The sequence below is a fragment of the Pseudorasbora parva genome, chromosome 23 (assembly GCF_024679245.1).
Source record: "Pseudorasbora parva isolate DD20220531a chromosome 23, ASM2467924v1, whole genome shotgun sequence".
NCBI classification, from domain to species: Eukaryota; Metazoa; Chordata; class Actinopteri; order Cypriniformes; family Gobionidae; genus Pseudorasbora; species Pseudorasbora parva.
This window is the reverse complement of record NC_090194.1, coordinates 16399727-16527578: the sequence shown is the minus strand read 5'-3', so window position 1 is coordinate 16527578 and position 127852 is coordinate 16399727. Positions and strand designations below refer to the sequence as shown.

General features: G+C 37.7%; 3 protein-coding genes across 9 annotated transcripts; 1 reads left to right on the top strand and 2 right to left on the bottom strand.

Annotated features, from left to right (window-relative positions):
- Nucleotides 1-26401: 26401 nt before the first annotated feature.
- Nucleotides 26402-45384, top strand: apba1b (amyloid beta (A4) precursor protein-binding, family A, member 1b). 2 transcript variants are annotated; one of them, XM_067433072.1, is made up of 12 exons: nt 26402-26556; nt 28262-29911; nt 31481-31585; nt 31694-31733; nt 32947-33092; nt 33844-33930; nt 37861-38064; nt 38153-38332; nt 40826-41038; nt 44253-44372; nt 44469-44609; nt 44901-45384. In XM_067433072.1, exons 2-12 carry the CDS (start codon nt 28307-28309, stop codon nt 44970-44972), a joined length of 2913 nt encoding a protein of 970 aa, XP_067289173.1. In that variant the 5' UTR covers nt 26402-26556; nt 28262-28306; the 3' UTR covers nt 44973-45384. The 2 variants fall into 2 exon arrangements, with proteins under 2 accessions (XP_067289173.1, XP_067289172.1); XM_067433071.1 differs by having other exon boundaries at nt 33841-33930.
- Nucleotides 45385-47042: 1658 nt separating this feature from the next.
- tjp2a (tight junction protein 2a (zona occludens 2)) lies at nt 47043-86826 on the bottom strand. Of its 4 annotated transcripts, none has more exons than XM_067433168.1 (24): nt 86677-86826; nt 75424-75553; nt 60450-60503; nt 59657-59781; nt 59100-59202; nt 58271-58976; nt 58078-58181; nt 56273-56426; nt 54881-54992; nt 54435-54553; nt 54236-54335; nt 53834-53984; nt 53623-53731; nt 53303-53522; nt 52871-53055; nt 52607-52702; nt 52439-52518; nt 52149-52359; nt 51952-52052; nt 50083-50304; nt 48835-48936; nt 48452-48736; nt 47999-48081; nt 47043-47865 (listed from the first exon to the last, which is right to left on the bottom strand). In XM_067433168.1, exons 3-24 carry the CDS (start codon nt 60492-60494, stop codon nt 47697-47699), a joined length of 3582 nt encoding a protein of 1193 aa, XP_067289269.1. In that variant the 5' UTR covers nt 60495-60503; nt 75424-75553; nt 86677-86826; the 3' UTR covers nt 47043-47696. The 4 variants fall into 4 exon arrangements, with proteins under 4 accessions (XP_067289269.1, XP_067289270.1, XP_067289271.1 ...); XM_067433169.1 differs by lacking the exon at nt 86677-86826 and adding an exon at nt 86571-86658; XM_067433170.1 differs by lacking the exon at nt 75424-75553 and having other exon boundaries at nt 86677-86817.
- Nucleotides 86827-88261: 1435 nt separating this feature from the next.
- pip5k1ba (phosphatidylinositol-4-phosphate 5-kinase, type I, beta a) lies at nt 88262-123095 on the bottom strand. 3 transcript variants are annotated; one of them, XM_067433639.1, is made up of 15 exons: nt 122965-123095; nt 116816-116891; nt 114867-114935; nt 113363-113493; nt 110085-110202; nt 108442-108594; nt 105590-105886; nt 105309-105505; nt 103028-103108; nt 93647-93695; nt 93463-93547; nt 93229-93369; nt 90252-90381; nt 89405-89498; nt 88262-89263 (listed from the first exon to the last, which is right to left on the bottom strand). In XM_067433639.1, the coding sequence occupies exons 3-15, from the start codon at nt 114933-114935 to the stop codon at nt 89261-89263; spliced, it is 1548 nt and encodes a 515-aa protein (XP_067289740.1). In that variant the 5' UTR covers nt 116816-116891; nt 122965-123095; the 3' UTR covers nt 88262-89260. The 3 variants fall into 3 exon arrangements, with proteins under 3 accessions (XP_067289740.1, XP_067289741.1, XP_067289742.1); XM_067433640.1 differs by having other exon boundaries at nt 116816-116959; nt 122965-123079; XM_067433641.1 differs by lacking the exon at nt 122965-123095 and adding an exon at nt 117518-117959.
- Between the last annotated feature and the right edge of the window lie 4757 nt (nt 123096-127852).

Here is a 127852-nt window from a genome sequence, read left to right as displayed (position 1 = left end):
TTGATGATGTACTGCAAGAGTGGGGCAACCTATCAATCACAGGAAAACCACAGTCATCCACTCAATACCACATGACCAAAATCAAGTCTCACCCTACATTTGTTCTTGTTCCAGAAGTCATTTCATTCTAATATATGTCACAATAGGGAAGAAAGGACTCACGACTTCCGCAACTTCTGTTCTGTGTTCTTATGAGACAAAGATATTCTGTCTGCTTGACATCAAATGAAAAAGCCAATTATATTAAAGCTGCGAGCAGCGATGACGGGCCCAAGCCGGGGGCACCGCCACCCCGGTGGCATCAGCTTAACTGTGCACAGCAGGCAATAGGCATTTAATATGGGAAAAAATAAATAAAGGGACTATGTCAAAGTCATTTGAATTCACCTCATTAACTGCAGCAACTGGTGCTGCTATAACCAGGGACCACAACAGTCACATCTCTGAGATCAATTACATTTTATTCATTAATTTTATGTCAGATGATGTCAAATGTCAATTTCAAAATGAGTGCAGAATACTTTCCAAATGCTGATGTTGTATTATCCTTACACTTCTCTTTATGTGTTTTTGACCTACCGTAGCTTGTGATTGTTCACCAATTTTATGCAGCAAAAAGCATGCTTGTTTTTATTTCAATATGTTTTGGCATTCAATATTTTTTTTAAATAAAAAATAATAAAGAATAAAGCCAAATCACAGAAACCGCAAAAATTATTTTAATATCAGTGTCAGGTAAGAGGAATATGCCTGCATACATTTTATGGAAGTGTATTATAAACAGCCACTTTTAAATGTTTAAATGTAATTAAATTTAAAATAACGATATCAAAGTCATCTGAATATGCCATTTTTACTGGTCAAAGTCGACCTCTCTAAAACATGCAGCATGTTTTTATACCGCTGAGAATGTGCACGACAGGCAATATGCATTTAAACAGGAGAATATTTGAAAATTGCTCTAATATGCCACATGTATCACAGCAGCTGGTACCCCTATGACCACAAGCCACACCTATTATGAAATTTAAATATAGATTTTTTTTTTATGTATTAGGATATAATGGGTCACTTTCAATTATGTGCAAATTTATATTTTGCAGCTCAAAATGTTGTAAGTTCAAAAGGCCAGTATTTAATTAAAGATATAGTATATTTTTTGTTTTTTTTAAACTTATTTTTCACACTAAAGTGATAGTTATTTGTGATATGAAGGTTTAAATTATGACAATCAAGAGACAAGGTGATACACACACACACACACACACACACACACACACACACACACACACACACACACACACACACACACACACACACACAAACAACCCAAACAGAGTGAAACTCAAAGAGGGAGAGTGAGGGGGGAGGGGAACGACAGACAGAGAGGCAGAGTCTAATTCCGAAAGAAACAAGATTTGAAACAAACAAAAAAATAATAATCTAAACAGTGGGAGAAAGTTTTTTTTTTTCTTCACCGTCTGGAAACACTGTTTTGCAATAACAATAGTTTTATCTTCAAAACGGTGTTCTCAAGGACATATCCAACCTGGTTCATAACTAAGGCTATACTCCCACCTTCTTGTTATTCTATATCATTTGCTCTCATTTTCGTCCACAAATAAAAGGCATTAATCTGCTTATTTTTAGGTTACACAAACTTCATTGTTTGAAAAAGAAACTCAAATGTGTTTTTTCTATTGTTACAAATTAACTGGTTCTATAATTTTATTGTAACCCAGAATAATATATTTTTTTATCCTTTAATGCTTGCCAAAGCACACAGCAATGAGCTAATCTTTTCACAATCAAAATGAAGCTGGCACCATCCCCCTACAAACACACACACACACACACACACACACACACATACAGAGAGAGAGAGAGAGAGAGAGAGAGAGAGAGAGAGAGAGAGAGAGAGAGAGACAGAGACAGAGACAGAGACAGAGACAGAGACAGAGACAGAGAGAGAGAGAGAGAGAGAGAGAGAGAGAGAGAGAGAGAGAGAGAGAGAGAGAGAGAGAGGCAAAGTGAGATTTAGATTAAACATGATTTTCAGCAAAACAATAATAGTAAAGTCTAAACTGTGGGGAAAAGTTTCAAGCCACACCTATGATGTCATTTAATTATAGATGAATTCTAATGTAATAGGATATAATAGGTCATTTTCAAATATGTGCAAAGTTATCTTTTGCAGGGCAATATTTTGTAAGTCCAGGAAACCTGTATTTAATTCAAAAGTATTTTTATTATTTTTTACATTTGTATTAGCCTATGTTATGTAACGGTTCAATTATTACCATCGAGAGAAAGTGACTGACACACACACACACACACACACACACACACACACACACACACACACACACACACACACACACACACACACACACACACTGTAGTAAGCTGCAGGTATAAAGCAGCCCATCCCCCCTCCATTCACACACACACACACACACACACACACACACACACACACACACACACACACACACACACACTCATGTCTGGTTCGCTATCTTTTTGGGGACTCATAGACGTAATGGTTTTTATGCTGTACAAACCATATATTCTGTCCTCCTACACTGCTCCTACCCATCACACAACTTTCTGCATTTTCACCTTTTCAAAAGATTGAAATTCTCATTCTGTCTGATTTATAAGCTTTTGTACCCATTGGGAAGTCCCCATGAGTCTGTGTGCATTCAGGTTTAAGTCCCCACCAGGCTAGAAAACCATTCACACACACACACAGAGGCAAGGTTTTTTGCTTGAAAACTTATACAATATTGCCCTCTACTGGTCATTTAAGTGAGAGCATAAGTGTTGAAAAAACAACAAAAAAACAACAACAGTGTGATATATAGAATAACCAGCAGGTGGGAGTATAGCCTTATTTATGAACCAGGCACGTGTGTCCCTATTTTGTGTTTTTTAGTCTTCTGCTAAGGGAACACCATTTGAGATATCCAATAACCGTTCGCATTTTAGCATCTTCTGTATATTTACTTCATGTTGTCCGAGTTTGGAGGAGATTGAATGAATCGCTTTTGAGGAGAAGGTAAAAACTCAGAGCTCGCTTTCGACTTCTTGTTATCTTCCAACCAAATTATCTGACTCCCTGTTGGTCACAGCTAATGACTGTAAATTAGAAAGTTGTCCGGCTCAAAATGTACAATATATATACCGAGTTTGGTGAATGTAGATAAAACTAACCCCCCGCTTTGGACAAAAGATGGCGCTACTGAGCCCCTCTACCACGCCCGTTTCTGAATCTTTGCTTGCATCTTCTGGACAGCATGTCTGATGTGTGTGTTGAGTTTCATGCAATTTCAAGCATGTGAAGAGTCTCAAAAACACCAAAAAAGATTATTAGACTTTGACACGTTGCCATGACAACAGTTTTTCTAGAATCAGGAATCCATTCATATGTCTATATCTGCTATGTTTTGACATAATACTGATGAAGTTTGAAGTAAATCGGGTGAAAATAAGATGGGGATTTAACGCAATTTTGTAAGTGACACACTTCCTGCTGCCAGTTGGTGGCGCTATAACTTTGTCTCACAAAAGTCATATCCATGTGATCGGCCTCTTACAACGAACACACAGCTGAAGTTTCATCAAAATGAATTAATGTATGCAAAAGTTATAACACACTTCCTGTTTCCTTTTTCTCGCCATAAATTTGTCTCTTCGCCACGGCCAAACCGTTTGAGATATCAAAAAGTTGCTCGCAATTTAGCATCCTCAGTGTCTTGACTTCATGCTGACCGAGTTTGGTGCTGATCGGGTCAATCGTCTAGGAGGAGTATCGCAAATTCCAGAGCGTGCGTTTTCCGAACAACCCATAATAGCTCACTTCCTGTTGGGCTGACACATAACTTAGAGCACGAAAGTTGTTCGGCCCGATGAGCTCTATATGTGTACCGAGTTTCATATATATACGTGGAAGTGTGTTTGATTTATAGACCCCGTTTTCAGACCACACTTTAGGGGGCGCTGTCGAGCCCCCCTGCCACGCCCGGGTCCCAGCCTCAGCCCGGCCCTGATGGCCGCGCATTCTGATGCGTGTGCAAAGTTTCAAGAGTTTTCGAGCATGGGAAGGGCCCCAAAAATGCCCAAATAGTCGCGTAAAAAAATAATAAATAATAATTAAAGCTGCGAGCAGCGATGACGGGCCCAAGCCGGGGGCACCGCCACCCCGGTGGCATCAGCTTAACTGTGCACAGCATGCAATAGGCATTTAATATGGGAAAAAATAAATAATGGGACTATGTCAAATTCATTTGAATTCACCTCATTAACTGCAGCAACTGGTGCTGCTATGACCAGGAACCACAACACTCACATCTCTGAGATCAATTACATTTTATTCTTTAATTTTATGTCAGGTGATGTCAAATGTCAATTTCAAATGAGTGCAGAATACTGTCCAAATGCTGAAGTTGTATTATCCTTACACTTCTCTTAAAAATAAATTAAGCCAAATCACAGAGACCGCAACAATGATTTTAATATCAGTGTCAGGTAAGAGTAATATGCGTGCATAAAATTTATAGAAGTTTATTATAAACAGCCACTTTTATAAGATCATGTGAATTTTTTTTTTATCCATTTGAATTTTATCAATAAATAATTAGTTTAAAGAGGTGTCATACGTGATCTTTGCAAACACAGCGCATGACCTTCTTTAAAGCCCATGTTATAGAAAACAATTAAAAGTATTAGGACATCACTTTCAATTATGTGCAAATGTATTTTTTGCAGCTCAATATATATATAATACATTTTTTAAAACTTATTTTTCACAATAAAGTGATAGATATTGCTGATAGCCTATGATATGAAATGGTTAAATTATGAAAAACAAGAAACAAGGCGACACACAGAGTGAGAGAGACCCCCTCCACACACACACACACACACACACACACACACACACACACACACACACACACACACACACACACACACACACACACACACACACACACATAGAGTGATCCTGAGAGAGGGAGAGTGAGGGGGAAGGGGAATGACAGACACAAAATCTAAACAGTGAGAGATCATTGTTTTTATTTCACTGTTTTGCAATAACAACAATAGTTTTATCTTCAAAACAGTGTTCCTAGGACATATCCAACCTGGTTACTAAATAAGGCTACACTCTCACCTTCTGGTTATTCTATATGCCTGTAGCTCATTGGTTCTCATTTTTGTCCTTAAACAAAAGGCATTATTCTTCTCATTTTTAAGTTACACACACTACTTATTTTTTCCTTTTCTTTTTAAAGACAATTAAATGTGTTTTTTCTTTTGTTAGTAATGTTTTTTTATATTTATATATTTTTATTAATAATTATTGGTATTAACACAATTATTTAACTAATTATATAAAACAATATTGTCAATGCCCTACAAATAAACTGGTTTTATACATGATTTTTTTTTATTCAAACCCAGAATAATATGTTTAATCCTTTAATGCAGGCCAAAGCACAGCATTGAGAGGTAATCTTTTTAGACAGAAGAGTGGCTCTCTCTCTCTCTCACACACACACACACACACACACACACACACACACACACACACACACACACACACACACACACACACACACACACACACACACTCACTCACTGTAGAAATCAGTGACACGTGTCCCCATGAGTCTGTGTGCATTCAGGTTGAAGTCCCCACCAGGCTAGAAAAAAGAACACACACACACACACACACACACACACACACACACACACACACACACACACACACACACACACACACACACACACACACACACACACACACACACACACACACACACACACACACACACACACACTGTAGTAAGCTGAAGGTAGAAATCAGCCCCCCTCCCTCTCTCTCCACACACACACACACACACACGTCTGGTTCACTATCTTTTTGGGGACTCAGCATAGACGTAATGGTTTTTATGCTTTAACAACCATATATTCTGTCCTCCTACACTGCTCCTACCCCTAAACCTACCCATCACACAACTTTCTGCATTTTCACATTTTCAAAAGAACTCATTCTGTCTGATTTATAAGCTTTTGTACCCATTGGGAAGTCCCCATGAGTCTGTGTGCATTCAGGTTTAAGTCCCCACCAGGCTAGAAAACCATTCACACACACACACACAGAGGCAAGGTTTTTTGCTTGAAAACTTATACAATATTGCCCTCTACTGGTCATTTAAGGGAGAGCATAAGTGTTCAAAAAAAACACAAAAAAAAAACAGTGTGATATATAGAATAACCAGCAGGTGGGAGTATAGCCTTATTTATGAACCAGGCACTTGTGTGCTTATTTTGTCTTTTTTAGCCTTTTGCTACGGGAACACCGTTTGAGATATCCAATAACCGTTCGCATTTTAGCATCTTCTGTATATTTACTTCATGTTGTCCGAGTTTGAAGGAGATTGAATGAATCGCTTTTGAGGAGAAGGTAAAAACTCAGAGCTCGCTTTCCACTTTGTGTTATCTTCCAATCAAATTATCTGACTTCCTGTTGGTCAGAGCTAATGACTGTAAATTAAAAAGTTGTCCGGCTCGAAATGTACAATATATATACCGAGTTTGGTGAATGTAGATAAAACTAACCCCCCACTTTGGACAAAAGTGACACTTCCTGCTGCCAGTTGGTGGCGCTATAACTTTGACTCACAAAAGTCCTATCCATGTGATCGGCCTCTTACAACGAACACACAGCTGAAGTTTCATCAAAATGAATTAATGTATGCAGAAGTTATAACACACTTCCTGTTTCCTTTTTCTCGCCATAAATTCGTCTCTTCGCCACAGCCAAACCGTTTGAGATATCAAAAAGTTGCTCGCAATTTAGCATCCTCAGTGTCTTGACTTCAGGCTGACCGAGTTTGGTGCTGATCGGGTGAATCGTCTAGGAGGAGTATCGCAAATTCCAGAGCATGCGTTTTCCGAACAACCCATTATAGCTCACTTCCTGTTGGGCTGACGCATAACTTAGAGCACGAAAGTTGTTTGGCCCGATGAGATCTATATGTGTACTGAGTTTCATATATCTACATGCAAGTGTGTTTGATTTATAGACCACGTTTTCAGACCCCACTTTAGGGGGCGCTGTTGAGCCCCCCTGCCACGCCCGGGTACCAGCCTCAGCTCGGCCCTGATGGCCGCACATTCTGATGCGTGTGCAAAGTTTCAAGAGTTTTGGAGCATGGGAAGGGCCCCAAAAATGCCCAAATAGTCGCGTAAAAAAATAATAAATAATAACAAAAAAAAATTAAAGCTGCGAGCAGCGATGACGGGCCCAAGCCGGTGGCACCGCCACCCCGGTGGCATCAGCTTAACTGTGCGCAGCAGGCCAATAGGCATTTAATATGGGAAAAATAAATAATGGGACTTTGTCTAAGTCATTTGAATTCACCTCATTAACTGCAGCAACTGGTGCTGCTATGATCAGGAACCACAACACTCACATCTCTGAGATCAATTACATTTTATTCATTAATTTTATGTCAGATGATGTCAAATGTCAATTTCAAAATGAGTGCAGAATACTGTCCAAATGCTGAAGTTGTATTATCCTTACACTTCTCTTAAAAATAAATTAAGCCAAATCACAGAGACCGTAACAATGATTTTAATATCAGTGTCAGGTAAGAGTAATATGCGTGGATATAATTTATGGAAGTTTATAATAAACAGCCACTTTTATAAGATCATGTGAAATTTAATTTTTTAATCCATTTGAATTCTATCAATAAATAATTAGTTTAAAGAGGTGTCATACATGATCTTTGCAAACACAGCACATGACCTTCTTTAAAGCCAATGTTAAAGAAAACAATTAAAAGTATTAGGATATCACTTTCAATTATGTGCAAATGTATTTTTTGCAGCTCAAAATATTGTAAGTTCAGAAGACCAGTATTTTATTTATATATATATATATATAAATATATATATATATATATATATATATATATATATATATATATATATATATATATATATATATATATATATATATATAATACATTTTTTTAAACTTATTTTTCACAATAAAGTGATAGATATTGCTGATAGCAATTATGATATGAAAGGGTTAAATTATGAAAAAACAAGAGACAAGGCGACACACACAGAGTGAGAGAGACCCCCTCCACACACACACACACACACACACACACACACACACACACACACACACACACACACACACACACACACACACACACACACACACACACACACACACACACACACACACACACACACACACACACACACACACACACACACACACACACACACACACACACACACACACACACACACACACACACACACACACACACACACACACAGAGTGAGAGAGACCCCCTCCACACACACACACACACAGAGTGATCCTGAGAGAGGGAGGGGGAAGGGGCAATAACAACAATAGTTTTATCTTCAAAACAGTGTTCCCTAGGACATATCCAACCTGGTTACTGAATAAGGCTACACTTCCACCTTCTGGTTATTCTATATTTAGTTATTCTATATTTATATTTAAACAAAAGGCATTAATCTACTTTTTTTTTAAGACAATTAAATGTGTTTTTTTATTTTGTTAGTAATGTTTTTTATATTTATATTTTTTTTATTAATAATTATTTGTATTAACACAATTATTTAACTAATTATATAAAACAATATTGTCAATGCCCTACAAATAAACTGGTTTTAAACATTGATTTTTTTATTCAAACCCAGAATAAAATGTTTTATCCTTTAATGCAGGCCAAAGCACAGCATTGAGAGGTAATCTTTTTAGACAGAAGAGTGGCTGACACACACACACACACACACACACACACACACACACACACACACACACACACACACACACACTGTAGAAATCAGTGACACGTGTCCCCATGAGTCTGTGTGCATTCAGGTTGAAGTCCCCACCAGGCTAGCAAAAAGAACACACACACACACGCACACACACACACAGTAGTAATGCTGAAGTAGGCTGCAGGCAACTCTTATCAGTTAAGCCCATTCACCATCCCCCATCCACAACACACACACCCACCCACAAACACACACACATACACACACAGTCAGGTCTGGTTCACTATCTTTCTGGGGACTCATAGACGTAATGGTTTTTATGCTGTACAAACCATATTCTGTCATCCTACACTGCCCCTGCCCCAAAACCTACCCATCACACAAAACTTGATTTATTAGCTTTTGTACCCATTGGGAAGTCCCCATGAGTCTGTGTGCATTCAGGTTTAAGTCCCCACCAGCCTAGAAAACCATTGTCACACACACAGAGGCAAGGTTTTTTGCTTGAAAGCTTATACAATATTGCCCTCTACTGGTCATTTAAGTGAGAGCATAAGTGTTGAAAAAAAACAAAAAAAACAACAGTGTGATATATAGAATAACCAGCAGGTGGGAGTATAGCCTTATTTATGAACCAGGCACGTGTGTCCCTATTTTGTGTTTTTTAGGCTTTTGCTAAGGGAACACCGTTTGAGATATCCAATAACCGTTCGCATTTTAGCATCTTCTGTATATTTACTTCATGTTGTCCGAGTTTGGAGGAGATTGAATGAATCGCTTTTGAGGAGAAGGTAAAAACTCAGAGCTCGCTTTCGACTTCTTGTTATCTTCCAACCAAATTATCTGACTTCCTGTTGGTCAGAGCTAATGACTGTAAATTAGAAAGTTGTCCGGCTCGAAATGTACAATATATATACCGAGTTTGGTGAATGTAGATAAAACTAACCCCCCGCTTTGGACAAAAGATGGCACTACTGAGCCCCTCTACCACGCCCGTTTCTGAATCTTTGCTTGCATCTTCTGGACAGCATGTCTGATGTGTGTGTTGAGTTTCATGCAATTTCAAGCATTTGAAGAGTCTCAAAAACACCAAAAAAGATTATTAGACTTTGACACGTTGCCATGACAACAGTTTTTCTAGAATCAGGAATCCATTCATATGTCTATATCTGCCATGTTTTGACATTATACTGATGAAGTTTGAAGTAAATCGGGTGAAAATAAGATGGGGATTTAAAGCAATTTTGAAAGTGACACACTTCTTGCTGCCAGTTGGTGGCGCTATAACTTTGTCTCACAAAAGTCATATCCATGTGATCGGCCTCTTACAACGAACACACAGCTGAAGTTTCATCAAAATGAATTAATGTATGCAAAAGTTATAACACACTTCCTGTTTCCTTTTTCTCGCCATAAATTCATCTCTTCGCCACGGCCAAACCGTTTGAGAAATCAGAAAGTTGCTCGCAATTTAGCATCCTCAGTGTCTTGACTTCAGGCTGACCGAGTTTGGTGCTGATCGGGTGAATCGTCTAGGAGGAGTATCGCAAATTTCAGAGCATGCGTTTTCCGAACAACCCATAATAGCTCACTTCCTGTTGGGCTGACACATAACTTAGAGCACGAAAGTTGTTCGGCCCGATGAGCTCTATATGTGTACCGAGTTTCATATATGTACGTGGAAGTGTGTTTGATTTATAGACCCCGTTTTCAGACCCCACTTTAGGGGGCGCTGTCGAGCCCCCCTGCCACGCCCGGGTCCCAGCCTCAGCCCGGCCCTGATGGCCGCGCATTCTGATGCGTGTGCAAAGTTTCAAGAGTTTTCGAGCATGAGAAGGGCCCCAAAAATGCCCAAATAGTCGCGTAAAAAAATAATAATAAATTAAAGCTGCGAGCAGCGATGACGGGCCCAAGCCGGGGGCACCGCCACCCCCGTGGCATCAGCTTAACTGTGCACAGCATGCAATAGGCATTTAATATGGGAAAAAATAAATATTGGGACTATGTCAAATTCATTTGAATTCACCTCATTAACTGCAGAAACTGGTGCTGCTATGACCAGGAACCACAACACTCACATCTCTGAGATCAATTACATTTTATTCTTTAATTTTATGTCAGGTGATGTCAAATGTCAATTTCAAATGAGTGCAGAATACTGTCCAAATGCTGAAGTTGTATTATCCTTACACTTCTCTTAAAAATAAATTAAGCCAAATCACAGAGACCGCAACAATGATTTTAATATCAGTGTCAGGTAAGAGTAATATGCGTGCATAAAATTTATAGAAGTTTATTATAAACAGCCACTTTTATAAGATCATGTGATTTTTTTTTTTTATCCATTTGAATTTTATCAATAAATAATTAGTTTAAAGAGGTGTCATACGTGATCTTTGCAAACACAGCGCATGACCTTCTTTAAAGCCCATGTTATAGAAAACAATTAAAAGTATTAGGATATCACTTTCAATTATGTGCAAATGTATTTTTTGCAGCTCAATATATATATATAATACATTTTTTAAAACTTATTTTTCACAATAAAGTGATAGATATTGCTGATAGCCTATGATATGAAATGGTTAAATTATGAAAAACAAGAAACAAGGCGACACACAGAGTGAGAGAGACCCCCTCCACACACACACACACACACACACACACACACATAGAGTGATCCTGAGAGAGGGAGAGTGAGGGGGAAGGGGAATGACAGACACAAAATCTAAACAGTGAGAGATCATTGTTTTTATTTCACTGTTTTGCAATAACAACAATAGTTTAATCTTCAAAACAGTGTTCCCTAGGACATATCCAACCTGGTTGCTAAATAAGGCTACACTCTCACCTTCTGGTTATTCTATATGCCGGTAGCTCATTGGTTCTCATTTTTGTCCTTAAACAAAAGGCATTATTCTTCTCATTTTTAAGTTACACACACTACTTATTTTTTCCTTTTCTTTTTAAAGACAATTAAATGTGTTTTTTCTTTTGTTAGTAATGTTTTTTTATATTTATATATTTTTATTAATAATTATTGGTATTAACACAATTATTTAACTAATTATATAAAACAATATTGTCAATGCCCTACAAATAAACTGGTTTTATACATGAATTTTTTTATTCAAACCCAGAATAATATGTTTAATCCTTTAATGCAGGCCAAAGCACAGCATTGAGAGGTAATCTTTTTAGACAGAAGAGTGGCTCTCTCTCTCACACACACACACACACACACACACACACACACACACACACACACACACACACACACACACACACACACACACACACACACACTCACTGTAGAAATCAGTGACACGTGTTCCCATGAGTCTGTGTGCATTCAGGTTGAAGTCCCCACCAGGCTAGAAAAAAGAACACACACACACACACACACACACACACACACACACACACTAGTAATGCTAAAGTATGCTGCAGGCAACTCTTATCAGTTCAGCCCACCCCCCCCCCCCCCCCCCCCCACACACACACACACACATGTCTGGTTCACTATCTGTTTGGGGACTCACCATAGACATAATGGTTTTTATGCTGTACAAACCATATTCTGTCCTCCTACACTGCTCCTACCCATCACACAAAACTTTCTGCATTTTTACATTTTCAAAAGAACTCCTTCTGTCTGATTTATAAGCTTTTGTACCCATTGGGACGTCCCCATGAGTCTGTGTGCATTCAGGTTTAAGTCCCCAACAGGCTAGAAAACCATTCTCACACACACACAGAGGCAAGGTTTTTTGCTTGAAAACTTATACAATATTGCCCTCTACTGGTCATTTAAGTGAGAGCATAAGTGTTGAACAAAAAAAAAAAAAAAAAAAACTGTGTGCTATATAGAATAACCAGCAGGTGGGAGTATAGCCTTATTTATGAACCAGTTACTTGTGTCTCTCTTTTGTCTTTTTTAGCCTTTTGCTACGGGAACACCGTTTGAGATATCCAATAACCGTTCGCATTTTAGCATCTTCTGTATATTTACTTCATGTTGTCCGAGTTTGGAGGAGATTGAATGAATCGCTTTTGAGGAGAGGGTAAAAACTCAGAGCTCGCTTTCGACTTCATGTTATCTTCCAACCAAATTATCTGACTTCCTGTCGGTCACAGCTAATGACTGTAAATTAGAAAGTTGTCCGGCTCGAAATGTACAATATATATACCGAGTTTGGTGAATGTAGATAAAACTAACCCCCCGCTTTGGACAAAAGATGGCGCTACTGAGCCCCTCTACCACGCCCGTTTCTGAATCTTTGCTTGCATCTTCTGGACAGCATGTCTGATGTGTGTGTTGAGTTTCATGCAATTTAAAGCATGTGAAAAGTCTCAAAAACACCAAAAAAGATTATTAGACTTTGACACGTTGCCATGACAACAGTTTTTCTAGAATCAGGAATCCATTCATATGTCTATATCTGCCATGTTTTGACATAATACTGATGAAGTTTGAAGTAAATCGGGTGAAAATAAGATGGGGATTTAAAGCAATTTTGAAAGTGACACACTTCCTGTTGCCAGTTGGTGGCGCTATAACTTTGTCTCACAAAAGTCATATCCATGTGATCGTCCTCTTACAACGAACACACAGCTGAAGTTTCATCAAAATGAATTAATGTATGCAAAAGTTATAACTCACTTCCTGTTTCCTTTTTCTCGCCATAAATTCGTCTCTTCGCCACGGCCTAACCGTTTGAGATATCAAAAAGTTGCTCGCAATTTGGCATCCTCAGTGTCTTGACTTCATGCTGACCGAGTTTGGTGCTGATCGGGTCAATTTTTTAGGAGGAGTATCGCAAATTCCAGAGCATGCGTTTTCCGAACAACCCATAATAGCTCACTTCCTGTTGGGCTGACGCATAACTCAGAGCACGAAAGTTATTCGGCCCGATGAGCTCTATATGTGTACCGAGTTTCATATATGTACGTGCAAGTGTGTTTGATTTATAGACCCTGTTTTCAGAGCCCACTTTAGGGGGCGCTGTCGAGCCCCCCTGCCACGCCCGGGTCCCAGCCTCAGCCCGGCCCTGATGGCCGCGCATTCTGATGCGTGTGCAAAGTTTCAAGAGTTTTCGAGCATGGGAAAGGCCCCAAAAATGCCCAAATAGTCGGTAAAAAAAATAATAATTAAAGCTGCGAGCAGCGATGACGGGCCCAAGCCGGTGGCACCGCCACCCCGGTGGCATCAGCTTAACTGTGCACAGCAGGCCAATAGGCATTTAATATGGGAAAAAATAAATAAAGGGACTATGTCAAAGTCAATTGAATTCACCTCATTAACTGCAGCAACTGGTGCTGCTATGACCAGGAACCACAACACTCACATCTCTGAGATCAATTACATTTTATTCATTAAGTTTATGTCAGATGATGTCAAATGTCAATTTCAAATGAGTGCAGAATACTGTCCAAATGCTGAAGTTGTATTATCCTTACACTTCTCTTAAAAATAAATTAAGCCAAATCACAGAGACCGCAACAATGATTTTAATATCAGTGTCAGGTAAGAGTAATATGCGTGCATAAAATTTATGGAATTATTTTATCATTAAATAATTAGTTTAAAGAGGTGTCATACGTGATCTTTGCAAACACAGCACATGACCTTCTTTAAAGCCCATGTTATAGAAAACAATTAAAAGTATTGGGACATCACTTTCAATTATGTGCAAATATATTTTTTTGCAGCTCAAAATTTTGTAAGTTCAGAAGACCAGTATTTAATTAAAGATATAATATATGTTTTTGTTTTTTACTTATTTTTCACAATAAAGTGATATATATTTGTGATAGCCTATGATATGAAAGGGTTAAATTATGAAAACACAAGAGAAAAGGTGACACACACACAGAGTGAGAGAGACCCCCTCCACACACACACACACACACACACATACACACACACACACACACACACACACACACACACACACACACACACACACACACACACACACACACACACACACACACACACACACACACACACACACACATAGTGATCCTAAGAGAGGGAGAGGGAGGGGGGAGGGGGAATGACAGACACAAAATCTAAACAGTGAGAGATCATTGTTTTTATTTCACTGTCTGAAAACACTGTTTTGCAATAACAACAATAGTTTTATCTTCAAAACAGTGTTCCCTAGGACATATCCAACCTGGTTACTAAATAAGGCTACACTTCCAACTTCTGGTTATTCTATATACCGGTAGCTCATTGGTTATCATTTTTGTCCTTAAACATTAATCTTCTCATTTTTAAGTTACACACACCAATTACTTTTTGTTGAAAAAGACAATTAAATGTGTTTTTTCCTTTGTTAGTAATTTTTTTTAAATATTTATATGTTTAATAATTATTTGTATTAACACAATTATTTAACTAATTATATAAAACAATATTGTCAATGCCCTACAAATAAACTGGTTTTATACATTAATTTATTTATTCAAACCCAGAATAATATGTTTAATCCTTTAATGCAGGCCAAAGCACAGCATTGAGAGGTAATCTTTTTAGCGCACACGCACACACACACACACACACACACACACACACACACACACACACACACACACACACACACACACACACACACACACACACACACACACACACACACACTCATGTCTGGTTCACTATCTTTCTGGGGACTCATAGACGTAATGGTTTTTATGCTTTACAAACCATATATTCTGTCCTCCTGCCCCTACACCTAAACCTACCAATTTCACAAAACTTTCTGCATTTTTACATTTTCAAAATAACTCATTCTGTATGATTTATAAGCTTTTGTACCCATTGGGACCTCAATTTAGGCCCCTACAGTGACATGTGTCCCCATGAGTCTGTGTGCATTCAGGTTGAAGTCCCCACCAGGCTAGAACAACACACACACACACACACACACACACACACACACACACACTCACACACACACACACACACACACACACAGTAGTAATGCTGAAGTATGCTGCAGGCAACTCAAATCAGCTCAGCCCATCCCCCCATCCACAACACCCCCCTTCACCCCCCCGCCCCTGCCCCTCACACACACACACACACACACACACACACACACACACACACGCACACACACACACGCACACACACACACACACACTCATGTCTGGTTCACTATCTTTTTCTGGGGACTCACCATAGATGTAATGGTTTTTATGCTGTACAAACCATATATTCTGTCCTCATACACTGCTCCTACCCCTAAACCTACCCATCACACAACTTTCTGCATTTTCACCTTTTCAAAGTAACTCATTCTGTTTGATTTATAAGCTTTTGTACCCATTGGGAAGTCCCCATGAGTCTGTGTGCATTCAGGTTTAAGTCCCCACCAGGCTAGAAAACCATTCACACACACACACAGAGGTAAGGTTTTTTTGCTTGAAAACTTATACAATATTGCCCTCTATTGGACATTTAAGGGAGAGCATAAGTGTTGAAAAAAAAAAAAAAAAAAAAAAAAAAAAAAAAAAAGTGTGCTATATAGAATAACCAGCAGGTGGGAGTATAGCCTTATTTATGAACCAGGCACTTGTGTTCTTATTTTGTGTTTTTTAGGCTTTTGCTACGGGAACACCGTTTGAGATATCCAATAACCGTTCGCATTTTAGCATCTTCTGTATATTTACTTCATGTTGTCCGAGTTTGGAGGAGATTGAATGAATCGCTTTTGAGGAGAAGGTAAAAACTCAGAGCTCGCTTTGCCACTTCTTGTTATCTTCCAACCAAATTATCTGACTTCCTGTTGGTCAGAGCTAATGACTGTAAATTAGAAAGTTGTCCGGCTCAAAATGTACAATATATATACCGAGTTTGGTGAATGTAGATAAAACTAACCCCCCCACTTTGGACAAAAGTGACACACTTCCTGCTGCCAGTTGGTGGCGCTATAACTTTGACTCACAAAAGTCATATCCATGTGATCGGCCTCTTACAACGAACACACAGCTGAAGTTTCATCAAAATGAATTAATGTATGCAAAAGTTATAACACACTTCCTGTTTCCCTTTTCTCGCCATAAATTTGTCTCTTCGCCACGGCCAAACCGTTCGAGGTATCAAAAAGTTGCTCGCAATTTGGCATCCTCAGTGTCTTGACTTCATGCTGACCGAGTTTGGTGCTGATCGGGTGAATCGTCTAGGAGGAGTATCGCAAATTCCAGAGCATGCGTTTTCCGAACAACCCATAATAGCTCACTTCCTGTTGGGCGAAGCTTATGACTATGAGTGCGGAAGTTGTTTGGCCCGATGAGATCTATAAGTGTACCGAGTTTCATACATGTACGTGCAAGTGTGTTTAATATATAGACCCAGTTTTTCAAGGGGGCGCTGTTGAGCCCCCCTGCCACGCCCGGGGCAAAGGCCTCTGCCCGACCCTGTTGGCCGCGCATTCCGATGCGTGTGCAAAGTTTCAAGAGTTTTCGAGCATGGGAAAGGCCCCAAAAATGCCCAAAAGGCGAAAAGATAATAATAATAATAATAATAATCCTTAGAAGAACAATAGGGCTCTTCGCCCTTTCAGGGCTTGGGCCCTAATAAATAATAATAATCCTTAGAAGAACAATAGGGCTCTGCGCCCTTTCAGGGCTTGGGCCCTAATAATAATAATAACAAATAATCCTTAGAAGAACAATAGGGCTCTGCGCCCTTTCAGGGCTTGGGCCCTAAAAATAATCCTTAGAAGAACAATAGGGCTCTGCGCCCTTTCAGGGCTTGGGCCCTAATAATAACAAAAAAGAAAAATAATCCTTAGAAGAACAATAGGGCTCTGCGCCCTTTCAGGGCTTGGGCCCTAAATATATTATATTGGCAAACGTATTGGGACGCCAGCCTTTACATGAACTTTAATGACACCCCAGTCTTGATCTGTAGGGTTTAATATGGAGTTGACCCACCTTTTGCATGTTGGCCCACCCAGTTTATGCTTCAAATCTTCTGGGAAGGCTTTCCACAAGGTTTAGGAGTGTGTTTATGCAAAAAAAAAAAAAAAAAAAAAAATAGATATTCCTAGAAGCACATTTGTGAGGTCAGGTACTGATGTTGGACGAAAAGGCCTGGCTCGCAGTCTCCACTCTAATTCATCCCAAAGGTGTTCTGTCAGGTTGAGGTCAGGACTCTATGCAGGCCAGTCAAATTCCTCCACTCCAAACTCGCTGTTTCATGTCTTTATGAACCTTGCTTTGTGCACTGGTGCACAGCCATATTGGAACAGGAAGGGGCCATCCCCAAACTGTTTCCACAAAGTTGGGAGCATGAAATTGTCCAAAATGTCTTGGTATGCTGATACTTTAAGAGTTCCTTTCACTGGGACTAAGGGGCCAAGCCCAACCCCTGAAAAACAACCCCACACCATAATCCCCCCTCCACCAAACTTTTACTTTCCTGTAAACTGCCAAACCCAGACACTCCATCAGATTGCCAAACAGAGAAGTGTTACAGAGAACATGTGCTCTAGAGTCCAGTGGCAGCGTGCTATATCCGAAGATTTGCATTGCACTTGGTGATGTAAGGGTTGAATGCAAATGCTCAACCATGGAAACCCATTCCATGAAGCTCTCTATACACTGTTCTTGAGCTAATCTGAAGGCCACACAACGTTTGGAGGTCTGTAGCTATTGATTCTGCAGAAAGTTGCTGACTTCTGTGCACTGCATGCACTGACCCCACTCTGTGATTTTAAATGGTCTACCGTTTCATGACTGAGCTGCTGTTGTTCCCAATTGCTTCCACTTTGTTAAAATACAACTAACAGTTGACAGTGGAATATTTAGTAGTGAGGAAATTTCACTAATGAACTCTTTCACAAATGTTTGTAGAAGCGTCTGCATGCTTGATTTTGTACACCTGTGGCCATGGAAGTGATTGGAACACCTGAATTCAATGATTTGGTGGTGAAATGGCTTGTGGAACAAGAACAAATGTAGGGCTGGGCTTGTTTTTTCCCATGGGGAATTCATTAGATCAGTTGAGGGGACCGTTGATCCAGAAGGGCCACTCTCTTTGAGAGTTTAGCTCCAACCTTCATTTTAATTAAAAATTACTCCAACCCGTAATTTTAGTAATCCTGAAGACCTTGATTAGCTTCAGGTGTGTTTGATTAGGGTTGGAGCTAAACTCTGCAAGAGAGTGGCCCTTCTGGATCAACGTTCCCCACCCCTGGATTAGATGGTTGTGGTTTGTTATTGATTGATCTCATGTAAGTGACAGGCTGCTCCACCCTCGTGTCAGTTAAGACCAGACCAGACCAAAGTCATCAGAGAGAAGAGAGAAGAGATGCTGTAAGAGGGAAGTGATTCTGATTAAAGATTACCAGGCACATGCTGCAATATTCCAAAGAATAAGAAATGTCATTTTTGATTTCATGGTGACTTTAACTACAATTTATCTATACATTGTTACTAGATATTTTTGACTTTTTCTTCAAAAAGCCAGAAACATGTTATGAAAGCACTAATCAGGGAACGGGTTAAGGGAAAGATTCTACAGGGGGAAAAATAACTTAAATATGTGATGAGCAATACAATTAACATTTTACAATATATGGCGGTTTATTTATAACATGCAATTTTTTGGGCTGTTCAATTACAATTATAATATAATTAAAATATAATTATTGTGTGGATGTAAAATAAATAAATAAATGTCATTGTACACTTTATCATTTATGGTTCTTTCCTAATTCTATGCTTTGTTTTTAAACTCTGTGCGCTTTCATTTTACAAAATGTTTTATGTTCTTAAAATCTGTAAGAACTGAATTTGTTAAAATGTTCCTCATTCCACACACTCTCTTACAACTAAAGGATGAAGTCACCGTTGGGTGTTACGGGCCAAAAAACCATAAATAATTAGAAGCTGAAGTCACACAATGCGGTCCACAGACACAGTTTGGTAACATGATACACAAAAGTAATGCAAACAGAATGTGACCCAGAGCCAGAGGAGGCTGGATTTTGGGTTATCTGAACTCAGCTGGATGGGTGGGATTCTTGACCTCATCAAGAAGTTCCTCTGGGGAGTCTTGGAAATTAACTGAAACACTGATTTAAGAATTGACATTTGTTTCAAATTAGGTCCGGTTTTGTGTTCCTCCCTCTGCATACACAATATTGATACAAGAAGTAAAACTTCAGCAAACATACCTTTGCGTGACGTGTCTAACAGACAGATGCTTTTGCAGGAAGAGTGAACATGTGGTCAAAAAAGGTAAAAACAGTAAATGATAAAACCAAGTTCATCTGTGTCCCACATGTAAAGAAGAATCAACATGTAAAAATGGTAAAACCCTTATGAACAAGAGAGTTATTTAAGTGTTCAAGTGTTAACTAAATTAAAAATAAGAAATATATATAACTATATAATATATATAAATAATAAATATTAAACTATACTTTACTAATATACTTTATGTACTTCTCAGGGACAAACTTAAAATTGCACTTACTTGACTTATACTGCAGAATATTTTAAAAATATTTATATAAAAGGGGGCCAATTTAGTCCCAAGCAGTATTGAAATAGTACACTTACAAATGTATTACTACTACACATTGATATTTATATACTACATAAAGTATGCTTAAAAGTAAACTTGAACTGGCTTAAAGATTAAGTATACTTCATTGATGATCTTGAAGAAGGCCTATAAAACGTTACTTCTTTTTCGTAAAGGAAGCTAAACCAACTATATTAAAAAAAAAAAAAAAAAAATTTTTTTTTAGCTCTGCAGCTGGACATGTGTTTAAAAGTGGTAACATTTTTATCCAGGATTGTTTACTATTGCCACCCACTGCTTATTTCATTTCATAACAGAAAACAAAATTTGCTATTCAGTTACAGTGGATGAGTGAATCCTTGATCTGTATCAAACATTTATTGATTTGAGGATATTTATGTTCAAATAGGGTCTTGAATGCATGCTGCTTTATGAAATCTAGAAATTATTTATAGGGTTTCCCAGAATAGCATACATGAAATGAAGCATGGAATGTGTGGTGACATTATTTTACAAGTAAAAAAAGTATTTAGAAAAAAGTTACCTGGTTGCCTTAAAATTTTGAGTTCATTGAAATTAAAATTGAGTTAATACAATGATTTTTTTTTTTTTGAGATTTGACAACCTTTATTAAAATATTATTAAAAGATTTCGTAAGCATATTGGGTAATTGTGTGTGTTTTATTTCTGATTTATCACATTCATGTGGTTCAGATACAATAATATTTTGAGTTTCTATTTATTAAACAAATTTCCTTCATTGTATCAACTCAAATTTTTAATTTCAATAAACTCAAAATTTTAAGGCAACCAGGTTACTTACTTTTTTTAAGTTAAACCAACAAAAACCAACAATTTTTTTTACAGTGTAGGCCCACCTATTTTTATAGTAAAAAAAGAATCCCTTGTTTAGTTTTTTTGTGTGTTTAATTTAAATAATTCTATAGGCTATAAAGTTATACATTTTAACTAAATATCTATATAATAATTTATATATAATAAATTAATATATTTTAAGTACTATAAATAATTGTGAGATTTGCACATGCACATTTTGGACTAATGAGATTTCACTGTGGATGTGTAGCCTAACAAGCCAGATTGGTGCTGCGTTCCAGTTCGTTTTTATTATGCCTTTCACTCGCTAACTTAAAGCACTGAATTTTGCCAATTACTTAGTTATAATGTTTTTGAATGTAAAAACCTCACGAACATCGTTAGTTGACCTCATTAAATTGAAAGTTCCTCAGAGAGACCGCATTGTCTAGATGACGCAAGATGCTAGTACAGTAACAATAGGAAACTCCAAGTACCATACAAAACTAAATAGTGTATCTAATGACAAAGGTTAAAGGGGTACTTCAGCACTGGGAAGATGAATCTGTATTTAAACTGGGTCATCAATGTAGAAGAAATGTGAAATTATTTTTGAATTTGGTGCTTTCTAGACTGATAAAAGACAGAAAATGTATTTTTGTCTCATGGGGATGAAAGACTACAATTCCCAGAATGCTTCGCTGCCCTGTGATGCCATTCCCAAAGCCACCTACTATGGCGTCATGGTTGGCCTCATGTTGAGAAGCACTTATTTTTCCGTGGTGTTTTTGATTTACGAGATTTACATATGAAGGAGGAGGCAATGGTGTTTGAGACTCCATGTACTGAACTCTTATTATTTCACTATGGCAAGGTTAATTTAATTGTTCATTCTAGGGCACCTTTAAAATATCATAGAGTTGTTTGTGGTGAGGTAAATTAATGGGATATGCGGTGACTTCACAATCGTGTTGCATTGTGGTATGTGAAGCTGTCTGAAGTGTACATATGAAGTAGACTCGCTCCCTCGGTCAAAATTGACCAAGGGAGCAAGGGTCTGTCCATATAAACTTATCTAGTCCACTTCAGGAAGTAGAACCCACTTCAAAATGGCAGCGGGGATTCCCCTGAGGGGAAGTGCTTAGGGAAGTTCCTAACTGCGTGTTTAAAAGTGGAGTGGAACGCAGCATGAGATGTTGGCAAGGGGCGTAGCCATCTTTTCAGAAGTGAGGGGGACAGAAATGTCGTAATACCATTTTTTTTATTTTTTTATTTTTTTATTTATTTATTTTTTTTTGGACCAATATCATTTATCGCATCTCTTGCTTTTAATTGGGCAAGATATCAAATACAATGGTGAACAATAACCAATAATTAATATCTATAATATTATTCTCCTATTCTACTATTTTTTTGCCAATTTTATGATTGGTTTATATACTACAAACACTTCTGCATTAAGACTCCATAGATTTTATGCAATGTAAAAAAAATATATATATATTCTGATGTAACTCATCTGTTCTCTATGTGAATATATAGTAAAATGTAATTTATTCCTGTGATCAACGCTGAATTTATCATCATTACTCCAGTCTTCAGTGATCCTTCACTAATCATTCCCATATGAGGATCTGATCATCAACACACATTTAGGATTATTATCAGTTGTGCTGCTCATGGTGATGCTTAATTTTCTAAACATTTGTGGTAAAATTAAAAAAGAGAGAAATTAATACTTTTATTGATCAGACATGCATTCAATTGATCACAAGTGATATTTTTAATATTACAAATTAGATAATTTATTTAATAAATGCAAATAAATGCTGTCCATTGAACTTTCTATTCATTAAAGAATCCTGAAAAATAACATGTAGGCTATCATGGTTTCCACAACATTTTGGGAACTGTTTTCAACACAGATAATAATCATAAATGTTTCTTGATTATGAAATCCTCATCTGAGAATGATTAGTGAAGGATCCTGTGACACTGAAGACTGGAGTAATGATGATAAATTCAGCTTTGATCACAGGAATAAATTACTATATATTCACATAGAAAAAAAGCGGTTTTAATTTGTAATAATGTTCAAAATATTACTGTTTTAACTATTTTCGATTACATAAATGCAGCCGTGGTGAGCAGAATACTAAACATTAAAAAAGCTGCATCATTCATACTTTATTGTCAATAAATAGCCTACATTGAGATGACTTAAAAAACACACATAAAGCATATATTGTGCAATCGTCTGATTGTCGTCGTCACGTTTCATCACTCATAACGATTGTTTTCCTTCAGCTGCAGCTCCAGCTTGACAGGGTATTACGAATCCACTTTTGGACTTTCTGTGAGAGCGCCCTCCTCATATTAAGATTCGGAAAAAATGACAGGTCATGCATAGATAATTTTTTGTCTCTGAGTTAAAATCTTGATGTATTCACATTGGTTTCTATGTAAATACACTTGCCCCTGACCTCAAGAAGTGCGCTATCAACCCGAGTTTAGAGAAGGCTGTCGTTAGCGTCCCTGTTAACTTGTCCGCCCCCGCACAGGGTAACGCCGGTTCGAAACCCGCTCGGAGCGGGTCGACTAGAATCGGTGAGACCCAGTAAAAGTGCGGGGGACGAAAATACATTTTATTAAAAGTGAGGGGGACACGTCCCCCGCGTCATCTACGCCCATGGATGTTGGGTCTAGGAACACAGTATTGGCAGGGCTCAGTCCGGGGCGCAGGATAAACCGTTGTCCCGCTGCACGCAATAGAATAGTGCCACAACCAACCTGAGCAAAGAAGAAAGTGAAGCGGAGCTAGTTAGAACTTTTCTAAAACTAAAAGAACTTAAACTTTTGCCGTTTCCAGTCGGCAAAACTTACAACACATCTTTCTTTTTTAAGAATAACTTAAGTGCCTTTCTTTGTTCTTTTCTCAAAGAAAAGCTTAACTCCAAGTCTTCCAGAGTCACGGCCAAAGCCAATTCGAAAGACCGCTGTTCGCCAGCTTCTTTGTTTTCAAGTAGTGCGGGACCGTCAAAACTCTGCCATCATTATTTTGAGTCCATTAAGCATTATGTTAAATTGTTGTTTTTGAGTTTTTAAAACGATACCATTATCGTGAAAACAGCGACGTCATGCGAATGTGTATGACATGTTTAGTCTATAGACCGTAGTTTCTCTTTACAAAGTGACATCGCCATCTACTGGCCTGGCATGATTCTGGTTTTTAATAATTTCAATGAATTTATGGGAACGGGATCAGTTTGACAATGATATACGTGATATAAAGTTTAGTACATGATATAAAGTTGTAATTGTAGGTTATAAAGTCAGAATCACGTGATTTTAAAGCTACACTGTGTGATATTTTCCCCCATCTAGTGGTGAAAAGGTATATGACCATCCAGTGAATAATAGTTTCTGCTCCTCTCAATTTCGATTTCATTTCAACTCCTACGGTGGCCGATTTAGTCATGGCTTCCAGTTCGACCTCTTCGGTGAGTGTTGCTTCATGTGATGAGGTAACTTTTGAAACTATTATAATTTGCAGTTATTTAATTTACCAAATGATCTATGATCAAATTAATCTATGTAAAATGAATAATAGTTTTACGTTTTTGTTATTTTTAACCAGTCCATTGCTAACATCAGCTATCAGGTTCTATTATCAGTGCTATCATTATTGTGTATATTGTACGACATCACTAGCGTAAGGCAAACAAATTATAATGCAATTAAAATATTAATCTCATGTTGTCCGTCATAGAACACGGATTTATGTTATAAGGTAAACAATACTTTTTCATCATTGACGCGAGGAAAACTATCCTAGACATCGTTCTAGTGTTATGCACTGCACACCATGATACAATTAGCCAAGCAACAATAAAACTTCCAATATACACAAATAGGCTGAATTAATATTACCTGTCGAAAAGAAAGCAGGCAATGCCAGCGTTCTTTTTAAAATCGTTTCTCCTCATGAGCTCTTTCCATCTTAGAAAGGCCACTCCAATATTTACTTTTGTCTTGTTGATTTGCCTGTTGCGTTGCCGTCTTAATTCTCTTTTCCGCTTTCTTGGCGACTCTGATACATATCCCGCAATGTTACTAGGTCCCCGACCCGGGTCGAATTCGGTAATCAATTCCGGGACTTGGTTGCTTTCACACAGAAGGCGACCTGGCAATGCTCCGGGAATATTGCGGGTCCGACGTGCAGTGTGAAAGGGGCTTAAGAGTGATCCTCCATCATCATATAGCAGCCTCAAGCAATCCCCCTCTTCACATTCGACACAGTGCCATCGAGTGTAAAAACGCGAAAAGCGAAGCTTGAATTTACGGGTATGTCCCTCTTTGGCAAATGTACTTTCAAGATGGAGGAGCAACATGGCGACCGCCATCCGAACCCTCAACACTTATGTATTTTCAATGGTATATTATAAAATTACGAGAATGCATTATTACTTGAAAGAAGTAAATATACATTAATGAGCACATATATTTTTGAAAGAACTAAGTGATTTTAGCTAAGAATAAACTAAAAAAGTTACACAGTGTAGCTTTAAAGTCGCAATTGCGAGGTATTTAAAGTCAGAAATAAAGTTAAAGTTAAAGTTTCAAAATAACACCATCTACTGGCCGGCCATGAATAATACAGCATTTTTTTCATTGTTTCCGCGGAACCGTGGAAATGGAGAATTTTGGCAATGTTGTCGTCTGTATGCGAAAAACACAAAAGAAAAACTTTTCTCTTTTTAGTACATATTTGTTGTGTACATACCCTAAATGCTGTTTAACGCAGTTGGTTAAATGGAGTTTATCACAGTGATTGTTGGCCTAGTTTCAATTACAGATTTGCACAAAACTTATGCAATATTTTCTAAATGTAGATAAAAATGTATTGTATTACGATGGCATTTCCATTACTTTTTGCAATATTTTTTTTTGCGAAATTGATATGCTCCCATTGGGTGTATTTTCAATTCGCATTTTCAATTTGCGCATTTTAAATGGAAAGGGAGCGAGTGTGGACCGCGTACAGTCCGGATTGAATGTCCTAATACGAGAAAGTAATATCTGAACATAATAACAATCTATATGTAGAGGAAGTGTAACTGGCTCAAAAGCACAAGACAGATGGTACGATTTGTTGCGGGCTGGTTTGGGGGCAGGGAGTGTATTTGCTGGTGTGTAATCCGCTCTGATGTCACTGTATGCTGAAGGAGGGGTCTGAGATCCGCCGCTCCACTCGCCTAATCCCAGTGTGTTGATAAGAACAACCGACGAAGATGAAGGCGAGCCGAAAAGCTCTTCTTCATCGCTCGTGTTCATAACAGGTAAGTGTAACGGATGACACTCTAAACAGCTGTTCGGGTCCCGCTGTATGTCGTGTTTTCTGACGGTACTTGATCGTACAGGAGGAGCTGCACCTGCTGGATAAATTCACTGGGGAGGGAAGATGCGTTTGCAACAGCGCAGGCCCGCCACCTTAACAAATAACACGCTTTTAACTTTTATTACCAACGGAAAGTTTTCAAATTACACCGTTAGATCGTAATTTGGTGTTTTATTGTGTGCTTAATTGGAGAGTATAAAATATTTTTTTATGTTTGAAGCGACGAAATTCCCAGATGGTTAGCGGTATCACCTGTCCTAACGTTACTGCAGCAGTTACATCGACAAACGTGACATTTGGTTTTTAAGACTCTTCTTTGATATTAAGATGAAGCTAAATGTTTATAGTGTTAATGGTAAAATAACACAGTGATGCCGGCTTTTGTCCAATATTCTATAGTGGAAACATACTATCGCTTTATGTAGTAATCTTAGCCTACTGTATTGGAACAACGTTATAATTTACGATGAAAATCTACTGTGACAGTCCATCCACCAAGACGTGCATGTAGCTCTTATAAAATATTAATAAAACGTTGTAAACAAAATATACAGTGAAATAGCCTATACAGACGTCGCATGATGCATCAGATTTAATTTAATTTTGGAGTTTTGTTTTACAAAGTTAAATTGTCTAGTTAATCTTTATAGCATTGTTTTGCTGTTTATTTAAAAGCCATATGGTTCAAAATATGCCGTATAAGTTTTGATTAACTTTAATTAATCATATGACTTTCTGTTTCGTGTGCATTAATGGTTTTGATCAGTTTATAGCCTATTAATTTAGTTGGTAAGATATAATGATATGAGTTAATAATTTATACAGGCATGCACTATAAAACTATAAAAACTATACAAATTGTCATTCTATTCTTTGATGAATTTCTAGCAACCACAGCGGTCAAGTTTTTTGTAGCATAACAGGATCTTATGGTTGCAGTGAGATTTTCCTTCTTTTTTTTTTAAAATGACTCATCGTTCATTAAACCTCCTGTGCTTTACTATATTTACTGTATGTTAAAGCTATATATTTTTCCCATTTCTTACACAGTTATACTAAAATAATGGTACGATTTTTAAAAATACACTGGCTGTGACCACTAGCAAGTTTAATGCTTTTTTTTTTTTAAGTTTGAGAAAGGTATTATGTGAATATTGCAGTTACATTTTTTGTACATTTTTTGCCATCTGAAAGTGTGACACCACCTGTTACCGGAACTGCAAAGAGACCCTAATATGCACACATGCTCTCAGTTGTCAACAATACAACACAATACTTCACTACATGAAAGTGAAGATCTCTGTTTAAATTGGGAGGTAAATCCCATGGCTTTGGGTTTGGGTTTGACAGATGAATCTGCTGAACTCCAGGACTGGTGGAGTATGCAGCATGACGACTGCCCACGGTGAGGCCATCTGTGACAGTGCCACTGCCATAAACCATGTCTCTGCACAGGAACACAAACATGCAGTGTGTTACTCTGTCATTATACAGCCACATTGCTTGATTAGACATTAAGTGCATTTACAATTAAAACATTAATGCTATTAACATTTTTTGTCATGGTAATGATTCTGCTTCCAATATAAAATGTATTGTAGGATATACTCCTTCTCTATTACCTATGATTTCTGTGTGTCATTCAGGCTGTTCAGCAGCATCTAGACAATGAGCAGTGAGTGGCTGGAGCCATGAGCCATAGGGAGGAGCCAGAGGAGGCAGGTCTCAGAGGTCCTCCCCCTCATCGCAGCAAGCAGCCCAATGGGACTCCTCTAGAGGGAGGTCGACCAAGATGGAGGCCATGCCAGCTGCACAATCCCGATGCAGAAAGCCAAGGCCACCACCATCATCATCAACCAGCCAACCAACACCCATCTGGATCTAGCCAAGCTCCCCCACGCCACCGTAGGCGGCATGTTCCCGGTCAAGCACAACGCAGGCGGACTGAGAGCGGAGATACAGAAGCTAGAGCTAGCCAACAGCCCAAGCTGGGGGCGTCAAGACATCGTCAGAGAGGAGAGAGACTCCATCAGCACAGACACAGACAACAGAACAAAGAAGAAGAAGAACAACAACAGGTGGTCAAAACTCCTCCAAAAGAACAAGCTTCAGAAGCATTATCTCCGGAAGATTCCTCTCAAGAACTGATGACTCCATCTCCTCAGGATGAAGCGATCACTGATAGACTGGTTGGAAACAGTCCAGATCTGTCCCATTCATCTGATACACAGATTGATCGTGATACAGATCCAGAACAGCCAAAGTCTTCAATGGAACAGTTGGACCAGAAGGTTCAATGTGAAGAATCAAAGTTTGGTGAAGAGGAATTGGTGAAAGAGAACAAAGAGGAAGAGGACTATTCCAGACAAACTCATGAACAAGACTATGTTCCACCTAAGATTACTTCAAAATGTCGACCTGAAAGTAAAAGAACCAGTCCACTAAGAGTAGATGTTCCACCGTTTGCCACATCTCCGCACCAAATGATGAACAAACCATTTTTTCAGTCTCCACGAACCTTCCCTGAGACTCTTCAAAGCTACATCTCTGATCCAAAGCCATACCCTACTAATTTTAACACCGGTTGCACTTATACAAACAAGGATAAAGGGATTGATAGTCCCATGACCAATGTTGAGGACCACCAAGATGATCTCTCAGACTCTAGTCCTGAAGCCTGCACTGATTCTTACCCTGACGAGACTTCAGCAGAATATCAGACAGAATCATACCAATGCAACCTAACAGATCCTAATCAGGTCCTTGATGGGCCACAGATGTATGAGAGGAACCAGAGCATGACCATGGATGAGTGTGATGACCAGTGCGACCCACAGGATGACATCGATCTGCTTAATTCAGTGGGCTCCAGGCTACACTTCTATGACGAACAGTCAGGAGATGAAGCCGGAAGCTCAGGGCGAAGCAGAGCCCAGGTCAGGAAAACATCAAGCTCGACTAGCCTTTCACAGGAAGTTCACCCCCAAGAGGAGACATCAGAAACTACTTCATCTGATTTGCAGGTTGAAGTAGTGGAAAGACCTGATAATTCAGAGTCTTGCAGAGCTACAGGAGATGCTGTCTCTTTGGCCATCAAGGATATAAGAGAAGCTATTGAGGAGGTTAAGACCAAGACGGTGCGTTCACCCTACACGCCTGACAAGATCACAGAGCCTGTGTGGGTGATGAGGCAGGATGTGAGCCCTGTTGAGGAGAACCATCCTCAACTACATCCTCAGATTCACTCATATCCACAGTCACCATGTCAGCCATCACAGTCTTCTCCACAGTATGCGGTGAGTGAGTTTTCCTGCATAAATACCACAATTCCTTGTGATGAAGTTCCTTATGAAACTTTATTTTAAAGTTCCCCTATTGTGCTATTTTAAAGGCTCCTAATTTTGTTTTGGATGTCTGTCTCTAACAAAAGGTTTACTTGCATCCAAGTTCAAAAAACACTTTCATTTTCTTATAATATACATTGCAGCATCCTCTTAAAGGGATAGTTCACCCCCAAATGAAATTGACATCATTAATGGCTCACCCTAATGTCGTTCCACACCCGTAAGATATTTGATATTTTAGTCCCAGAGCGTATGCAGTCTGCACACTGTACTGTCCATGTCCAGAAAGGGAATAAAAACATCATCAAAGTAGTCCATATGTGTTGTTATTTTTGGACCAAAATGTATTTTCGATGCTTCAAGAGATTCTAATCAAACCAACTGATGTCACATATGGACTACTTTGATGATGTTTTTATTAGCTTTCTGGACATGGACAATATAGTGTGCATAGACTGCATATGCTCTGGGACTAAAATATAAAATATCTTAAACTGTGTTCTGAAGATGAACGGAGGTCTTACGGGTGTGGAACGACATTAGGGTGAGTCATTAATGACATCAATTTCATTTTTGGGTGAACTAACCCTTTAAGGATTCAGTCTTTTTTTAACCCTCTCTCTTCTCAACATGTTGACAACACGAACCAAACTCTAGGTCTCAGCAACAACTACAGTGTTTGTGGGTCAAAGTAGATGTTGTTCGCCGGCATAGAATGAACCATAGTTTGGCATTCATGCAAATTTGTTACAAACCTACATGGATCTGAAGAGGAAATAAAACTGGAATTTCTGACGACTTGTTTTAGGCAGTGTCTTGCGACTTGGGAAACAACTTCATTTATCATGTACTTTGATCTTTGAAACTTTGCAGACCTTTTGCATTCACAAACAACGGTATTATTTACACACTAAAATTAAAGCTAATATTTGAAAAAGCACAATAGGTGCACGTAAAAATTTGGCCACAGTTAGGTATTTTTGCTGAATGATGCCAACGTTTTTGTCATTTTTATTTTTAAGCATAGACAATGAAGTAAAATAATTTTGTGGTAAATATTACATTAGCAGATGATGGGACTTTAAAATGGTAATTTCAGTTATGAAGTAATGAAAATGTGTTGTAAAATTTATATAGAGATTACACTTTTTAGTTATGCTTGGATGTAAAATATTTCAACAGCTTAAACTACTTTTTTGAAAGTGCAGTTGCTATAAAATATTCATTAAAATCGTTGAATTATTTATGTTCATGAATGCATACTTGGGAAAAGTCAACACACTGTGACTTTTAGGAATTGAAAGCATAAAATGTATGTTTTAAAACATTATTTGAAATTTACATAACACTTCATTATAAAGTTGATGCAACTGAAGTGGCTGTTGATATGAATATAGCAGGTGTTCAACTGTAAATCAGACAAACATTCTACTTATCAAGTGATTCAGATTATATATTTAGAGTTGTTAAAAAAGATCAAGTGTGATCATACAACTTCTGATATTTCCTTCATTTTTACAGGCTCCAGTTCAAGATAATGAACTTCTTCCTTTGGGAGCAGAATCCTCCGGAGTCCATTATCAGGACCAGGATCTAGACGTCAGTCCCTGTGTGCCAAGTCAAGAGGTGAATTATTCTATTTGACTTGCAGCTGACACACATTTTTGATTGATTCTTATACTTATTTCTTACAGTTTTACTGTAATTGTAACATACTATGTTTTTGGTTCGCAGCCTAGGAGAAATTTGGCCTCTTTCCCTACATATGTTGATGGTAAGGTTAAGGAAACCAGGCACTTATGATATGTGTCAAATAAGACTCATAAGGAACTTATTATCCTGCATTGTCTTGTAAGATTGTAAACCATTGGAATGTAAGACTGTCTCATGAACCTGTCAATAATGTCTGGATTATATTTTACTTCGTTATTTTGAATATTGTTTAAAACAATATTGGTATTATTAATTATGTTTTATTATTTATAATCTTTTTCTTAAATATAACAGGGTTATTATAGTTAACTAAAACTGAAACTAATACCCTTAAAAAAAACATGAAACATGAAAAAACAATGTTTCTGCGAGTTGCAAGGCAGTTTTTTTATTTATTTATTATGTATTGATGTATTAAAATAACTAAAATAAATACAAATTATAAATTAAAATAAACTATATTGGCATATTTATAAAAATGTCAAAAATACACCACAATTATTAAAACGTTAACATGTTTAATATTATTTCTTTCATTTATTTTTTTGCATATTTATGATTTGCATTTCGACATTATTTTCATGATAATTAAGCACATTTCTTCCCAACTTTAATTACCATAATACAAAAATTTTTTTTTGTAGATTCGTATATGTATGGAAGCCAGTTTCCACCACTAAATTAAAAAATTGAGTAATTGTGACTTTTTTCTCACAATTGCGAGTTATAAAGTAAGAATTATGAGATATAAACTCACAATTGCGTAATATAAAGTCACAATTATGAGATATAAAGTCGCAATTGCGTGATAGTCACAATTCTGACTTTTTTTCTCGCAGTTCTGTTATTAAGTCAGAATCCTGAGATATAAAGTCACAATTGCGTAATATAAAGTCTGAATTTATTTCTCAGTCAGAATTGTGACTTTATATCATGCAATTGCGACTTTATATCTCAGAATTCAGACTTTGTAACTTGCTATTGTGAGAAAAAGTCAGAATTCTGAAATAAAAAGTCGCAATTTAAAAAACTAATTATTTAGTGGCGGAAACGGGCTTCCATATATTTGTAGTTCTGCTTTTATTATGATTTAAATAATAATAATAAAAAATCATTGACTCCAGACAGGATGATCTTCATTACAATTACATTCAATTACAAAAAAAACACAAAAGTTAAACATGGAGAGCATTCACAGTGATTTGAATCCTAAAATAATGCAGAGTATCAGGTTAAATGTTCTGCTGTGCCTTTGGTCTGCTTTGTTTCCACAGTTCCTGGCCCGTGTGACCCTGAGGATTTGATTGACGGCATCATTTTTGCCGCAAACTACCTGGGTTCCACCCAGCTGCTGTCAGAGAGAACGCCCACAAAGAGCGGCCGCATGCAGCAAGCCCAGGAGGCCATGTGCCGCGTCCGGGTGAGGAACACACCGCTATATACAGACCAGGGAAGCCTAGCCGGAGTTTCCTCTGGTGTACTAATTATTTGATGCACCTGTCTGTGCTCATTTTAGAGCGTGCTCAAACATGTACACACCAATACTGCACTCACTAATGTACTGATTCATCTAAGGCTATGTGAGGTTACGGATGAAAAACATGTCGCAAACATCTCTGGATATATCTAGCCCTGTATGTGTTAACAAACAAATGTGAGTGACAGTTAGTTGATTGTGAGAGTCAGTTTTTGTCTCTGGGGCCGCTGATGTCATTCTGATCAGAGCTGAAATTTTGATAGTGGTTCCCAAAAACCTTCAGCCTATCACAATACCATAACATCCCACGCACCCTGTCCCCCCTTCAGCCAGATTTTCATTTGGGCGTATCCATCGTTTCCAAACCAATCGCGTCTGAGCCGCCCACTAGCCCTTTTATGTTTTCAGGCTTTATTTGACCGTTCTCTGTTTTTATTTGTCCCTTGCCAAGCAGACAGCCCAGACACAGGCCAAAATCAGAAATAAGGTATGGTATTTGTTCCTGTAGACATGTGGGTCTTTAGCAAGATTGCAGTATCATGGATATTATGCTGTTCTTTTCCTTCGTCTTGTATTGTAACACTCCTATCGTGTTGTTTGACAGGCTTTTATGAGAGTGTCGTATTTGTAGCCCAGGAAGTGATGTGCTGCTTTAAGAGTAATAACTGTTTTTCTTCCCTTATGGTATCAGCAGGGCACTGAGAGTGGGCCGCCGTCCAGCACTGAAGTGGACCTCTTTATATCAACGCAGAGGATCAAAGTGCTCAGCGCTTTCACACAGGTGCAGAACACACTTTGAATCACTTTCATGCTCGTTTCGCTTTGAATTGTGAACAGTTTTGCATGTCGTGTGCTAGACCAGGGGTTTTCAAAAAGGGGTCCGGGGACCCCCAGGGGTCCTTCAGAAGGTTCTAAGGGGTCCCCAGAAAATTTCAGAGAATTAAAAGACAAAGCAAAAATGGAGTCTACCAAACAATCTAATGGTTTCATTTCTAATTGTTTATCTCCTTGTTTGCCGTATACATTCTTTCAAGATTTGTATATGTTTGCTTCGTATCTTTCTAGTAAGTTTTTCTCACTATAGTCCCCTTTATTTTGCTCACTGGGGTTCTTAACACGGTATGTAAGCTGCTTACATAAACATTATGAAAGTTGCTTAAACACGTACATTTTAATTGAAAATGTTTTTCTTCAGGTTAATGCATACAACATTAAAGCTACACTGTGTGATATTTTCCCCCATCTAGCGGTGTAAAGGTATATGACCATCCAGTGAATAATAGTTTCTGTTCCTCTCAATTCTGATTTCGTTTGAACTCCTACGGTGGCCAATTTAGTCCAAGATATAACATGGCAATCCCCCTCTTCACATTCAACACGGTGCCATCGAGTGTTAAAACGCGAAAGGTGAAGCTTGAATTTACGGGTATGTCCCTCTTTGGCTAATGTACTTTCAAGATGGAGGGGCAACATGGCGACCGGCATTCGAACCCCTCACCCGTATGTATTTTCAATGGCATATTATAAACTTACGAGAATACTTTATTACTTGAAAGAAGTAAATATACATTCATGAGCACATATATTTTTGAAAGAACTAAGTGTTTTTAGCTAAGAATAAACTAAAAAAGTTATACAGTGTAGCTTAAGTATAGCCAATTTAAGTTTGGAAACAATGTGTTGTATTTATGTCACTTACTATTTATCTAATATTTTTTTATACATACAAATATATAGATGTATTTTATGAAGGGGGTCCCCCATAAAGGTTCCTCATATTTGGGGGTCCTTGGCATCATGAAGTTTGAAAACCCCTGTGCTAGACAGACTTGTGACGATAGGCATACAGTCTGCTCATCATTGCTGCTTAATCCTTGTCTGGCTATTACCAGACCAAACTCAATTTAAGATTGAACATTGGTCTAGGGGTAGCCTGACAAGCCAGACCCACATCAAGATGTTTGGTCTGGAAACTCACCATAGACAGAGCTCAATCCGAGGGGCGGGATAGACGGTTGTCTTTCAAACTCCCTCTGCACGTGATAGGATAGCGCTACAACAACCAGAGCAACGAAGGTGAAACAGAGCTTGTTGATAGATTAAACATTCACCGTATCCGGTCGGCAAAACTCCGAACACATCTTCCCTTTTTAAGAATGACTTCAGTGCCGTTCTTTGTCCTTTTCTCAGAGAAAAGCTTAACTCCAAGTCTTTTGGAGTTGAGCTTTTTTTTTTTTTTAAGCTTTTTTGGAGTTAAAAAACTTTCTGATTCGAAAGACGGCCGTTCGCCAGTTTCTGTGTTTACTAGAAGCACGCAAACACAACTCGGCCGTCGTCATTATGGCCCCGCCCATCGACTCGATATACACGATGTGATTGGCCCTGCAAGAGTTAGGCAATTACAGCTCAGAAGGGTATTGAGAGTTGCTAGACGACACTTGAGGGCAGATTAAATTTGCTGCCGCTAGGGTGCGTCTAGATTTCTAGGCTAGTCTGTATTTTCTACTGCACAAGAGGCGTGATAAACAAGCAGTATTTGAATGACTCTGTACGTAGTTCGATGGTCCTTTGACCAATCAGACCACAAGAGGTGTGATCATCAGGCAATGGCCCAACGCTTCTCTATCTGTCATCATGTTAAACCCGCCAATAGCGCACTGGGTGGATAAGCCAGTCTGTGATTGGTTCCCGCAAAAGTGTACAGGTTTCCAGACTGAGCTGCAGGGCGAAATCAATCCACCGGCAGATCAGGCTGGGTTTACCCATTCTAGCTTATTACGGTTTACACAACAAAAAAGGAGTTTCAAAAAAGTGCATGGTTTTGAAAACGATACCAATTTCGTCTCCGTAGATTATAAATACGTACATTTGTAATACCATAGGCGTCATGCGTATTACGTGTAGCCTGGATGCCAGCCGAACTCAGCCCCGCCCACAACATTTGAGCTCGGGCAGTTCGGTCTGGACTTGATCTATAGAGGAGTAATTATGCGATTATACGAATAGAAACAGTTTGGCCCAATGAAAATTTCATGGCGGGCTTTAGACAATGATGGACAGATGATAAACAGTAATGTAATCATCCATGTCATTAAAGGCGAAACCTCTCCTAAACGGAGAACTTGTTTGTGCCTTCACCTTGGGTTCTCTGGAAAGAAATGGCATTTGGGGGGTAAAATGTGTGTTATTTTGGCAAGGTTGCTTGCTAAAATTCGCATTCCTGAGTCTATATATCATTGAGGTCGCTTCAACCCGTGGACATGGAAACAATCCTCGGGAAAACTGCAGACTTGGCAACAGAGTGCAGTTGAGTTCTGTTGACAATTGACATCTAACGTTATGCGTCACTCCGTTGCTCTGATTGGTTGTAGGTCCATCCAATTGAGATCATTCCTAGTTCGGTTGAAAAACGCCTCATAATTACAGCTCAATGTTTGTTTAATGTTACATATCATTGTGTGTTTTGTTGGAAAATGTCATTTAAAAAAAATAAAAAATAATTACAGCCCAATGGAGCAGTATCAGACTCATATTCTGACTAGAATTGAGTATGAGGACGTCAGGCTAGATTACGTGCTCGGTCTACTCTATAGGAATGTAGTGTTTACAAAGTGCCATCGCCATCTGCTGGCCTGGTATGAATAATACGATCAAATGTACAGTGCATTGAAATTCACTGTTTCTACAGATGATGTTTTTAATTTTCTCAAATAAATTGTATTTAGTTATTTCTATTGGAGCATTAAGTAAACAATTTCAGGGGTATTATGGGTGGATGATGTACATTTGGATTACTTCATAACAATTTAGTATTTCTATAAGCCTATCTAATGATTAAAAATTTTCAGGTAGGTCTAATTCATTTATGTCTTTGATCGTAGTTTTTCTTTGTTCATTTTTATCTCCGTTTACTTCTCTGTTTACTATCTTCAGTAAGCTTGATAGTTTTTTTTTGTTATTATTGAAATTGGTGATGAGATTTTTTAAATTTCAGTGGCATGACAATTTTTGAAATATAGCATATAAATAATTGTATTGTGATGTATATCGTTATCGTGAAATAACATTACTCATATCGTGATATAAAATTTTGGTCATATTGCCCACCCCTATTAAAATAATTATAATAATGAAGATTTTTTTATTTTATTTGAATATTTTTTTCTATATATATTTTTATGTTGTATTTTAATGCATTCAAACATATTTTTAGAACTGTTATAAATGCATCGGTAAATTCAAATTCAATGTCACGTATTCAACCAACATGCAGAAAAAAACATAAAACAGGAAGTGATATCATAGAGAGGACCTGCCAACATTGGCAAACATTGGTAAAATATCAGATATTTTGACCTTTTCATGTTAGGTTAGTTCAGGTTGTAAAATGTTGTGTGGTGTGACTCCCCAAAATTCCAATGATATTTATTAATTAATAATTTATGATATTTGTGAAAATACTATTTTACCTTGAGAAATGTTATCAGAAACCTTTTTGGAAATAATGTAATATGTATACTCTCAATGTATTTTTTTGTGTGAAAAGTATAACTTTTTTAAATTCAAAATCATACAAAACCAAGATGAGAGCACGTTTCTAAGATCATGGCACTTTTTCTTTTTATTTGTTGTGGACACTAATACATACAGTAGTTACAGGAATAACCATCATCAGTTGTGATCAAATGTTCAAAAACACTGATCTTGACAGGACACCATGATGGACCATCCACTGAGGACCATCTCGTACATAGCCGACATCGGGAACATGGTTGTGCTGATGGCTCGTGGGAAGATGATTCGTTCTCAGAGCGCACAGGAGAACTTGGACTCGGCAGAGACGCAACACACAAACCCAGCACGAGACGACCGACGCCAGTACAAGATGATCTGCCATGTTTTTGAATCAGAAGATGTGAGTGTTTGAACTGTTACAGCATGTACTTCATGGAAGGCTGCAAATCCTTAATGTTACTTGCATTGCTTCGTTCTTTCTCTGTCAGGCTCAGCTAATTGCTCAGTCCATTGGTCAGGCCTTCAGTGTTGCATATCAGGAGTTTTTGAGAGCCAATGGCATTGATCCAGAGGACCTGAGCCAGAGAGAGTACAGCGACCTGCTCAACACTCAGGACATGTACAACGACGACCTCATTCACTTCTCCAAGTCTGAAAACTGCAGGGATGTAAGTTGACCAGTCGCCATAAAGTGATAGTAGTTTAGTAGTTATAAAAAAGTTGACAGGATATATATATCCAATGGCCAATTATTTCAAATATGTGTGTTCAGCCATGAAAATACCAACGGTTATTTATCGCTGCTAATGTAAGGCTGGATCAACTTATACATATAGCACAATAGCAAAATATGTGGGAGAGCGTTGCTTTAATGTGAATTTATTGTATTACAATAGGTAGCACTTCAAAGTCAATACCAAATCAAAACTAGTTAGCAAATCATTTATAATTGAAAGAATTTAATGACAAAATCTGGTTATGGTTACACTTAAAATAGTTACAAAATAGATGTATGAGATAATAAAACTTATACCATTAATCGTACCCAGCATGTATAGAATGTTACCTGAGAGATAAATGGAAAGAGAGAGAGAAAGATTGAACGAGAGACAAAGAGAAGAGTGCAAAAAGAAGGCCCCTAGAAGAGACAGCCAGAGAAAAAGAGACAGAGCAACAGTTGCAATCTTCTTTTATCTATCCCTTGACTGAAACCCTGAGACATTCAAACTGACCAATCAGACCAAACTTCCCCCACTGTACTACAGGTGTGGCACCATTTGGCCTACAGGCCTTCAGCATCTCTTTGTCTTTAGGAATCGCAAATGGCCCCACTGATAAGAGAGAGGGGGGTGGAAAACAGTAAAACAAATGTCTTAATTCAAAATAATCAAAGGTATTTGATATTTGAACAATTTCACTAAGCACTGCAACTACCTTGTTTCAACCCTGTCACAGTAATTTTTAAATTCTTAAACTTAAATTTATTAAATAACAAAGAATAATCAATATGTCATATGTCAATATCACTCAGTTCTGGTGTCTCTTATTAAATCAAACATACAGTATAAAATGTAAATATTTACAGTAAAAAATATATTGTATATATTTACTATAACCCCTAAAATACTTTTAGGGGTTAACAGTTTATGACCAATGGTTTATGACCCAAGACCAGTTGACCAGTTGTGAAGAATGAAGACCAAGTAGGAGTGCAATTAATTAAACAAGAAAAATGTACTGAAGAATAGTTTGCAGTTTGATCAGCAGAAGCCAGCTTCAAGTCTTTTAAGGAGTTCGTAGACCGCGCCCCCACTCTACCCATTTTTCGTACATACAATTTCTCAACAGTTATACTCTTTTCAAGGTCTAGCTAGGTCATTAATGCAGGTTGAAAGATTCTGATTGGCTAAGAGAAAATAGATAGTCATAGTAAATGTCCACACATGGTCTGTTAATCAAATGTCCGTCTCCATAGTTCACTTGTTGATGCTTCCACCCTGGAATTAGGCACGTAGTGTACTTCCAGGTCTGGAGCAGGCGCCAGCTTGTCCAGAACGACATGCTGTCTCTCTCCTTGTTGTACACCTCCAATACTGATCTGTAACACAGAATACTACACACATACACAGATACACAGTTTCTCCAAGGTTGGAGTTAAGCTTCAGCTCTGACCAGAAAGTTTCCCTAAAACATACTGATAACATTCGCTTTCTCTCAGTAAGAGGTACAGACAATATTCACCATAATTCTTCAGTGTTTCAGTAAAAGAAAATGAAATGAATAAAATATAATATTAAATGAAAGACAGATCCATATTTCATCCGGGCTAAGTGAGTAAGCACTGTTACTGCACTCCGGGCATGGCATGACCCTCGATAACTCCTCAGAGACCAAACACAAATTTTAGAAAATGTATATGAAGAAACAAATAATCAGTCTTTTGATTGAATAATATCATAAAATTGTTGATCACATTATGATTATATAGGAGGATAAATATTGATTAATGATTTGATTATACACGTAATTAGGATATATATATATATATATATATATATATATATATATATTCATTTATATATTATATATTATATATATATTATATATATATTGAAGAGGCAATGGATTTCAGAATCCACACCATTCAACAGGAATATCACATTATTTTCAGTAAATATTTTGTCCTATAACATAATATTTAGATCTGGAAAATGTAAATGGTCAATTTTAAGTATTATAATATTAAAAAAACACCTTGATTGAAATTTAATAATGTCAATGTTTCTAAAGTAATACCAGGAATATCAGGAAACCATTATTTTAAAAGGGGAAGTGTATGTGGCACAACAGAAATTAGAGACAAAACCAGATAATTTCTGGAACAAAAAAAAAAAACATTTTAGAGGAAAATAAAATATCATGCGCAGGAATTGGCAATGTATTTGATTTCAACAAAAACAAAATGTAGGTAGAATTGGACTTTTTGAGATGGCAACAAGAAAAATATTGTATTATTTCACAATTAATTTACCCATGCACACTAAACAGAGCTAAAATAAACTGTCTATTCGTGCTAAACTATCAAATAAAATAAAATGACTAAGTTCATTATTTATGATTTAAACTGTAATGATATAATTATTATCATGGATGTTTGTCAGGTGTACATAGAGAAGCAGAAAGGTGAGATTCTTGGTGTGGTAATCGTGGAGTCCGGCTGGGGCTCCATCCTTCCCACGGTCATCATCGCTAGCCTGATGCACGGCGGACCCGCGGCCAAGTCTGGACGACTCAACATCGGCGATCAGATCATGACCGTTAACGGCACCAGTCTGGTCGGACTGCCGCTCTCCACATGTCAGAGCATCATTAAAGTATGACTTGTTTGTTCTGTTTTTTTTTGTTGTATTTCTGATCTTTTTACTATATGACAACAAACATTTGAGCTTTTTCAAACATTTGAGATTCTACACACTGATTCCAAGGGAGTTTCATGTTAGCTAAGTTAATAGCTCAACTGTAATAATCATAAAAATACATAACAGAAATGTTCGGTAAAGTCCTCGTTTTAATTAAGTGAACTTAAAATTACTATTTTCTGCTATTCATATTTAAAATCAATCTACTTCGATAGATATTTTGAATTCAGGTCGGTGTGGATTCTGGGATTGAATTATTCACAAATGCTGTCTGTATAAGAATTAAGGCATGATCACATTCACTGTTGTTTTGCTAATTTCCACGGGCAAAATCCAGTCATTTCAATAGATGAATCGCGTATTTCGTGTGGGGGAAAGATTTCCGCATGCAGATTTTGTAAATCAATCATGTGAATTTGCCGCATTGACCAACAGAAAAATGGTTTGAAAGTGACTTTCTTTAACGTTCTGGCAATGTTCTCTCAAAGTTATGAACTAACATTCATCCAGTAACATTAATAGAATGTTCAGTCAGAGTTATCAGGTTTGTGATGATGTTACTTATTTGTTTATTCATGGAATTGTTTTTAGTTGGACTTTAGTGATTTTTAAACACTACTACTTACTATTTTCTTTTCAGATGGTTCAGAAAACATTCAAAAGTAATGTATCCATAATACATACAAAATGATAAAATAAAGAAAACATTCCCTTGATGTTTTCTCTAACGTTCACGTAAAAAAAATGTTTAAAAAAAAAAAACATTTAAAAATCTGGATGCTTTCAACATTATGAAAACATTTAGAAAATATAGCTCCAAGCAGCCACCTTCAGAGCCAAGCACAAAGAAAACGATAAGACATGCCAACATGACTGGAAGTGTCAGACCAACTGCAACAATGAGCAAAATCATTTATACAATACCTGATAATACAATTTAATGGTTTATCGCTTTCGATCAATAGGTAGCTAAGTTACGAAATTGATGTGGTGTGGTCAGAATGAGGTGACAATGACACATACAAAGTTTGGTGTCATTGTGCAAAAGTATTGCAGAGATACATTCTCAGAGTCATTTTGGCATCATGCTTCAACGTAGTTGCTGAGGTTTACGAAAATAGTTTTATTTATTGACACGAAATCGATAACTTTTTGGTCTGCACAGTCTGAAGATGATACGATACGTTTTTGGTGAGTATTGGACAACCGATTGGAGATCGAAAAAGAAGGTTTTTAAAGAAAAACTAAATGGTGGAATATGGGCCAAATATGGCAAACTTGGTATGTATGTTCTCGGCATGACCCAATGAATATACTGAGACCAGATTCAGTACAATAGGCAAATTTAATTAAGTTATCATTTTTGGAAATTTCATCATAACTTTTGACCACAAGTTGGCGCTGCCCCGAAACTTTCGAAGTACCTTCAGGGCATGGTCCCGAATACACATACTGAGTTTTTTAACGATATGGCAATGCTTTTGTAAAATATAGCATTTTTTGACACAATTCTAAATGGCCAATGCCCAAAATGGGCGATATGGGAAAACTGGACATCGTATGACGTATGACAAGTTTTGTGATTTCAATCATTAGGAAGTCATTAGCAAAAATGTCAAGTTTAATCAGAATACAATAAAGTGTTGTGGAGATATAGCCTCGCATTTGTTCTGTCATTTTGTCAAATTTGTTTGCGCTATATTTGCGAAAAGTTTTACCAATTGTTTTTGACTTCCATAACTTTTTGTCGGCATGGCCTGAAGATGATCTGGTTCAATTTTTGTGAAAATCGGAGCAATGACCTAGTAAGAGTTTGAAAAAGTATTTGTATTTTTTTAGAAATTCAAAATGGCAGGAACAATTTCATGACGGAAAATGACGTCACAGAATCGTCCTGAGCAAAGGAATCAGAGGAAATTATTTTTATTTCTATCCCTTACGGTTCAAAAGTTATTTTATAAGTAAGTCAAACTTTGGACAGATGGTGGGGCTAGAGAGATTAAGATTGAGACTCCAATTTTGCTATGTTGAATGTTTGGACTGTCATCTGTGTAGAGACACCCCTCGCTGCAGCCTGTAGCACGATGACGTAGCTGGATCAGATCCAATACGTACTGGATGGTGGATCATTATGGCAATGTCATAGCCTACCGATCTCTGGGTTAACTTATAATGCGTATGCGCGAGTCTCAATGTATGATCAATACTGTAGCCTATATAGATGATGTTCTAAACCGTGTAGTTGTAGTACTGATAAATAGTAGGCTATTAAGTAATTAATTGATGAATAAATTCTTTTCATAAATGTGATGCTTAAATTATCCCAATTTTGCTGTACATGCATGCAAAACAGTTAAAATTTTAATATATTCTGATCATACTTGCTGTTGAGTGGAAGGAAACATCAGTCAAGTAATGGTCTCTGTAATTTTAATCCTCAAGGTACAATGCAACACGATCTGCAAAGATCTTAAAACACAAGTAGCCTATACATTCAAGGGAAAATGCAAAACGTGTGTCCTAATGGCTTGAGCATGTTATTAATCATTATTTTTGCACGAGCGGTTTGAGTATTTATGTATATATTACGCATGCGTATATGACGTCATCGAATTGTGAATGAAACCACCGCGCATGCGCATCCAGTACGTGTTGGATCTGATCCAGTACGTCATCGCGCTACAGGCGAGGACTTCTTGTCTGTGTGTGCCAAATTTCTTGCATTTCCCTGAAGCGGTTCTACTGACCACTATAGACTTCCAGAGTAGAATAATAATAGGAACGCCAATGGATACAATAGGTGCCTTTGCACCTTCGGTGCTTGGCCCCTAAAAATATTTTGGGAATGTATTGGGAATAATGCAGTCATAATAAGTGTCCCATGACTAAGCAAGCCAGAGGCAACAGCGAAATGTAAAAATGCCGATGTTTGTAATTGCACAGTTTTGTTTTCAGTAAGCCGCCCCCAAATTGCTGCTAATTATAATTCGACTGGCGGCCTGGCGTAGAGCAAAGCGAGCGTATACAATTCATCCCACTCGCATTAGCGTAAAGCTCAACTTCCATTGGAATGAACTGAAAACGCTTGCTCTGCTCCAACTGCATTGACACTATTGTATGAGAACTGACTTGTGCTTTGATTCGTTTCGTCTGTTTGTTCTGTGTTCAGGGGCTAAAGGCTCAATCCAGGATAAAGATGAACATTGTCAGGTGTCCCCCTGTGACCATGGTGCTCATTCGCAGACCAGACCTTCGCTATCAGTTGGGTTTTAGTGTACAGAATGGCATTGTGGGTATTAACATCAAAACATCGGTCATTTGTCATCGTCAGTTTCTCCGATGTTTAACTAGGTAGCAGCTACTAACAGGTTTGTTTTGTTGTCAGATTTGTAGCCTCATGCGAGGGGGGATTGCAGAGAGAGGAGGGGTCCGCGTTGGCCATCGCATCATCGAGATCAACGGTCAGAGTGTAGTGGCCACACCTCACGAGAAGATCGTTCACATCCTGTCAAATGCTGTAGGAGAGGTAAAGAGTGTCCTCGTAGTGTCCATCACACACACACTTCAGAGTCTTGCCAGTAGGTCATCTGAATGCTTTTCACCTACTGTTTTATGAATACTATGAATCCAGACAAGCTATGCAGCTCACATACTGTTTTTCACCTAATACATAATATGGAATACCGTAGGCATATTTGGACATGTTTAGACCTTTCAAGGTAGCATGTTGCTAGGCTAATGGTGCAATACTCTAATAATCATAAATGGTGATTCAGTGAAGGTGAATACTGTAATCATCTGAATCTGTTTTTCTCAGATCCATATGAAGACTATGCCTGCAGCCATGTACCGCCTGCTCACGGCCCAGGAACAACCTGTCTACATCTGAAGCTTTGCAGGGCCACCTTTCAATACATTGACCCAGAGTTATTATTTATTTAGATATTATTAATATAACGGTTTACATATTTATTTAACTGGATGTATGTATTTATTATCCCATTAGTGCATAAACCAAACCATTCCAGCAACATGTGACCTGCCTTAATCTCTATGGGTCTGAACTCTGAAGCGATCTCTGAACGCCGTCATCATTCCACTGGCATCAATGCGTTCAAGTGTACCAAAGAGAAATGAACGGCCATCTATCATGTGCCCGACGCACGGCTGGACCTACACTATCACAGAGATCAATGGCACCGAGCACAGTAACAGAGATTCAATGTAACGGTTGCAAACACAAAACTGATTTACTGAGCTGTACTGCTGTTCATCAATAAACTGAAAGTAAAGGAATCAAATATTTTTCATGTGTCACATTTTCTATAGAATCACAACAGAATTACATCTCAACAGTATTCATATCAATATGTCTTTACTGTTGGATAAATTTAACATCCTCGCTGAACAAAAGCATCCATTTCTTTAAAAAATAATGTCCTCAAACGTTTGAGTGGTATTAGCAGCCATTTAAACTGCAAAATTTTGCATACAATACAATGGCACATTTAATAATAATGATAAACATTATTATAAAAAATATGCATATTGTTTTTTTGTTTTTTTTTGTGGACCAATTTAACCCTCTATGGTACTTGTTTATTGGTCACACTGGAAGTTCAGGTCAAAAAGTGGTGACTGTATATTATGTGGCCTTATTAAGATAAATTTTTAATTTTTGTTCAATAATATTTTTTCTTTTCTTTTTTGGTGTTTTGAGATAATTGTATGATTTATAAATAATATTTATACAGTAATAAAGACCCATTTTTTTCCTATTGAATATAATAGAACATTTATATATATATATATATATATATATATATATATATATATATATATATATATATATATATATATATATATATATATATATATATATATAAAACAATTTTTATTTATTTATTATTTTTTAAGAGTTAAAGCTACACTGTGTGATATTTCCCCCCATCTAGCGGTGTAAAGGTATATGACCATCCAGTGAATAATAGTTTCTGTTCCTCTCCATTCTGATTTCGTTTTAGCTCCTACGGTGGCCAATTTAGTCCAAGATTAACATGGCAATCCCCCTCTTCACATTCGACACGGTGCCATCGAGTGTTAAAACGTGAAAGGCAAAGCTTGAATTTACGGGTATGTCCCTCTTTGGCTCATGTACTTTCAAGATGGAGGGGCAACATGGCGACCAGCATTCGAACCCCTCACCCGTATGTATTTTCAATGGCATATTATAAACTTACAAGAATACTTTATTACTTGAAAGAAGTAAATAAACATTAATAAGCACATATATTTTTGAAAGAACTAAGTGTTTTTAGCTAAGAATAAACTAAAAAAGTTACACAGTGCAGCTTTAAGCCTAGGCCTCATGAAAGATTTTTTTTTAAAGAGATTAGTGCCATCTGGTGGACACATTGATCATTTTTATCACACAATAGCACATTTACAAACCTAGTAACTTGCGTGTGCAAGTTTTGTTTTTGTCTGTTTTGCACTCTTGATGTTTTGGAGACTCACCCCTTCACAGCTGAGTCCTTTTTTTCTGCATCCTGGCTGATTTGTAGATTGTATGCTCAAAAAAACTCTGTATTTTCATATTTTTGCCAATTTCCATTTCATTGGTTCATTTCCTATGACCCGAAGGTCCTGAGTGTGACTTTTATTTTTTACGAACACTTATTAAATCCTGTTGCCAATTTTGTTTGGTATTCATTTACAAAGTACTAATAAAGTCAAGTTTCGGACCACTCCGATGAAGTGGTCACTCCGATGAAATTTAACATTTTTTTATAAAATGCTTCGGATCGTTTCCTATTTCCGACACTAAACGATATACACTGTATCACAATCTATAGATATGGCTCAGGTTACTCATAGTAATAGTGAGGAAAGTAGAACTAAAGACAGGCAAAGCAGAAATATTAAAAGTAAGGTTTATTTATTTGTCTTTAAAATGTAAAAAAAAAAAAAAAAAAAAAAAAAAAAAGTCACCAATCTGTTTTCTTAGTGGTTAAGCCCAAACCACTGATCACAGACACACAACACTAGCGTGAACATTACACATAATCTTATCATAAGCCAGTATTATAATCATAATAATAGCATAGTACTATATGCAGCAAGCATAAAATAATTTGCTAAACAATTTTCTAAATAATGTGCTTGATCAATAAGGCACTCAAGCAAATGTTTTGGGAAAATAATATTTAACCCACTTTCACTTTTGGTTTATGTTAGTACTGTTAATGAGGAAAGCGTAACGTTCACTCCATCTAGTAGCTTGCGTAAGAAACAGTGTTGGAAAATAAAAACTAAAGACATACAAAATATTCAGAAAGAAAAGAAAAAACAGTACTAGCAGACATGAAATATACACTGAAATTTTATATAAAAAACATTGCAGGTATAAAAAAAAGATGCTGTTGTATAAATTGCACGTTTATACTGCATGTGGCAAACAATATCCCGTCTGCTGTCTGTGCTTCCAAGAGATGGTTAGTGGACGATTCCTCTCACTTATACAAATATCACCACGCTCACTTCCTCTTCCTCCCAACACAGATCCAACACTTGTTCTGTTGTGAAGCCCATGAGGTTTATTGGATATTGGGAGTTAGAGTTCAGTGTCGTTGTATTTCTTGGGATTGTAATAGCCTCTGCGGGTCTGGTCAGCTAACTGGCGTCGATACTCATCCTCGCCATCGTCATCGGCGCGGTAGTGAGAGCGGCTCTCTGAATACGCTGGTTTGGAGGAGCTCTGGGACTCGGAGTTTGAGCTGGAGCTGAAGGGAATAGAGCCATCACTGAAAGGACGTACCATTAAAGACACTTTTGGGATTTATACATGTGTTGGAAAGAGTATCAGAGAAAAAAGGTAAAAGATAGGGTGGGTGAAAAAAAAACAAACTAACTTACCCAATTGGTTGTGGCCTGTTTTGGTTTGGTTTTGGCTTGTGGGGAACTGCGTAAATATCTGGATGTTTCTGAGATATTTCCAGCTGTTAACCAAAAAAATAGACACCAGCATTAATAAAAAATATATTATTTACACTATGTATGTATGCATCCATCCATCCGTCAATCTGTCCATCCATCCATTTATCCATCCATCTGGTTGTCTATCTATGTGTGTGTATGCAAACCATTTGAAATTTAGGTACATTTTGATTTTAATAAAAAACTATAAATTAAATCAAAATAAAATGGGGGAAATGTGCTTAATTATCATGAGTAATTGAATAAATAAATGCATGCTTCATTATTTTTTGATTCTGGTGTGAAATATGACATTTTTTATATTTTTGTGAGGTTCATTCTATCAGATCTACAGGTGCTTGTGTAATTGTGTGACTGAGATGAGACACTAACCCGTGCTTGTTCGGCCTCCTGGAGCTCCAGCATCCTTTTGGCCCGGGCCAGGTGATCCATTTGCTCGAAAGCCTTCACCTTTCCCCGGAAGGTGCGGTTGGCAGGGTCATCTGCGGGGTCTTTAGAGGTCGTGTCGTCCGCTGGGCCTGTCCTCGTCGTGAAACTTGGCTTCTGGGCTACTGGTGGTGGAAGGGGTTTGGTGCTGACAGGAACATCACTGCTGATTGTGCTGCTGGAACGGGAGTCAAAACTCCTGGAGTCGGCAGCACGGGAAGTTGACCTGACCTGTAGGAACACCAGTTTTTTTTTAAATGAGTTACTCATGGCTCAAGGATATTTCGGGGAGGAAAAGGAGGTATAAAGAAAATGACAAGACATCTGACCTTAGGGGGTTCTGGAACAAATGATGGAGGTGGACTGGGGTCCCGCTGCACCTCTCTGCTTGCAGGCTTCTTTGAACGCTCATGGGGAATGGGCACAGGCCTCTGAGTGAGAGAGAAAAAGGGACAAATAAACACATTAATAATGCAGACAATGATTTTAATACATATTCAACAATACAAGTCATAAGACGACAATACTTGGAAAAAAACAAAGGAAGAATGTTGCCATATTTCCTGTATTTATTAATACTACTACTATGCACACTTTTTAATATTTTTGACAGAAGTATTTTTTTCTACTCACAGAGGCTACATTTATTTATTCAAAAATACAGTAAAAGCAGTAATATTGTAAAATATTATTAGTACTCAAAATAACTGTTCTATTGTAATACATTTTAAAAATGTAATTTATTCGTGTGATCAAAGCTGAATTTTCTACATCATTACTCCAGTCTTCAGGGTCACATGATCCTTAGAGAAATTTCATTAGAGAAATCGCTCTAATATGATGATTTGATGCTCAAGAAACATTTCTAAATATCAGTGTTGAAAAAAGTTGTGCTACTTCATATTTTTGTGGAAACCATGATAATTTTTTTTCAAGATCTCTTACTGACCCCTACATTTCTGAACGATTAATGTAAAGTGATATTATTAAAAATGAACAGTGAAAAGTTGTCCTAAACTATTAAAAGTATTTGAAACAGTATCTCAAAAAACATAAAATTACATCACAGAGACTGTAATATTTAAACCTTATTATAATAAGTTAGCTCAAGCTTTTTAAAATGGTAAAAAAAAAAAAACAAGAAACTTTACAATATTAATTAATCATTGTTAAAAAAAAATATAACATTTTTACTTGACCACTTGACTTCTAGAGTCATTAAACTAACCAAACCCTGTTTAAATGACACATTAATTTATTGTCACTGAACTATATAAAGTCAAAAAGATGACCGATGTTCAACGTGAATGTGGGTTGAATATGCAGTTTTACAAGTGTCCTGTGCGGAGCACTGTGCACAAAGCTGGATCCATGAACCCATTTTTTATTATCACTGATTCTCATATGACCGTCATTAATAATGATACTGATAGTGAAAACAGGATGAGTGACCTTTACAGATTACAGATTTTGATAATCAAAAGACTGGGTGGGTATGGCTGGAATCACATTTCCAACAGTGGTGAAAGGGCAACATGACAGGAAATGCGTGTAGTAGTTTACAGAGCCACACTCACATCCTCGCTAACTGGCTCAGACGAGCGACTGATCGCTGACATGGGCTGTGGCTCGTCGGTGGACTCGTCAAGTTCGTTATCTGTGTACGCGCCGCCCTCATCCGCCGTATCCTCATAATCGCTGGTCAGCCGGCTGTCCATGCTTAGGTAGTCTGCGCTCATGGCCGACAAGTATGACATGCGATCGTCATGGAGATCCAAGTCCTCCTCAGATCCATCAAGCTGAAACACACACACAAACAATTTAACTCTATATCAGTGTGCACTGTTTCTTAACTCCCTGAATGCTTCCATTGTGAGTTTCTTCCGGGAACTAACATCTCACAATATTTCTAATGTAAATAATTCCCGCTCAAGGCATACGCAGAATAAAGGGTCAGGCCTGGTTGAGTTAGTAAGGGAAGGGAAGTGACATTTCCCACACTTGAAGCGGTTGACTAAAATCACAACATGCTGATTCAGCGACCAATCAGAGCACATTGTGCTTTTCAGAAGGAGGGGCTTCGTAGAGACAAGAACTAAACAAAGTGTACTGACAGACTGGGAAAAGAGTTGGGGCGTAAATCAGGTTCATCACGATACGATCTGATATTGATTCTCTTAGCCAGCGATATCTCAAAATTCAGCGATACGGTTAAATTCAGGGGTATATTGATTGATATACTGATAATGATATTATGGGCCTATTTTTTATTACCAGTTATATTTTTATTAACTCCCAAATTCAACCAAAAAACCTAATATGAACATTTCTCCATAAATTGCACATTGTTGTTAATTTTGAAATAACTAAAGATAACTACAGTATAGTAACATCCACACCAGCAGACAATATCATTGTGTTTATTCTAAGCACCCTTGTCTGTCACTTTAAATGCTTCGGCTTGTTACAGCAGTCAAATTACTAGGATTGATTCTGATTGGCTGTCAATGTTTTTATCATTCATCAGCTGGATAAAATAATTCTGAAAGTGATTCCAACAATACTGTTTTTCTGTGCTTTTATAATTTATTGCTGTGGTGTGAATTGTGCTATTCTTTAATACTTAGAACAATTTTTAGAACTTTATCTTTATTTTTATCATTATTATAGTTACAATGGTGTGAACCTTGGTGTGAACAGGCCTTAACAGAAGTTATCAGGTACAGAAAATGAATGAAGTAATCAAATGTAAAATAACACTGCATTTACTGTATATATTAAATATAAATTAATCCTTAAAGTCCCAAAATATATTCAGTCAAGAGCAGTGAGGGATGTTTTCTTTGTCTTTAGTTTTTTGACTAACATTAAATGACAAGCGGCAGGATGGTATATTAGGCTGCTGTCACTTTAAGACTGAATGCATGGATTCTAATATACTGTCACACATGCACTTTCTTTATCAACTCTATATATAACAACCGTGTTTACTATGATAATCACCAAGACGTGCATTTTGATAAAGTTTTGTGACGATTCAGCACAGGTCTGAGCATGTTTCACTCGCCCTGGGCCACTGGGTTGTCCTTATTGTCGAGCTCTGACAGGTGAAAGCACATACCAATGTAGGTATTGATTTTTTTCTTATGTGTTGCATGGATTCTTTTTATCGTAAGTAATTTGATTGATGTATTGATCAATATCGACGTATTGTTACACCACTAGAAGAAAGGTGGTAAAACAATGTCAAATATGTGAAGAATGTTTTTTGAACAATCAAGCATGAAAACCTATTCTAGCAAACCCTAAAAACTAAAAGACTTTAAAAGGTCATAATAGGTCCTTTTTAACATATGCAATTTACTTAAGTAACTCTTATGGAAACAATGAAGCACAACATTAACTGTAACTGTGTGTATTGTATTATGTAAGGAATAAATGCTTACCTTGCTTTCACAGACCCAGACGGCTTTATCTTGTTGTTCTCGTATGGCATCCTTGAGACTTCCAAACCAGGCATCATGGGAAGAGTTTAGATCAATGGTAGCTGGATAAAGAATCAAAACGTAGACATTGATAATCTAAATGGTGTTAGTACATTAGCATATTTTTACATTTCCTGAGAATGGCTCATTAGGCTTACCAGTGAACAGGTGTGAACAGGTTTTCCGCAGTTTAACTGCTTGTTCGTAAAGTTTGCGTGAGCTGCGGTTTGAGCCAGCAACCAGACGGTTTCTCATGGTCTTCACCCCCTGCTTGCTATCTGGGTTGAGGAAAAGGACGATGGGATACCACTGGGTGTAATTTAGGGTGTCTACAGCCTTTGGAGTGACGTCAAGCAGAGCGTGTCGATCCTATGAACAAGACATTTTTATTTTTTTAATATGAATGAATTTTTACACAAATTATGAAGGGTGACTGTGGGATGTTTACCTGCTCAATAATCTGACGAATAGTATTCAGTCTCACTACACCAGACGACTTCTCTGTGCCCGCGTCTTTAGGTTCTGTCTCTGTTACAAGAAAAACATGCACAGATCAAAAATCTCATCCACACACCACTATTTTTGCAGAGATCTTTTATAGTTGTGAATGGCTTACTTGCAATGACAAACTCATCTGGAAGATCCTTGGCAAGTTTTTCATTGGCCGCGTCTGAAATGGGGCCGAATATAACGACAGGTCGTCTAAACCCAGCTGGTGAAAAAAAAAAAAAAAAAAAAGTCTTAGTACATAAGCATATAAACAAGATATTAAAATGTGGCGATACTACTTGTTGAGGTGAAAATCTGTCTCCCGATATCAAGATGACAGAGTTGAGTTTCTGGTTAAATTACTCAATTAATCATCAAAATATGGGCGTACCTTCGCGCAGCACCACTCTCTCATAGGCTGGGAAGCGTGTAGTGACCGGTGTAGCACTGAGATCCTCTCTGCTCTTGCGAAGATCTTTTTTCTTGGCTGCCCTTTGGCCTCTCAGCCTCCAGAAATCTCCTCTGTCATTGGCAGAGCCTTTCTGTGCATTCTGAACGTTTGCCATCTGCTCCGCTCTGATCAAATAAAAGCACATTATTTGTTAGCTGTTTGTGTGGTCATTTTAAGTCAACATCAAAAAGTGACTGTGTGATGTCAGCAAGTAGCAAATGTCATTTCAGGGGTTGGTTTTGATTTCATGTTAACGTCAAGAAAAGTTGTCCAACTAAATACTAAAGAAATACGATAAACTAAGTATAATAATGAAGACATCTGCAGTGCAGTGTGATCCACTGTGTATTTCAGTTTGAATGATGATCTCACCTGCTCTTGCTGGGTATGATGCCTTTCTCCAAGAGCTGATTGTCTTTGTCCGTGCGGATGGCGAGCCAGTTACCCAACTTTCCGTCGTAAAGGGTGTCCACCACTTTAAATATTTCCCCTCTAGAGAAGGTCAAGCTCTGAGGAAGCTCTTTCTCATACTCAAAATGAGTTCTGATGAAGAAGTTGTCCCCTCGTCCAGACGCCAGGATGTCTTTATAAACTAAAATAAAACAAGACAATTATTCACAGCACATATTTTATATATATTATATGTGTTATATATAAAATTGTAGTGACTATGGTGGGGTTTTCTGAAGTACCATCAGGTTTGCTTTGAGCCAAGATGGTCACATCCTCTCCTTTGGGAATCTCCAGTAAATACAGAACTGCATCTTCCCGGACCATTCCTCTGAAATCCATATTATTTACCTGCAGGGAAGGAAAAACACAAATGATCAGTCGATAATGTGGACAAAATGTATAACGGATAAAGCCACGTAATCTTAAAACGTAGAGCCAGTGATGTTGCACCTTCACAATCTGGTCTCCAGCACAGAGTCCCTCCACCTCGGCAGGGCTGTCCTCCTGAACGCCCGCAATAAAAATGCCCACGTCATTTCCTCCAGCAAGTCGCAGGCCAACACTATCGCCCTTCAGAAAGCGCACCATCACAGTGTTTGGGCTGTGGGATATTTTAAGTTAGAATCACAAAGTTGTCACAAAAATACCTGTAGGTGGCAATAATCGGGCTCCAAGGAGATTGAAGGCAAAAATGACTACTGAAATTGAACTGGCCATTGGTGGCGTTTTTGTTTAGTTGTTGGTTTTTAATAAACTGTACGCCAAAATTCCTTTATGAAATATGTTTTTTCACTATAGGCGGGATTTAATGAACAGTTTTGAGGATTTTCCAAGAATCAATCTAGTACAAACCCATATATTTCCTGGTCCTCCAGACTGGGCCGCAAGGGAACTTTTGGCAGAGGTTTGGCTTTTAATGGAACACTTTTTGGTGCAGCATTTACCACAGGAGCTGTATTTAAAAAAAAAAGTCTTGTAATTTCTCAAAACTCTTGGAAGTGTGCATTAAATAATTCCATTTGTATTCATGAAAGATTGCAGTCTGTGTCACCTGGAGACTCGCTGCGAGGCTCGTCTTTCTCTATAGGTGGCGGTGGCAGCTCTGCTGGCGCGGCTCGGAATGGAGTTGGCATTGCTCCCATTTTAGCCAGTCTGTTAGGAGGCTCATCTCTTCCAACAAAAGATAGAAAACCAGTTACTCTATCAAAACATTTTGTAATATTTTTGTTGAAAGTGATGTCAGTTCATTTAAATATATATTAATTTAGTTTTATCGCTATGTTTCTGATTAACAACTTGAAAAACGTGAATCCCCTTACAGTCAACATTTTTTTGTATATATTTATTTATTTGATTTATATATATATATATATATATATATATATATATATATATATATATATATATATATATATATATATATATATATATATATATATAATCTTTGTTAACTTTTTGCAAACAGCACTGTCACATTCTAGAATTTTGATGCATTACCTGTTTTTGTCTTGTAGCCTCTCATTAGAGGAGTGTGACGAGAGGTCTGAGTGATGGCTCCGCCGATCCTCCTGAGGAGAATATGAGCGGTACGACTCAATCTCTGAAATATCTGCAACACACAGTAGATCTCATCATCACACTTGAACAAGCTTCAGGCATCATTCATGTTCACAGTGAAAACAGTGCATGATGGGTTATACATTACACACCCTACTTACATTTAGGGATAAAGGTTCAAATCCCTAAACCTGAGCAAAGAAAATAGGTTAATAATTAAAACCAGATTTGCTTTCCTTCGTTATTTGATATATATATAAGAACATGAACAAACAACTTCCAAAACAGGGGACAAGTCTCACTAGAGTTTATAAAATTACATTTTTCATAAGCTTTGGATTATGGGTAGGGTTTATGTAATCCTCCCTAAGCCAAAAGCCCTTCTTTTCAATCCAGTGTCAGTACAGCAGTTCAAAAAAAAGTTGAGAGGTCAGAGGTCTCTAAGAGATTTCGGCAGGGTATCATCAAACACCTCATGAAACACACACATCACTATAAATGCAAACAATAATTCATATGAATCATTTATTAAATGTTTATATATCAGCAACCCAAATATAGGCTCCCATTCTAAAAAAATTACAGGGCCATACACATTTTTGTTCAATAAAATGCTCTGCAAAATTTACTAATTGTTGTTGCTGTTGGTGTGAAGTAGTATTAGTGGGAGATGCAAAGTTTATTATTTATTATTTAGCAAATTAATATTCATGGCTTTTAAGTAAAAGCTACTTTCCCTTTGATATGTATCGCTCCAACTTTCCGTTTAAATGGCAAATACATCAATGGCAAAGAGAAAACTGCTTATTAAAGCTACACTGTGCAACTTTTTGTTAGTTTATTCTTAGCTAAAAACACTAAATTCTTTCAAAAATATATGTGCTTGCTCATTAATGTATATTTACTTATTTCAAGTAATAAAGTATTCTCGTAAGTTTATATGCCATTGAAAATACATACGGGTGAGGGGTTTGAATGCCGGTCGCCATGTTACCCCTCCATCTTGAAAGTACATTAGCCAAAGAGGGACATACCCATAAATTCAAGCTTCGCCTTTTGAGTTAACACTTGATAGCACTGTGTAGAATGTGAAGAGGGGGATTGCCATGTTAATCTTGGACTAAATCGGCCGCCGAAGGAGTTAGAACGAAATCAGAATTGAGAGGAACAGAAACTAATATTCACTGGATGGTCATATACCTTTACACCGCTAGATGGGGGAAAATATCACAGTGTAGCTTTAAGCTATATTTAGAGGGCTTTAATTTAATCAGAAATGTGGTGCCTGATTATCTGCTAATATTGTTTTGTTAGGGTCTGTAGACCGCTCACCATCTATTTCTGAGTCGCTGTCTGCCATGGGTGGGACTCGGATGAGCACCTGACTGTGGTCCCTCTGCACCATCAGCTGCAGCTTTCCACGAGACTTCTCAATCAGCTTTCCTGCGTCGCTCAGAGACAGATTCTCTGTGACCGTACCGTTAATCTGACGCATCAAAATGAGTGTTAATAAATAACAAATGAAGCACTTCAAATGTAAGATCTTATAATAAACAAATAAAAATATAAAACAATTCAGTAAGATTTAAAAAAAATAACTTTTACATTAAAAGCCACAGCTAAAACATTAATGCTACAAAATGGCAATTTATATATATATATATATATATATATATATATATTCAACTTTGATCACAGGAATAAGGGTGTGTTCACACTTAGTATCAGTTAATAAAAAAAAAAATGTAGTCCTGATCCGCTTAGTGTTAAAATTGGCCTTTTAACACCAAACCTGAAGATACCAAACCTAAAGGCATTGGGATATGTTCACAATCGGATTGGTTGGCTTTTATTGCGTATATTTCAGGACAGAACTTACCGAAACTAAAACATTGTCTGTGCTCTGGGCTAAATACACATGTTGTATGTGCATAGCCTAAATATGATGGCATTTTGACCAGCTCAGAACTCATAAAGAGTTTATAAAATGTGTTAAGGAGTCAAAACAGTGGCAGGAATCCCTCTGTCACACACAAATAAAGATCTGCAGCGAGGAGAAGCAGCTCTGATGCCTGTACCGAACTGTGATGGGCAACATCGCTGCTATAATGAGAAAAAAATGGTATGCTAGAGCATCCTTTTTAGGCTCGCATCTTGTGATATCATGACCTTTTTTTGGTTTGTTTACATGTCTTTGGTCCATGTTTCGCTCATATTTCAGTCGAACAGCACCAGAGCTTATTTGTAAGTGGACCGAGACCCATCTTTTAAGTGGTTTTCTTTTTCTTTGGTGCGCACCAGGGTTCGGATGGCACTTATTCAAATGAACCGCACTAACAGAGCTGTTAGTTTTAATTGAACCAAACCTGCCAAGTGTCAACAAGTCACAGTCTAAACTACAATTCAAAATACATTAAAATAGAAAGTTATTTTAAATTTTAATCATATTTCACATTATTACTGTTTTCGCTGTATTTTTAATCAAATAAATGCAGCCTCGGTGGGCATAAGATGCTTCTTACCAAAACATTAAAACAAATCTCAGTTTTTTTAAGGTAGCGTTTTATTTTTTAACATTTTCTGGAAAAAAATTGTAGTGCATACTAGAGCAAAATACGAGACAAGGACAGCTGCAGGTTATAATAGGTGTGCCAAAAGGTGCATAATGCCACAACAGAAACTAACTAACCCCTAACCCTGCATTCACATGCCGTCAACGCTTCCCATTTACTTTAAATTGGTGATGTCATGCGTTGCCGAACTGAATTGTGGGTTCTGATGTGTCGCATCACTGGTGTTGCTCGTGGCAGAAGATGAACAGTTTTTAACTTTTCAAGCGCCAACGCAGGGGTCATCTAATCAGATCGCCTATGCAAATACCCCAGGGCAGATGCTAGCCAATTGCTTTCATGCAGCACTGGTAAAGTAGTATGATTGGCTGTTGTCACTATGTGTCAGCACCAAGCTTCAGACACGGCCTCCATCAAGCGTTGACGCAGATGCCCCATGTGAATGCAGCGTAACAGACAGCTTTCGCAAACCAATTGTAAAGACCTTTCGGCATGCCTCTTACTCTGACCTGCAGATACCCATACTTTAAACACAAGCCATTCTGAGTGGTTGTTCCAGAGACTTACTTTCAGAATAACATCACCTTCTTGAAGTTTGCCTTCTTTGGATGCCAGGCCTGTGCTCGTCATCTCTTTGATGAACAACTGACTTCCGAGACGGAGGCCATATTCTGGACACACATGGGAAAACAGAATGTTAGAGGTCGAGCTGCAGGTCAAAACTGGAAAACTAACAGATACAAAGGCGGTGGGTATCTACCATCATTGGGGCGGTTCTTTAGAAGAGTAACACTGAGTGGCTTCTCCAAGGGTTCGCGTCGTTGAGGTGGGGGCAATATTTCCAACTGGTCTCGACTGTTACTCCTCTTCATGGGTTCTTCCTGCCGCTGATCGTACCTCCTGCGCTCATGGTCACTGGCTAAATTCTCTCTGCTGTAGCCACGAGCAGGCACTGGCCTGTGCTGCGTATCTGGACTATGCGATCTGTCCAGTGTATGGTCGCTGCGGTATCGCCTATCTGGACTTTGCTCTCTGTCCAGGGTGATTTCGCTGCGATAGCGCCGATCTGGACTGTAGTTGCGGTCCAGCGTGCGATCGCTTCGGTAATGCCGGTCCGGACTGTGGTCACGATCCGTCTTGTGGTCACTTCGGTGACGGAGATCGGGGCTGCGCTCGCGCTCCAGTATTCGGCCGCGGCTGCCATCTCGTCTGTACTGTCTGTCGGGGCTCACGCCTCGCTCCATGCTCCTCCCGCGGCTGCGCTCATAGTCACGCTCACCAGGATAGCCGCCACGCTCCCGCTCCAAGCTGGCATCACGATCAGGGTAGCTGCGCCCGCTGTAGATGCTGCGCCGGTCCTGCTCGTAGTCGTAGTCATCGTTGTAGTCGCCACTGAAAACACGGTCATCTGGGGACGGGGCGCGTTTAATCAGGTTGACAGGAATTTTTCTAGCTCTCTTTACTATCTGATGAAGGATAGGAACAAAAATAAATCATTCATTCATTAAACGTTTGTTTCAACATTCTACAAAAAGTTCTTGGTCTTTATTACAATTAAAATGACAAATAATTAAACAATTTTCACTCACGATTTTGGCTACTTTTCCACATTTGCGAAGAGTCTGCACTGCAAAGGAGTGTGGGACACCGTCCATGGGCACAGCGTTGACTTGCATCACTCTGTCATTTTCACTGTACATCATCATGAAATACTATTAGGAGACGCTCTTACACTTCAGAAAGTGACTATGCTCAAATCCAACAGTTCAGGAATGTCACAAGTATCAGCACTTTGGTGCTGACATTTTAATCAAGATTAAAAATGAGAGCACGAATTAAACATTTGAATAAATGTTGGTAGGCAACTATACTACAACAAATACTAAGCATGTGAATATGAGGCACGCGATTGGCTGTCAGCTGTTAATTATCTAGTCGTAACATTCTAACACTGTTTCGAGGTCAATACAGCAATAGCCCTGGGTAAAAACCGATGCAAACCTTGCTTCTTGTGAAACATTCCTTACCCGGGGTTAAAAGCAGGATTTTGAATGACAATAACTTGGGTCTAACCACAGTGTGAAAAGCCCTTTTGGGATTACAATTCTATTCAAATGGATGCTTTAAATATTTCTTAATAACTTACAATAACAAGCCATCTGCAGGACCCCCTTGCAGCACATCAGATACGATAATTGCCATTTCTCCACTTTCTTCGTTTGGGTTGTCCCGCCCTCCAGAGACAGCAATGCCAAAGCCCATCTTGGAGTCCTATATCAAGGAAAAGTGTCCATTTTAAACTTCTTTGCTTCCATTCCTAGAATACCTATACTATATTTAACCAGTCAAATCCATGCAGATGTACAGGCAGCAATAAACATTTAATAAGATACCTGGAATTAAATTGATACAACAGTTATATTAAAACAAGGAAATGAGCGATTCAGTTCACTAGAATGATGATACAATGCGTTTTCTGCAGCAGTGGATGTGGATCTGCCACTGCAATCTTCATGTTACACAACAGATCTAATGCTAAAGGTGCATAAACTGCACACTTGACATTTAAGTGGGGTTATAAATCCTTTTAATTTTATTGATTTTGATTCTGCTTATTGATTCTGCTTCTTATTGATTCCTAGTTAACCTTAGATTTAATTCACATTTATTCCAAGTCTTTTTGCAAAACATTTTGTTGCAGCTGAATACCACAAACAAAAATCTTCAGGCTAAAGAACCTACACAAGGAACTTTTGCCTAAGGTTTTAACAAAAAACTAAAAAAGTACAGCATAATCAACTAGCATAACTATAGATATATAGTATATAATAAACAGTAATCAAATAAGAACAAATAAACAATTAGTAATAGCACAAATAATAATAATAAACATAATTTGTTGCTCTGCAGACAAAGGTCCTTTAGGGTGAGGTACTCACCCGCTGTAGGGTCACAGTGTACTGCTCCCACACCGTCTCCTCCATGACTGGGTTCTAAAACAGTATGAACAGGCTTACATGTAGGACAGTGATGGACAGAGTCAAGTTACAGCAAGTTACAGCAGATCAGAGATATACTGAGCAAAATCTGCAGCGTGGTGCTGCCACAGTGAAAAACTATATGAGCGTTTCTCTTCCAACGCAACTACATGAGGTAATCTGAAGACCTAATGAACTGACTGAACTGAGGGTCTGAACTCAAGGAAATTGAGAGAAAATTCTTCAAAAAACTGATTATCATTGGGCTACACATAGACTGCTGGGAAATAAATGATTAACAAATGTATGGCATGACCCCTTTAAAATAATAAGCCTACATTATTTGAAAGTAATTATGGCCTCACTTTATATTAGGTGGCCTTAAGTACTATGTACTTACATCAAAACATAAGTACAATGTACTTACTGTGTTCCAATTGTATTGAAAAAGCACTTTTGCTGATATTGAAGTGGGATACGGGTAGAGTTGGGGACAGATGTGGTGATATGGGTAGGGTATTAAGTTTAAGGGTAGGGTTAGGTGTAAGGAAAGTGCCAGCTGTGTAATTACAAACGTAACTAAAGAAATTAATTACAAACGTAATTACATGCAGGTATTTTTTTAAATGTAAGTATTATGTAAAAACATGTATGTATACAATAAGTGCATTAAATCAATTGATTATTAAAAATGTTACTGAGAGCTATATGAGAGCCACGTGACGTCCCGTGCCGTGGAGTGCCTCTAGTTACCTCTTCATCCAGCCGTGCGCAAACTGGATGATTATGACTGTTGCTCTATAATCTCCTCAGCCAAATATGAATCCCAGTATTGCCCTAAATAACTCAACTCACAATCCACAATTGATGCCTTTTAGCATTTTATGCATAAATAAAGGATTTATATACCAGTGTGCGCACAGCTGGATGAAGAGGTAACTAGAGGTGATTCACGGCGCAGGCCATGGTTATAACATTTATTACAAATTTCTTGTTTTTTTTACACTATAATCTAAAATTACATTATTGAACAAGTTCATCAAAACTAAATTTGCAACACCTCCAAGGCACACTCTTCATGTCTTCATAATACATGCTTGCACTATGCACCTAATTGATCATGCAATTTCTAAGGGTGCTGTATTGTTATAAAAAGTTGAGGATGTCACAAATGTACAACAGCTTAGCTCATTGAAATTTTAAAGTTTTGCACAAAACAACATTTCAATAAAACAACAACTTCAACAGTTTACTCTCTCTTTGATATTCTAATTGCTGAACAATTCAAGTGCTCAAATGATCTTTAGCATTTTTAGATCACTGGATTGAATGTCAAGCATTACCTGTTGGTCTAGTGGTAATGTTTTTCGATTGAAAGAAAGGGATTTTTGGGTTGATACTGCCCTTTTTTGTATGTTTTTTTTTTTTAAGCGTTTCTTTCATTTTTACTAGCATCTGTAAGGAAGCAAAAGCACCTTGAAAGCATTTTTGTAAATAACCACACTTGCTTAAGTGTTTAACCCCCATCATCTCAGTAAACCGCTGATTCTTATGCTTCTCTAGTCTGAATTGGAAGCACCTGTTACATCTACCCAGAAAGCAAACTAAAACATCATTTATTTTCCTTACCACCATCACAGTGTGATTATAAACTTTGGAGACAACTTCTCAACTCAAATCCTAAAACTTGGCCAAACTCAAAGCAATTTCTACATCAAAGTATAAAATGCATCATGTATGCTATTAGTGTATTGCAATTCTGACAATAAACTTAATTTAATCCATTAATAAACTGAATGATTGCAATCACCATAATAACCAAACATTTTACATATTTTTCTGTTGAGTTTTAAATCATTTTCAGTTGTAAAAACCCATTACTATAGTAAATAGCTGTCAAGTTACAGGTAGATGGGCTCCACTGTATATTAGGTGGCCTTAAGTACTATGTACTTACATCAAAAAATAAGTACAATGTACTTACTGTGTTCCAATTGTATTGCAAAGCACTTTTGCTGATATTTAAGTGGGATACGGGTAGAGTTGGGGACAAGTGTGGTGATATGGGTAGGGTATTAAGTTTAAGGGTAGGGTTAGGTGTAAGGGAAGTGCCAACTGTGTAAATATAAATGTAACTACAGAAATTAATTACAGATGTAATTACATGCATGTATTTTTAAAATGTAAGTACAATGTAAAAACATGTATGTACACAATAAGTGCATTGTATCAAATGATTAATTAAAATGTTAGTACATAGTAGTTAAGGCCAACTAATATAAACTGGGTCCAGTAGATGTTTAGCATATTTTTTACAACAAAAAACAAGAACAACGCTACTCTAATGAGTACCTTAACCATACTTATACCACTACTAAAAATGATGCCATTGAAATGTGCTGACAGTAGATGTAAAGCCATTTGGCAAAAATGTAATAGCCTTAGTCAGATAAACAAAAACAAACAAACAAACCAAACTAAAGTTACATTCCACCCGAACTGCACAAGACAGGTGAAGTTGTGCAGGGGAGAGAACTTAAAAAGCGCGCTTACGATGCCCTGGAGGATGCGAATGGCCTTGATAGTGTGCGCCCATTTCCTGTGCAGTGAGAGGACCGTCTTCATGTTGTCACCTCTCCCGTGAACACAATGTCTCTGAGCCAAAGCGAATCACCCCTCAGCACAATGCATCTGTCTGCCTTTGACGTAAGACTGATGCCGCTGGCCTACATTCAGCGCAAATCCCACTGTCCACAGCGGCCCACGGCAGCCACAATTCAAAAAAACGGGACAGCTGAGAAGCTGTCTACTGCTAAGGTATTAAATTAAAATTGCATTTAAATTCATCAAATGATACAGCTCTATCTGGGTTGACATTAAAAGCTTTGTGTGGCTTACGGAAGGAAAGCAGCACCTTCAGCACGACGACGCTTTTGGATTTTCAATTTTTTTTTCCTTTTTATGTGCAGGACTGGTAGATTAGCAGTGATTCCATCACTTTAATTATAATTTAGAAGGATTATGGGTTTGGAGCACCTAAGCACTGCTATTTTCTAAGAGCAAAGCCAAATAGAATTGAGCAGCATACAGTGATATTACTATATTAATAAATTGTGCAGAACTGTGTATGTATATATATATATATATATATATATATATATATATATATATATATATATATATATATATATATATATATATATATATATATATACACACACTCCCACATGATACTATATACATACATCAAAATTTACGTACAATGTGTTCATATTTGTATTGCTGTACACGTCTGCTGATACTGATACGGGTAACGTTAGGGACAGGTGTGGTGGTGTTGGTAAGTTTAAGGGTAGGGTTAGGTGTAAGGGAAGTGTCAATAATGTAAATATATATGTAATAATCACAGATTAATTACATGCAGGTATTTTTTTTTTAAATGTACAATGTAAAAACATGTATGTACGTACACAATAAGTTAATCTAATTATTAATTTAAATCTAAGTACATATACACACACACACACACACACACACACACTTTGTATGTATTTAATAAATTGTGCAGTGCATGTCATAAACGTTCTTTGATCTACAATGGCATTCTACCTCAGCCTCAAATTTTATCCAGGAAACGATTAACGTGTGGCATATGAGCTGCCCTCAATTCTTTCTTTTTTTTCTGTGCTAACCACACAGATTACTGAAGAATGATGTCAAAGAATTGATTTTCACTGTAACTAAGCTGGTATTGTTGCGTTATACAGTAGCAGGTCCCTGAGGTCTCGGTCCAACACCACAACTACAGACTGACTAAGGTACCCTGGTAAAGGACATAATTCGCTCTTTTGAAGGGCATTAATGAGATCAGCAACTCTCGAATAATATCTTTCAAATATAAACTGGACAAGACCTATATCTCATATTCACTATAAACTGCCTTGAAAGAGTACCAGCTAAGAAGTTTGGAGAAAACTTAAAATAATTTTCTATTGATCTTTAAGACCTTCTTATCTAAAGCCTTTTGCTTGAAAATAGTTATTAGATACATTTAATTGTACATGTATAAATTCTCACAAAACTAAAAATTAAATTCAATACATCTATGAAATGGATGAATTGAACCAGATATGTAAGGAAAAACAACCAACAAGTATCCAGCTTACATTTATGTTAATTTGTGTATATATGCGTGTTATCAGTCATAGTTTTGCTGATCTTTTTTTCAGCATACTGCTGGATTTGAATTGTGTTCAAAAAAAGCACTTCTTTTGACAGGCGTTTTGCACACGCAGCTGACATAAACCATACTTTCAAATAAACGGAAAAATATCCTTATGTAATGATTTCTGTGTTGACAAATCTTTAGCGTTGTTTTAACCGTCTGGGTTCACATATAACACGTCCGCTTTTGTCCGATTCGCGAACTAATGACTCATTTGGACCGATTCATTTGAATGAACTGATCTGTCCAACACTGAACTCACGAATCAGTGTGTAATAATAATTTACTCAACACCTCTGAAATGAGAATTAAGTGTGCTTAACCCATTAAACAAGAGGGGTTAGTAAGAATTAGTTTTAATAATCCACAGTATTTTCATGTATTTATTTTGAGCATTTATATTGATAATGTGTAGTAAATTACCAAAACAACGCAAGTTGTTGATAGCCAATCGTTTTATTAAATTGTATATGGTAGAGAATTAGACTATTTGTTATTACATTTTTAATGCTGCTTTTTAATAATTGTTGGCAAAATAATTAATTGGTAAACCATGCAAACTTTGTAAAAAGAGGAACTAAAGAAACAAAAATCAAGACATCATAATGAGATATCAAAATTAGATGAGGTCAGCATTTAATTCAGCAAAATGAAAAAAATTGCATTTATTTTACATTTATTGTCAGTATTGGGCTCACAGATCACACTGGTAGGTATTTTTACTGTTGGTGTGTGTGTGCACGTGTGCGCATATATGCATGTGTGTGGATGACCATGTCTGGTCAGCCACCACCGAAGACCATTTCTGACCCAGGAAAAACCCTGACTAGTATGTAGGGCTAGGGCAATATATAGAAATCATCAAAATATTGCAAATGTATATATCGCAATATGCATATCGCAATGGCACGCAATATCTGAAGGATTTTAATAGGCTACTTCAACATTGTGAAAGTGTACGTTTTAGGTCAAAGCTGAGACACATAGCAGAGAATAGACTGGGCACACAACTGTTACTTATGTGACTTGCTTGACATTAAAAAGAGATATTAAACACAATGACTTGCGAAAAACAACTTCTTGCAACCTCGCGCTGTCTGACACACACCGAAATGTGCACATAAGCTGCCTCTCAGAAAGTGTGTGATCCCTTCAGTTCAGTTTCTTGTCTGCATTATATTTTTTTGTTTGTTTACATCGATGTTAAAATTATATCGTCAAATTTGTGACATAATTTTTTTGCTAAAACAATGTTGGTCACTTTAAGAAGTTGTAGCGATACTTTCTTTTCTCAGAAAGAATGTGAAACATATAAATGGTATCACTAGAGATAATTGAATGTAATTTAAATAGATTTTACACACTAATTGCAATATCGTATTGCATATCAAATATTGCATTATTTAACAAGGTATTGCATATATCACATTTTTCTTCAATATCGCACAGCCCTACTAATATGAGTTCGGTAGGACTTGGTTTTTGAAAAAAAAAAAGTTTCTTATGCTCACCAAGGTTCCATTTACTTGATTCAAAACAGGAAAACTGTAATATTGTAAATTTATATTACAATCTAAAATTTTTTTGTTAAAACTTTATTTTGAAGGTCCCCAACTGACTAGAAGTAATTTTGAAACTGCGTCAGCTAACCCAAACCCTAACCTAACAGTCTACTAATACTCTAATGGGAGCATTGGTGCATTCAAGTCATGTCGTAAAGATCTATTAATGAGTTGAATGCACATGAACGTCACCACAAAGTTGCAAATACAAGTGGAAAGTTCGGGATTTTCTTTAAGCCCCGATCTATACGAGTTGAGGGGGTGTCAGTGAGAAACGTGGCGGAATCAATGGATGCAACGTCTGTAGTTAAATACAACAGGTATTTAGCTGTGACACTGTCAGGCTTTTTTCAACAAAGTAAGCTACCATTGTAATTTAACAATTAGTCTAATATGTAATGATACGGTTTACAGTGGGTTCATAGATTAATTAAAAAGTTTAAAGAATTAAACTCACATGATGCGCATTCTTTGTTCTAAGCAGAGTTGACAAGCCTTGCTGACTGTATTTTCATGAAATTCATTAAAAATAGGTGCACTGCCATCTTGCGCCGATCAAAGAGACTTAAACGCACATGATGTCATAAACAAGATTTCTCACCTCGTAAATACGAACATACCCGGAGGACTTGAACGCACCATTAGTTTACAAGTAGGTGCATTACTTATAGTTAGTAGAATGTCTAAAGTGGACCAACAAAATAAACTTTAACCGTTTTTAAAGTATAAAGTTTTAAATAAAGTTTTTAGTTTATGCACAAAAGGTAAATTTTGAGCATCATTTCTACATGATCCTTCGGAAATCATTTTAATATGCTGATTTGATGGTCAAAAATGTTTCTTATTATTATCAATGTTGAAAAAAAGTTGTGATGCATTTTTTTCAGAATTCTTCAAATGAACAATGTTTAATATAACAGCATTTATTTGACAGAAAGAATATATATATATATATATATATATATATATATATATGAAAGAAAGAAAGAAAGAAAGAAAGAAAGAAAGAAAGAAAGAAAGAAAGAAAGAAAGAAAGAAAGAAAGAAAGAAAGAAAGAAAGAAAGAAAGAAAGAAAGAAAGAAAGAAAGAAAGAAAGAAAGAAAGAAAGAAAGAAAGAAAGAAAGAGGAAGAGCCACAAGGCAACCTTTGAAGATATTCACAGCTAGATTTGTCCTCAAGGCATGTGAAAGTCAAAAATGTATAGGAACACAACCAAGTTACTACGCACTGTCTGTCAAAAACAAAACACTGCATTTTACACACTGGGAAAAATCACCTCTACAGAGTAAAGTGGTGCTGACAGAATCACACCAGCAGGATGTTACTGTGCAACAAGGATTGAAAAAATCCCAACAAGACATAAGGACAAAAGACAGAAGCCAAAACCTCTAAATAGGCCTATATAATCTAATAAAGTGTATACTTTTTATAGACATTTGTAGATTAAAATTTAAAGCAATATAGTTCAAATCATTACACCATTCGTTGTGAGCCAACACGCAACATGCAAAACACACTGAAGCGTATATGCTGTTAGACAGAACAGGCACAATGTGTGCAGACAGCAGCAGCAGACAGAATTCCCTCTGCATTATAGATAAGCAGCTTTAGTGGTCTGCGTTCCTTCAAAAAGGCTGAAATCACTGAACGACAACTTCCAGTCCAAGTTTCTAGTGAAATATAGAAAGTCTCATTTAAGATGATGCATAAGAGACATATGATGAGTGTTACATAAAGAGCAATCCAAGTCAATCAATGTGCAAGCAAGAAGGAGAATTAAAAAAAAGGAGAAGAAAGAGAAGAAGAAGGAGCAAGTGTAAATTTGGAAGGAGAAGCTTTTTTGGTTGATTTTCTTTTCAGTTTGGTGTAAAAAGCAAGGAAAAATTAAAAGACTAATAAACAAGAAAATTACTAAAATCTTAGATACATATTAACCAAAGAATTAACAACTAGCCTATAATTCCATAATATTGTGAAGTGTTGCAGATTGTGACAGATTATGATGCTATTGTAAAACTGGTGTGATGGGCCCTCTGCTGGTGACATTTTTTTTTCTTCATTAATATATATTTTTTAAATATTAAATAAAATAATGAATTATATAAGATTGAGCACACTCAATATTAAATAATTCATAAAACACAGCAAAACAAGCATCAGCTTTTCTGTGCTTACATGTGAAGCTTAGGCTCCCTAAAGCTGCTTATACAAAAAAAGGACATTAATCAAGGCAAGGACTAATTTATTAAAAACGCTGGTAGGTTAGTACTTTATATATTAATTGACGATAAACAAATAATTTGCCTTTTAAAAAAAATTATCCGTGTCGCTTGTGCCGTCATAATTCTGATTCAAACACTTTAATAAGCACTGGTACACAACACAAACTGGTGATATATCGTGTTATACTGAAAGGAGGTTTAGATATAGATACATTATGACCATCGCTATATGTATTACTGAAGGAGGAAGCAGGCTAGGTGGTTATAGTAACACAAACTGTGCAGCTCAGCGAAAAGAGTTCAATGTATAACGTACGCCCAGTAAAATTAAAATGAACGAACTGAGCCAGTTTTAACAGTAGGCTACTCACATGATAATAGTCCAGAACATTTCTACTCCGAAAGAGCCGTCGATCCACAACAACGGGCATCTCTCTAAACTCTGTTTACTAAGAGTTTAAAATAGCATGGGCTGTAAATGAAACCTCTGAATAGCGACAACACAGGCGCTTAAAACATTCAAACTATTGTACTGTAAATCCCGAACGTACCAATAAATCACGGAGGGGGGGGGGGTATATAAAATAAAGGCCAGTGTATTTGAACCTCTAGTGAATATGAGATTATTCCCTATTTCTTCATATTATAATGGCTTTATCTTGTAAGATAGGTGTAGGTAGTTAAACATATTTTGAGGAATTAAACAACGAGAAATGCTGCATTTTTTTTTACAGCGTGCACTACGAGGTACAATAGACGGTCCCAAAATCCCTTATCTATTGATTTGCATATCGACTGAGGCTTTGCTCATGAATATCAATTAGGTCGTGGAGGCGTTGCTCAGCAACCTTGGAGCGTCCAGCCACGTAACGTACGTAATTAATATTCCAAAGTTAAGTCTTTCCCTACTGACAGTCTCATATTTGCTTTGAGATTAGAATCTAACCGAATGGCTTAAACGTTTGGAATTCCAAACTTCGTAACGCCCTGCTCGGACGATTAGTTTTACATGGAGGTGTAGGGTATGGTTTTCATTACAAAAGCATTTCTCCGATTTTAATTTTGCCCGAATCGACCAGTAATTTAGCCTAATTTACGGACGGCGTTCACGTGACAGTAAAGATTATAGCGTCATTTGATCATCGTTGTTCCCTTCTATATTAACTGCAAATATGTGTACAAAAGGTGTTTGTTTCTCTGATTTTTCAAGTCTCTAAAATGGGAGCTAGACACGGAACCATAAAAACGAATAGAGTATTTTTGTATATACAACGTATTTAGAAAAAAATACTTTCCTGAAGTAATTTATTAACGCTTTATGTAAAATATTATTCAATGCATGGTATAAATAAACACAGAAGCACAGCATGTAAAAAATAACTGGACTGGCAGTGGGAGAACCTGAGGTTTATATTCGCTATGGCAATGATATATGGCTATCAACAGCAAATATAAAAGGCTCCAAACAACGGTTTAAATTCATTCAGTAACTGTTCAGTGTAAAAATGTAGCTTTTAACATACTTATACACAATCGCCATCAAAGGCTGTGACTGTTGTGTTAATAACATCTTCAGTGACCAGTGACCAAACTGTACAAAAAAAGTGCTGTATGACCATACAAAATATTTAATTAAAATAACTTGCCTTCCCTCATGCACCTCACCTCTTCTCAATGTGTTTACTGGCGAGAGGGCGGAGCAATAACCTGTCACTCACATGAGATCCACCAATAGCAAACCACAACCATCCAATCAATTCCCTATGGACAAAATCAAGTCCCGCCCTACATTTTTTGAATATGGTAATCACACACACACACAGACACACACAGACACACACACACACACACACACACACACACACACACACACACACACACACACACACACACACACACACACACACACACACACACACACACACACACACACACACACACACACACACACACACACACACACACACACACACACACACACACACACACACACGTATATAAAAGACCCCATGAAATCAAAATGTATATATTTAATAATTGTAAATTTACATTTCACAAGGTTATGGGCTCCTATCGTTTGCATTCAAAAGTCAATAATATTGGGACAACATTATTTCTACATATTTAATGTCACAGGGTGGATATGCTTAATCTTAGCATAACAAATTATAAAAGGTCAAATTACTTCCCAATTTTAAACTTCCTCTGAAAAATTAAGCACAACTTCTTATATTAGGAAAAATATATATATATATAGTGTGTGAATGTGAAGACAAAAACAAATTTCATATTTTGAATAATAAAAAAACCCTAAAAAAAATACAATAAGATAAAAAGTAATAAAAAAATAAATACATAAAGTATACGTCGACAATTCACCATGACGTCACAACAGCAATAAACGTTCTTCCGGGTGGCAAAAGCCGAATCGTTCCTATGGCAACGCTAGTAAATTGCTTGGGATTCAGACATAGTTAACATGATTATTGAGGGACTGATTAATTAATTCAGGAGATAGCAATACATGAAATGCCTAACCTTGCTTCAGTAGATGTAGCGCTAGTCTAATACCATAATTTTTAAATGAGCCTCAGCCTACATTGAGTAGTTATTTTAGTGACTGTTGCTGTTTGACTTACAATATGTTAGGCTATCGTAGATGGTCTATTTCCCTGTTATCTAACTAAAAAAGGCTATGATCGTTTTCTGTTACTGGGTCGGGGTCGGATATGGCACAGACGTGAGCTTCTGATGGTCAAAAGGATAGCGTGCTGTAGACTAGTGCTACTCCGCTAACGTTAGGCATTCACTAAACGCGGTGATGATGAAGCCAATGTGGTACACACATCAATCATCCATCAGCCTACAACTTTGTTTTGCTTTTCTTATTTCTTCCATTGACAATTGATCAGAAGCCTACATGACACTAGAAGTTCAGTCTCTTCCTACTTTTACTTCAGGCAGAAGTAAAAGGGGTACAAAAGGGGTTTACTTCACCCACAGGTTTTGCTGGATATATTTACTTTTTTCTGAAGGAAATCGATACAATCCTACACCTTTTGCTGTATATCTGACGGCGCAACCCCAAACACAACACGTTTTCGTCATAGTTTCAACTTTAATCAACAACAATGTTCTTAACTATGTAACCGTTTACAGTAGCCAGCTGGATCTCTTTAGTTTGTCAATAGAAGCCGTTCGCGTTCTGCCACCCGGAAGTATCTTGGTGCCGATTGTTTACAAACATTCTGAAATGCCCTATATAATAACAACAATGATAAAATCCTATCATTTTAACTAATTTCTTTTAAAACCTTACAGAATTTAAATCTAATGTTGTACAAGTTCTTTAGTCTTACAAAACGTAAAAGGTAGGGTAGACAATTTCAGAGAGGCTAGCATTAGCAAGCTAGCTTTGAAAGCATGATATCCCACCCTCCCTTTAGAGTGCCTCTTAAGCCACACCTCCTTCAAAACACATAACAGAGACTCTTAGTGTTAATCTTATATTTGTTTTAATATTTAGACCAATTTTATTATTGGTCGGTCTAGGGGTGACCTATAAGGTCAAAGATTCGATGCATCGATATTCGGAGCTGGATTCGACCACGGATCTCACAGTTGAATCTTCACAGGTGTTATGAAACGAGGATCATACCATTTTGGCAATATGGGGGTGGTCAATATTTTAACGCAAAGCTCAGCACTGCGCTGACACACATCTTTAAAATTTGTCCCCTTAGGTATAATCGGCTTTAGAACGTGCATTTAAACACACTCAATGTGTTCTTTTTCTCTCTAGACAGTTTTTTTTAGGTTTATTTATCAAAATGTTCTTTTATATATTTGTGTGATATGTATTTCGATTGTATTTCAATCGCAGCTTTAAAATGTTATGAGAAAACGTTTTTACTCGCGAGGTAGTACTTTTTCAAATTTCAGGAACTTTCGAGGGCGGGACTTGGACACTGAACATGCTGATTGGTTTAGCATTTTATTTCAACTGACATTTTTAAAAGTCTTCTGCGGAACGGTCTACGTTCAGTAAATATCAGTCTTGCTCTCTGTCTGATGGCGCGCGTTCATCTCAGCCATCTCACGTTCAAATGTCCGCAATAGCTGATAATAATATACATTGTAATTTTAAATCTAGCTTTACAAGCTTTCTGAATATGATGCATGCTGCTGAATCTGCATATTAGTGCTCTTTTCTGTTGTTGTTAATTTCCTCTTTAGTAAATCTATACATAACCAGCAAAAGCAGCACAGCTTGAATCTCTTCCATGCTCGTTATTCATTTTTTTACAGTCAATTTTTCACCATGTAAACGACCTGACCGATTACTCTTAAGTGTGCGTCCTTACATGACGTGACAGCGCGCGCCACGCTAATGTTGACAAGAGAGGAAAGTTCATTTTTCTGAGGGGTAAACTTTTTATTTCGTAAGTTATGAAGATAATGTTGGAATAATGACAATTACAGCGTATATTGCCACAGGCAGTTTTTACTTTAAACTGCGCCTGACAGAAGATTTTTTTTTTTTCTGAGAAGATTATTACACTTTACAACAAATAAATAGCTTATATAATACTGTATTGGTCCTGGTGGCCGTTAAGAGTTGCTATGGCTACATTAAACACATTCCAGCTGGTGGAGAGGACAGCAAACTGCATGTCACAAAATGTTTGCAATTGTAAGTCATCACATGTAAACACCAGATCGGTTTAGATAACGTCTCATGTAAAAAGTCCAGTAAATCTTTCAATCGGTACAAAAAATTTCATTTTTTGTTCATTTTTGCGGTCGCGCAAAAATGATTAGTGTCTGTCACTGACTTGGAGGAGCAGTCGCGCGCAGTCCTACATCACTGGACTAATTTGCCTAATCTTCACGGAACTTTAGATCGCGGTGGAAACAAAAAGTTCCTGGTACAAATTGTTCCGGGTAATTTTGGTGGAAACGGGGCTAAAGATGATTCGACTATCAGTCGACTATAGAAAGATCCTTAGTCGGGGACACCCCTAGATTGCTATCAGGATGTGAAGAGCGTTTCAACCAGTATAACAAAAAGTGTTTATGAGCCTACCCTAGCTTTAATGGTGGATTTGTGTTTGGTGTATTTGGTAGGTGAACTTTTCAATCTAAACTTCCTTTATGAATTTAAAATATGTTAACATGGTTAAGATAAAGTCTTCAAATTTGCATGAAACCAAAGTTAAGATAGTCTTTTCTATAGAATAATATCTGTCTGCAGAGCCGCAGTTTCACCCCAGCCACGGTTTTGCCCGTGCATGCGCAGTTCACTACAGCGGTTTTGCCCGTGCATGCGCAGTTTAACTACAGCGGTTTTGCCCGTGCATGCGCAGTTTAACTACAGCGGTTTTGCCCGTGCATGCGCAGTTTAACTACAGCGGTTTTGCCCGTGCATGCGCAGTTTAACTACAGCGGTTTTGCCCGTGCATGCGCAGTTTAACTACAGCGGTTTTGCCCGTGCATGCGCAGTTTAACTACAGCGGTTTTGCCCGTGCATGCGCAGTTTAACTACAGCGGTTTTGCCCGTGCATGCGCAGTTTAACTACAGCGGTTTTGCCCGTGCATGCGCAGTTTAACTACAGCGGTTTTGTCCGTGCATGCGCAGTTTAACTACAGCGGTTTTGTCCGTGCATGCGCAGTTTAACTACAGCGGTTTTGCCCGTGCATGCGCAGTTCACTACAGCGGTTTTGCCCGTGCATGCGCAGTTCACTACAGCGGTTTTGCCCGTGCATGCGCAGTTCACTACAGCGGTTTTGCCCGTGCATGCGCAGTTCACTACAGCGGTTTTGCCCGTGCATGCGCAGTTCACTACAGCGGTTTTGTCCGTGCATGCGCAGTTTAACTACAGCGGTTTTGTCCGTGCATGCGCAGTTTAACTACAGCGGTTTTGCCCGTGCATGCGCAGTTCACTACAGCGGTTTTGCCCGTGCATGCGCAGTTCACTACAGCGGTTTTGTCCGTGCATGCGCAGTTCACTACAGCGGTTTTGCCCGTGCATGCGCAGTTCACTACAGCGGTTTTGCCCGTGCATGCGCAGTTCACTACAGCGGTTTTGCCCGTGCATGCGCAGTTCACTACAGCGGTTTTGCCCGTGCATGCGCAGTTCACTACAGCGGTTTTGCCCGTGCATGCGCAGAATCGACCGCACAGAACCGAACCGTGGGTTTTATGAACCGTGCCACCCCTAATATGCACCTTATCTGTTGCAGTTTTCATCCATTTTATTGGTTGTCTTGTTAATTTATTATAGATATGTAAAATGTTTTTCGTTTTCAGTGTTAAATGTACCTGCAATATTATGCCATTATCTTTATTTTAGATGAAAATGGTCTCAGAACGACAATATTATCGTTAATCGCAATCATTTCTTGGCCAATTTATCATCCAGCAAAATTTGTTTTCGTGACAGGCCTACGCATCACATTACATTTTCAACACCTTACAGGTTATAAAGTATTCTGATGCTAAGCGTCACTTAGTTTTTTTCTGTCATCTTGCAAAAATCTCATGTTATTAAAGAGGTCATGACATTAAAAAATTTTTTTTTAACTTTTTAACCTTTGGCATATAAGAGGTCTCTCTATCATTAATACATCCTATTAGTTTCATAACTTAAAACGTCCTCGTCATCAATAAAAAAAGCATTTATATAATCAACGACAATAACAATAATCAATGTAAAATGCTTTGTTTGGATCCGAGATGTGCCAATTTGACGTCACAGGGGCACAATCATAATCACTTCACTTGGGTCTATTTTTATTACCACAAAAATAAAATCAGATTACTCGATAAATTAAAAATATTTGACAGATTACTCAGTTATCAAAATTACAGTGACAGCCTAATTGCATTGTTTGTTTTCATAATGAACTTTTGTAGAGTGAAATACCTGTAAAAGGGCTGGGTAGCTTGGAGCAGAGAGGCGTCGCAGACACAAATAATGAGCTTCGTAGGACAAGGAAATCCTTTTCCTGTTGGAGCGGCTTGATCGGAATAACTCTATTTGGTTCGACTGGTCACTGTAACAAGACAGTTTAATGTTAATAACACTAATAACACACTGTGAATATATCAACAACAACAAAAAATGTGATTGTGAAATTAGCTAAATCTAGGCAGCTTTTAGGCGTAAATTGAGAAAGAACCACTATTTCTCACACAGCCTAGTCACATAACCACAATAATGCAGAGTAAGCAGAGTAAGTCAGTATGACAGTATACGCCCAGGTAATTTGATCTGGTTGATCTGTTAATAGCTCAAACATGTTTACTAAATGTTAGTGTGCATGTAAATAAAACGTCTAACCCTGCAATTATAGCTGACCATGCAGTATGTTTTGTTGTGCTTTAGCTTAGCCTGACAAGATACAATTTCCACATATTTATACTACTGTGAAAAAAAGTCATAGCTAGAAAATGTAATGTTCGTAGTCACCCTGTTGTGCTATTATATTTTTATTATTATTTATATTAATAGGAATATACTTCAGAGATGTTTCACTCATGAAACAAATCTAGGTGTGCCAATAATTATGGCCAATGTGTTTTGGAGAAAAGATTTATTTCATAATGTGACTAATGTAATGTGACTGGTGCACCGACCAGTACTGGTATAAGTAAGGCACTTGTGTACTCGCACTCATTAAAATGCTCTAATACCAATAACCAATACAATACAGTGTGTACATTAAAGTGCTTGTGACAAAGAAACAGACAATAGAACAAACAGAGAGCAGAATGGATATATCAGAGAAAGATGTCTATGAAGTAAATGTATTGAATTAATAGAATGTTATATTTACAGCTATTGCTGCTGTGCGTTAGCAAATAAGTGAAAACTCAGGTTGGATTCATTGAGCTTCTCAAGTCCGCATCCCTTCTCAGATGTCACTCGAAAGATAGTTTGGTCGGATATGGCAGTAGCAAAGAAAGTAATAGGAGGAGCATATTGAGGAGGAGCAAGAGGAACTTCTGACTCCTCGCATGACGCATGCATGCTCAACGTTCATTTGGCATGCATGCGTCATTTCAATCAAAACTAAATCGTATGTGTGAGGAAAAACATGAACTGGTACATGATTTATGTATAGCGAGTGGTTCCCTGCATTATTACAGGAAGGCAGTACAGTAATCACGACATTTTCTATGCCTAAACATCCGAAGCACATCTCAGAAAGCTGCCTCTCAGACAGTGTGTGAATAGCCTTTTAAATTGAGCTCTCTTTCATGTCTTGTTACTCTAAAACGGACAAATTCACAAAAAAAATGTAAATACCCAATAGGCAAGTATGCTTGTGAAACATAAGCCCTGTTTCCACTAAAATTACCAGGAACAATTTGACCCAGGAAACTTTTTCCTTCAGACCTGCTGCTGTCTGCGTTTCCATCATGGTTTAAAGTATCATGAAGATTAGTCCGGTGACGTAGCACTGCGCACGAGTCTTTCCAGTTCCCACTGGATTTCGTCCTCCACAAATAAAGTTAAAAAAAGCCTTAACCTCGTCGTCTGTCCATCGGCCGTATTTTTTAAACTCCATTGTTGATTTGAATAGCAAACGACTCTTACTGCATGCACTAGTGCTGCAACGACGCGTCGACGTCATCGATGACGTCGACTACGGAAATACGTCGACGTTCGTGAAATGCGTCGACGCGTCGTGTCAGACGTTCATCTCGCGTAATGTTGGCTTCTGCTCCTGGTTCTATCACAAAAACCAAGACCGCGAATATCAAAAGTATGGGAATACTTTAAACAGAGGCCAAACAGTGTTTCCCACACAATTTGTGGCGGACTGCCACATAATCAATAACGGCCGCCACATTCGTCATTCATTCCTTTTTACGCTTTTTAATAGACCCACGCATATTCGTTTAGCGAATTTCCTTAAGTTCTCTCTCCGCCTTTTTGCGCGTCTCTTACTCACTCACTCACACACACACGCGTTGCATTCGACCGTAAAACAAGGCAGCGCGCGGTCACGGCGCTCATATATTTCTAAACAAACCAGCGCGGTGTCAATCAATACAGACCAGTGTTTCCCAACCGGGATCCCGAGCAAAAGTTGCGGGGACGCACTTAAACTTCGGTTCATCTCGCATCTGATGACGCATCTTTAATATGGGTTGTAACTTGAAAATAATGCTGTATGTATGTTTCTGTAGATGGATACACGTGCTGACTCCTCAGGTATGCACTACAACAACAGCGATAATAAAAGAAAAACGTGGGCAAAACGGTCTCTCTTTGTAAACTTTATAAAAACGCATGCGAGTGCTGCCGTACGTCCGAATATGAGCAGTCATTTTCACAGTCATCACCCCCGTGTAGCCAGGAGACTCGAATGAGAAGATCTGTCTCTGTGCACTCGTCCCAAAGCGCGCAAATATTGAGTTATCTTTCAAATCCTGTGCTTAAACGGACAAACTCACAAAAAGTATGTCAAAATGTCATAGCCTTCTCTATGCCTTAAGTGAACTTTATACAGAAAATACGACGACTATCTGTGGGTCTTAAAGGGGCAGTAGCCTTCACTGCTGTCTGTTTAATGTAAAACAAAAGATAAAGACATCACTCACTGCTCCTGACTGCTTTTGTAAGTTTAATAAGTATTATTTTTTAAATTTTAAACGGTTAAATGTGTGGTTATTTTACTTTTGATTACTTCATTCCATTTCTCTACCTAAAGACTAATGTTGGACCTACCTAAAAAGCATTGTTTATTTTATTCTCATCTTTGCTCAATAGTATTTATTTGTGCTGCTGCTTCTATTTAAGTTATCTGTTCTTATTTTCTTTATTTTCATTTGACAGTAGTCCTTTTTCCCCTGAACATAGCCAATACCGAACTGTACTGAAACGTGAACCTAAAACTGTGATACAAAGCGAACTGTGAGCAGTCTGTACTGTTACACCTCTAGCGTAACTTATGTGAGGGGGTGCCACAGAATTTTGAAAAATTTCAAAGGGTAAAAAAATAAGTCGTTAGATTAGTCGACTAATCGAAAAAATAATCGTTAGATTAGTCGACAGAAAAAATAATCGTTAGTTGCAGCTCTAGCATGCACCGAAACAGACTTTTAGGTTTAAATAAAGTGCTGTGTGAGCTCAACCAAGCAGCATGTTCAGCACTCAAATCCCACCCCCTAAAGTTCCTGAACTTTGAAAAAGTACTACTTCGCAAGCAAGGCCGTTTTGAGGGGGAAATCATTACCTGGCCTGGAACTTTATTTAGAACCAGGTTCCTGCGATCAAAACACACAAGTACCACCCCAAAGTTCCTAGTTCCTGAGGAAATGTCCTGCTGTGGAAACGCACCTATACAGGTAGTTGTTACTTCAGTGAATTAGCATTAAGCTTTGTATTTAAACTGGGTCATTAATATAGCAGAAATGTGAAATTATTTTTGAATTTGGTGCCTTCTAGACTGAGAAAAGACAGACATTTTTTTGTCTCATGTGGATGAAAGACGACAACTCCCAGAATGCACTTGCTTCACTGCCCTACGAGACCACTCCCAAAGCCACCGCTAACGTTACTGGATTACTTGCCCACCGCGTTCATTTTCATAAAATCAGTTCAGTTAGAGAACAGACACTACAATGAAAAACTGAATGTGTCTGTTCAATATAATGTGAGTGAGCCGAGCGAGGGTCAGCACAAACGCAGGAGTCAGATTACATTCATCACGAGGTAAATCGCGGCAGACTGAACACGTGCTGTGAATGTATGCCGCGGCCACGATTACCTCATGTGATGAATGTAATCTGACTCCTGCATTTGTGCTTCAGTTCATGCTTTTGAAAGCTTAACTTTCATAGGAATTCTTTTGAAAAGCTCCACTTACATGAATGCCTGCAGCTGCCCGAGCCGAGTGCTGTGAGTGCGATCCCACTACCCATGGACGATTTGAAAACATGCGGAAATAGCTCCTTCTACTGGCTAAATACTCCTTCTAAATACTCCTTCTCCAGAAATAAAAATACATAAATCTCTCATCTCAGGGGGATATGAGGGGGTGGGTGTGGGGGGAGTTTGGGGGAGCACAATCATTCGAATATACTCCCGGGTTTTTACCGATATGAAGCAACTTGCTAAATCGTTGAAGAAGTAATCCTTTAAGTAAAACCCTGCCCTCTATTCAATATTCCGTTTCACTTGGAAATATGCCACAACACTTAAGAAAACTCAATTTCTACTTCCGGTCCACTGGGACTTTAAGAAATCTATTTGTTAGCCAACTAATTTGATTTATATTATTTTGATTTCTCTGCCCAATATTTCTTAAAAATTAAAAATGCAATGAAAATACAGGTACCGGTAAACTGTATCGAAAAGTACTAAATATAAAAGTATCAGTATCTGACTCATTCTGGAAAATTGCCACTAATTATAATCTTCATGTATAATGATGTATTGAACTATGGCATTGAATTCAGTCATAAGAAACAGCACACCTCTCCTCGACCAGTTATACGATTTGAGGCATCACTCATATCTGTAGCATAAATGGTGCGAGGCGAGCTGTGTTAAGTTTAATAGTTTGGTTCAGTAAGCACCACCCATAATTCAGTAAAATACTTTACTATTTACTAACGCAAATACTATACAGAGACATTTGAGCACAGAGAGCAGCTTTGACGGTACAGAATGAGCCACAATATAAACTCAAAAACAATAGCATTAACACCAATTTACCAGCTACACATGCCATGAACACCAAACATTTTCCTTCCTAGTATTTTCTACATAACTCACCCCGAGGGTCTCCACAACCTCCGGCCAGGTGGTAACAGCTCCCGCTTGTTGAGAGGCGCGACCCCGATGGCCGCTTGCATGATGGTGATGAATTTCTTGTACTTCATTTTAAAAGTTCTCTGGTTCTCCTCCGTTCCTTAGATCTAGAGAGGCTCTAAGCGACATCTAACCTCTTCGTTTTCTAACTATAACATCACTACATCACTGAGAAAGCGAAGCATCATCTCATTTAAAGCAGTAAATAGTCATTCTGTCTAACAGACCCATTGTTGCGCACACTATCTGCATTACTGAGTCTCTCTCGGTCTGTGGAATCTCATAGATGCCCATTTCGTTCTCCTCGTAGGATAAGAAGGGGGAGAGAAAAAACGGCAACCACGTTGGGCAGGCGGGCAGAGCGTCACTATTACATAATTCTAGAGATCTCAAACATTAGTCTAATGAAAACGTTGTGAGGGGGGATAATTGTGGTACTAAGCCATGACAGATCATGGATGCACCCTGGCCCGTTACTCTGTAATCCCTCCGGGACTGCTGGCTTACACTCCACCCATTATCACCCACCACCATCACCAATACACGCACACTTACTGTATGTACAAGATTTGTCCATTCATGAACAGCCCCCCCCAGAGAAGATTTTCACCATGTTGGAGGGACGGAGTAAGCGGACACCTCCACCCAGTATGCGATGGCATTATCGCCCAGTGGCGTGAACACTGGATTATCGGCAGAAGGAGATTGCACTACCAAAGTGCAGGGGCTCTAAAATCCCATCCAGAGTCCAACTCATCCAAATCACCTAAAGCCCTGCTAATGAAACCGTCTATTTTTAGGTTTGGTTACAAACATACGTTCTGTTTGAACATGTGAGGCATGTGAGGTTTTGATATGTCACGTTTTGACAGCAGTGTGCTTGCAAACTAGCAGAAAACAACCTAATATTTATTGTTCTGGCATAGGTTGGGGAGTTATTGTTTTTCTTTTTGTTTTCAGCTGAAATGGTTTTGGAGGGCTGAAACCAGTGAACAAAACACGCTAAATTGCTCTTCTCCGATGGCATGTTTTGACTGTTCAGCGTCTGGTTCGTGCAGAAAATAGCTAAACAGTTAAACATGTCAGCTGTGTGGACAGTAGCTCTGGATTGACAATAATAATTTCTCGATTTTAATCAGTAATGATATGGTCTCTTAAATCTAAAATCTTTTAGTCTATGCCGAATGCACCTTTCATCCAATAAATTGCAATCAGCTTTGCTACTTTTAATATGATTAGAAGTCCCAACTTAAAAATTCTGTTGAGATGAAACTGAATTTACGATCTCGGTTTTGACCAAGATGTGACATCCCAAAAAAATATTTAATAATATTGATAATAAATTCCGCTTTTATTTAAAGAAATGAAAATGCATTAACTTGCAAGGTACAACAAGTATAAGGTTGCCCTAATTCAAAGTTTTCATCTTCTCAATTATATTTTTGAAAGGACCTGAGCTTTCCTATGCATAAAAAAGATCATCTGTAAGGTAATTATAGTGAGTATTATTGATCAATAAATGGATGTAGATCAGTTTTATCAGAAGGGTTGGCTCCATAATCTATCCATAATCTCCATAATAGACATGCTTGTCATGGATTTTCTGGTTTTATTTTTGTAAAATATTTGTTATATTTTTGTGATTTTACACATAAATGTAGTGTTCATTTCATTAACCATTATTAAAATTAATTATGCATTTTCCCTATTTTCTCAGTTATGTTTGATCATAAAACAAGTTGCCACATGTAAATGCTACCTGAAAAAAATATTTTTGTAAACCAATAAAAAGCATTATAGCAATCCATTATAGAAAAAACTTAAGTCTAAGCATCTTACAATAGCAACAAAGAAATGACGGCTGAATGACTAAAGTCACCAGTACATGCAGAAACCTGTCGAAACCTCACTCACAGACATGCCCATATATGTAGAACAACTGCTCCCATTAGTCACATTACACACCATAAAAGCTGCAACACAATAATACAACTACAACACACTACAGCAGTTTAAAGGGTTACTTCAGCGATTAGCATATGGCTTTTTATCAGTAGAAACCCTGGAGTATATTCAAATGATTGTGCTTCCCCCCCCTCATATCCCCCTGAGACAAGAGATTTATATATTTTATTTCTGGAAAAATGTTTGGACAAAGGCTATTGACTACAGCCAGCAGAGGGAGCTATTTACGCATGTTTTACACCTGTACATGGGGGATGCGAGATCACACTCACAGCTCAGCTGGCAGCTGCAGGCATTCATGTAAACGGAGCTATGCTGAACAATGTAAGTATTTTAACTTCTCAAATTAATTTCTATGAAAGTTAAGCTTCCAAAGGCATGAACTGAAAACGCGCCAGACTAAACACTCGCTGTGACTGTATATGCCGTGAACGCGGTTGCGATTACCTCAGTTCTCATCACGAGAGCTCATCAGCTTATTTATGACATTAAATGTAATATGACTCCTGCAGCGTCAGTGCTGTGACACTCCCGTGGTGACTCACTCTTTGCCCATTTACGGCTATCCGGGAGTGGCGCATGGTGACACACTGCCAAGATGGCGATGCCCCCCCAAGCATACGCTCACTAAATTCCCTAAGCACTTCCCCTCAGGGGAATTCCTACCGCCATTTTAAAGTACATCATGTTGGTGAGGGAAGTTTATTTGGATAGACCCTTGACCTTCCGATTTTCAGGCAGATCCATAGCCCATAATGCAATTCGATTGTGACATCACAGCTTAATTTACCCCAACATTATAGTTTAGTATTGCTATCACGGTCAATTGCGTCCTTTTTAATATTTTATCCAACAGGCCAATAGAATGATGCACAAAACTAATTCATAACGGGAAAAAAACTGTAAATAACAATAATAAATCAAGAAACAATCTCATATGTGCTTGAACAAATGACATGAGGGTGAGTAAATGATGACAGAATATTCATTTTTGAGAAAACTATCCCTTTAAACGTGTCATTCATGTTCTGTAGCTTAGCTCCACACCAAAGTAAACACTAAGGATTAAAGGGATGGTTTGAAATACAATATGAACAAGTCTTTGATAGTGCCATAACAAGCAATAATAATTGAGAAATACTACAGTAGTCATATCCTGCTGATAATGTACTGTTTAGTTCTAAACTGTTGACCTACATGGATAAATGAACTTTGTCCTTCACTCAGTCAGACACAATGTAAAAGAACATGTTCATCCTGAACCAAAAAAATGAGTATCAGTAACACTATGAAATAAAATCTAGAAATGTTTGCTATAGACTCGTCAATGATCTCTCTGTGAACACTCATCTAACAGATAAAGACACAAATACATTTTACAGCAAAATGTTTAGAAGTCAGCTCAAGTGGATTAAGAACTCAAAAGCATTATGAAACCAGACAAACATGGTGATTTGAGTTGACTATTTTCAGTCTGATTCGGCAAAGCTCATATTAAAAGTGAGCAAGAAACATGATGTTTTAAACCTTGTATAAATGTCTCCCGAAACAGGAAAAAGATTTTGTGAGTTTTTGTGTATTTCTACTATTGTCCAAGTCATTTAATGCCTTTATGTAAGCGGCGCGTGGCAGTGTAAGCCAGAGTCTTTCCCCATGTGTTCGGCTAATGCAGAATCACATTCTAGATTATGCAATGCCAATGCACATATGTACAGCCACTCTCTGCCAGATGTATATTCAATCATCAAATAAAATGTGTAACATTTTCAATCACACTTTGCTTTACGGAGTAAACATAGAAGCCTGTAATAATAACCCATCAGATAAAGTAGTTTATCTCAAATATTTGCTGCTTTAATATACATTTTATCATGAATTTCAGATCATGGCAGGTTAAAGAGTTCTTTTTTGTTCTGTTATTCTTTGTTCTGTTTTTATTTCCCCAATCAGCAGCACTGAAAGTATTCTTATCAGGAGAGCACTGATCTCATCCGTCCCTATATATAGCTATTGTATTATTGTATTATGAGAGAAACTCTGAGTCACAGTACAAAACTACAAGTCCATCACATTCCACACTTGGACATGAGGAATGAGAGTACGACCCTGGAGATGTGAAAGTACATAATGTACCACATACAACTTACTCATAGATGGATCTTATACAGTTTATATTATAAACATTGCACACATTTACAGCATTCAATTTATTATATTTTCATTATAAGTTTGTGCCACGGATTAAAAAAAATTAAAAGGTAATTGGTACTTTATCTCACAATTCTGAGTTTTTTCTTGCAATTGCAAGTTTATATGTTTATAGCTCACAGTTATGAGGGGGGGGGGGGGAGTCAGAATTGCGAGGTATAAGCTTGCAATTCTGACTTTTTTTCTCTCAAAACTAGTTGCAATTAAAAGAAAAAGTCAGAATTGTGAGATAAAAAGGTGGCAAGGACCTTTTTAAATGTTATATTCTTAAATGTTATATGTTATAAACTAGCTTCCATATTTACACATTGTTTTGAGGAGACCATTTACAAAATATTGGATATTTTAAAAGCACAGCATGTAATTTTTAGCCACTGGATGTCGCTTATTCAAAACAAAGTCGCAACTTGATTCCAAATTGATTTCGCGGAATCATGGGAGTTGTCTTCACCTCTGCAGCCGGTGGAAAAGAATCCAATGGGCAGAAATCATATTCACGATGAGCTATTGTTTTAAAGATTTATTAATGTTACTGTAGTATGAAGCAGGGTGAAACCATTAGAGAGGAACAAGGCCGCTGGAGAGATTGCTAATTTGAGACAAGTGTGATGCACGGCTCGAGAGCAGTGGAGGTTTTTTATTATGCCGCAGACGACTGCAGAATCACAGAATTAATTTGTGGGGGAAAATTGAAGACAAAAATGTTATAGTGAACACACGCTTCTTTATGATGGTTTTGTAACGAACACTGTAATAGTTAGGCAACTGATGATGAGTAGCGATTGTGCTTCATGACTGTATTTGCAGACTCTTTTTTTTATGTATATACACATTAAGGAAAATATTTCGTTTTTACACTTTGTTGCGCAGTTCTTTAATAAAAGGGTATTTCATGCTATTCTGTATCACATGTAGTCGCGCCATCTCCTCCTGCGCTCCCGTTGTGGACGATGTGACTGTAAGGCAGCAATATATTATTTTAATACATTTTGAATTACGTTTGGATTTTACTAGATGCATATAGCCTAAAACAATCAGCACAAATAACACTGTTGGGTTTAATCTTCATGACAATGTGGATATAACGTATGAAATGGAGTGAAAATTAAATATCATTAATTAATTCTTTTAATCCTTCTCCTCGCATTTATTTTCTACAATCTAACTTCAGTTCACGACTTCACCATCTGTGTCACCAGTTCCCTTTGTCTCCAGAATGTGCGTACGGACTGCTCAAAGTTTGCTTAAAGGTGCGCACATTCTCCCATCAAGTTTGTTTTTTAAAGATCACAACTTTTGCGTGGGAACTGGCATACGTACGGTACGTTCCCTGTTTTGTGCATACGCACGCTTTATAAATGAGACCCCAGGTCCTTATTAAAATAGCTTATTTCTCTGGATTTAAACATGGTTGGGACATTTTAGGATACAGGATTTTAGAATTCAACAGTACACAGATTTAACACAGTAACAGTACACAGATTTAAGTACACAAGTCAACAAAATATATAGAATCGTTCTAGTGGTTTATTTTAATCCAAAAATCTTACATATTGTGCCTTTAAAAGATGTATTGGCACTGACACAGTTATGAATGTCCTCTCTATGATTATTTCCTCTTTTATGTTGGTTTTCTACATGTTGGTTAAGTTCACATTATTTGAAAGCAAAAAAAATTTTGTAGAAAATATAAAATTATTGTGTAAAAGTAATTGGTTCTTTTAAATAACTTTTCTTGCACATTTTCTCGTTTAATAAGTTTCTATAGTTTGTATAATTTGTTTTAACAAGAAAAAGTGTAAAATTAGTTTAGTCAGACGTCTCAACACTTCAGCGTTATGACATGAAACTCAAAAGCACGATTGAGAGGACTGAAGTTTCGTGAGAAACACACTGGACAGAGTCAGAACACCCTGGTCTTTCATGACAGGACAGGCTACTGTAGGCCTGAAACACGCAGCCAAAAACACGCGATTCAACGAGATAACAAAATCACACACAAGTCGTACTAAAGTTCACATTATGTACATAATCTAAAAGCAGCGGTAGTATGTTACTGTGACATTACTTACGTTTTTATCAGCCTCCTCCCCTAAACAATAGACGATCGAAACCAGCCAACAGGGAAATGCAACAAAAACAAAAAAAACTGCTCCTGTGTGAAAGAACGTAGCCTACCTTTAGATGGGCCGATACTGAAGCTCCGTAAACTCTTAAAAGAAACACGCGGGATCCGCAGTGATCTATATGTGACTGGAAACTGCCAGAGCAAGACTAAACAACTCAATTCTGCGTACAATCCCAGATTTCCTGAATCTTCCAGGTATGGGCGTGTCTATGAACGCGCAGGTGAGTCCAGGCAGAGCTTTCCCAAATCACGTGACCCCGCGCCTCATACCTGTGCATATAGCCTGCCATCTGACCATTTGATTTAATCAGATTTATGTGCCATATGTCATTTTTAGTGTAGTTTTAAATATTTTAAGAGGTAGCCTAATCTTATTTTTTTCTAACGTGTTGTGGTGAATTTTCTACCGTATTCTGTTGTAGGCTATCATAATAAACAGACTATTAAAAAAATGTAGGCAAAATTATATTATTCCACTTAATAGGCTACATGTTAAAATGTTTTTCCGATTATTTATAAAATTAAATTTCCTGCAATAATCATACCCACCATTTTTGATTTGCAGTTCTGCTAATTGAATAATGGGTTACATGTTGTCATTCTTGATATGTTAAGAAATTAATATTTGAAATAAAAATAAAATTATATATATATATATATATATATATATATATATATATATATATATATATATATATATATATATATATATATATATATAAGTGCGTACTTGAAATCACTAATATTTTGTTCAAATATGCTTATGGTGACATTTGTTGCCTTATCAGTATTTGTGTTATTAATTTTCATATCTTTATATTTAAAAGTTTATTAATCTCATAAACCTTTCATAATTTCTTTTCACATGATTTGCATTGTTTGTATAAACATTTTATAGAAATAAATATATTTCTAGAAATTGGTAAAGGATAAAGAGTGCCTTCTTCCACTTGTAATATACATTTTGATGTAATAAATACAATGCATAATATACATAATATTTATATTGTGTGATCAAAGAGCATACAGTTTGTCCTACTGGAACAAACAACACCAAAACACCTCCTAGTGGATTGTATGCGGCTATTGCAAGCAGTGAATAGATTCTATCAACAACAGATGAAGAGCATGGGCAGGACATATAATTATGGAGGGCCAAACGTGCATACATAATTAAATAAATAAATATGGAAATAAATAAATGTGGGGATAAATAAATATGAAAATAAGGAAGTTAAAAAGATAAAAATAAACACAGAAAATAATAAATGAAGGAAAAGTTCAGGATTAAATTGAATGAAAATGTGTTTAGTCATTTGTTCCTTTTTTATTTTTTACATATTCCTTATAGTATATAGTATCCTATATAGTCATTTTCCTTTTTTACATATTTATCTATTTCATTATTTCAAATTCCTGCAGGCTTAAACCTCCATACTGCATAACATCTATATTAAAGGAAGTGTATGTAAGATTGTGGCCAAAACTGGTACTGCAACCACTTTCCCCTCTCCCCTGAATCGAGGTTGCCAGATAAACGGCAGGATCCAGCAGGAACGTTTGTAGCTGCAGCTGTGGTAACTAGAGCAGATCTGGCAACCTGGAAAAACTACTGACTTCGTGATTGGTAGATACGTGGAGGACGGAGCTTCAGGCCAAAACACAACATGTCAACATCAACCTCAGTTAAGGGCTGCAACAACAACTTTTAAATGACAATATCCTGGCCGGACTACTGTTGTCAGTGATATAAGGATTTGAAATTAACATTATTTCTTAATGTCTAGTGACATATCAGAGCCATTTTATAATTAATTGAAATGCATTTCTTACATACAGTTCTTTTAATTCAGTAAATTATACATTAGAATAACTTGAAATAAGAATTATTGGTGTATCAATGTACCTTGCAGTTCTTCAGGCATATTTTATAGACAGATATGAATTCATGCGAGGCAGAAAAAGTAAGAAAAATTCTACTGAAAATGCAGCATTTAATAGCAACTACAAACATTCTACATAAAAGCACATTTACTTAATATATTACTCTAATCAAAATATATTTAAATACATTTTTATAAAAGCTTTTTAAAGATTTATGGTTTTTAACTTTTAAACCCATTTAAATCTTAACACAACGTAACATAGACCATTATAATTGTGCCGATTGTGCGTCAAAATCACATGACCAAAATATAATTTCTGGTACTAGTCATCATGATCAAATAAATGAATGAAATCATTACTCATACAATACAAGTCAGGAGTGCTCACAATAGAATTATTCCATGATTATTATATAATAAATTACATATTTTTTTGTACGACACATTTTAATCTGGTGTCTCACCTTTAACATGCGTACCAACCAGTGCATTAGTTACAGTACACTGGTCTAGTGGGAGTGTAACTATTATTATACAACACACTTGTGTTTGCAAGTGGGTACAAAGTGCACAGTGTAAGGCACTGCAGTCCCATAGTGTGGCAATCGCTCTGCCATTGTTTCAAACATAAGGCGTTTCTCAGTCCATGTGATTTAGCAGCTAGAGATATCCATTGTGCAAAATTGTGGAGTGGCGGGTAAGACAGCAATGTTTCGATGATCTGGTCCACTTCAGAAAGCCTCACGCATCACTTAAAAAGAGAATAATATAAGCCACAATCAATGATCTGGAGCGAATGGCACGAAAGAGTTTGAGTTCCAGGGGAACTATAACACAATTCATTTAATGGGAAACAATAGCGATACGTGTGACCTAACTCGACTCTACTGACCAGATAGACGTCCAGACCAGACTCAGGTGTGCTCGCTTGTGAGTTTGAAGTAGGAAGAGCGCTATCCTCCAAAGCAAGAGTCGAGCTGGACGTTCTACAAAAAAACAAACATATATATATATGTGGATAAGTCAGACATAAAGCTCTGGTGCCAATAACATTGTATTTAGCTAAAAAAAAAAAGGCTAAGTGAAGAAATATGGAAGTTCACAACTTTTTAATTAAAGGGATAGTTCCCCCCAAAAATGAAAATTGTGTTGTCGTTTAGTCATGCTCAAGTTGCTCCAAACATTTATACATTTCTTTGTTCTGCTTAACACAAAGGAAGATATTTGGAAGAATGTTTGTAACCAAGAAGCTCTCGCTCCCCCCCCATTGACCACCATAGTGGAGGGAATTACTATGGTAGTTAATGGGGGCAGAGATCTGTTTGGTTACAAACATTCTTCCAAATATCTTCCTTTGTATTCAGCAGAACAAAGAAATGTATACATGTTTGGAACAACTGTGTGACTAAATGATAGAATTTTCATTTTTGAGTGAACTATCCCTTTAAACCAATATGTCTATATTAGTGTGTGTGTGTGTGTGTGTGTGGTCCTGGTATTTCCTACGCAATGAGGGCCAAAAAATGTCCCACAAAGCCAGTAATATCAGTAGTTATTGACCTTGTAGGGACACTGTTTTGGTCCCCATAAGGAAAACAACTTCATAAAATCAGATGAAATTATTTTATTTTTTTAAATGTTCTGTGATGGGTAGGAATATACAGTGCATTTGTACAGTATCAAAATCATTATGTCAATGAAAAGACCCCATAAAACGTGTGTGTTTGTTAGGTAAACACCTGTTTTCTGTTTGCAGGTCAGTTTTCACATCATCTATAGAGGAATCAGAAGACAAAGTGGCTGCTGAAATAGCTGGATTGAGTGTTGTGGAGCTTGGAATAACATCAGGTTTCTGAGAGGAGTGTGTATCTGTCAAAAAGAAGTAGCATTGGAAGAGATTATGAATCTTGCATGTGTTAAAATGTATAAAATTGTGTGCTATCCTTTGTAAAAATAGAGTCAGTCCAAATCTGATTATTTGCATTTCCGATTGGAATATGATCTAAAATTATTGATGTCCACACTGTGTATCGCAACTGTTTAGATCTGATTTGTGTGTCCATGCAGCCCTTTCATTTTCCGGAATATCTGCATTCGTTTCTATCACAATGACGTTTGTAGGCATAAGCCAAAAACAACAGCAACAACTGCAACATAGAGGGGTTTGCAATAGAGAGTGATACGTATCATAATCTGAAACACGTGCCGCATCATAAAGAGGAAGATGTGACAAAGAAGACCTAAGACAGTTGAACAACTAGAAACCTGTATTAGACAAGAATCGGATAACATTTCTATTCCTAAACTTGAGCAACTTGTCTCCTCAGTCCCCAGACGTTTGCAGACTGTTATAAAGAAGAGGGGATGCCACACAGTGGTAAACATGGCCTTGTCCCAATTTTTTTTAGATGTGTTGATGGCATGAAATGTAAAAGCAACTTATTTTTGCTCGTAAAATTATACATTTGAGTCAGTTTAAACATTTGATATGTCATCTATGTTGTATTCTGATTAAAATATTAAAATTTGATATTTTATTGCATTCTTGTTTATTGAAATTTTTATTGCAATAAACAAAAACAAAAATATTTTATTGCAAAATTGCATTTTGTTTTTATTCACAATTTCTACAGTGTCCAAACTTTTTTGGAATTGGGTTTGTATTATGTTATCAAGCAAGTATAGTTTTCTAAAAAAAACTTTTTAAAAAAATCTGAAGTGCGCATTCAATAAGTGCACTTTTTTTTCACAAGGACGGAAATATTTCAATTTCAACAAAGGTAAATCCATTTTCAAATTCAGTGATTATTTGCTCATATCGCTCCAAAAATAACAGCATACATGTCTGGAATAATGTGCCGTAAATATATGGAGCTAGAAATATGACCAAATGATCTGAATTTTAATTGTATAAATCTGAATGATTGACAAGTGTAATCTAACAAAATTGAATATTACGTTGCATTTTATATAGTTCTGAATTGAGTTTTTAAATGTTAAATATAGAACATTTGAAATTGAACAAATCTGAAATGTTTTTATGTAAAAATTGTATTGACATGTATTTTAAAACAGCAGATATTTTGTTCTGAATTAATAGACTGGAAAAAATCAGTTTTTGAAAATACAGAATCAAGATGAAGAAGAAATTCAGATCATCAAATTCAATATTCTAAAATTCAAACTGCAGAAATTCAGATCTTACAGAAAGTAGGCCAGAGGTCATCATCAGGGAAGAGTAAAGGATGTCAGAAAAGTGAAACGGAGCACGGTCTGATCATTTAATTTCCTATTTGTAATGAAATAAAGAGAAAAGATTAAAAAAAAAGAGATTTCGGCTAGATTTCTAATTTTTCGTGCATGGTTTACAAATCGCTGATTAGTGAAGAAAATCTCTGCATTTGACGTCATCTCTCGTTCTCCAGGGCTGAATCCAAAATCGCCCCCTAAACCCTCATTCACTATTCCCTACTTTACCCCACTAATAGGCTACAGTTAACTTGATTGAGTGAATGAAAACAAGTGCGTGAAGTCGGACAGCCGTTGAGTGTAGCCTACATCGGCTGTAGCTACACTCGTTTATTGCGGTGTGGGGTTGAATGAGTGCACTCAAACATGTCCACTATGGTTTCGGACAATGGCTGTTCCCTCAAATAATGCCTATTTGAGGGTATAGGGGGCGATCTCGGATTCAGCCCATGTCTGTTCAACAAAATAATAGTCTTAAAGCAGTAGTAGGCCACTTCTTAAACTGTACAGGACAGGTCCTAGATCGGGCTTTCTTCTGTGCAACTTAACGCATTTCACAGAAAAAAATGTTTATTCAATATATGAAATATTAATCAGCACACGGCCTGTTTTATTTAATTATGAGAAGTAAAATATGTGTTGTGAGGCTGCACTGGACAGAGAGAGGCTGCGCGAAGAGCAGGCTAAAGCACAGACCAATGTTCAGTTTCACTTCAGACAAATAGGACTATTACTGAATTAGAAAATATTTAACAGAAGATCACAAGTGTGATAGTTTGTCTGACAGGACCGTATTCGCCTTTATGATGTAGCTCATGGGTGTGGACACAGAGCAGCTCTACTGTCCTGTATGCAACAGTTTACTATCCATAAAAAAAGATTGGAACAGTAAAATGTTTGGTCAGCAGCAATTTTAACGTAAGCATTGAACATGCAGCCAGTCGCGGTTTGACGTGGCCGAGAACGAATGTCAGATCATTCAAACAAAACAAAGTTATTCGTCCTGGCTTCAAAGTTCAATAACATCAAAAATAAAAATAAAAATCTCTGAGAGACAGAGACAGATGCAGCTGTAATCTAAACGTTTTATTTGTGTAGCCTATATTTAGCCAAACTTTTTAGTCAACTTGTCAAAACTGAATTTTTCCAGTCTATTTACTCAGAACAAAATATCTGCTGTTTTAAAATATATCACTATAAAATTTCGACATAAAAACATTTCAGAAGTGTTCAATTTCAAATGTTCTATATTTAACATTTAAAAATTCAAAACTATGTACAATGCAATATAATATTCAATTTTGTTAGATTACACTTTCAATTTCAGATAATTTTGTCATATTTCTAGCTTCATATAAATTTTGGCAGAATTTTTTGTGTGAACTGTTCCTTTAAGTAAAAATGTTGTTAAATGTGTGTAATAGTAAAGTGTGTGTAATAGTATAAGTTGTCTAGTACAAGAAGCACCTGCATCATCGAGGTTTTCGAGGCTTTGTGCCCTCCTTTCTTCTTGACTCTCTTCTTTTACAGTCGACAGAACTTCCTGTGAGGCCGACCTACACGGCTGGATAGAGTTTTTCTTTCTTCTCGAGGATGCACCACGGAGCGCTAAAAGTAAAAAAGGGTGGGAAATGTGAGATGTGGTACAGCATTTCAAATTATCATATTTAAATGTAAATAATAAAGAAGCATTAAACTTACGGTGAGTCTTTTTAAATACTGTGCCGCCCATGAATTTCAGGAATCTGTCAGCATAGAAATTAGGTCTATGGACAGACACTGTGTCCTACCATGCAAAGTTGCAAAGAGCCGTAAATCATGATAATGTTCAAACAGAAATATTTAAGAAAATAATATATCATTTAATAAAAGGAAAGATACATACACCATCATGCACAAGAGCCTTCCATGAGTGTTCAACCTTCTTTATAAATCTATAAGAGAGAAATATTCAGTATTCAACATTCCATTATGAGTATCAGTATCAGTAATTATGAAGTATTAATTTTTTTCTGTAAACACACATGAAGACGAAGACCAGCGGGATAATGAACAACAAACCGATCAGGCATAACATTATGATACCTTCCTAATATTGTGTTGGTCCCCCTTTTGCTGCCAAAACAGCCCTATCCCGTCGAGGCACTCCACTAAGACCCCTGAAGGTGAGCTGTGGTATCTGGCACCGAGATGTTAGCAGCAGATCCTTTAAGAGGTGGGACCTCCATAGATCAGACTTATTTGTTCAACACCTCAAACTTGTGCTCCTCAAACCTTTCCTAAATTCCTATTTTTGCTTTGTGTCATGGTGCATTATCCTGCTGAAAGAGGTCACAGCCACCAAGGAATACTGTTTCCATGAAAGTGTGTACATGGTCTTCAACAATGCTTAGGTAGGCTGTACGTGTTAAAGTAAAATCCACATGGACGGCAGGACCCAAGGTTTCCCAGCAGAACATTGCCCAAAGCCTCACGCTGCCTCCGCTGGCTTGCCTTCTTCCCATTGTGTATCCTGGTGCCATGTGTTCTCCAGGTAAGTGACGCACACGCACCCGGCCATCCATGTGATGTTAAAGAAAATGTGATTCATCAGACCAGGCACTTTCCTCCATTGCGTCCACTGATCATCCAGTTCTGATGCTCATTGTTGCAGACCGGGAACACCCCACAAGAGCTGCAGTTATGGAGATGCTCTGCAGTTGTCTAGCCATCACAATTTGGCTCTTGTCAAGCTCACTCAAATCCTTACGCGTGCCCAGTTTTCCTGCTTGTAGCACATTAACTTTAAGGACAAAATGTTCACTTGCTGCCTAATATACCCCCCCCCCCCCCTCCCACTAACAGGTGCCGTGATGAAAGGATAATTAGGGATGCACGATATTAGATTTTTGCCGATATCCGATATGCCGATATTTTTCAGCTCCTTTTGGCCGATGCCAATACCGATGCCGATATATGATGTTTCTTAAAAAACTAAGTTCGGGAGAAGCACGTTCAAATGATCTACCTAATCATGATGTCATTCCAACCAGCTGTCAACAATCAGTAATCAACATGTCTACCAATCAGCTCAAGTGGAGGATCACATAAATACCCAGTCAACTCACCAACGTTCCTTGACAAAGTTTGCAGCATTCTGGCAGGTCACTTTTTCTACCCACGCTGTCAACATGGCTCCACACGCTGCTTGAAGCTATGCTACAATGCTACAAAACTTACCTTACAAATTCCTAAGCTACATAAAGCCCCTTTTGGCCGCTTTTCATCAGCATTATTTCAAACCAATGGCTCCTCAACATCACGGTAAAAGAATTCCTGTTTTTTCCAGAGTGTAATGTGGTCTTTGCCACAATTCAATCAATGAGGAGTCAATTGTTTGAGCAGCGCTCAGACACTGTAAAGAGTGCACACTGCACAGACTTACAGCAGGACAGCTACAACAGCTCCTGTCCCAAGAAATTGAAATGTATCTTAAATAACATAGTTCCGGCACGCATCAAGCTTTGTTGTGATCTTGCTGCCTCTGTGTACAACAGACAGAAAAATGTCACACACAAAGTGCATTTGCCGTGGTGATGAACAATAAATTTACTCGCTCGCAAAGCGAATGAATGTATCGTGAGGCTAAGTAACTTAAATGTTGACAATACAGCATAATGATTATTTAAGCCATCTTATATTTTGGAGACAGAAACATACATCACATCTTCCTAATTGTGATTAAACTTTTGAATGTGGCGCCGTGTTGCGTTCAGAATATTACAGTTTCAGAGCATTTACAATCAATGTATGGCGCCAAGTTCTTATGAACCAGGACTGTTTTCTTTAATGTGATTATATTGTAATGTTGTATGCTAAATTTAATAAGAGTTGGACCCAAATGGGTCTCTTTCAAAATAAGAGTCCCATTATGGTTTTACAAACATGCTTTTCCATTTTGTTCCATCTAACTTTTTCTCCACCACAGAAGCAGTGATGTTCCATCTTCTCCCACAGGAGCTCAGTTTCTCTGGCTAATTTCTCCTCTGCCATAACAGTGCTATTCTCTCTGCTCCCACAGGAGCTCAGTTTTCTGGCTAATCTTTTTCTCCTCTGCGCCACAGCAGCGCTGTTATCTCTGCTCCCGCAAGAGCTCAGTTTCTCCGGCTATTTTTCTCCTGTGCCACAGCAGTGCTGTTCTTTCTGCTCCCACAGGAGCCCAGTTTCTCTGGCTAATTTCTCCAGTATCCATAACAGTGTGTTTCCTTTTGCTCCCACAGGAGCTCAGTTTCTCTGGCTAATTCCTCCAGTGTCCATAACAGTGTGTTTCCCTCTGCTCCCGCAGGAGCTCAGTTTCTCTGGCAATTTTCTCCACCGCCAAAGCAGTTGTTGTTCCCTCTGCTCCCACAGGAGCTCAGTTTTTCTGGCTAACCGTTTTTCCACTGCTCCCACAGGAGCTCAGTTTTTCTGGCTAACCGTTTTTCCACTGCTCCCACAGGAGCTCAGTTTTTCTGGCTAACCGTTTCTCCACTGCTGCAGCAGTGCTGACCGTTTCTCCACTGCCAAAGCAGTGCTGTTCCCTCTGCTCCCACAGGAGCTCAGTTTTTTCTGGCTAACCGTTTCTCCACTGCTGCAGCAGTGCTGTTCCCTCTGCTCCCACAGGAGCTCAGTTTCTCTGGCTAACCGTTTCTCCACTGCCAAAGCAGTGTTGTTCTTTATGCTTCCGCAGGAGCTGAAGAAAATCAGCATTTGGTCCTACCCATTGCAATGTTTGAGAATGAAATTTATCCATCTGACGAAGATCCTCTACAGCATCCCACAGCTGCAAGGAGCACCACAACCCAACAAGACACCGTGACTGAATCTCCAGCAACACAGCGTGGCCGTCGGCCCAGCCGAGCCACATCCCGTACACCGAGACGCAGAGGCATGCCATCGCCTCCACCTTCAAGACATCCACCATCCCCAGCTTCCTCCTACTCCTCAGTACAACCTACGATTCCAGCAACAGAGAAATGGACCGTACTAGGGTTAAGACAAGTGCTAATCAGTGTCGATGATAATTTTTCCAGAAGAATTAATAAAGCCAAATTATACAACCTGTACGTGTCACTTCAATCAGCTTCTCCATCTCCAAAATCCACTCCACCTTCCAAAACTACAAACAGGTCAAGGAAACATAAGGATCCGAACTCACGCTCTCAAAAGACCCCTTCTCCCACAGAACTGGTTCTTCCTCGAGCACCAGGCCACTACAGCAGGCCCTCAGCTAGCCCGGGCCGCGCCCCAGTTCCAGCCACCGCTGCCATCGTCGCCGCCACCCAGCCCAACTCATCTCTCTGCTCCGCCGAGCCAGAGACCGTGGGTGTTTCCAGCATTGCACCTCAGGTTAGAAATACCAGTTTCCTCTGCCCCAGGCAATCCTTTAAGCGTAAGTACGCTTCCGCCAGCAGCTCAAGCTTTGTATCACAGCTTTTCCTGTCACTTTTTCTAACCCCTTCCCTTGGCCTGCAGCCCCACCATCAAACTCTAGCGCGAGGCTGCCTCCCAGCTGCTTTTTGTCCTCCTTAGCTTTCCTCTTTACCCTTTTTTCCCATTCCTCCTTTGTCGGGGACCGACCGAAACGAGAGGTTGCCTCCGCAAGCGGTTTTCGGCCCCTGGTTTCTATCCGCCTAACACTTTTTCCCAAACTAGCGCTCCATTCACTCTGTTTTCTGCAACACAGATGCCCTTCCCGCCGAATGCTACAGCCTTGGAACTGCCCCCTGTCGCCAGCAACATTAGAGCACAGATCCTCACAGAAATTCAGGCTGTTGGCGCCAGAGGCGTACCCATTCCCATTCCCAACCCCAGTACCAAAGTATTGAGAGCTAATATTCCCATAAACCACCCATTGAGACCCCTCATTGACGCTTCTCTCAATTCCATCCTTCAAGCTGTTTCCCCCAGAACCCTCCAATCCTACCTAACTGCATGGAAGTGTTTCAAGTCTTTTCACTCCATATACAAGCTGAATTTTCCAGATTATTCTTTGCTTACCATCACTTCATTCTTATCTTATTTCAACAGCATCAAGAACCTCCAAGTCAGCTCCATCAAGGGTCATCTAAGCTGAATTCAACAAACTTGTGTTTGGTCTGCCCTCTCCAGAAATAACCAATTCACAAACATCCATGCTCATCAAAGGCATCCAAAAAACTCAACCCACCCACGCAGACAACCAATAACTCTAGACATACTTACCAAATGTATCTCCACCCTCCGCCAAGGCTACCACTCCACCAATACTGCCCGCACTCTGGATGCAATGTTTATATTGGCTTGCTCCAGTTTTCTCAGAAGCTCAGAAATTACCATCACGTCCACCTTCAACCCAAAGCTTCATCCTATAATTTCAAACCTAGCAGTGCTAGATGACGAAACAATCTCTTACTTCATCAAACAAAGCAAGACGGATCAAATGAAAAAAGGGCAATCCATTTACATTTTCAACCTTCCATCACCAATCCAGCCGTATCAATCCATTTTAGCCAACCTACATTTCAGAAGTTTGCAGACTAAACTTTTATCTGAACCACTCTTCACAGACGATGCTAACCGCCCTGTCACACGTTTCTGGTTCCAAAAACACCTCAAGTCTATACTGATTCTATCCGGCATCTCGGCAGACAACTTTTCTAGCCATTCATTCCGCATAGGTGCAGCAACCACAACTGCTCAAAAAGGTCTCTCCCAGCACCAGATCCAAAAACTTGGTCGCTGGTCGTCAGAGGCTTTCAAGAGCTACATCCGCTCCAATCGCTCCCACATCAAAGAAGCCCAACAGACCCTCATCAGCTAAAATTGTTTCAGCTTCAGCTTGTTTCCATACACTCAATCCTACAGGATCACCACATCCACTCCAATTCAACATCACCAAATTCACTAAATGAATCAATAATATTCACTGCCGTAGCAGCATCTCTCCAGTCACTCCCGCAGGAACCCACCTCAAATTTTTCACTGCAGCAGTGTTATCTCCTCCGCTCTAATAGAAGCTCAGGATTCTCCATCCAGCTGGCTCTCACTGCCGCAGCAGTGTTATCTCCTCCGCTCTAACAGAAGCTCAGGATTCTCCATCCAGCTGGCTGTCACTGCCGCAGCAGTGTTATCTCCTCCGCTCTAACAGAAGCTCAAGATTCTCCATCCAGCTGGCTCTCACTGCCACAGCAGTGTTATCTCCTCCGCTCTAACAGGAGCTCAGGATTCTCCATCCAGCTGGCTCTCACTGCCGCAGCAGTGTAATCTCCTCCGCTCTAACAGAAGCTCAAGATCCTCCATCCAGCTGGCTGTCACTGCCGCAGCAGTATCTCCCCCGCTCTAACAGAAGCTCAGGATTCTCCATCCAGCTGGCTCTCACTGCCGCAGCAGTGTTATCTCCTCCGCTCTAACAGAAGCTCAGGATTCTCCATCGAGCTGGCTGTCACTGCCGCAGCAGTGTTATCTCCTCCGCTCTAACAGAAGCTCAAGATTCTCCATCCAGCTGGCTCTCACTGCCACAGCAGTGTTATCTCCTCCGCTCTAACAGGAGCTCAGGATTCTCCATCCAGCTGGCTCTCACTGCCGCAGCAGTGTAATCTCCTCCGCTCTAACAAAAGTTCAGGATTCCCAATCCAGCTGGCTCTCACTGCCACAGCAGTGTTTTCTCCTCCGCTCTAACAAAAGTTCAGAATTCTCCATCCAGCTGGCTCTCACTGCCGCAGCAGTGTTATCTCCTCCGCTCTAACAAAAGCTCAGGATTCTTCATCCAGCTGGCTCTCACTGCCGCAGCAGTATCTCCTCTGCTCTAACAGAAGTTCAGGATTCTCCATCCAGCTGGCTCTCACTGCCGCAGCAGTGTTATCTCCTCCGCTCTAACAAAAGTTCAGGATTCTCCATCCAGCTGGCTCTCACTGCCGCAACAGTGTTATCTCCTTCGCTCCAATAGAAGCTCAGTATTCCCCATCCAGCTGGATCTCACTGCCGCAGCAGTGTTATCTCCTTCGCTCCAATGGAAGCTCAGCATTCCCCATCCAGCTGGCTCTCACTGCCGCAGCAGTATCTCCTCCGTTCTTACAGAAGCAAAGCTTTCCCATCCAGCTAGTTCTCACTGCCGCAGCATTATCTCATTCGCTCCAGCAGAAGCCCAGTTTCTCCAACCGACTTTACTGCAAAACAGTGTCATCTCCTCCGCTCCAACAGAAGCCAGTTCCTCCACCCAAAGGCCTCCACTGCCACAGCAGTGATACCGCCTCAGCTCCCGCAAGAGTTCCGTTTTTTCCATTCAACTTGCTTGTACTGCCGCAGCAGTGATTTCTCCATATTTCCGCAGGAGTGTCAGTTCTACGTCCAACCCAGCTCACTGGTTTCGAAAAACAAGTTAAAATGGCTCGTCTCCACGGCTGCAGCAGTATCGACAACTCGGCTCTCGCAAAGCCCGATACTCCATTGAAACTCGTTTCAATACCACAGCAATGTCGTCATCTCCATTCCCACAGGAGCCCAATCATCCGTGCAAATTGTTCGTTTGGATAGTTGGAAAGCAAGTTGAAACGTCTCGTATCCTCTGCCGCAGCAGTTATAGTCAATTTCGCTCCCGCAGGAGCTCTGATACGTCTTTTCAAAACCTGTTTCACTGTCTCAGCAGTCTCACCTTCTCCACCCCACAGGAGCCCAATTCTCTGTACAACTGGGTCTTCGGATAGTTTGGAAAGCAGATTTAAAAGGGCTCATCTCCACTGCCACAGCAGTATCACCAACCTCACTCCCGCAGGAGTTCTGTTCCTCCATCCAAACTTGTCCCACCCCCACAGCAGTGTCATCTTCTCAACTCCTACAGGAGCCTAATTCTTTGTACAGCCAGCTCATTGGATACGTTTGAAAGTATGCTGAAACAGCTCGTCTCCACTGCCACAGCACTGCTATCTCCTCTCGCCTACACGCAACCACCCCAGCTGACTACCAACGAGGTTCACCTTTCTGATATCACGACCATACAAACCTCAGACAATAATGAACAAGATCTCCCGATCCAGTGACTATCCCCCCCTTCGATTGGCACAGCACCAGTTCATGCTCTGCAACTTTTGGGGGGCACCAACATCATTTACTGGCTGCTGTCCTATGCTAGTAGCAATTTTTTGGGGGAGTACTCTGGGTTCGGGCCAAATACCGAGCTCGGAGCCCTCTCCTCGGACAGCACGCCAAATACGCATACCATTTATTCTATCTGAATTATTTGTAAGTGTGAACTCGTGAAATGATGTTTCTTAAAAAACTAAGTTCGGGAGAAGCACGTTCAAATGATCTACCTAATCATGATGTCATTCCAACCAGCTGTCAACAATCAGTAATCAACATGTCTACCAATCAGCTCAAGTGGAGGATCACATAAATACCCAGTCAACTCACCAACGTTCCTTGACAAAGTTTGCATCCCTCCACCACCCCTTCTACCTCACACGCACCTGGTTAACTTACCTAACCAGAAATACGGGGGGAGTACTCTGGGTTCGGGCCAAATACCGAGCTCGGAGCCCTCTCCTCGGACAGCACGCCAAATACGCATACCATTTATTCTATCTGAATTATTTGTAAGTGTGAACTCGTGAAATGTTTATTTGTTACCTTTGTTTGGAACCAACACCATTTTGAGCAAAAACTTTTTTTTTTCATTCTGGTTTCAGATTTCTGAGGTCTCCTTACTAAAAGGATTCTTGTTGAAGATAAATAAATGTTAATAAAGTTCTTTGTATGATAAGAGTATATTAAAAGCCCTGAAAATAACAATAATACATTTAACCAATTATAAATAAAATAAAAAAATATTTTTTTACCCCAGATGCAGCTGTAACCTAAATATTGTATTTTGGGATTTAGCATTTGTGCACACCTATTGTAGAGCTCCTTGGATTATTTTTCATCATCCATTTCCTAAAATTTTATTACAGAATAATACACGGTATATAAAAGTATTTAATGTACAAGTGTCTTGCTTGTGATTTATGACATCATTACTGATTTGTTTATTCAGAACAAGAAGTAACTTTAATTTATTAAAATTCTACTGTATAACTACTTCTAGTAGTTAGTGTAACAAGTAGTGTATTCTACTTTTCATTGTATAACTGTAACAACAGCGCCCCTACTACATGTATAAATATATAGCGGTTTGGAGTTCGGGCACTAGGACCTGGAGGAGCTTCTGCTGCTGTGGAGGCTGCCGCACACGCTAGAGAGTGGGGAGACGCGATTGGGCTTGTTTTGGTCTAGTTGTTGTGAATACCAGGCAAATCTGCTGCTGACGGTCACGTGCATTCACAAATTTAAGGCAGCATTTAAAAACAGTCAATATAAATCACTGTATATGCATGACCGCAGTGCTGACATGGTCTCATCGCTGTAGCACTCCTTGCACACGTGAGTTATTGCAGGCGCATATTAACACGTTATCATATCGGCAAGGCATATTGGCATCATTTTTTCATTTTGGCCGATGCCGATTTATATATTTTAAGCGTTTATCGGCCGATTCCGATGTTGTGCCGATAATATCGTGCATCCCTAAGGATAATCAGTGTTAGTGGTCATAATGTTATGCCTGATCAGTGTATATAGACTTTATTTACAAACTCAAACACGCAGGAGATCACAAAGAAAAAAATCCACACATTGACGCAAATATAAACTCAAGATACGAACTGACCAAGAGAAACTGAAACACAGTCGCTTTGTCCGAAATCACATACTGAGTAGTTACTACATTTGAATATGCTCAATATAATATGAATATGGGTAGTATGAGTTTAATCCGGACATACTACATCCGCCATGTTGTTACGGTCACGTGACCTACCAGCGTCAGTTGTGTCGGTTTACTTCCATTCATAAATCCTCTCCAATGGCCTCACAGGATAGTAAAGCACTATTGAATGCACACTTCAGAATCTCGGCGGAAGTAGTAGGTCATCCAGGGAAATTTCGCCTACTGTTTTTCGAATACTATGTATTCAGACATTTTGGCATACTGTTTTTTGCATACTACATAGTAGGGAAGTATTTGATTTCGGACGCAGCGAGGTAGTATAAATACTAGATGCAAACAAAGGAAACTAAATGAAGAACACGTGAACATAATCAAACAATCAGTTAGTAACTACAGAAACAATCTAACAACGAGAACAAAGGGGACAGGAACTAAACAGAGAAAGGAAACACAAGAAATAAAGGAGTTATAAACTTAACATAAACGTTACAAGGTGATTCATACCTGTAGGACTGGAGGATATCAATAATCCCCAAAAAGATCAGCAACTTCTCTTCTTTGTGTTTAGCAGGGATGCCACCCAATCTAGAGAAAACATGATTATTTCAAAATTAATTCAAGGTCAGTCATAAAATCTATTGAAATATATATTTTAAATGTTTAAAAGAACAGAGGAAGCTTTAATTTTTTTTTAAATCCATTACTCCCCCCTTTTTTGGCAATCAGATTCCCAGAAAACACCCTTTTTCTATTAATCATTTTGTGTATTCAGATTCAGAATAACAAATTATTTATAGATATATTAATACTATGGCCTGTCTGAATAATTGACTCTGATTGGCTGGAAGCTCTGTAATAAAATCAATTGAATCACCATTCTATATTACAGCAGTACACCGTTTTTCTCGCTTTCCATCGCTTTGGTGCATTTCTCACATCACTATTTACATTTTACTTGAGAGAAGCTGGACAGACAGTTGAGCCCAATTTGAACATCATGCCATAGTCAATGTCCCTGGACAACAAGTTCTGCAGTCGATTGGTGTTGTGGCACACAACACTGTCTTGGGGTTGCACAACACAGAAAGGCTTCTACATTTGTTACTAAACTCCCTCAATGAAATCCACTTTCTGCAGGGCGATCAGGAGAAAATTGAGCGAAATTTTATAGTTGTATCGGACAATATCCAATTTCACCTTTCAGCACTGGTGCAAGAGTGCTTCGAGAATCACCCAGATTTCAGGATGATGTTCCTTCCAGCATATTCTTGTCTTGGAGATGAAAATCTATTCATTCATTAATTTATTCGGTCATTTACTAGGAGAAACAACTAAACTCGTCATTAAAGAACTTTGAAGAACACAATTAAAGAACATGAAAAATGTGTATTTTCATCCATGCATTTGTATTTATCTTTTATTAAATCAACAGAGAACACACTTGTAGTTTAGAAGTTAGTATTTATTTTTGATAAATGCATTAATATAATAAACTGCCGTGCTTCATTATGCAGTGAATACTGAACGGTTTTGCCAACATAAGAGGGTGTTTAGTTTGCTGTGTTAATAATTTTTAGAGCAACTACATTAATTTGGAGAAATGTGTCAAATCAATAGAAAAAAACTGTAGCTGTTGTGCAAATGTAAATAGTGATTTGAGAAATGCACAAAAAAGAGAGCGAGAAAAACTGTAAATACAGTAATGTGTAACTTTACTGTATTTTTCAAATGGCTGTCTTGAGCATTTTCAGGTAGTGTCCCCAAGATCTGACTGTTTTGCATTGGAAAACATTTACAGAGTAAACACTGTCATAATGAAAACATGACAAAGCCATTTGACTATCTTGTTCATAAACAATGGTGTCAGGACTTTTCATCTTGATGACACAGACACTTTCATTGACATGAATACTTGCTTTTGAGGAATGAGCTATCCATTTTGAGCAAGTGACACACTTTTGCAGGTTCTCAACTAGGTTTTGGGGTTTGTACTAATTGTTTTGAGAACTGCATTTGTACTGATACAAAGCCATATGCTAAACGCTGACGTAACCCTTTAACTGTTTTGCAAATGTAAATAGTTATGTGAGAAATGCACCAAAGCTACTGAGAAAAACTGCAATGCTCTGTTTCCATTTAAAGACACAGCATAGGAATGCCATAGCATACATCGCTCAGAGATCACGCTACATGCACACAGAAACTTATCAACACGGCCGTGACTTTTATTAATACAATAGCTTCGCTACTGAATCGCTTCATTATATTTCTCAGCATGAAGGGGTTACATCGCTAGTTCACAGTTACAACATTGTTGTTAATAGTAAGAGATGCTCCCTCGATTGATAATGAATTCAAATAAATGCTAATGATAATAAACGTTATCATACACACTACTTTATCTCTGATTCAAAGCGGGTAGAATGCTTGATCTAACAAGCCATAACTGATGAAATTAACACATTTTTACTCTACTTGTCATATCGTGCTGCAAACATCAATAACAGTTTTAAGTTGGCAATGCTGGCAAATGACCATGGTATATAAACTGGATAATCCAAGGCTAGCTGTGTATTTTCATGCTCAACATGAAGGCAAAAACATGCTGAATGAAAGGCATGTTTGTGTTAATTTCTTTCTTTTTTTTTAAGTGCTGACCACAAACTTTTGAACAGTAGGCTGACATGTCTTTGAAGGATATATTTTTGGTGAAAGGGTTTGCCAAACAACTTAAATTCCTCACTGCATCTTTTATTTCGGGTTTACTCTGAGCAATTTCACTCACGTGTCATCGTCGGCATCAGGGAGAGTCTCGGCAGCTTTGCCGTCTCCTTGAATCGACTCCCGGGCTGTGGAGTAAAGGACCTTCTGCCCACCCTGACGCTTACTGTCTCCTCGGCCACCTCTCTCCCTCATCTTCCTATCCAGAACGTGGATTCCCAGCAGCAAACTGTAGTCCATGATTTTAAAGCTTTCCAGCACCTGTGGAAGAAAATGAATGGAAATCACAACCACAAATCACTTATAATGCTAAAGAGTTCTACAGTGTTCAACAACATGACTCACCCGACAATCTCTCTGAAGAGTCTTCATCAAGGCGCTGTACGTGTCTGCATCAAAGTAAAGACCTTCGTGCATCTCCTGGAAGTCCAGATCTTTAAAGGTCGGGGAGGATTTGGAGCGCTCCTTCCGTGACGCTCTGCGTTTGTAAGTGGAGCCCTTTAAGTCATATTTGTAGTGCATTTTCAAAGAGCGAGGCAGAATGTTGTTCATCACCACCAATCGGATATTAACACCACCACACTGAATGCAGTACAGCCCGTAAAACTTCGGTAAGAGGGTCCTTGGGTTCTGATTCAGATTCTGCAATCAAGAAGGAAAGATCAGTTTTTCAAGAGAGAAAAGAGTAGCTTTGAAAGATACTGTATACTCACTGTAAAAGGTGCCACTAAATGCATTACTTTTTAAAGTTGTTTTAAATAATTATTAATTTATGAACATTTTAAACTGACATAACATTTACTGCTGTTTTTAATGTGCAGTGTAGTCCTGTATTGCTACAGTGAACAGGGCCATAAAACTACTGCAATAAAATTATTATCTTTATTTGTTTTTATAATTACAAACAGGGCTTTACATTAACACCCACCAACCCACCATTTGCAATATTTTTATTCAAATTTCAATATTTTATTCAGAATACAACATAGATGACATCAAATGTTTAAACTGAGAAAATGTATCATTTTAAGAGAAAAATAAGTTGATTTTAAATTTCATGGAATCCACACATCTAAAAAAAATTGGGGCAAGGCCATGTTTACCACTGTGTAGCATCCCCTCTTCTTTTTATAACAGTCTGCAAACGTCTGGGGACTGAGGAGACAAGTTGTCTAATACAGGATTCTAGTTGTTCAACTGTCTTAGGTCTTCTTTGTTGTATCTTCCTCTTTATGATGCGGCAAATGTTTTCTATAAGTAAAAGATCTGGACAGCAGACTGGCCATTTCAGTACCCGGATCCTTCTTCTATGCAGCCATAATGTTGTAATCGATGGAGTATGTGGTCTGGCATTGTCATGTTGGAAAATGCAAGGTCTTCCCTGAAAGAGATGACATCTGGATAGGAGCATATGTTGTTCTAGAACTTGGATTTACCTTTCAGCATTGATGGTGCCTTTCCAGATGTGTAAGCTGCCCATGCCACAAGCACTCATGCAACCCCATACCATCAGAGATGCAGGCTTCTGAACTGAGCGCTGATAACAACTAGGGTTGTCTTTGTCCTCTTTAGTCCGGATGACATGGCGTCCCAGTTTTCCAAGAACTTCAAATTTTGATTTGTCAGACCACAGAACAGTTTTCCACTTTGCCACAATTCATTTTAAATAGACCTTGGCCCAGAGAAAACGCCTGCGCTTCTGCATCATATTTAGATATGGCTTCTTTTTTGACCTATAGAGTTTTAGCCGGCAACAGCGAATGACACGGTGGATTGTGTTCACCGACAATGTTTTCTGGAAGTATTCCTGAGCACATGTTGTGATTTCCATTACAGTAGCATTCTTGTATGTGATGCAGTGCCGTCTAAGGGTCTGAAGATTTGGGAATTGGTGATCCTCTGCCCATCTTGACTTCTGAGAGGTTCTTTTTTATACCCAATCATGTTGCCAATTGACCTAATAAGTTGCAAATTGGTCCTCCAGCTGTTCCTTATATGTACATTTAATTTTTCAGGCCTCTTATTGCTACCTGTCCCAACTTTTTTGAAATGTTTAGCTCTCATGAAATCAAAAATGAGCCAATATTTGGCATGACATTTCAAAATGTCTCACTTTCAACATTTGATATGTTATCTATATTCTATTGTAAATAAAATATAAGTTTATGAGATAAAAAAATTATTGCATTCCTTTTTTATTAACAATTTTTACAGTGTCCCAAATTCTTTGGAATCGGGTTTGTATTTCAGTAGTGAAAATTTCAAAATAAGGATCATAGCAGAACCACAGAGCCTCTAATGTGACAGGCATAACATTGGCTTGATGTTGGACGTTCGATATTCGTGAATTTAGGGACCTAGGAAACCATTTGGGGCCCCATTTCATGATCGGAGTGCATGGTCTTAACTGCATCGCGCAGCTGAACTTAGGGTACGTTTAAATCCACTTTTGCTAGTTTAACGACAGAATAAATGGTCAGCGTGGCAGGCACATGGTTAAGAAGAGTTGTACTTAGTCTCTTCATGAGTCATGGGTGTGTTTTAGGCAACGTGAAATAAGCCAATCAGAGTCTCATCTCCCATTCCTTTTATAAACCAGTTGCGCAGAAAATAGCTTCAAAATAGCAACGTGCCAACAATGTGCCTAAACACAACATATTTTTAGACCAGCAAACAGATAGGTGCGAGTGCATTTGCTATTTATACATCGTGCCGCAGGACGTAAAATTATAACTGCGTCAGGCTGAAACTAACAAAAAATGCTAGATTTCTGTTATTTAATAAAATTAACTATGAAAAATGGATATTTCAGAATCTTATTTTTTTCAGACAAGCATACTAGTGTTTCTCTTTCTAGATTAACCCTTTCAGAGCTAAATAGGCCTATTTAATGACCTGTCATGTACATTTCATGTAGACTTGATTTGGGTGTGTACAGTACAGTAGTTCATTTACATATAGCCAACAACAAATTTCCCAACAACAAAATTTTGGCCAGTGAAAATGCTGAGTGGCTAGTAACTTTGGAAACCACTAGCCACAGTGGCTGGTAAACAAAAAAGTTAATGTTTACAAATTATTTGTAAATATGAGAAACTAATGTTTTAGATGAAAAAATAATCACTTAAAAGACAGCAGTGTATAGTGCAGTTTCTTCCTGTATTTTTGTCACTCTTGTGGCAGACTGTGTGGCTTACCATGTAATAACCTGGAAGTAGCTTCTGCAGAAATTCAGCTTCTTTGTGTTGCACAGTCTTTATAATGAACTCATCATCACTGGTTAAGTAAAACCAGGAACTACTCGCTCCAGGATTTGACAGTTCAATCAGAGGTTCTTTACAAATAGAGTACTGCAGACAAAAAAAGATGCATTAATAATGCAGATTCTACAGAAACTACAAACACAAGTGCACTACAAACAAAAGGTCATTTTTAAAAGGTATAATTTCTGTGTTTTTAATGCTCACTAAAACTAATACTATTTAAAATAGATTTTCAATAATTTATATAAAGCTAAAAAAATATTATATAAATATTAGATGAAAAAAACTTTAATATTATTATTTAAGTACTAAAATAACTTAAATAAATATAAATTAAAGCTTAATAGAAATACTAAATATTAAAAAACTAAATATATTATAGAAATATACTAGGCTAATAATCAATAAATAATACTAAAACAACACTGCCTCATTTGAGTCCAAATGACTTTGCAATGGCATAATTTACTGGATAATTTGCCAAACTTTATTTGACATTTGTTTAGTTTTTTGTCCCATTATTTGATATATGGACTCTATTTAGTGTAATGCAATATTTTTTAAATAAAACATTAAATGTATTAATTGTAGCCAATTATCATTTAATTAAGTTAAAAACATTACATTTTAAAGGGGCTATATGTAAAGATTTTCATGTATTTATTTATTTATTTATTTTTTTGCCAATGTATGAACAGCTCTTAACAAAACTTTATACAGTATCCTAGGTTGTCTATGAAAGTCTGTAGACTAATTTGATGTTAAGGAGTCAAGATGTTTTCGCTGGGAAAATCGGGACAAGGATGTGACGTTTACACTCCCGTGTTCATTTAATGTGTCAGAACAAGAGAGGCTCTCTTTCGTTCTATGACACATGAAATTCTTATTCAATATTTAGGATAATTAATTATTCTCAAGATCTAAAGAGTTATTCTGTTAAAGAGTTGTTCTCAAACTATCATAGAGTAATTTTAATTACCTCATCTGTTGACATGACAATCGCAGAGCTGCTGCAAATATATCCACATTGCTATGATCAGATGCTTCCTTAACTGCTGTTTTCTCACAGTTGTCATTTTTGTTGTTTGTTATTGAGAGGAAAGCATGCAGCACATATCGCTGCAAAGATATTTCCAAATTCTTTTTACTTCTAAGCGAAGAATAACTTTGTTGCGAGTATAACTGTCACATGTCTGTCTGCTTGTTTGGTTTTCCTGTTGTGATTTGATTCTGTGACATGTTCCTTTGTCTTAGTTTTCCACCACTAGTCTGTTTCCTAAGTTACCCTCATTAGTTTAGTTCTGTTCAGCTGTTTAGTTAATTATCTCATTTCTGTCTGCTATTTAAGTTCCTCTTGATCACTCATTCTTTGTCTAGTCACTGTTATGCAAGGCTTTGTTTCCATTGCCTGTCTGCATGTTCCTGTGAAGTTAAGATTAAAGTTTATGTTTATTGTGATCTTCTGAGTCTTCAGCCTGTTCCTGGGTCACCAACCGTGACAACATCAGAGCATTCAATAACACTCTGTCTCTTTTTTTTATTTTATTTATTCTTTAAATAATAAGTCTTTGCCTTACCAGATAATCGTCTGGTTTAATCCCAAAGATCTCCCTAAAGTAACGGAAAGCCAAGGGAGCATAATTTTTAAAGCGAAAGTCAGGGTAATGGTGAGCTGGGGTCAGATTACTGCCTTCGCTGAAAGACAAAAGACACAATATTCATAAGTGCATTATTAAAAAATGTGTAGCTCTATTTCAAAACCTAGTGTTCCTACCCAGCAAGCAATAGTCATCATTTCTCCATCTAGGTTAACTATAGAACCGATATATATAGTCCAGCTATGAATAACCTACTTCTAGTAAAAAGAACCTCAAATTTGGTTACATGTTGTTTTTACCTAAATAACTTGTGAGATGTATGATATTCCATCATTTAAGCAAAGTCAACAGTGATTACACACTGCAAAAAATGCTCACCCCATTGGCAGATAATTGTGCTTGTTTTAAGCAAAAACTCACTTTATTTAGATTTTTTCCCCCCAGAAAACAAGCAAAAATATCATGTCATTTTACTTATCTAAAGAATATTTAGATATTTGGACTGGAAACAAGAAACAAATACTAAATAAGAAGAGCATTTTTGCAGTGCAAGGTGTTTGGATACATTTCTATGCGTAGCCACGATTGATGCCTAGTTTATTCTTGGGTTATGTTTAGATGTCTTTTCACTGACAGCCCAATTGTTGCATTGTTTTAGTCTAGACGTGTTTGGAAGACTATTAGACGTCTTTGTTTTTTTTTTTTAAATGCTTGCTGGGTATACAGCATTTAGGCATCGACCAATTACTGACCAATCGCAGTAGGTATTCAGCTGTGCTAATCAGAGGTGGAAAGAGTAACAAAATATTCTACTCAAGTAAAAGTACTGTTACTTCAATGAAATTTTACTTAAGTACAAGTAAAATTACAGGTCTAAAAATGTACTCAAGTAAAAAGTAGCTCATTTAAAAAAATTTACTCAGAGTAAAAGTTACTTAGTTACTTTTTTTAACAGTGGGGGTGGGGGACTCTCCCCTGTAGGGTTGTGATAGAATGAGATTTTCACGATATGACAACTATCTCAGAAAACATCATGGTATTAAACAATTATTTATTAAAATAAACTGTACCTATTAGGGTTGGGCGATGTCACCTAAATCACCAGCTGACGATGTGTACAGTAAAACATCGCGATGGACGATGATATCGTCCCGGGGGGGTGGGTGTGTGTGTGTGTGTGGGGGGGTGTTAATAATAATATTTTCGTTTCGCTTTTTCAAACTAGAGCTTAGATCGGCTCAAAAAAATCAAGACGGACCCTACCCGAGCCCATGCACCCGAGAGACCGGCCCTGCCCGACACATTAACTGTAATTATGAGCCCGAGCCCCATTTAAACCCAACCATTTTTGAATGCGTGGGCGTTCTGTCGAGAACGAGCCTGTAATGACTAATGAGCGGAGCGGAGCTGGTGTGACTCAGCTCAATAATCCGCAGGCGCGCGCTCATGAACCCAGCGGTAAAATGATGTTCGTTCAAATCCAGCTCAGACATGACATAAATCTGTAGCTTACTATACTTGTTGTAGCCATTAAACAATTATTATAGCCTAATATTATTGTTTAATTTCATCTGATTATGATAAGCTATAAGTGCAAAGATGCGAGTGGGTCAGAAATTATTTTGGTGGTTATATTTATTTTAATATTAAGTTTTGTTTTGTAAAAAGCCTTTCTTTCATTTTGTACAAATTGTCTCTTAATTTTAATAAAGGTTTCTTTGGCAAATTGCATGTATTTAATTAATAAGAAGCAAATAAGTAGCCTAGACTATGAGGTCGCGGAAGCCATCGCTTTCAATTATCATGAACTGGAGCACGTCTCAAATAAACTGAAACTCAGCAGGCTCGCCTCACAGACATGAAAAATATGTAGCCTAATATGTGTATAAACTAAAATATTTAAATGGTGCAGTGTTTAGAACACACACGGTAAACAACCAGCTCGATACAGATCACGACGATGGGCATGAGCGGGATGTTAAAGTTTAAGGTTTTTTTTTTTTTTTACCTCATACTGAATATGATCAGGGGAAAGCACATTTAAAAAAGGTAGCACTTATTCACACACGAACTAATCGTTCTCTCTTATGCATTCAAAAACATCTTGTAGTGCTTACCTGCTTACAGTTATCAGTAGCCAGCAGGTAGCCTCTACAGTTATTATATTATTATGTTATATGATTTTGAATGAGCAGAAATCTGTATTGATCCGTAGATAAAACAAATGCTTTATTATAACAAACTTAAAACCATTTGTGTGTTTTGTTTATTAAAATTTCAATAAAACGTGTCTAATAAACTTAATTCAATAAATGATTATGAATTAGATTAACTTAATTTTATCATTAATTCGTTAAAATGTTTAAGAATAATAGAGTCCATATGTAGTAGACGGAGCAGCTCATTCACAGAGACAGAACAAGCAGATCATATATTCATATAGCAATGTTTTGTGCTTTAATATTCACAGACCATGTCGCGATTTGTTTTATTCTAGGCCTACAGCTCTACTTTCGAGTCTTCCGTTCATCCATCAGTTTGCGTGTATTACGTGAATTCTACGTTATAATGTAAAGTTAATGTTCATGACTGGATACCGGGATTCCCTCTGCATCACAGAAATCAATCAGCCTAAGTTATAAACATACCTTTATCTGCACAAAGGTATGTGTTTCCGAACATGTTCTATGTGTTTCTTCATTTGCATCCATTTTGTGCAAATTTGATATCCTCCAGGACAACACCACGTTATTTTTTTCTATATCCAAAGTATTTCCATACTAGCCATGGGTTAACGACAGCGTTTTGCTTCCATCTGGGTCTGCGTCACTGTTCTCTCCTCCTATTCAATATAGTCGTTTCCAGAACGCTTTTTTTTTCCTCCCCTCTTTGCATCAATGATTTATTTTTACTCAGTAATGGATGTGTTTTTAAAATGTAGTGAAGTACAATACTTTAATCCAAATGTACTTAAGTAAAAATAAAATTACAGATTTTTAAAAATACTTAAAAAAGTTAGAAGTACACAGAAAAACTACTCAACTACAGTAACGCGAGTAGATGTAATTTGTTACTTTCCACCTCTGGTGCTAATTAATCATGCTGAAAATATTAAACAAGCTTATATTAAAATACACCAGAACTGTTGACATTTGGAACAGAGCCATTGTATCTCAGTGTTTGAATAGTGACTCATTGGCAACCACACATAACATCTGTCAAGTGTGAGGCACGGTACATGGATGTTAATACTGTACCTGGGGAGAAACACACTCTCAACAACGTAAAAGTCTTGCATGAGAACATCTCTGTCTGGTTTGGAGGTCAGATTGCCGACTGTGTACCCAATGCCGAGTTGGATGGCTCCTCTCAAGGCTTCAGCTGTAGGCTGAAGAAAATGAATGAAGAACAGGACTCAGATAAAGGGGCAGAAGAAACAGTCAAATAATAACACGTACAGGAAAAGTAATCATCACTGTGCACAGATAAAGGTTGCTCCTATCAGTACTACTGTAACAACCCACATTGGAGGAAGTTATAGTTATAGGAAGTTGAGGCATATGGCCATGATTAGAGGCCTGGCCATGCATTTACAAGAAGACATTTACTTAAACTGGTAGAATGTCACAACATGAGGTAGTAAATGGTAAATTAATTCACCCTTCGCCATGAGTTTGATTGACAGGCCACCTGACCAATCACATCACCAAATGCAGTGTCCGACAAAGAAGTCAGGAGAGTTAGTAGAATAACGTCTGTGGACTTGAACTTGAAAAATTGTGTGTACTGACGTCTTTCCGCAGTTCAAAGAACATTTTTTAGTGTTCAATCATGTTAATCGGATGCTTATCAATGAACTAGAAGGTATAGATGATTGGTTCCCAAGCAGCTTTAACTGAGGCGCTACAGCAATCACAGCACATTAAAAAGCCACAAAACGTTATTTGTTGTTTAAATTTCTTTAAAAATGACAACATTTTAAAGTTGAGACTTTGTTTCATATTAAAAAAATTACTTGCTCTGTCCTGTCTGTCAGGACGTGACTTCAGTGTCCTCTTTTCTCCGTGATGTGTTTACTCTACTGAGAGCATGTGTTTGTTGTGAGAGCGCCACGGGTTGTCGGACATTGCAACAGTAACTAAAGGAGGCGGGTCTTTGCGAGCGGTCAATTATAACTTTTCCTCCATTCTCAATAAAACAATATATATATATATATATATATATATATATATATATATATATATATATATATATATATATATATATTTATATATATATATTTTTTTATTATTTATTTATAGAACATAATAGCATCAAATTATGTGCAACTTTTTTCACCTATTCCTGCTGTCCAGTTATTTCTGTCTTCTTTTTTGTTCTAGCTATTTCTATCCCGGAATTGACAAACATTGTCCCTAAACCCAATAAGCCATTTTGTGGGCAAATATCCATTATGCTAATATCCTAATATCTCTTATATCATGAGCCTCTTGTCCATGGTACACATTGCATGGCACATGGCTATAGTTTAGTCACTGTTATGTAACAGTCAGTAGAAAAACAGCATTTAAGACTACAAGTATGACCAATCAGATTGGAATATGCAAAAACCAAATCCTACTAAATCCCAAAAGAGCTCACAGCACAAACGTGATATTGTGCTACAGAAAAATATGTTGGGTTAAGCAAAAATGATGATAACTAATTAATTGATTTATCCCTGATAAGTACAGATAAAACATAGTTCTAGTATGCACACACCTTTTTGTGGTCTTTGCCCCCAGTTTTCTGAGGTTTTCCCCCTCCGGTCTCTTCTGCCGATGAGCTCATCTATTATTTCAAGTAAAAATGCAAAATACACAAAAATTACAATTGAAAAAAACTGTTTTAAGGAAAAAGAAAGAGAAAATTAATATAACAATATTGTACTATTTAATTAAGAATATGTGAAGGTAGCTTTAGCTGTGAGCGCTGTGCACATTATCACACAGGAAATGAAGTCATGTGATCTTCCTGTTCTTGGTAAAGTTCAAAGCTGCTGATGCAAGAGATGCAACTCTAAAGCAGCTCATTAGAAATCCGAGAACCATGTTTCCTCCTGAGACAATTTAAATGTTTCAGTCTGACCGTACCTTTATGATGCAGCATATGTGGTATTTAATCTCACAGAATTTAGAGAAGCTGCAGTTCTGCTTATTGACAGGAAAGGAGGAAACAAAGGAGGGAAAACACATACAAAATTAAACACTTTTCCTCTTTATACTGCAGCGCTCTATACAAATAAAGCTGTCAATGGCCTCAGGGAACATAAAAGCTGTTTGTCTATATGACATGCTACAAAAACATGTTCAGGTCTCAATTCACCCAAAAGTGTGGAGGAAAGGTACTCAACTGTCAATAGACAGACAAATAATAGATAGATAGATAGATAGATAGATAGATAGATAGATAGATAGATAGATAGATAGATAGATAGATAGATAGATAGATAGATAGATAGATAGATAGATAGATAGATAGATAGATAGATAGATAGAAAGATAGATAGATAGATAGATAGATAGATAGATAGATAAATATAGACAGACAGACAGACAGACAGACAGACAGATAGATAGACAGACAGACAGACAGACAGACAGACAGATAGATAGACAGATAGACAGACAGGCAGACAGATGATAGATAGACATATAGACAGACAGGCAGACAGATAGATAGACATATAGACAGACAGGCAGACAGATAGATAGACAGACAGAGGATAGATAGACAGATAATAGATAGACAGACAGACAGATGGTAGATAGACAGATAGAAAGACAGATAGATAGACAGATAGAGGATAGATAGACAGATAGACAGACAGGCAGACAGATGATAGATAGACAGATAGAAAGACAGATAGATAGATAGATAGACATATAGACAGACAGACAGACAGACAGATAGATAGACATATAGACAGACAGGCAGACAGATAGATAGACAGACAGAGGATAGAGAGACAGATAGACAGACAGACAGATAATAGATAGACAGACAGACAGATGATAGATAGACAGATAGAAAGACAGATAGATAGACAGACAGACAGACAGACAGACAGACAGATGATAGATAGATAGACAGATAGAAAGACAGACAGATAGATAGATAGACATATAGACAGACAGGCAGACCGATAGATAGACAGACAGAGGATAGATAGACAGAGAGAAAGACAGACAGATAGACAGACAGATGATAGACAGACAGATAGAAAAACAGACAGATAGATAGATAGACAGACAGATGATAGATAGACAGATAGAAAAACAGACAGATAGACAGATAGACAGACAGATGATAGACAGATAGAAAAACAGATAGAGAGACAGATAGACAGACAGATAATAGATATACAGATAGAAAAACAAACAGATAGATAGATAGACATATAGACAGACAGACAGATAGATAGACATATAGGCAGACAGATAGATACACAGACAGAGGATAGATAGACAGATAGACAGACAGATAGATAATAGATAGACAGACAGACAGACAGATAGATAATAGATAGACAGACAGACAGACAGATGATAGATAGACAGATAGAAAGACAGATAGATAGACAGGTGTAAACAGTGTCCAAGTGACAAGCTGTTGTACCACTAAACGTAAAAGGTGGGCACATTTTTTAGACAGTATAGCATTCTCCTTACCTTGTAAACCACTCTGTTGGGGGTGCAGTGTCAACTCTGAGGTTAGAGTCACTGCATATCCAGCCGAAAATGACTCCTGGCGTGTGGTACAAGAGGAATAAATAGAACATGAGTAGGTGCCAGGGGTCTTGTCAGTGACTGATACTGAAAGTGAAAGACATTAAGGTTGTGCTCAGGCAAAGGAAACAGAGTGCTACTGAAAGTAAACAAAGATGAAAAGAATATGTTTATGAGAGTAACGGAATAAGTGAGTGCTCAAAGCTACTTATGCACACACAAAACACATGTTAAGTTCAGCTAATGCGCTGTGTGAGGCTCAGTCGTTCCAGAAATGACAGATCACATGCCCACACACCACAGAATGTTATGAAACAGACTCTGCAAGATATTCAAATCCAACGGATGATGCTCTCAGCCTATTTCCTGTTAATAAACTGATGGCAGCACCACTAAACAAACGTGTTTCTGTGCTATATATCCCATGTCGATGAGGAATCGCTGTAAGAGTTCCTAGTTAGAAAGCATCTCAAATGTTCCCATGTTATAGCATTACACAGCTGCAAGAGAACCATTACAGGTTTTGATTAGTCTACAGACATGATTTGATGTTGAAAGCTCCTTCTTTGACGTCAATAAAACTCAAGACACCATATTTGGCAGTCTATGATACAGCAATAGAAATGAGAAATGAAATGTACATACCTCGACTAACTGCAACAAACCAACGCGGCAACTAGTTGGGAAAGTGGTTTAAAGTTCATTCTGTGCTGACTGGCTCTAGAGTAGCCTCTAATATCAAAGAAGACGGATTTGCAATTAATCATGAAATCTTTCCTAAGACGGCCCGTTTCTCAATGCCCTGCCCACAAAACAAGCAAATAATCGTAGCCAAGGACGTAATAATCCTGATTCCCCACACATGGCCAGTAAGGCGCAAGGAGGATATTGCTTAAGGCCGCTATTGTTTTCACGGCTTTGCTGATTTGCTCATATCTGTGTCAGTGCTGCAGATGATCAGATATACAAGGTACAAAGTTATGAACATTGCACTTTATTATACTTTGTACATTATAAAAAGTCACAAGCTTTTATGACCAACTTCATTTTACTTTGTATAGGTAGGCATGAGTATTCAATTGTTTTCTCTTTTCTTTAAAAAAAAAACTGCTAAGAACTGTATATAAAGACGCAAAAAGAACAACCATAATATCAACCAAGTAATATTATTAGTTGTGCTTGCTACAGACATTATACGAATGATGGGTCAGTGCTATTTTTTTGTCTGGATATATACATTTTTCCGTTCATGTGTACAATGACTTGATCAGATCTCTTCTATTATGAGCGTGTTTTGAATTAAAATAGTATTTTTATTTATTTTTGTTAATTGATTGGAGTTTCAACTTATAATGAAGACATTCTTGAAATTTAAGTATAAGAAATTCTTACATTTCAAAATGTAAGAATTAGTTTTGTATAATTCTTCTTTTTTTAAGAATTCATTTAAATATTTTGGGGGGTGTATTCAACTATCTAAAAAAAAAAAAAAAGAAACAAAGAAAACATTTATTTGCAAATTGCTTATTAGCATTTTTAAAGCCTCAGAACAAAAGTCCTGCTGTGCAACAGAAACATGCAGGCAAACATGCACCCGCCTTTTCTTTTAATTCAGACTTTTATGTAATGCCCTAGCAACCATCCAGAACACCCTAGCAACCACATAGCAACACTTTTAAAGTGGGTCCAATCGTGCCCTTTTATAGAGTCTCAGTTTTGTTTTCGGGGTGTGCTAGAATATGCCTTCACGCTTGATTGGTCAAAAAATAATATTTTTCACATATTTTACATGATTACAGCACCTCTCAGACTGGCCCGAACTCGGCGTTTAGTTCCCCATTTAAAGCCCCTCCTTTCAAAATACGAAATGTGCTGTGATTGGTTAGCTGGCCCAATGTGTTGTGATTGACAGTGCTTAGCGCGTGTTTGGGAAATGTCATGCCCCTTACCATAACCGCAAGCTCTACTCAGATGTAAATATTAAAGCTACACTGTGTGATATTTTCCCCCATCTAGCGGTGAAAAGGTATATGACCTTCTAGTGAATAATAGTTTCTGTTCCTCTCAATTCTGATTTCGTTTGAACTCCTACGGTGGCAGATTTAGTCCAAGATTAACCTGGGAATCCCCCTCTTCACATTCGACACGGTGCCATCGAGTGTTAAAACGCGAAAGGCAAAGCTTGAATTTACGGATATGTCCCTCTTTGGCTAATGTACTTTCAAGATGGAGGGGTAACATGGCGACCGGCATTCGAACCCCTCACCCGTATGTATTTTCAATGGCATATTATAAACTTACGAGAATACTTTATTACTTGAAAGAAGTAAAAATACATTAATGAGCAAGCACATATATTTTTGAAAGAACTAAGTGTTTTTAGCTAAGAATAAACTAAAAAAGTTGCACAGTGTAGCTTTAAAGATATTATAGAGGTGTCAATTTCAAACTATTTCAAAATTAAGAATGTTAACAAACAAGAGGATCGGCCAGAACAGATTTCATGCACTGACTTTGCAAGCACAAATTTCACAGGACGTTTCATAGTGGTATGCATTTTTTTCCCTTTAGGTATGATTTTATACATCATTTGTGACCCAGGAACACAAAAGCAGTTATTAAGAATGAATGATATAATATAATATAATATAAAATATCTTTTGAATTTCCATTGATGTATGGTTTGTTAGGACAATATTTGGCCGAGATACAACTATGCAAATCTTGAATCTGAGGGTGCAAAAAAAATCGAAACATAGAGAAAATCTCCTTTAAAGTTATCCAAAATCCTTAGTGACGCATAATACAACTATTAATACATTTTTAATATATTTATGGTAGGAAATGTACAAAATATCTTCATGGAACATGCTCTTTACTTAATATCCTAATATGATTTTTAACATAAAAGAGCATCGACCATTTTGACCCATACAATATATTTTTGGCTACTGCCACAAATACCCATGAGACTTTATGACTGGTTTTGTGATCCAGGGTCACATTTAATCATATTTGTCGGAAAACTATGGTAATACAAAGAGTATTCGATCTCAAAACCAACATAGCGACAGCAATGTCTTTTCTAATGCAGCTCAACCAGGCCTCGCACCATTTTTGTGTATTCCATGGGCGGAGATTATTTAAATGCATAACATTATGACTTCACAAACCCCGGAGAAAAAGCGCTATAGTCCAAAGGAGTCGTTCGTTGTAGTTCTTGGAAAGTGAATTCTGTTAAATAAAATATCTCCCTTTGGAAGTGGACTTTGAGCGTTGTAACTTTGCATATCTTTATATGCTCAAACAGCAACATTACACTAACTAAAGTTGAAAAAGTAAAAAAGCATAATAGGACCCATTTAAGAAAATTTTAGGAAAACTCTGCTTCCTTATTAGTATTACATAAATGTTCTCACAGCTTGTATAAAGCGTTATACATAAGGTAAGTGAATGTGTCACAAGCTGTTACAGGTGCTGTAAGGTCATAAACAAGTAGTTTCATAATGAGCATGGACTTGTTAAAGATCAGAATAGCTAAAGAAATGTTGCTTTACACAACAAGAGACCAAAAGGATTTCGGTTATCTAAATATGACTCAGAGATTTAACAGCAGTTGATATAACTGTTCTCAAAAGGCTTATTGTGAGAAATTAATAGCAGCTCACTTTCAGAAAAGCAACATGATCTGTGGCTTTCCCAGTTTAGATTTCCCGACCCTTAATTCCAACTCCCATGACCCACTGATTGCATAACTGATATGGAATGACTGGTGAACAAGCCAGTACATTATATGTATGGGTAGGCTTTTTAAAAAAAGCCAATCTATAAATCTCTCATCACCCTGCTGGTTACACTGACAGATAAATGGACATTTTCCCGGACAGCCGATTCAAAAACTGGATGTTCTTTAGTCTCAAGGGTCTAATCGTGTTCTTCGCGCAGGAAACAAAGGGTTTGCCAGAAATAAGGATATTTGCAAGCCAAATCACAGGATGGCAGGATCAGCGGGGCTGAAATTTCCTCAAATCCTACAACGTGCTCAATAATCTAATATTTTAAAACTATCCCAGCATAATTACAGCCTCACACCCGGCCTGGGGTGAAACAATAGGTCTTTATTAGTGGGGAGAGGCGTGGATGCGAGCACAGAAGTGTAAAGCCTGTTTGCATTTGGCGTGGAGTGAGGGGAACGCAAATGACACATGAGTCACGACATAAGCTGTCACATGACCCGCTCAGATCGCCTCTGTAAACACGAGGCAGCTATAAAACAGAGCACTTGTCTTAGAATTAAATGGAGAACAGTGACCAACGAAGATAATACTAATGTAAACAATAGCGTAAACAGGACATAGAAATTAAACGGAAGAAAAAACTTTTGGAGATCAACTGAAGCCTTTCAGTGGCCTCTGTTTAGTCTGATGTTATGCATTGTACGTATGTCGATGCACATTAATCAAACCGTAGTACATTTTCTTAATGGGATGACGCAACTAACTTTCTTTTTCCATGCATATACTACAGCTATATAAATGTATAATACATCTATGAATGATTAAGCTTATTGAGAATCATGCCTACATCCTTCTCATACTGTAAAAATTGAAAATGTGCAATTGTTACATTACATCCTAAGTACAAGAACTGAACTGATCAAATGAAACACATTTTTTACAGTAGTGCACAATCTGTTTTACAAATATTTTGAAAAGTCAAAGTTGAGTGAATATTGTGCAAAATAAATGGTGATTTCAGGAATTTAGTACCCATCTCATATTACCCCGACTAAAAAAATTACCATTCTTGACCAATACAAATGACCAATATTAGTGTTTATAACTAAAATATTTATTTGTGCACATCATTCTTTTTTTAAATTGTATTATTCTTGTGTCCCCATAATCTTTAATCAAAATAACTTTTGTTTGCAGCATTTCTTCTCTTGTTCAAGAAGCGGTTTCACTCAAATACACATCATAATAGGAAGAAAAGATTCTTGCAACTAGTTTCATTCTAGCTTTAAGCTGCTATTATGGTTCTCCTGAACTCTGTTTGGCCAAGAGCTTTTCTATAGTCAGATATGTTTGTATAGTGGCAGAAAATGTGTAAATGACCATTGTTCCTCAAATGCAGTCATTCTGTGCTCTTTCTTTTCTTTTCTGCAAATCAATATTTAATGTCCATGTCTATAGTGTTCATTTGATAAGCAGCCAACATGTCATAAGGTCATTATCAAAATAATAATAATAATAAAACAGACAGACAGACAGACAGCCAACCTTCCTCCCAACTGATATACGGGGTTTATTTTGTAATAACTGTCTGACTAAACATTATCGCATAACGTTACATATTTGGGTTTTAGTACTCATTCTGCCTGATGTCATTTCAACTCTCACTGTTAATGGTTAGCTATAGGCTAGTACAATGTGTGTGTGTGCGTGTGTGTGTGTGTGTGTGTGTGTGTGTGTGTGTGGTGTAATTGTTTAAACTTAGATATTGTGTCCTCCTTGCATATTAAATTATTGCGTATTAGTTTATAATAAGATATCAACCATCAGACAGGCTACCCTCCTCTCTAGGCACCGACTGTTAAAAAAAGGTTAACACGTTATAGTGGTCGAGCACTATTAGTTAACCTTGTAATGTCCAATCCACCATATTACTAACGTCAGCCTGTGATAGAGCATTCATTTCTTTAAAATTTTAGAAGCATAATATGCAAAGCATCCGAGGCTCAGTGCGCAAATGTTTAAGCGTTTGAGGAAGTACCGCTCCCTCAGCACCTAACGAAGGCTACTGAACCAAACCACTTTTCCTCAGAACAAAGTGCAGTCAGTTTAGTCATTAGATTTTTAACGGACAGTGTTAATAAATGTAAAATACGAAATGACACTTGTTGTTACGCGGCATATAAATCTCGTTTAACCTTTTAATAACAATTTGGCTACAGTGTGCCAAGTTATTGTTAAACGTTATGAACAGTGTTTCTCTTTACAATGATCATTAAACTGTTGTGAGATTAAATGTGAATGCCAGATCGTAACTACATTAAAGCAGGCAATAATGAAATATAAGATAAAACTTACCGTCAGTATGTTTATGTGAAAAAGGTGAAAGCTGTAAGTACTAAATGTATTTCATTAAGCCATGGCTTGTTTCTCAGTGACATTTGAGAGTGTGTAGAGCTTTAGGTTTTGACTGTCAAACTCTCTCCGCCCACGCGCACGCGCTCGTGTTCGTGATACGCGCGCGCAATGCACAGGATTTATAGCCTACCTACACTGTCATTTTAACGGGAGAAACACTGTCAACGTGTATGTGTGTGTGTGTGTTTATATATATATATATATATATATATATATATATATATATATATATATATATATATATATATATATATATATATATATATATATATATATATATATATATATATATATATATATATATATAAAAATAAATATATTCCACTGTTAGTGATAAGTATCAGATTAGCTCAAGAATAGTGTATAGAGAGCTTCATGGAATGTGTTTCCATGGCCGAGCAGTTGCATCCAAGTCTAACATTATGAGTGACAAATCAGATTTCTGTCTGGCAATCCAGTGGACAAGTCTGGGTTGGTGACAAGGCACTCACCATTCCTGAATGCAATATGTGACATGTTCCACAGATGAAAAACTTATGCAGATAAGTTTTGTTATAATAGTAATAATGTCATTATCTTTTTATTTTTTTATTTACTATTTTGTTGTCTACTTTGAAGAACTGGGATGACCTGGGTCTCAATCCGAAAAAGCCTGACTTCAGAAAACAGTGTTCACATCATTCAAACTAACCAAATTCTAGCATCAATGGGACCAGAGTACACAACAAAAATTTGGTTTTCCTTTGGTTTTCTGAATGCAACCTTCTTCTCACAGACCTGACAGATACAGGGCAGTCCGTAAAGGTCTAGTGGAGCAGAACAGCATGAAAGGCACCACATCCTGCATGACCCAAACTTCTCCCAGTCATTCCTGTCACAGATGATCCTTTTGGAGACAAGAATCAAGGCTGTTCTTTCTGAATTAAAAAGACCAGTCTCATGAAATTAGTGTGATATGTTCATGTTTCCTGACACAAGTCAGGAACGACACTGAGAAACATTATCATTGGAATCACTTTCAGTATTTTTTTTTGTTCAGCTGATGAACGATAAAAACATTGACATCCAATCAGAATCCTTACAAATTTTGAGATTTTAAAGCAGCAGACAACAAAACTGCTGTCACAGATTTAAGCATGCCATCAGGACAAGCCAATATAACCACTCATTCACTCTCACCCAAACACATTTACATTTAATCATTTAGCAGATTTATCCAAAGCTACACAATAACCCACAATAGGGCAACAATATGTAAGCGCTTTAAGTAGTCCCAGTTAGTTCAGAACAAGACATGTAGCAAGGTTTTTATTTTTTTATAAATTTTATTAATAGAAAATAAATAGTAAGTGTTAGTATTAATGGGTCAAGTGCTGACAAAAAAGATGCATCTTCAGCAGTTTCTTGAAAATGGCTAAAGACTCAGCTTGGGTTGAGATAGGCAGGTCATTCCACCAGCTTTGAACAGTAATGGTAAAAGGTCTATGAAAGGAATTTTTGCGCCTCTTTGTGATGGCACCACAAGATGTTCAGGGCCTGATCCTCCTAATGTTGTATAAGGCAAATCTACAGGACCGGGCAGTTCTGGTCTGTGAAGTTTAACTGATCATTGATCACAACTTCAAGGTTCCTGGCTGTCCTGGATGGAGCTATGGTTGACCAACCTAGCTGAATGGAGAAGTTTTGATGAAGAGTTGGGTTGGCTGAGAACACAAGCAGCTCTGTAAGAAAGGTAGAGACTTGAATGAAAACGACTTGTTCAAGTATTTTAGCTATAAATGAAAGAAGGTATACTGGTCTGTAATTATCTAGAAGTGCTGGATTTAGAGTAGGTATTTTAAGCAGTGGGATTACCCAATCCATCTTAAATTATGTGGGGAAGGTACCAGTGTGAAGAGAAGTGTAGATGATAAGAGTCCAGATAAAACTAAAGAAGAAAATGCTTGAAGGAGATGAGTCGGTATAAGACCAAGCAGACAGGTAGAAGGGTTATTGGAAAGAATGAGTTTGAAGACTTCTGCCTCTGATAGCGGAGAGAAGGAGGGGAGAATGTGTGTGTTAGCTGTTAAGATGTGTGTCGATTTGTGGTGTGCAAAACTGGCCGCATGTTGTTTTATTGATGAAGAATGTCATCAGCTGTTAGGGTTGATGAAGGAGGGGGGAGAGGAGGATTAAGAAGAGAGGAGATGGTTTAGGAAGAATTCAGAAGGTCGGAAGAACATTTGTTGTTGTTGTTGTTGTTGTTGTTGTTGAAGTAAATAATTTTAGCAGTAGTGACATAGCAGAGAAGGACGAAAGGAAGAATTAGAACGATGCTCAAGGAGAACTCAGATAGCCAGGGGCAGAGGGAGAGGAGTGGGCTGGCCTGGATGAAAGGGTGCAGAAGTTGTCTAAACAAGATGTGTGTGGAGAAAAGAGTATCACTCCTCCAAGAAATTGCCAACTGACCTGTGATGATATCTTGAAAATAGATTTTAATATGGCTTGTGATAGTAATTTCGTGTGATTCAAATGAGCTATTATCACACAGAGATGGTAAAGGACACCTTTCCATTTGTTGGAGATGAGGAGATCAGTACCCCCACTGCTTCCAGTCAGGCGAGGTGTGTGTGGAAAAAGATACGTTTGTGGAGAGTGCTAGAGGTGTGGCAGTGTCCTCTGATTCAGGTCTCAGTCAGGGCAATGAGGTTGAGACCAGAATAACTAATAGATATAATGAAATCTAGTTTGTTTATAGCAGACTGGCAATTCCAGAGACAAGTAGGAAAAGAAAGAAATGTACTAGAAGACACAGGGGAAAGTACCCAGGTTGTTAGGATTGCACTGCCACCAACATGACACTAATATAGTTATTGTTATAGTTATTGTTCTTTGTGTGAATGGGCCTTTAATCTGGCATTCATCAGACTTTATTTTTTACTGCAATTGACACGCTACAGCTCCTCTTGCAACATCCAGGCAGAGAACTTCCCTATTCTATTGAATGAATACACCCACATATAAAACTCAACATACAACAGAGAACAAATATTACCTGTAAAACTCACCTGCAATTGTTTTGTCAAATAAGGCAAACAGAATGTGTAAGTCAGCAGTCTGACTTTTTTTCTAGGTGGATGAAGTTTTCCAAGAACTACCAGAGGAGTACCATCCTCAGGGAGGAATGAGAGCAACACTTCCAACTCCTCCAAGAAATTGCCCAGCTCAACTGTAGGACAAAAAACAACTACAAAATTGATTTGAATAGGGCTGGTGATAGTAATTCCATGCGATGTCAGACAGAGATGGTAAAGGATTACATTTTCATTCATTGGAGATGAGTAGACCAGTACCCCCACCCCTCTCTGTCAGGCGAGGGGGAGGGGTGGGATTACTGATCTGCTCATCTCCAACCAATGGAGATGAGCAGCTCTTGACCATCTCCAGTGTGATTTACGAGCATTAGTAATCGTAAAGATTAAGAAGCACAAAATGAAAACAGGTAACAAAAACAAACAGTAGAGAACAAGCTGTATAAAAGAGGAAGAAAACAAAAACAATACTCAAGTGCCTTGTTGGTGTCCTTACTCGGTGGAGTCACACATTCACTACCTGTTTATGGATTTACCTGACTCTCTCTTCATGTGTGTTTACATGCCTTCCTCGTATCATACTATCCTCAAGTCATCATGTACCTGCAAAACTAAGAACGATCTAAATTAAGTCTGCCATTTTGCCTGCCATCTGCTTGCTTTGTTTAATAAACCTCTGTTACCTGCATACCGGCAATCTGCTTCTCTATTACATGACAACTGCAGCATACACTTAGAATAAACAGAATGATTATGTCTGCTGCCGTGGAGGCTAATATAGTCATTGTTATAGTTATCGATCTTGATGAGAATCGGCCTTTAATATGGCATTTACCAGACCTTTCGCCAGATTTTTTGCCACAATGGCTATACTACATCTCCTCTTGCAACATCTCGTCAGTGAATTTTCCTATTCTATCAAATGAATACACACACAATTAAAGCTCAACATACAACAGAGAGCATGCGTGAGAAATATTAGCCTACTCATCTGTAATTGTTTTCCCTTTTTCTGTTTTTAATCTTGTATTTATATTCTAGGTGGATTTTGAAGTCTCCAAGAACTACCAAAGGAGTATCATCCTTAGGGAAGAATAAGAACAACACTTCCAACTCTTTCAAGAAAATGCCTATAGCTGACCTGTGGGACGACAAACAACTACAAAATGGATTTTATTAGGCCTGGTGATAGTAATTGCATGAAGTTAAAAATTATATTGTGTCACATCGATGGTAAATGATTACATTTTCATTTGTTGGAGATGAGCAGACCAGCACTCCCACCCCTGAAAATAAAACTCAACAGAGCGTTTAGCTTGAGAAATTTTGGCCCTCACCTGTGCTTGTTTTCCTTTTTTCTGTTTTTAATCTGGTATTTACCAAAGTTGTATTTTACCTCAGCTGTCAAGATACAGTGTTTCTTTTTGCAACATTTAGGCAGTGCACATGACTATTTTAATGAATGAAAAAATAATGCATGTCATATTAAACATTAAGAAAAGCCTACAAATGATATTACTCACCTGCAGTTATCATTTTTGTTTTATCTTTTTTAACGGGAGAAACACTGTCAACGTGTATGTGTGTTTATATATATATATATATATATATATATATATATATATATATATATATATATATATATATATATATATATATATATATATAATATTTCCTTATTCATGTACTATTGTACTGACTGAAAAATATACACTGTATCAATAAAAATAATGTAAAAAATATTACTCACCTGTTTT

Bases quoted from the DNA above. Each gene is read 5' to 3' on its own strand.
- apba1b (XM_067433071.1), top strand. From the start codon at position 28,307: ATGAGCCATAGGGAGGAGCCAGAGGAGGCAGGTCTCAGAGGTCCTCCC. The intron at 29,912-31,480 runs GTGAGTGAGTTT...TCATTTTTACAG, and splicing joins AGTCTTCTCCACAGTATGCG to GCTCCAGTTCAAGATAATGA. The intron at 44,373-44,468 runs GTGGGTATTAAC...TTTTGTTGTCAG, and splicing joins TTAGTGTACAGAATGGCATT to ATTTGTAGCCTCATGCGAGG.
- tjp2a (XM_067433167.1), bottom strand. From the start codon at position 68,928: ATGCCCGTTGTTGTGGATCGACGGCTCTTTCGGAGTAGAAATGTTCTG. The intron at 53,732-53,833 runs GTGCAACATCAC...CCTTCCCTGCAG, and splicing joins CTGGAGACCAGATTGTGAAG to GTAAATAATATGGATTTCAG. The intron at 48,937-50,082 runs GTGAGTGTGGCT...TCTCTCACTCAG, and splicing joins CTGAGCCAGTTAGCGAGGAT to AGGCCTGTGCCCATTCCCCA.
- pip5k1ba (XM_067433639.1), bottom strand. From the start codon at position 114,935: ATGAGCTCATCGGCAGAAGAGACCGGAGGGGGAAAACCTCAGAAAACT. The intron at 105,887-108,441 runs GTAAGCCACACA...TCTTGATTGCAG, and splicing joins TACTTCCAGGTTATTACATG to AATCTGAATCAGAACCCAAG. The intron at 89,499-90,251 runs GTGTTTACCTAA...GTTTTTTTGTAG, and splicing joins GACCTGCAAACAGAAAACAG to AACGTCCAGCTCGACTCTTG.